This window comes from Loxodonta africana, chromosome 22 (genome assembly GCF_030014295.1).
Source record: "Loxodonta africana isolate mLoxAfr1 chromosome 22, mLoxAfr1.hap2, whole genome shotgun sequence".
Classification (NCBI taxonomy): domain Eukaryota; kingdom Metazoa; phylum Chordata; class Mammalia; order Proboscidea; family Elephantidae; genus Loxodonta; species Loxodonta africana.
Genome location: NC_087363.1, coordinates 65,007,446 through 65,110,504, shown reverse-complemented (window position 1 = coordinate 65,110,504; position 103,059 = coordinate 65,007,446). Strand labels below are relative to the sequence as shown.

The 103,059-nt window shown below is 50.6% G+C and overlaps 1 protein-coding gene across 7 annotated transcripts; it reads right to left on the bottom strand.

Annotated features, from left to right (window-relative positions):
* Window positions 1-686: 686 nt before the first annotated feature.
* AGAP3 (ArfGAP with GTPase domain, ankyrin repeat and PH domain 3) lies at window positions 687-93,623 on the bottom strand. Of its 7 annotated transcripts, XM_010590076.3 has the most exons (18): window positions 93,268-93,617; window positions 29,691-29,749; window positions 29,379-29,466; window positions 29,132-29,217; window positions 28,845-28,986; window positions 28,250-28,384; window positions 27,971-28,098; window positions 25,927-26,085; window positions 22,415-22,507; window positions 17,267-17,371; window positions 11,124-11,286; window positions 7,046-7,213; window positions 5,184-5,321; window positions 2,942-3,096; window positions 2,741-2,831; window positions 2,365-2,587; window positions 1,492-1,747; window positions 687-1,383 (listed from the first exon to the last, which is right to left on the bottom strand). In XM_010590076.3, the coding sequence occupies exons 1-18, from the start codon at window positions 93,590-93,592 to the stop codon at window positions 1,177-1,179; spliced, it is 2,721 nt and encodes a 906-aa protein (XP_010588378.2). In that variant the 5' UTR covers window positions 93,593-93,617; the 3' UTR covers window positions 687-1,176. The 7 variants fall into 7 exon arrangements, with proteins under 7 accessions (XP_010588378.2, XP_064131116.1, XP_064131115.1 ...); XM_064275046.1 differs by lacking the exon at window positions 25,927-26,085 and having other exon boundaries at window positions 93,268-93,623; XM_064275045.1 differs by lacking the exon at window positions 5,184-5,321 and having other exon boundaries at window positions 93,268-93,616.
* Between the last annotated feature and the right edge of the window lie 9,436 nt (window positions 93,624-103,059).

The window sequence follows — 103,059 nt, the reverse complement described above, 5'->3', positions numbered from 1 at the left end:
GGGTGGTCTCAAGAATGGGGGCAATTGGCTCCTCAGAGAGCCAAGATTCTGATTAGCAGGTTCTTACTGTTTCCCCCAGGTTTTCTTTCTAGAATAACCAAGGGATAGAAGGAGAGAGGTGGCTCTGGACTCTGCCTGCAGCGTGGCTCAGCAAGACAGGGGTGGGTCATTAGCCGCCTGCCCTCCCTCAAGAGATAAGCCCTGACACAAGTCCGTTTCCGCTGTGACTGAGAGGTCTGCAGCTAGAAGTGCTGCCCCAATAAACTTCTGGCCTTCTTAAAACTCTCCCCCTGAGTATTGACTTGCTCAGACTCTAGGGAGGAAGGCCGTGTTCAGTCCCTCTGGTCAGCCTAAGGGTGGCGTGAGGTTACTTGATAGAATATTGGTGAAAATAAAGAGCAGCTGGACAGGATTTCTGAAGGTGGAGGGAGCAAGGCGGGGAAGGCGGCGCGCACTGGAAGCAGAGTTCTGTTGTCTCCTCCGGGCTCACGGCTGCCGCTCCTGAAACACTCACCTTCACCTTGGTGAGAGAAGGGGGAGACAGCATGGGACTCAGGCAAAAGGAACGATGGCTCGCTGAGAAGGAAAAATATCCTAGAGCTCAGAGTAAAAACAAGAAGAGCTGACAAAGTAGGAGAGATGAGGGGCATTTTTGGAAGGACACAGAGAGAGACAAGGGGCAAACAGGGCCACACGCAGCCTGGTTTATTGGCTTATCATACACGCACACAAAATATGTACACAACATAAATATTCCAATGTACAATTTTACATGAGACTCAGAGATCACCCCTGTCTCTTTCCCCCAGTGACCCCCAACCTGGGCCCTATCCATTTTCCATCTTCAGATGAAGGCTTGCAGGGGGCTGGCACTAAAAAGGAGGAATCTGGAGGAGGGGAGAGGTCCTGCTCCCCTCTCCTCACAGGCACCTCCAAAGGGTCTCATCCCTTTTCCATGGAACCTACTGGGCGGAGGGCTAAGAGCCTCCACCCCCGCTGTCTGCTTGAATCCCAAACCTCCCCTCTGACCCTTTCTCTCCTTCCCACTTCTCTTTGACTCTCTTGCCTAGTTTCCTTACTTTCTTCTACATGTCCCTAACTCTCTGTGTCTTTGTCTCCCCAGTGCCTGCAGGGAGGCAGGTCCCCAGGCCGCATAGTCCTTCTGGCCCTCGGTCCTCATAGGAGGCTGGGACTGCGGTGCAGCTCAGCAGAGGTGCTGGTGCCACTGGTGGGCTCTCGGCTGGGGGTGGGTGCTAAGCCGCAGCCCTCCCCAGGGCAGCCATGCTGGAGCAGGATGTCTGCACACTCCTGGCTGCCGGCCCGGCGGGCATAGGCCAGGGGAGTCAGGCCACGGGCGTCCTGGCTCCTCACATCCACCCCGTACTGCGGAGAAAGCACATTTTCCCAAGTGGCATAACGGGAGGAGAGAGGGGCAGATGGTCAGAGGGTGAGGGCCAGCAGGTCTGAGGGTCAGAGAGACGCTGCACTTACCCAGATGAGCAGCTGCGTGAAGACCACGTTAGCCATGGCACTGGAAAGGTGCAGCGCAGTGCGCCCATCCCCATCCCCGTATGTCTCGTTCACCTCCTCCTTGGACCCGTGTGCCAACAGTGTCACCAGCAGCCGCAGGTCATCCTCCACCACGGCCCGTAGCAGTTGCTGTCCCAAGGGGACGTCGGAACCCGGCAGGGGAGCCAGGAAGAGCTTCTGCTCATACTTGGCCCGGATCCACCGCTCCTTCTCCTCCCTGCAACCACAGTCCACCAACGGTCAGACAGGGAGGGCCAGCCAAGGGTGGCAACCAGCTCCAAATGGGGGGCAAGGAGAGGTTTGTGCGGGACAGTCACGCACAGCAGAGAGGACAGACAGACCAAGGATACTCTCAGGCCTCACCCGCCAGGGTGGGGGCAGCTGAAAGCAAAGAGCACAAGGCACCTGGGGCCAGCAGGGACAGGGCCAGCAGGGATGGCCCGAGTGGCGGTTTATCTGGCTGTCTGAACTCTCTCCGATTGGCAGTGCTGGAACAAAGGGGTAAGGGCCGGACGGGACACGCCGCCTGCCATATCTACCACCCATTCTCCCCATCTCCGCTCGCCAGCCAGGGTGCCGTGCACCTCCGCAATAGTGCCTGCGCATGCGTACCCTGCTGGGCCCTGACCTGTGATAATGCTCAGAAAGGGCTCAGAAAGGGCCAATTGTTGGGAGGTGCTGAGTGACAGGCCAAGGGGGAGGGGCACCCCCAGGGACCAGCAGCCAGGAAAGCAACTGGCCACTTTAACCCTTACAGCCCCACGATGGTCATCCGCACCACCCAGCCTCTCCTCTAGGGCCCAGCACGTTCCCCCTTCGGTGGGTGAGGCTCACCTGCAAGCTTCAGGTCCCGGCTTTGCATAGCCCTCCAGGGAGCCCTCCCAGACACTGTTGGCCAGCGCGTTGCCCATGGCTGTCATGACCGCCAACAGCTCTGGGGGCCAGTCGTCCAGGTCAAGGGAGCGCACGCGGGACAAGTGTGCCCCCAGGTGTCGGTGGATTCCTGAGCACTCGATACACATCAGGGCGCCCAGGTTCAGGCTGGCCCAGTCTGGATCTAGGGGAGGGGAGACCTTAAAAAGTGAGGGGCACCCCAGAGACTGGAAGGACTGGGAAGTCCTCCACACACCTGCAGCCTCCTGATCCTTTCCAAAGCACCCTGTGTGCCACCCCCACGCTCCTCTGTCCCACGTGCTGCCCCGGTACTCACTGGGCGCATCACAGTCGATACAGAAACTGTTGCCACGAACAGTGCGGACAGCTTGCACAGCCAACGCTGCATTTTGATTTCCCAGCCGAGTCTGCAACACGGTGGAGAGATGGGGGGTAGGGGAGTGTCAGTCACTGTTGCCCCTGCCCCGCCAAGTCCCCAGCCCAGGCTGGTGTGCAGCTGGGCCACACAGCACCCTACCTTGTCCTTGGCGCTGCGGCAGCCCTGCAAACTGGCGAGGATCTGGGCTTGGACGCTCTGTACCCACAGCTCCCGCTCCTCTGCCGTAGAGGCCTCAAAGTGCCATGTCTGTCCCGTGAGGGACACCACCACGAACTCGAACGACTCCTCTGCATCTTCAAGGACAGTTGGGGTGGGGAAAGGGGGACGGCGTCAAACACGAGACAGAAGACCCAGAGAATTAAACTAAATCCCAGAGCTATTAACTCCACCCGCTGCCCTGCTCCTCTGACCATCCCTCACCCACGTCTTCCCTAGCACAAGTGCGAGGCGGAGAGGCTGAACTCCCAGACCACGGTGCCGGGACCTCTCTCCTGTGCCACCTGTGGAGCCTGGGGTAAGAACAGGGGGACTTGAGGTCTGGGCCCTCCTGGCTTCACAGACTTAGAAGGGTGCTCCCGGGAGGAGGGGAGCTGTGTGCTTGGAGAGGGTGCCATGGGGTGCTAGGAGGTGGATGCTGGAGGGTGGGGGAGGCGGGTGTGGGCACCATCCGTACATGTCAGCTGCAGCCGCCTCATTTTGCAGCTCATTAAACCCAATATTCCTGACGGCGTCGGCGTGGGGCTCCTGGGAACTGAGCCCCCTCCCCCACACCCTGGCAGAGACAGGCAGGAAGGGCAATGGGAGCTGGGGGAGGAGAGGCTCCTTGGTGAACTGGAAGATGTGAATAGACTGGACAGGACATCCGCACTGACAGGAACGCGGAGCAGGTGGGTGGGCACCCAGGCAGGTGGCTGAGGCTGCTCCACGCTCTCCTCTGCAGCCCCAGAAGACAGCGGCCCCACTCCCATTCCCAGTGGCCCCTACCCCATGGGTGACCAATCACTAACAGGAGTGTGACTGTCAGGGGTGGAGAGACAGCAGGGGGTGCCTGCAGAAGCCAAAGAAGAAGCCAGAGGCCAGGGCCTAAAGGCTGAGCTCTGCAAAGAGCAGCATCCCAGCTCAGTGATACACAACACCCCTGGAATTCCTCTTCTGCTGGGCTCTGATCTCAGGGTCCCCTAATAAGACTGCCTTCTAGAGAAATAAAACTGGCACCTTTTCTTCCCCCGGGAGCCCCCCATCCCTCACCTTGCTTTCAATCATAATCTTTAAGCTATATAACCTCCTTGGCCATTTGTGGGGATGGCCCCTGGCACGCAGTGGACACCCATACCATGACCAGCTAAGCCCCACTATGTCGAAGGCTGGCAAGAAAAGGTGCTCTTTCCCTGGAAGTGATCTCCACTCACCTGGCCCACACACCTGACCTGACACTTAGCATGGAGGGGGAGAAACCAGGAAATCAGTAAGTTAAACTTATTTGAGAGCAAAGAGACTCCAATCACTGAGAAGAGAGACGTTTTTAAAGGCACTTTTGGGAAAATTAGAGGAACACCACTATCATCAATAGAAGATACGACAAAGGTTCTATGGAAAAACACCTAGGGAATTGGGATTCCTTAGCCTGGAGATGACTAAGCCATGACTCGGCCCATCTATCAACATGTATTAAGCACCCACTATGTCCCCAGTGCTCATCAGACTCAGCGATGACACAAGAGACACAGATCACAGGTCCTGGCCCTCAAGTGTTGCGAGAGCAATTCATACGGTACCCTGCTGCCTTTACCTTCATGAAGAATAACCCAAACCAGAATGAGCTTAAACTGTAACATGAAGGACTTAAGTTAGGAGGAGCCCCGGTGGTGCAGTGGTTAAGAGCTCCGCTGCTAACCAAAAGGCTGGCAGTTCAAATCCACCAGCTGCTCCTTGGAAACCCTATGGGCAGTTGTAACCTGTCCTATAGGGTTCCCTATGAGTCAGAATCGACTCAGCGGCAATGGGTTTTGGTTAAGTTAGGCAAAGAAAGAACTTTCTAAGATGACCAAAAGAAGTTGGGAAACCACTTTCATTAGAATGTATTATTAGACCCTTTCCCTTCCATGCTCTTTTCCAAGCTGTTTCGCTCTGCAGTTTGTTACTAGAAATAAACTGCAGGATGACGCAATCTTGTTTTCTCCTAAGTATTTACGTTCAGAACTCCTATATCTAAAGAAATAAGATTGGGGTCATTAATGAAAAAAATCTTTCTATTATATATTAAAAAAAGAATGATTAATAGACTGCTTAGTCCGTTTGAGGCAGGAAACAGAGGTGGCTGAGAGGTTACTGCCCCCAAACCCCACTGTCCCTCCGGTGCCCCCACTTCAGGCCCCCTAACCTTCAGCAGCACTGGTGGGGCCATCCTGGCGGGGGGTGCCGGTGCTCTTTTTCCGCCGGTGCTTCTTCCGGTTGGAGTGGGGAGATGGGGGAGGCTCCAGCTTGGGGCTGGAACTGAGAACCTCAGCGGGGCCACTGGCTGGTGCAGGAAGAGGTAGGAGACATGTGGGAGAGGGAAGGTGGAAGCCGGACTGAGGCAGAGCGGACAGGATGAGAGCACAGGGAAGAGGAGGTCCTGCCTGGTCCCTAGCTTGCCTTGTGGCTGGGCCAGGCCTGGAGAAGCCAGACTCCCCCTGTCCAAGGTGACGGGCTCTGCCCAGAGGCTGCCCATCCCAAGTGTGCCAGCTTTGGAGGCGGCACATGTAGAGAGGTGCATGGAGGGAGTGGGCCTGGAGGGAGAGAGGCACCGGAAGGAGATGTTGGCTTCTGCAGCCTGGAGGGGTGGAAGGCGGCCCAGGGAACTCAGGGAGCTGAAGCCCCAGCAGCTCCGCACCAAATTTATCCTCAATCACACTCCCCGCTCCTCACAATTAATAGCAGAATTAGAAACAATCAGGGAGCTGCCTAATTACTGTCAATTAGAGCGCGCTAATCAAGCTCCCCGCTCCCACACCCCGCCCGGCGCTCACCACTAAATGTCAAACTTCATTAGAGGCAGACACGCTCGCTCCCTCCCTGCCTTCCTCCTTCCAGACTCCACTGAGAGGGAGCCTTACCACTGCCAGCAACAGGCCCCGCACTGGGAACCCAGGGAGCGGCTGAGGGCGCTGGTCACCCCTCCACTCGGCCTCCTGAAGGACTGGGCTTGGACCTGGTGCCAGCAGATGCCTGCATGGTCCTCTCTCCCCTCCTGACTTGGCCCCCCAAAGCTTACTCCTTTGGGGTCAGTGCTTCTACTGGGACGGGGACCTGGGAAGGGTCTTTGGGAGGCCAATGCGGGGGGGAGAGCAAGTAACGCTCCTCAGCCAGGCCTGGCCCTACTACCCAGCTAGAACCGCAGGGCTGAAGAGCAACTTCTGCTGGGCGCCCTACTCCTTCCACCACGTGCCCAGGGCAGTGGGGACACCTGTGGCTGTCTCCCTCTCTTTACACCTCCGCTCAGGAGAAGTGGATACAGACAGGAAAGCAGGGTGGAGCCCCCTTCCCTCCTGACCCTCAGGAGGGCTGACAGAGTCTGTGGCCAGAGAGTTGGATTTAGATGAGTAGTAGAATTGCATAAAGGAAGCAGACAGAAAAGAGAAAGGCTCACTGAGGGGCAGGGGAACAAATCAGGGAAGGAAGTTGAAATGTGAGCAAGGTACAAAAATGGAAAAGGGGGGTGCCGAGGAGAGGAAAATGAAAAGCCACGGAAAGTGGGAAGAGAGGGGACTGGAGGGCATGAGTGGGGGCAGGCGGGTGGCCGCTGCGGAGGGCAAGCAGCCCAGGTGGGAAACTATCTTTCAGGCTCAGTCCCTGGAATGCGTGCAGGGGTGGGGAGGGCAGGGGGGTGGGGGACCTCCCCCACCGCGGTGCCTCGGAGCACTGCTGCCGCCCCGACGCCCTCCCACCAAGAGGGTGATGAGCCTACAGCACAAGGGGGCTGATCGGGCAGCGCGGGGTGCTGGGCGGGACACCGCCACCGGGAGTGGGGGGGGGCGTGAGAAAAACCAAGTGGGGGTTGGGGCAGCAGGCCGTGAACGCGGGGTGGAGCCCCTCCTCCGTTTCCAAGACACCAGCATCAGCTCCTGCCCAGCCGCCTGAACCCCAACGGCCCTGTGCCCCCACCCCCACCGCCCTTGGCACGGCACCCTGGGGGCACTGGTGAACCCACAGCCTCCCGGTCCACGCCCGCAGCACTCGCCGGGGGCGGGCCGAGCCACTCACCGGGGTGCGGGGTGCCCAGGGGCAGGGAGGTGGCCTCGCTCCACTGGTCTGCGCTGGAAACGGAGCAGGAGCGCTGGGGCAACCCTTCCGGGCGCGCCCCTGCCAGGGTGGAGCTACCGAGGGGGCGGTCGGAGTGCAGGCACGTGCTGCTGGCCGAATGGGGGGCACCTGAGGGCGGGCAAAGGGTCAGACTAGGGCGCACAGTTGGGTGTTGCAGGTAGCAGGTAGGGCACCTGGGGTATTGTCAGTAAATCTGGGCCTGGAAATACGGCTACCCAGGTGGAGCCAGAGAAACCCCAGCAGGACGCTGACCCCCAGGTAAGTGCCAGGTTTACCTGAGAGTGGGAGGGGCTCACTGGGCCCCCCATCTCCTCCTCTCCACAAGCTCTGTGCTCCCATGTAGCCCTGGGAGCCAGGAAAGGGGAAGGGAGGCCAGGAGTGCCCTCCGGTCTCAGGGTGTTAGGACTTTGTAAGACGCTGGAGTCTGGCCCTGACCCAAACTCCTCAGAGCCGCCTTCCTCCTGCCCCCTGCACCCTCTGCCACATTTGCCATTTGCTCTGTCTCAGCTTTGCTGCCATTCTAACAAGAAGTAAGTGTATCAAATTCAAGTAATTATGTCTAATTAGTATTAGTAATTATCCTGTTGGGCTGGAGAAAATTAATCTTTCGTTCCCCATCAGGGAAGAATGGCAGAGGCTCCAGGAGTGCCAAGGATGGGGTAGGACATGGCCGGCACTGGAGGAGGGACAGTTGGCTCCTCCAGAGTGTTCCCTGGCCTCACCCCACCTCTCACTTCTGGGGAGGTCTGGGGAACAGCCACCAGGCTCCGAGGCCTGTAAGGCTGAGGGCCTAAGTTGGCCCTGAGAACCCAAGCTTCCCTCCCCTTCTGCAGCTCACCTAAAAGGAAGGCGTGGGTGGCTAGCAGTTTAAAACCCAGGCTTTGAACCAGTTCCTTCTGGTTTCAACCCCTGCTGAGAATTCACATTTCTGACAAGTTCTCAGGCTGATGCGAATGTTGCCGGTTAGGGACCACTTCTGAGAACCACTAGCAGAGCATTGGTTCTCAAAATTTATTGTAAGAATCGCCCGGGGTTCTTGCTAAAATGCAGATTCTGATTCAGTGTATCTGTGCGGTGGAAATGCAAATTCTCAGCAGAGGTTCAAACCGGAATGAACCGGTTTCAAGCCCTGTTTAAAACGTTAAGGGAGGTGTAGCCAGGTGTTAGAGGTCAGTAGGAAGGAAGAGAAGGGGCCTGGACAGAGTCAGCAGATGCCAAGCTAGGGAGACAGCAGCCAGAGGCCTCGAAGCAGCCCTGCGAGCAAATGGGGTGTGCTTCCGGAAGCCCAAGGACAGGGAAGCTCTGAGCTGAGGCAGCTGAAAGGTAAGGGAAGAGGCCAGACATTCCAACAGCACCGGATGCTTGAAGGCCGAGGGCAAGATTCATGTTTCTCTTGTATTTGCCAGAACACCCCAAAGAGAACCACAGTAAGTGCTTAATATATGTGCAGCACTGAGGGACCACAGGCCAATTTCCAGTCCCCTTATTTCCAGACCCCCTTGTTCCAGTCCTGGAAACCCTGGTGACATAGTGATTAAGAGCTACAGCTGCTAACCAAAAGGTCAGCAGTTCGAATCCACCAGTCACTCCTACCCTATGGGGCAGATCTACTCTGTCCTTTAGGGTCGCTATGAGTCGGAATCGACTTGACAACGGGTTTTTTTGTTGTTGTTGTCATTTACTTCCAACCCCCAGCTTCATAATCCTACCCTTCCCCTGGTCTGAGGTCCCTCCTCCCTTATCTCTCTCGTGTGCCCTCTCCTCCCACCCCTTGTAAGTCTTCAGGCAGCATGCTCAGTTCCTAACTCCTCAGGTACCTGGCTACTCTCACCCCTCACTTCCTTTCACCCCTCCCAGGTTCGCAACCTCATCTCTCCTCTCATCCCTTGTCCCATCCAAAGACGTCTCAGGCCCCAACTTCCTGCCCAAGCCCCCAACCCAAAACCTCAAGGGAGGGAAGGTACTTTCCCTTTTCTTTGTTAATTCTCCCCTCATTACGCCTGCAATCCCACAATCAGTGTGCACTGTAATTGTCGAATTTGATGCTAATGATTAATGAATTAAACATGGAGTCATCAATTAGTCCTCGGAGGATAATTCTGCATAAAGCAGCGGATAATGTAATTACAGTAACAAAGATAATGAGATGTTAACATCGCCCGGTGAGTGAGAGACGTGTGTGAATGCTCGAGGTCGGTGCAGTGTTTGGTGCAGGGAGCGAGCAGGAGCGTCCATGGTGCTGAGAGCAGGGGACCTGAGTGCATGTGATGTCTGCCCCCACCCTCCCGGTGTCACTGAAGCCTGAGGGGAAGGGTCTCAGACAGGGGCAGGCCACAGCACCTTAGTTTTCCCCTCCGTCTTCAAGGTAATCGCCCAGCTCATCTTCTGGCCACCCGCCTTTAGGACAGGCCCCTCCTTTGGCTCGTACTTACTCCTCATTAGTGTGAGAGCCCCCTGGTCTCCGTAGGCAGCTCTGGAGGGACCTGCAAAGCAGGCTGGCCCCCATGCCCCAGCGCTGCCGAGAACGCCTGCACTGGCCACCACACTTTTGAGGCCCCTTCCCAGCACACCCCACGCGGAAGGCCCCCAGGGTGCCTGCTCACCACAGTGAGTGAGCAACTGTGGCCTTCTTCCTTTGCTTCCCTCCTCTTCCTCACTGCACGGGAACTATCTGTCTGCACAACTCAAGGATTTCCCGTCTGAGCTCGAGGTGGCGTAGAGGAAGCCAGACAGACTAGGGTTCAAACCCTAGCTCCCGCTCCGCAGTCACATTATCTAGCTTCGGTGGACCTATTTCCTCACCAGTAAAAGGGAGATGACTGCCCTACCTCACGGAGTTATGTAACTGGGACGTGGTGTTTAGAGTCCACCCACAGCACCTCGCACACCCTCTCAGTGGGGTTACCCCTGCCCACCCCTCTGCTGGGCCCCATGCTGGGCAATGGTCAGAGAGGAGAAAGCCTAACACAGACACACACACGGTGGGGGGCCTGAGGGTCCTAGCCCTCCCCCTCAAGCTAGGACCATACTCAGGAAGCTGTCACTCTGCCTACTTTCCCTGCAACCCAGAGTTCTCAGTGGCACTAGCAGCATTTTGTTCAGGCCTGTCCACCCATCCAGGAAACTTAGTATCCCCGGCCCTGTCCCCTAAGTGTCGGTAGCATCCTTCCATTGTGACAAACAACCCCTCACATGGTCTCCAGAGAAGGCGGCACACCCCAGCTGAAAACACTGCTAAAAGCGACCCCTGGGGCAAGGACGCAGAACCTCACGCCTGTGGGCAGGCCAGTATTGAGGAGCTGCTGCTGGCCCAGGGAAAGTGGGCTCCGGTTGTGAGGACAACATCAGGGATACTGAAGTCCCAGGAGGAGGGGTCCAGGGGCTGAGGGAAGTCTTGGGCGAGAGCTGAGTGTGGGAAGGACAGCTGTGCGGAAGCTGGGCAGTGTGGTCAATGCCACACGGGATAAGGAGGCAGAGCTGGCCCTAGGATGGGAGCCCTGGGGACAGAGAATTTTTTACCAGAGCCTTGTATGGAAAGGCTGCCCTGCCTCAGTTTCCCAGCCTATAGGATACAGGGCAGCATCTCTGGAAGCTCCCTGAGCAAGGACCCCACCTCACTGCAGGCTCTCTTCACCACTGGCAGCCCTGCCCCTTCCCCTCTCCCTCTGTTCCCAGCCAGGAGACTGTGCTGCACCCCGTCCCCACTGGGCACAAGTGCCAGGGGCCTTGCTCCCACAGCGCCTGCCTCAGCTCTTTGCTTCTTGCTCCAGGTGAGAGGGGGGATGGTCTTGGTGTTGGCAACCTCCCAGACAAGAGGCCATCTGGCCCCATTCTACTATTCAAGCCCACTCTGGTCTAGATATTTATACCACTTCAGCACTCTCCACTAGGGCAGTGTCTGGCAAGCCCGTTTGGCAGAGGTGGTCCTGAAGCATGGTGCCAGGTGGCAGCATGTGGGAGCCTAGGTGCCCCAGGTGCTGACCTTCTTAGGCTCCCCTACAGCACTCCCGTGCCTCACCTGAGCCCCCACCCAGGTGAGTGCCACTCCGCTCCAGCCCGTTGGCCCGGGGGCTGGTGCCCGAGGCTGTGGCCGGCGAGGCGCGGGGCAGCCGCTTCCCAGGCACTTTCACCGTGGTCCGCAGCAGGTCGATCTCCTTGCCATGGATGTTCTGCATATAGTCCTGCGGGCCTCATGGGCAAGAGAGAGAGCCACACATTAGGACAGGGCACTGTGCTGCCAGCCTGGGTCTCCCCCTGGGCCACCATGGGGTGGGGGGAGGGAAAGCAGGGCTCTGAAACCCACAAAGTGCCTCCAAGTCTGGGTCACGAGTAGATCCACATTGTAGATTGCAGCACAGCTCTGGGACACTCAGCCAGGGAGAGGCAGGGCCAGGGGGATGTGAGGGTCTGGAACCAGAACCCGAGGCTCAGGCCTGCTTTAGGGAAGACAGCTTGGGGGCAACACAAAGGCAGGCAAGCGGTGGGCCCAGGTGGGATTGAGGGGCCCATGTGGCTAAGGCATATGCTGTGACCAGTCAGCTCTACAGGCTCAGGACAATGGCACACCTAGGCCCCGAAGGCAGGCCAACCAGCACTTCAGCCATCTTCAGATATTCCCCACCCACTACCTCAGATATCACCCAGGGCGTAGAACAGTTTAAAGGGGAGCCTTGGGTTCTGTTTGCTGGACTTAGGACACAGCAACAGGCCCGTGGTCTAACGGGTGCAATGGGCCCCTTGCTGTCAGTAGTCATCACCCATCTGCTCATCCCTGTGCCTACTGCCTTCACATATCACCTCACGTAATCTTCCCAACAGCCCTACGAAGGAAGTGTTTTTATGCCTGTTTTACAGATGAAGAAATTGAGGCTTAGAAAGCTTTATCTGCCCAGGATCACACAACAAAAGTAGCAAAGCCAGATTCACACCCAGGCATTTCAGATTCCAGGGCCGGTCCCAGACCCATATCCTGCCTTCAAGTCCATCCCTCGGGGGCCACTGGAAGCGGAGGCACCCAGAGGGCCCAGATGGCGGGAGTACTTTGTACCCTGAGCTCTTGCCCTCCCCCATTACTTAGTGCAGAGCGGCTGCCCAGCAGGGCCCTGCCCTCAGTCCCTTCTGCTTCCTGTCTGAGACCCAGTGCCTGGTCTGGTCCCAGCTTTGCCTGCTGGTTCTAGTCTCTCCTCCCAGGCTTGTGACTCCCATCTCCAATGTCCCCTCACCACTGAGCTCCTCACAGCTCCTGGCTAACACTTTTCTCGTGTGTCGAGAAGCCCTCTGCAGGGGCCACACCTTTCTGAGAGCTCTGGGTGGGCACTGCCCGACAAGTGACTGCATCGCACCGGTTAGATACAATCACGAGGGTCTCGGAGGACTTCTGCAGCTGGAGACCTTCCACACAGGGGCCACCACCAATGCAGTCCTGTGCCCCTGCAGTCCCGCCCTCACCCCTGCCCACCGTGATGCAGCCTTGTGCCCCTACAGGCCCGCCCTCACCCCTGCCCACTGCCAATGCAGTCCTGTGCCGTTGCAGGCCTGCCCTCGGCCCTGCCCACTTTGGGGCAGCAGGCCTCTCCTATTCCCTCTACACTCAGCCTCAGAAGAGCAGGGAGGAGGCAGCGGGAGAGCAGGGGCTCCCACCGGGGCTCCAGGGCTGCCCTGTGCTCTGCAAGAGCAAAGGGGACCATCAGGTAGACGAGGGCTGAGTGGCCCTGAGAAACCAACAGAAGGTGGGAAGGAGTGTCATTAGGAAGAGGAAAGAGACGGACAGGAAACATAGCTCCCTTTCCCCTCTGTGCCCAGACTGGGGGTCCTCGACAGCTGGTGTCAGGGCGGAGGAAGGGAAGGAGGGTGCCACTGCAGCTGGAGTATCAGGCTCTGATGAGGCCTCTAAGCAGTTACTGCACCCCACAGGCAGACCCCCTTAAGAAGGGGGTCAGAAGACCGAGTGTGCTTAGGGGAGAGCTTCTTTTCCCACAGCTGCAGCCCCACAGCCCTGGGCTGTTCAGTGTCTGACAGCAAAGCTACATAACTGAGAAATCAATCAGAGCCAGTTTCTGCCCACTGGGGCACTCCTCAGACACCTTGTCTCCCCACTCAAGAGGGGTTTGCCCCAGAGTGCGACTGCATTCACGGAGCTCAGTCTCAGCCCTGGGTGCTCCTGTGTGGCTGTGGAAGCAACAGAAAGCTACAGTCCCAGGGGCCTTCCCTGTCCTCCAACACCTCCTCTCCCAGCTCCTTCTCCAGCAACCTGACCCACCCGCCTATCACGGCTGGCTGCCAGACTTGCTCTGAGCTCACTGTCCAGGTCCTGACTCTGTTGTCTTTCCCTCTTTATTCGCACAGCGCAGTCCACGCCCAGGCAGCTCCAGATCGTCCCTCCCGTTCCGGGCCTCTCCACATGCCTGTCCTCAGCCCCTCCACACAATCGCTTCTCAAACCGGCGGCCTCCAGACAACTGTCAACAGCTAGCCAGGCCAAAGGCACAGCTGCCTCTCCATCCTGGGGGAAGGGGCTCAGGTCTGCTCTAGTTCACAAGGAGGTCAGGGCAGCTGCCACAGTTCCCAGGCCCCAGGACAGCCTGGAAGACCTGGGCTGGCATGGAGAGGGGTCCCTAAGCCAAGAACAAAAGCTGCCTGGAGGGACTCCCTTCGGGGCCAATGGGCCAGGACTTAACTTCAGGGAAGAATGGCCCGGCGATGACACCTAGAATCCAACTAGTGCATCTCGGACAGACCGAGGCCAGGCTGGCACCTCGCGCCACAGCAGGGCGGCCACTCCCGCTCCTCTCCCGCGGCAGCTCAGCTCCAGGCTGCGTTCAGAGGTGGACATGGTGGCGAGCAGTCAGAGGAAGAGTAGCAGGGACAGGGACCCAGGGCAGAGCAACAGCGTTTCCCTCCGTCAGCAGAACAGGGAGTGTGGCGCCTGTGGCGGCGGCGGGCTGCTCAGGAGAGCGGTCACCACGGCTGCCTTTATTACCCACCATCAAACAGCAATTTCTTCCCCAGCCTCCTCGCTAATTACCCAGCCAGCGTTCTCATCTCGTTTTATTACTGGAATTAACAACGAGTTCAGAGCGTGGAAAGCTATTAAGATGTGTGATTAAGCCACATTCAATTAGTTTCTACAAACAATTTAATTGATGTTGCAGATAGAATTAACAGAAGGTGATTGTGTGAATGGCTCCAATGGCTGCAAAATGGGGGAGGCTATGGCAGGCTCTCTTGGGCCAAGCAAGAATGGGCTTCGAGCTCGAGGTGGGCCGCCACTCTGCCTCTCCGCGTGCTGTCCAGGCCCCTCCAGCCTGAGTGGCCTCTCTATCAACGGGGGAGCCATCAGGCAAGTCCGGGGCCTGGAAAGCACTGACGAGGCCACATTTCTCTCAGTGCTGACTCAGGTAGGGCCCTTCCTTTCCAAAGTTGGTGAGTGAGAGCTGCAGGAGGAGGCCAGGCTGCCCGCCAAAAGGATGGGCTTCTATGGTCAGTGACTGAAAGCTTGCTCAGGCTGGGAAAGAGGGCAAAGAGGCCAGCCAGCAACACCTGAGTGCAGTGACCACCAAAGAATAAAGAATTGAGGCAGTGGATGAGAGGAAGTATTCTCCCCGCTCCCCAGTGGAACTTATACCCTGTTAGGGCAACAACCTGGAACAATTCTTGGCTTTGCCTTCACTTGTATGTTTGCTATGACCACCCAGTTTTGATCTCAACTATGCCTTCTTAATGAGAAGGTGAACATCCACAGAGAAGTCCCTGGGTAAATGTACTCAGCTGCTAACTGAAAGGTTGGAGGTTTGAGTCCACCCAGAGGTGCCTCAGAAAAAAGGCCGGGCAATCTACTTCTGAAAAATCAGCCACTGAAAACCCTATGGAGTTCAGTTTTACCTCGACACACGTGGGATCACCATGATCTGGCATCAACTTGATCTCAACCGGATTCTGGAAGCATCACAGGACAGACATCGCCCCCTGCACATGCTGGTTCCTCCTGGCTCTGTCTAGGTGGGGGCGGCTGGGGCCTGCAAGTGACCTGTGAGCAGCAGCTGGTGACAGACCACGAAGGCGTGCCCTCACAGGCTCTGTCCACTCAGCCTTACACAACTTGCTGGGCCGGGGGAGTGCAGGTGGGCCTGGCAGGCCTGGGCTTGGGGTGATGGCCACCAGAGCTGCTTGCCTCGCATAACTCGCCTTGCAAGAAGGCAAGGCAGGCTTCAAAAGTGATGCCATCCAGACCTGTCCCAGGTCCTGCGGTACACAAGCCACGTGTGTCAGGAGCCAACCAGCACCTACGTCCCAGCCTTCAGGACTGTACAGCAGTGCTCGAGACCACTTACCCTAATGGTGCCTCTCTACAGGGATCTTCTCTGTCAGCACTCAAAAGAAAAGGTCTCTTAGCAATGAAGAAAAACGGGGCAATGCTTAGGGTCAAAGCCATGGGTTCCAGTCTCAGCTCACCTGGAAACCCCATGGAGCCTCCATTTTCCAATGCATTAACTGTGTGTGCAAACAGTATCCCTCAGGCCCTTACCTCCTTCCCATATGAAAACTCAAGACAAAACCACCAACTCCTCCCTTCCTGTGCCAAGACCCCTCTATCCTCCTCACTCACCCTGGGCAGAGGGAGGAACCACAGCACCAAGCCGAACGGGACAGGGAAGAATGCAGGACAGAAAGTAGGAGCAGGTGGGGACTGGACTGCTGTGTGTCAGCTTTTCTAGGCTCACTTTTGGGGCCAACAAAGACACAGCCTGCTGCCCTGCTTTGTGTGCAGATAGCCCTGAATGGGGACTTCAGAGCACACCCCTGCCCACTCTGGGCCTCAGCACTGCTCTGTGCAACTCAAGACGGTGGGAAGACAACCTGGAGGAGGGCGTTTCAACTGGGAAATACACAGCGCTACTCAGATGTCACCTCCCGCACGTACTGGGCTCTGCCACATGGTCACAAGGCCTTACACCCGCACAATGCTTCCGGACACCCCAAGAACACTCTTTGTCCTCCTGTGGTGAGCAGACCCCAGTGTCTCTCAGCCTCTCTCAGGGAATGCTGGGAGACAAGGTCCATGAGTGTGCAGGGGGGTGAGATGCCTGCTGTACTAACACCAGACTCCCCTGGATGAGTGGCTTCTCCCACCTGGCACAGTTGCTTCCTGGTAGAGTGAGGGGTACTAGGAAGGTATGACCTCTAACTAAGGGGAGGGGCAGTACCAGGAGGACCAGAGAAAGAGAAGACCCAGGAGAATCGGACAGGGGCTGGCCTAAAGGGAAGCAGACTGGCCAGCTGCTCTCCCAGTGCCTGGGCCTCTGCCTCAGGTTCCTCAGTGGGTCTGTCTGGGAGGTGCTCTTTGGACCGGGCTATGGCTGGGAAATTTGGATCCTAGCACCCCTTGCGGTGGGCCTTGCTGGCCTCTCGTGCAGACTGGAGGCACGCTAGGGGCCCTCTAGAACAAGCCCAGGGCCTCTGGGCTGGGGGTGCGGCTGGCCCACGTGCTGTGCTGGAAGGGCTTCACAGGAGAACTCATTAGCCCCACAGTGGGGTGGTGACAGAGATGGATTCTGGTGACAGCTGTGTGCTGGAGCCACGCAGGGACGGGAGGGAGGGAGGAAGGGTGGGGGAGCTGCCACAGGGGCCACTCTGCAGTAAGTAACCGCCCCCAGCTTGGGCACAGGCTGTGTACCCCCAGACACCTCCACCTCAAACAACTGTGCCCCTCCTCCAGCCAAGTGGACTTGTCCAAGGCTCCACTGTGTTCCCAACAGCTCTACTGAGCTGCCTTCGGTTCTCCCCGTCCAGGCCAGGAGCCATGCCCTCCCAGGACTGAGGGCCAAGTCCAAGTGCTGCTTGGCAGCACAGGCAGCCCAGCCTGCAGAAGGGCAGTGGAGGTGGGCTGACTCCCACTCCTAAGGCAATGTGAACGTGGACAAGGAACCCAGCTGCTCAGAGGGCGGGCAGGAGGCGGCCGTTCCCCAACAGCTGTACAGCAGCCACATGTTAGCCAGGGTGCCTAACACTGTTCTTCCCAGGGTGCGGCCACAGCGCACAGCTGTGGGGTGCAGGGAGCTCTGGCCTGGGTCCTCTTCCTCCAATGAAAACTGACTTGAAATCCCTGAGGTCCCCTGCCCACCATTCCTGGGGTCAGCCTCCCCCTCCTGCTCCCCAGACTCACATGCAGGCTGGGGTGGTAGGTGAGCAGCCCATTGTCACAGAGCGTCACATACTTCTTCTTCCACTCCTTGTTCAGGGACTTGCCGCTGCGCTTCAACAGGATGCCCTAAGAACAGAGGTCTGGTCAGAAACAGGAGTGGGGGTCTTCTTTCATGCCCCCTGCTCCTGGGCCTCTGCCTGTCTGGGCGAAGGGGCTTCTAAGGACCTAGGGCTGAGCCGGGGGAGCCAGGTAGACCAAGGGCTCTGTAGAACTTGGCTCTGCCTGACCATCCGCCAGGAAGCAGCCTGGGGGCCACCTCTCTAGGAGGGGACCATGCACCACTGCTCCATGCGGGGGTTCCTCTCTCCTCCAGGTCACAGAGCTGTGTCAGCAAAAGCAGCAGTCTGAGACAGTGCTGGCCCAGCAGGAAGGCTCCAGACCAGGACTCCGAGGCCATCTCCAAGGGGTGGGGGTGACAGCATAGAGATCCCAGTTGATCCTAGTCTTTCACCCCCTGTGCTGCTCTGGAGGAGTTCCAGAATACGGCAGGAACGTCACCTAACCACCCCTAGAGTGCCCTAGACTCGCCCAAGCTGAGCAGAGAGATGACCCAGCCTTCAATCTCAGCAGCCACACTTCTGTGTAAGTAGAAAAGAGACTTTAAGTGTGGCAATTAGATGAGCAGAAGGATGAGTAAAGCTCCAGGACAGCAAAGGTCTACTTGTTTAGCTCATTGATACAGTCTCAGCACCCAGGACAATGCCCAGGACGCATGTGGTGCTCAGCCAGCATCTGCTGGCTGAACTGGGGGAGGCACCCGAGACATCTCTGTCAGAGCTCAGGGAGGCAGGCTCCACCAGGAGGAGGACATGGGAGATGCCCAACAAGAGCTTCTGCTTCCTTCCTACAATGACCCTCCCCCTCCAACAGTAGCCTCTGAGAGACGCCCTCACCCTGCAACAACAAGTAAGGCAAGAGTGTGGTGAATAGGCACTGGGTCCGGGGAGAACAGAAGCACCAGGGACGAAGGTGGACCAGAGAGCAGATCACCGCAGCATCACCACCTGGGGCTGAGGGGAAGGCAGTATTCCCTAGAGATTTCCAGAGAAAAATCCTACAGGGGGGTGAGAGATACCGAGAGAGCCACAAAAGGCTGGCTAAACAAGGAGGGGTCGGGATCAGCAGCAGCTGGGGAAGCAGCTGGGGAAGGGCGCAGAGTCCCATCCCGATTGAGGGGTGTGAAGATGCGATCTGCCCACACTGAGGGGACGGAGCCCAGAGAGAAAAAATGCCCTATAATGGCTTCTTCTTTTTTAGGTTGGAGGGTCCTGCCCTATGTAACCAAGAAGATGGGATCGGGAGACACAGTGTGAGCTGGTGAGCAGTCTCGTCTTCTGTGGTCTAAGCCCCACGGGGGCAGGCCCTGACTCAGTTGCACCTTCCCCTCCAGGGCTCTTCCTTACAGGGGACTCAGCCTGGGATGGGTGAGATCAGCACAACGACAGGTTAGATCTCTGGACTGAGTTTCCTCTCCCCAACAAGGAACGAGGTGAAGGTGAGAAAGGGAATGGAACCCGGGGGTCTGAGCAGCTTTAACTCCAATCTCCTACTTTTCAACAGATGTTTCCCATCCTTGGTACCCCCCTCCTCGATCCTCCTCTTCTGCCACCTCCGAAACATGATGGTGCTATGGGAGGTGTGGTCAATGAGATCAGCGCTGGAGGTCAGTCATCTGAGGATACATTCTGCTACCTGTTCCCTGTCACAGTGAGAAGTCCTACCCTCAAGGGGGGCTCCTGAAGATAGGCAACGCTCAAGGGACACTCCAGAGGGCCAGCGGGCCTGGTGACCCCTGAAGGAGCTCCTAAGTCCTCCCCACCATCTGCCTCTGGGCACAGCACCGTCACAGGCCAGGGGCCACAGCAAGCAACACAGCCACTCCCATCCCCTGCCCTTTAACAAAGTGTCCCAAGACAGGTGACCCCTGAGGGCAAATGCCCGTCAAGCTCTGGAGAAGCTTCCCACCTGCTGGTAGTCTCATCCCCATTTCCCTCTCAGAAGCAGGAAGTAAGAGGTTTAGGAGGCCTCCTGCCCTCCTCTATGGACGCCGTGAGCCGTAAACTGGCCTCCCTCCTGCCCTCCTCTGTGGACGCCGTGAGCCATAACCTGGCCTCCCTCCTGCCCTCCTCTATGGACGCCGTGAGCCGTAAACTGGCCTCCCTCCTGCCCTCCTCTGTGGACGCCGTGAGCCATAACCTGGCCTCCCTCCTGCCCTCCTCTGTGGACGCCATGAGCCATAACCTGGCCTCCGTCCTGCCCTCCTCTGTGGACGCCGTGAGCCATAACCTGGCCTCCCTCCTGCCCTCCTCTGTGGACGCTGTGACCCGCAATCTGGCCTCCCTCCTGCCCTCCTCTGTAGACGCTGTGAGCCGCAATGCGGCCTCCCTCCTGCCCTCCTCTGTGGACGCTGTGAGCCGTAATCTGGCCTCCCTCCTGCCCACGAGAGAGGGCCGGATCCTCTCTCCCTAGCCTCTGGGAGGAAGGGCCAGGCTGGCCACTCCTCAAAAACCCCTTTCACCACCAAGCCCTACCCTCCTGGATCCAGCCTGGTCCTCCAATCAGGAAGCTGTTTCCCTTCCTACCATTAACTAGCTCTGCCACATCATGAGTCCTCACTGCTCTGGGCCTCAGTTTCCTAGAATGATAAAGAGAGTAGACTGAAGGTTCTCCAAGAACTTTCCCTGCTATGTCTGCTCCTCCCTCTTCACTGAGAAGTGAGAGTGGGCGTGTGGACGCTGAGGCCCTGCTCACTCAGAACTCCTCTTCCCGTCCTTCATCTTGGCCTCCTCTTCGATAGGAGGCGGAGGCCAAAAGGCAGTGGTAATGATGCTCATTAGCTAAGGAGGTGTGGGAGCAGGCCCAGAGCTCAGTGAGAGCCAGGGAGTCTTCGGCCGCAACCTACCCTCAGCCCACCTCCACCCACCTGCACCTCCCACCCACCCAGCTGACTCTCCACCTCACACCACCAGCGGGGGAAATGGAAACAGGCTGAAGCTGGGCAGAGAGGAGACCTTCACCATCCCCTCCCAAATCTGCGCAGTGAAGGCAGCAAGAGCTCCGGGGGTCCTGCTCCCCCCGGCCCGGCCAGGCTGCGCACGGTGAAGCAGGAAGCAATCTGGGCCAGGATGGAAGCTGAGCGGAGGCGACAGCCCCCAGAGGACCCGTTCTCGCCGCCCGCCTCTCTCCCGGCTCCGCCAGCCGACTTAATTGCGGAGTCCGGATTGATTGGGAATGCAAATGGCAACTGAAATGCAATCTCCACTCCCAGCAGGAGCTGGGGGGAGGGGAAGGAGCAGAACTGGGAGAAGGGACAGGAGGGTGAAGAGGGGAGGGGCCGAGTGTGGGAGCAGGGGCATGGAAAGTGGGCTGGGATGCAGGAGCATGGACGGACAGCTCCCAGACAGTGCCACCACTTGGGGTTCTAAGAACAGGCGCACCCCCCCCCAACACCTCACTACAGCGACCCTGTGGTGGCACCTGAAGCACAGACCTGATACCTGCCTCCAGCCAGCAACACAGCTCATTGAACCCTCCCTGAGGGCCTCTGAGGTGCAGGTGGGCTGGTAACACGGAAGTGACCCAAAGGACCCTCAGGACAGGACAGAACAGAACACCACACGCGCGCACAAGCTGGCAGTCTCAGTGAATCACTGAACGCAGGGCTTTTTCACCAGGCAGGAAGGACGACACAGCCCCTGCCACCACCATCCCCACCCTCAGATAGTAAGGGGTGCTCTGGGCTTGGCTTCCCTGTAGTGTCATGCGTGCTTGTTAACTTACTGCATGCGTGGTGTGTGTACATGTATCCTCACGTAGCACATGTCCCCCTCTCTGATCACCCAGGCCTGCCCAGCCCTGGAAGCAGACAGCCCTGAGCCCACGTCCACACTCCTCACCCAGGCCAGGCCCCAGAGGAGGCGCTGGGGTGGGGGTGGGGGGCCGAATTTGTGCAACACCAGGCTGAGTGCACCCACACCTCCAACAGGTGTTTGTGGGCTTATCGGCCCATGCAGGCCCATGGGAGAGGGGGAGGGCCACAACTTTCTCAGCCTTCCCACCACCCCGCAGGCTGAGCCAGCTAGAGGCGACCCTGTCACACGTAAATGCACTGAGTATTTCAAGGCAGGACATGTGTCACCACACTGTTCTTCACCCTGACCTCTGGGGCTCTTTGTTCTAGAAACCCCAGCCTCACACGTGAATTCTGGTCATGCTGACCACCCCAGGCCTCAGCCATGCGCCCAGCCTAGAGGGCCCAGCCAGCCTCATACTGGCTCGCTTGGGCGTTCTGGCCACACCAGTCTCTCTCTGTAACACACCCTCCTGTAGACATGGAGAGACGGAGGCCAGAAAAGGGCCACCAGATCCCGGAAACCCTCGCTGTGCCCAGCCTCCGAGTGGGCACAGCACACTAGCTTGGCAGCCAACAGTCCACCTGTGCAGGCACCTGACCCCTGGCTCTTGCCAAAGCTCCCCCTGCAGACTCTGCAGCTCCAGGGTTCCTCAGCCTTCCAGCAGCCTCCCCCTACAGGCTGTCTTTGAGCAAAGACACCCTTGATGGCTCAGTGTCCTTTCCCGGTCCAGGGCCCCATGACAGGTGTGGAGGATCCGCCAGTCAGGGGCTCGGGAAGGATGTGGCACTCTCAGCTAATGCTCTCCTGTGAGGAGTGGAGGTATGCACGGTAAAGCACACTCCGCATCCCCTCGCTGCCCATGCCCCAGGTTACTCCCTGGGGCCGCTGCCCCTTTTCTGGGAGGAGTGGAGGTGGGCCAGAGTGCCCTAGCCTGCGCTGAGAGAGGAGCCCTCTCCCAGTTCCTTCTTGCGGAGCCAGCCAGCATGCTGAGAGTAGTTTAGGGTATGAGGTGGCTCTTTGCTGCCCTCCCGTGGCACAGACTAGGCACAGACAGAGGGACGGTCCCAGCACACTGCTAGGCCAGGAAAGAGGCCCTCTGGGAGGACTTCTCCATGCAAAGGGCTCAGACTGGGCGGGAAGAGGGGGCGTGCTTCCCTCTTACCCCTGCACACACAGAGGCCCAGAAGAGAACCAAACTCAAGGAATCCAGAGGTCCCAGTCTCCAAGCCTTGGGCATAGGGCAGGCAGTGCTGACCTGCTTAATGGGGATGGCTCGGCCGCTCCCAATGCTGTCCACCTTGCAATCAGCTGCCTTTCTCTCCCGGTCCACGTCAGCACCCTTCCGAGACTGGAAGAGAAGAGAGACGGCATGTTACAGGAGGCACAGGCGTGCTGGGCAGTACTGCCAGCCTGAACCCCAGCCCGCCCTCCTTCCTCCCTCCTCCTGGGCAGGGCCTGGCAGTGGGTGGGCAGGGGCGGCGGGACGGGAAGGAACTGAGACCACGAGTATTCCAACGGGTTTATTCTTACACACGGCACCATACAGAGCAGCACAGGTCACTGAGCCGGGCCCGCCCCTTACAGAAGAGCAAGGACACGAGATACCGAGGGCAGGAGGAGCGCGCAGCCCAGGGGGCCAGGGTGTAAGAGAAGGGCGTGAGGAGAGGTGGATGGTGGGGCCACGGGGGGCTAGTGGCACAGGGCACGACAACCGGGGGCAGAGAGTCCAGAAGTGCACGGGCAGGAGGCCCATCTGCGGCACAGACACCACACAGCACAGTGCCCCGAGCACGCTGCGCGGCCCGTGGGCACCGTGGACGGAGAGAGAGAGAGGAGAGATGCCCAAAGGGGCCCTGCGCCCTGCCAAGCTCTCGGGGCAGAGTCCACCCGAATGCGGATCCTAGGAAACAGGGAGGCCAAAGAGGGGGGAAAGGCAAGCGTTGGTGGCGACTGCGGCGTCCGGAGCAGGAGCAGGTGCGCAGTAGTCCATGCAGGAAGGAGCAGAGGAAGGGAGGGGCAGGAAAGCTCCCCCCGGGAGCAGCCGGGCTGCAGCAGGCGCGTGGACGCCCCCGCCCCGTGGGGCCGCTGTCACGCTGGCGTCACGCTGGCCGGCCGATGGGCGCGGGGTGAGCTCCCTTCTTCTCCATGCAGCGGCCTGGCGCGGCGGAGGCGGCGGGGGCCTCCCCAGGCAGCCCCACAGCCACTGGCTCCAGTGCTCCTAGCCTTCCCTGGGGGTGGGGTTAGTTACAAAGGTTCCTGTGGGTCTCTGGAGAGGGGAGCGCGGCGGCCGCGTCTCATCTGAGAGCAGTCCCAGGCCCGGCCCGCCTCCGGCCCGACAGGGGACAATGTCCAGAGGTGCTGTGTGTCACCACCTGGTCTTCTAATTTGGAAGGAGTTGGAAAGGCCTTTTTGTTGATGAAAAGTTGGAAACAGTGGCACATATCTGCAAATATTGAAAGAATAGAGATTTTGGCAAGTTACACTCAAGCCCCGCACAAGTCGGTCAGCACTGGTGAGGGCAGAGACCCAGGCGCCTGGGGAGAGGCAGGGCAGAGTGCGAGGAGGAGGTGGAGGAGCAGGAGCAGGAGTTGCGGGCAGCAGTGGTGAAAGCTACACTGTGGGTGGATGCCCTGGCCAAGCCGCCCACTCGCTCGCTTACTCGGGAGCCCCTGGCCCCCTTGCCCTCCTGTTCTCCTCAGGCTGCTGGGAGCCCAGGGCACAGGGGGGCACAGGGCTGCCGCCGCAGCGGGGCAGAAAGCACAGCCAAGGGAGCAGGAAGACCAGATGGGAACGGACAACGGAGGGTGCACCACCTAGCGGTCCCACAGCAGCACGTGCCCTGGGCCCCTCCTGTGCTCCATGGCCCGAACCCCAACTCTCTGCCCCTCCAAACCAGTGCGAAGAAGGAGGCGGGACTGCTGCCACCAGGTCCCTGGACAGAAGACACAGTCAGGTGGAATGAAGTGCAGCCTGGCTCAGCTGGGCTGGTATACTGAGGGGCCCCACCCTGAGGACCCCCGGGACTCCAGCGGCCACTCCACACCAGAGGAAGGGGGCAGGGACAAGAGAGACAAGACAAGCAAGTGGAGTGTGGGTGCCTGAGAGAGTCACAAGGGCACCAGCCGCGGCAGAGGCAGGCACGGGAGCAGTGGCGGGCAGCGCATGAGGCGTCCCGCGGGCAGGTGTGACTCTGCGGGAGGGTGACAAGGGGAAGAGTGGGCCCTACAGCGATGACAAGGAAGGGTGCGGTCCCAAGATGACCCACAGAGATGGACACGTCTCGAGATCACCTCAGGGACGACAGTGTAACTGAGGCCATCACGGAGACAATGGAAAGAAGAAGTCGCATGTGAAGATGGAAAGAGTGAAAGGCCCCAGAGGATGGGGACAGGCAGCGAGCTCACGTGAGCAAGGGTGGCAGAGCAGGGTCACCACGGTCCAGGCAGGCAGCAGAGGGCAGGGGTGGGGTGCAGGTGGCGCAGCCAGGTCACAGGTAGGCGGAGGATGGGGACAGGGCAGAGAAAGGGAGGAAGCCCCAGGCTGTTACAGCAGGGAGAAAGATGGGGGGCCAAGAATGGTGCTGTGGGAGCAGATGACCGGGGCATGATGTCGGGGGGCAGGCGCCAAGGGCACGTGGTAGTCCCAAGGCAGAGCACCCCAGGGCCCTGCAGCATCAGGAGCAGCAGCAGCAGGTGTGGGGGACAAGCAAGGCTCTGTGCATCTCATGGTATGAACAGAAACAGGAAGGCTGTGGGCTTAGGCAGAGCCAAGGCAGTGTAGCACGCAGTGGTGATGGCAGCGCGGTCAGCAGGTGGGCGCAGCAGGCACGTGAGCAGAGCAGGCAGCAGGATGGGTGTGTGGTCAAGGTACAGCAGGAGGGTGCATAGCCTGGGAGCCCTAGCGGGGCAGTCCCACCAGAGACAGAGGCAAACGGAGTGACACAGAACGACGACTTGCAGAGGAGCTGACGCTCTCCTAAGAATTTACGGCCAGCTCACCCACCTTGGCCTGACCCGAGATTCCCGAAATAGTCCAGCCAAATCCCAGCTAGAAAGCTGGCCTGAGGGTGGGCCCACAGGTCAGAGCAGAATGGAGACACGCCGGGGCTCCGGGGCACCTACATGGGAGGGCTGGTCTCCCTAAGAGGATACCATCGGAGCCCTGGGGCTGCACTCAGGGAGGGCAAGACACTCACAGAACAGAAGTGGGAGGATGAGGTGGTGTGAGGAGCAACAGGGCAGGGTCAGAGACCAAGGTCTCAAGTATGTATTTGAAGCCTTTGCTGCAGACCCGTTTCCTTTCAGCAGCGTGGGGAAACAGAAAAGAGCTGGGCTGAGGCCTGGAGGCCCGGCTCTGGCACTAACTCTGCCAACTAAGCCTTTGTGTAACCCCGGGCCAATCCCCTTCTGGCTTCCAGTCCACTAGCCGCTGAATAAAAGGAGTTGGGGTGTTAGACTAGACGCATTCCAAGACCCCCTCAGGCTGGCAAAGGAATTCTAAGAGCTCAAGGAGAGAGAGAGGCTTTGTGAACGGGGTATGTGTATGGTGGTGTTGGGGGAGAGCTCTGCCACGGGCTCTGAGGAGTGGTCTGAGAGTGACTGGGTGAGGAGCCTGCTGCCCCATATGTGTCTGTGTCCATCACGGAGGCATCGCCCTGACCTGGGCTCCGTGGTGCCGGCCATTCCCTTCCTGAGGCAGAGCCTGGGCTAGGCCCGGCCTGTTGAAGGGAGAGCGCTAGGCAGGCCAGGAGGAGGGCAAGTCACGTACCGTGAAGATGTTGGAGCGCCGCTTGGACTGCTTGCGGATGGGTGTGGGGGTGGAGGAGGCAGCGATGGTCTCGATGCGCAGCTCCCTCTGGCTGATGCTGGGGGTGGAGGGGACTGAGGAGGAGTAGTCGCTGAAGGCGCTGCTGCCGCCATTCGTGGCCTACAGACAGAGAGGGCTACTGAGGGCGGCCATGGGTACAGTGCGGGGGCAGGAGGCTGCGGGGGCTTGGTCTGCTCCCTGTAGAGGCCTCAGAGGGACACCGGTGAGCCAGCCTAAGGCTCGGGGTGGCAGAGGGGCTCCTAGCTCCTAAGAAAATCTCGAGAGGAAAGCAAGGTGCAGCCTGGAGGCTGACGAGGCCCTTGTAGGGCAGCTCTGTGCAACAGAGGTGCAGGGTCAGAGGCAAAGGCTCTCTGTCCACGTCCAAGGTGGAGCAGGAAAGCAGGCAGGCTGCAGGGGCTGGGCTCACAGACGGGGCTGGGCTCAGACATGTGCTGATGCCAACAGAGGCAGGAGATCATCCTGACTCCCCAAAGTCAGTGATGTATGTCAGGGATGCAGGAGGCTGGGAGACAAGGCGACGGGCTGGGGGCCAGGCTCAGGTGCTGGTAGACGAGGGCGGCTGCTTTGAGGCAGTGTGTGTGACGGGGAAAGGACAGAGGAAAAGCTGAGGAAGACAGAAGACTTCCCGCTGAGTGAGTCGCAGAATAGAGAAAGGAAGAGAAGGACAGAAAAGACCACAGGAAGAGGGCAACACGCCCGGCAGCAGTCTAGCCTCTGCCGCAGGACCCCGCACACAGAGCGACAGGCTGCCTGTCTGCTCCCTGACTGCTCATGGGGCTTCCAGCTGAGCGGACAGTGTTCTGACCCGGCTGCCTCGCTCTAATCCTAGCACGCATGCGTGCACGCACATGCACACACACACGGAGTGAATACATGTAACACCACCTTCGCGATATCCCCCAAACTCGGGGCACGGCCCTCAGGCAGAGCTGAGCTGCACACACCCTGAACTCTGCTGGCTGCAGGGTGGAGGTGCTCAAAGACAGTGAAGTAAAACTGCATCATTCCTCCTTAATCTCGTGCAAGTGGGAACATTTAGGGAAATCCCTGCCGCCCTCTCAGATGTCCTGCAGGTCCCTGAGAAAGTAGCCAGGCTGGAGTCAGAATGCCAGGTGCTGCCAGGTAAGCCTTGGGAAGACAACAGCCCTTGGCAGAGCTAAGGCCGAGTGCCTGTCATGACCCCTTCTCCGAGCTTGTGTCCACAGCTTCAAACAGAGACGTGAAAGGGGTGGCAAACGCAGTTATGAAAGGACGCACTGGCCCATACACAGGGCCCGAAATAATCAGGCCCAGGAAGCAGACGGGGTCCAAGTGGTATGATTTGAGGAATGCTGGCAAGACCTGGCTCAAATGTAACCACTGCCGGCAACACCACACACTGCACCAAAAGTCATCCACCACTTTGTAGCAAGGACCACCCTTCTATAAACCAGCCCTCACAGGACGGGGGTGAGTGCCTAGTGCTTCACCAGGATGGGTCTGCCGAGTGCCTCCTGCATCACGTGAAGGCAGCACGGAGCATCAGCGAGCAGAGGGAGGAGAGAGGGCTGAGGGAGGAGTAGACGGCCAGGGCTTGGCACTATCCAGTTTTGTCAAGGGCTAGTCCTGAGCCTGAAAGCACTCTCATTTTGTACCTTCTGAGTTCCATGGAAAGCAGCTTATGAGACAACTCTAATAATGCTAACTATAGCTAAATTCAAGTTCCCTTAGCTAAAGTGGTTGGAGGAGGAGAACAGGAGAGAGCAGGGGGTGGGAAGCTATAGCAATAAGGGACAGTCAGCATGGGGCTGCAGGTGAGGCCAAGGCCAGTCGTGCAGGCTAAATGGGATTTGAGCCAATGCTTTCAAAAGCATGTGCAAGGATGGGAAACAAGCAGATACAAGGCGGGGGAGGCGGCGGGGACGGGTGCAGGGACGAGGACTTCCGCAGCAGACAGCTAGGTATGGTGTGGACAGAGCCAAGGCAGAGAGGAGGGTGGGCCCACCTGGTTGAGATGCACGGAGGGGATGGAAGCGGCGGACACTGCCGAGTGGCTGGGTGAGTTCGGCAGGGACTTGCAGGGCCCAATGGCCAGCTGCTGCTTCTTCCGCAAGGCTAGGACCTTCTGGGCCACTGCAGAGGACAGTACAGCCAGTTACCTCCTCTGGGGAGAATGGAACAGCCCAGACAAGTGCCTTACCCCAAAACTCAGCCCGACATGCCAGGGAGTCCTCTTGGGGGATGGCCCCCGGCCCTGACTGCCGCAAGCCCTGTGCCAAGTTACCGTCCTGGAAGACGCGCTCCACGTTGAGCCCATAGGTTGCGCAAGTCTCGTAGTAGGTGCAGCGCTTCAGGTCTGTGGAGAGTTTGCGGGCCCTGCTGTCATCAATGACTCGGGGGTTCGCAGCGCTGATGGCATCTGTGGCGGGGGGGCATACGGTCAGAGTGGGTGGGTAACGCATCTGGTGCCGTGGAAGACCCAGCACTAAGAACTCGTGCCTTGTGCCGGCTCTCTCACCAGGACCATGAGTGAAAACCAGCCAGCCCCTCAATGTCTCTGAATCCCCGAGTCCCTGTTATTAACCTCAAAAGAAAAAGACTGGATAATCGCTAAGCCCCCTTCCCTCTCTGGGATAATATGGACAGTAGGATTCAGCAGAGGAAAGCTGAGCGTGTGTGGAGCAATGAAGCCTTCAGATACTGGCATCGCAGCAAGGCTGTCTGTCTCCATCAGCACTGGAAAAGGCGTGGTGCAGCACTGAGCCTCTCTCACACCTGCCCACCCTGGTTTTACGGCCATATGCTCCATCTCTGTCCCAGGCGCTTCCCTCTTCTCTGCCATGCCCCCCAGTGCCCCCGCTGAGAGGGCCCAGCCTCACCTTGAGTGCCCACCAGCACCATGGGCACCTCACTGGCGTTGCGGAAGCTGCAGAGCCGCAGGAAGTAGTTGTACACCGTCTGGAAGCTGATCTCATCTTCCAGGCTGAACACAAACACCACGGCGTCGACCCAGGCAGCAAACTACAGGGAGACCAAGCTAAGTTACCACCCTGCCTGGGCACCGAGGAGCTCCCATGAGCAGACCCCATCAGGAGAATCTGGCTCCTGAGCCCTCCCACCCACACTGGGAACCTGGAGGAGGGGCGCCATGACACAGGGGTGTCACCTGGAGCTCAGGGGGACCTCCTTCATCTCGGATGAGCAGCAGGTAACTCTGACCGTCCACCACAATCTCCTTCTTAAACCGCCCCCCTAGGAACAGAGTCCACAGTCAGCGACCAAATGTGCAGAGAGCCAAGGGGACCAGAGAAGACATGGATATGACAGAGGACAGCAAAAAGTCAAGGGCCAGAGAGCCCTCTGCACAGACAAGCTGAAGGGGAGGGAGGGGGCAGAATGACCACCACACTCACCCTCTGGGGACTCCTCCTGAACGTAAGTCCCAGTCAGATAGCGATGCACCAGGGCCGACTTCCCACTGGACAGGTTCCCCACAATGCCCTAAAGGGAAGGGGCAAGAGGGCATGGGGGAGATATGAGGCAAAGGCCAGGAGAGGATGGGAAAGGCAAGCAAGCCCTTGGGAGGAGAGGCAACAGGGCTGAAGGGAGGGAGGGTGGGGGAAAGGCCAAGCAGAGAGAGGCAGGGAGGGAACAGCTCCAAGGACGAGGAGAAGCAGCCTCCGGCCCCTCTCCCAGCTCATGCCCTCCTGCCTCCACTCACTCACCACTTTAAGCTCCGGCACAGAGCGACTCAGGGTCCATTCCTGGCTGTTCACAAACGAGTCTGTGGGAGAGCAGCAGTCCCATTAGGACCACGGCAGCATAGACAGACAGCCCTCTCCCCCCCGTCAAGTTCGCATACACCTCTGATATCCACCATCACCCCTTTCCAGGACAAGGCCCAAGGCACTGTTGTCAGTGGGACCCCAGCCTTCAAGGAGCAGCAGGAAAGTTATTTTTGAGTGGAGGAGTCATGACAGTGTTCAGGGAGAGAACTGAGGGATGTGGGTTCAGACCCCCGTCTCAGACCTGTTCCTCATAACCTCACTGCTCCAACAGGGGAGCTAGATCCCAACTTGAGTCACACCCAGCCAGGTGCCCCCAGGGCCTAGGCTTGAGGCCCAGGTTAGGGGCCATCCCAGCTGGTCCCAGCCCAGACCCAAAACTGGCTGGGCACTTGGCAGGGGGGCCGCCTCCTACAGCGAGTAGGAACAGCTCACCCGAACCAGGGTGGGGCCACCCACCACATTCCTGAGCCTGGGTGAAGAGGGAGGAGCATCTTACTGGCCCTGTTCTTAGAGAGGCAGGTCGAATGGGGTGCTATCTACCCCGCCCCACTCCGCCCTCTCACCCAAGCTCCTCTTAGTGGGAAGGCAGGGCCACCCTTTCTTTCCCAGAGATCTGCCTCCCAGGCTCCCATTCCCTTTCCTGTAGTCCATCCGCAGCACCCCAGAAGATGCCCCTTGGCTCGGGCAGTGTCTCTGGAAAGAGAAGCCTTCCTCCTCCCCAGGGCCCTCCAGCAGTCAGCCCACTGTCTTCATCCCAGCCTCCAACCCTCTCTGCGTGGACCTGTCCTGGCCAGCGGCCCCTCAGCTGGGCAGGGCTTGCTTCCTATCCCCAGGCTCCCTGTCCGCAACTGCATCATCCCAGGCTGTTTCAAAGGTTAGTTATCCCACGTCACCTGAAGAGGCGGCAGGGGAAAGTGCAGTGTGCCTGGGAGCTAGCAAACGCGAGCTGTAGTCCACCCTAGGCCCACGTGACCGCAGTCCATCCTCTACCACATCAGAGTTTAGAGTCCCATCACCTGCATCCCTTCCCGATCTCACATTCCATGATGCTGGGTGTCAGGGCACCCAGCACTGGCCACTCCCCCCCCCCCCACCTTCCCTTCTCTGACCCTGCCACAACTCAGACGGTGACTGGGAGCCACGACAAGGACAGCTCATCCCAGGCAAGGCCCCTACTTGGGCCAAGCCCACTAGAGACTACTCCGCACCGACCCCCACCTCGACCAGGTAGGTAATGACTTCGCCACAATGCCCTCAATGCTCTCCTAGACTCCACAGTCCTCCAGAGCACGGTGCCGTTTTCTCCGGCCTCAAGGCGGCGGGCCGCGCTCCTTACCCGGCGACGGCGGCGAGCAGGGCGCCGCGCTCGGCCCACCCAACAGCAGCGGGGCCGCGGCCGCCTGGCGGCTCCACGGCGGCGCGGCGGGCGCGGAGCGACGGAAGCGGCCGGCCAGCAGCCTCCAGAGTCCGGCGGCGGGGCGCGGGCGGCGCGGTTCGGCGCTCAGCAGGTCGCAGCGGCCGGGCCCGGCGTGCAGCGAGCTGGCGTCGCCGTCGCTGCGGGTGCGCGCGCGCGGCGGCCCGGGCAGGGGCCCCGCCTCGGACTCTGCGCGCCGCACCTCCTGGCCGCGCCGCAGCCGGAAGCTGAAGCTCTTCCTCAGCGCCGAGAGGCCGCGGCGGGGCGAGTCGGTGCGCCGGGCCCCGCGCAGCACCTGCCAGCGCTGGCTGCTCCACAGCGAGGCGCCGCGCAGGAAGCCCGCGCTGCCGGACCGGCCCAGCCCCGCTCCCGGCTCCGCGCCCGGCGCGCCCGCCAGCTCCACGCGGTGCACCTCCAGGAAAGTCATGCTGGCGGGCCGCGGGCGAGCCGGCTCCTCGCGCGGGGCCCGGGCGCGCCGGGGTGGCGCGGGCTCGTCCGGCGCAGGGCCGGGGGCGGCGGGCGGCGGACGACCATCCGACTGGCCACGGCGACCGAGGCGCGGGCGCAGCAGGCCGAGCAGCAGGCTCCGGGCCCCGGCCGGCGCCGGCGCGGAACCAGCGGCGCACTCGCTCCGCGGCCGGGCCGGGGCGCCGTGCAGGTCTAGCGAGTCACAGAGGCTGAGGGCGCGGCGGCAGGCGGCGGGCCGCTCCCCCGGGCAGCTGTCAGCCGGCGGCCAGCCGCGCTCCATGCTCAGGGCCCGGGAGCGGTGGCCAGGCCCATGGCGAGGGGCGCGGGGCTCTGCCCGAGCCGGGCCGCGGCCAGCGCACACGGACTTCTGGCCTCTGGGCCCCAGGTATCGGGCCGACCGAGTCCCTCAACTCCTCCACCTCTCAGCCAGCAAGCCCAGACCTGGAGAGGCCAGGAGCCAGCCCAGGAAGGAGAGAGAGGCGGCAAGCCTGGCGTGGAACACCCCGGAACGGCGGCTGGGGAGCCAGCCAGCCGGGGCAGCCCCCGGAGCTCTCAGAGAACAGGAAATTCCAGCCCAGAGCTCCTCCTAGGACTGGGGCAGGTAGGTGAGGAGCTGTCATTAGGAGCAAGACAAGTAATTAACCGTCTGCAGTGACACAACATACCGGGCGCGCTTTGGAGAATGTGGGCTACTGTACCTTCTCTTTGTCCAAAGGAAGAACACATGAGGACAAGAATTCTTAAGAGCCTACATTAGGAGTTGTTATGGATTGAGCTGTCCCCCCAAAATATGTGTTGTAAATCCTAACCTCTATGCCTATGGTTATAATCCCATTTGGGAATGGGTTGTGTTTGTCACGTTTATGAAGCAGGGCTAGTATAGGGTGTATCTTGAGTCAGTCTCTTTTGAGATATAAAAGAGATCAAACAAGTGAGCAGAGAAGAGTTGGGGAAAGAGAGATGCCAAGACACAAGATCTCCAAGGAACCAGGAAGCAGAAGCTGAAGAAACAACGACCTTCCTCCAGGGCTGACAGAGAGAAAAAGCCTTCCCCTAGAGCCGGCACCCTGAATTTGGACTTCTAGCCTCCTAAACTGTGAGAAAATACATTTGTTTGTTAAAGCCACCCACTTGTATTTCTGTTACAGCAGCACTAGATAACTAAGACAGGAGTGAAGAGGAACTTTGTAAATGACTCCAAGCTCATGCTTTCCAGGATAAGGTCTCCTTACGTAGTGAACAATTGAGAAGATTTGCTTCCCATATCCAGAGCCATTCAAGAGGCAAGTCCCATGCCTCTCTGGGCCTCAGTCTCATCTGTAGAATGGGGAGCCTGAATGCGGTGGTGCCACCTTAGATAATCTTCTGCTCAGCCATCCTGAGGCCTGCAAACTTGCTGAGAAGAAGAGCTGCTTGATGCTACTGCAGGCTTCTGTTAATGACTGAGGCATCTTTTCCTTTGGTGATGATAAAGTCCAGAAGATATTCATCTGTCTGGACAGGTTAAGTGCCCTGCCAATGGGCAAGAGAAAATCAAAAGATAACATCTATGAGGAATGACTCACTTCTGAGTCCCAGAGTCTCTGGCTTCTTACTGCTGAGCCTTACCTACTGAGCCTTACCTACTGTCCAGATGTTCTGGCTGGAATCTGACCCTCACTCTGTAAAGGAGAACACTGCTCTTCCAAGCACAGACGCCCTCCCCATTCAGGACTGTGGGTGGCACCAGCCACTCTGAGTCAATGGCCGGCCTGACAACGGGGCAGGGAGCCCCTGTGTTTGATTTACATTGCACCTGGAACATAAGTCATCTCCTGAGGCCCCGGAGATTCACTAGTTTGCCATAATCTACAAGGTGAGAAATCATGGCTTTCAGCCCCAGGAGTCGATCAGGAGGAATCAGTTTAGGTAGTGACAAGGGATGAGGGGGCTTACATTTCCTTCAAAGAGACAATACTCCCCAAGTTTCTTCCACCTCTAGTCTAACCCAACTCCCAGTGTCCTCTTCAGCTTTAGAATTCCTGCTCCTGGTCAGAAGCTAACTGGTGTCAGAGTGGCACATTCCTGAGGGGGCTGGGGTAGGGGAATGCCTAAGGAAGGCTGGGCCTCTCCATGGAGGTACTCCTGCGGAAATGAGGACTGGAAACGCACAAGTCCCGGTCTGGATCTCCCGGGCCTGGAGAGGCGCCAGGGGGACTTCCTATTTTTCAGGGACTAGTTATTAACAGTGGTGAGGTCACTTTTCACTCTCTGGGGTGGGTATGGCCCATGTAATAGATAGTTCAGCAGAAGGCCTTTCCCAGGGTCCTTGAGCAGGCATGGAGACAAGAGCACAGCCCAGGACTCCTGTCTCCCAGCCTCACTGATCTACAGCTAAGAAGGAAATGCTGTCTCTCTGCCTCAACCTCCCTATATGCACACGGATCTGTTCTCTCTCTCTCTCTCTCTCTCACACACACACACACACACACACGGAATGACTTTTCCTCCAAAGAATCAGGCCGCTTATTCACAAACCTGATTCTTTGCAAGCCTGAACATGCAGTCTTGGGGACTGAGGGAGGGCAGTGGATAAGGTGCCCAACAGGGGCAGGTTGCTTTAAAAGCGCGATGGCCTCCAATGATGAGGCTCCAGCCTCCTGTGGGCTGGGCCCTCCTTCCTCTGCAGGCTGCTCTGGGTGGGAGCACAGCATAAGGGGGTAGAAAGGAAAAGGGCCCCAGCCCCCGCCATGCCGGCACGCGCACACACACACACAGGGTCCTGGGGAAGGCAGGCAGCAGTGCCTGCCTCAGAGGACATACCTGCAGAATCAGTCCAGGCAGAAACCTCAGCCTGGGTCAGTTCTCACACTTGAAACATCTTCCTCTTCCTCATGTGGCTGCCTCCTTCTTCCAACACCCCTTTTCCCAGAAACCTTTTCTGACCCAGAGAAACTAGACAAGGAAGGGCAGCTGTTCAAATACAAATGTCCCAGGACATCGAGTCAGTCAGAGACCCCAAAAGGAGAACAGCCACAGGCACACACCTCTTCCTCTGGCATCAGCCCCAGGTGAGGGGCTAGGTCTCTGTTCTGTCTTATGAGATTCTGCTCCAAGAACCTGCAGCAAACACAGCAGCACACTACACAGCCCTCACCTACTGGCCTGAGGGAAATTAGGGAGCCCTATATAAGGAGCCTGGGAGCCTGGGGCCACATACATGGCTGTACAACTCCGTAAAAGCCACCTCTCTGGCAGCTCCATGTGTCTGAAGGCCATCAGAAGCATCAGGCCAAATCTGTCACTCAGGGGCTGAGAGACTGTGGAAGTTACCAGGGGATTATTGTCGTTGTTAGCTGCCGTCAAGTCAGCTCTGACTCATGGTGACCCCATGTACAACAGAGGGAAATGCTGTCTGGTCCTGCACCAATTCCATGATTGTTGGTATGCTCCAGTCCATTGCTGCAGCTACTGTGTAGTTTGAGTGCCTCCCAACCTACGGGGCTCAACTTCCATCGCTATACCGACAGTACTCTGTTGTGTTCCATAAGGCTTTTGTTGGCTGACTTTCAGAAGCAGATCACCAGGCCCTTCTTCCTAGTTTGTCTCAGTCTGGAAGCTCCACTGAAACTTGTCTACCATTGGTGACCCTGCTAGTATTGAAATACTGGTGACAATGGCTTCCAGCATCATAGTAACAGGTAAGCCACCAGAGTATTACAAGCTGACAGACAGGTGGTAGACAAGGGAGACTGCAGTCCACACTCTGGGCCGGGGTGAACGTGTTCCTCCCGAGGGCCGGAAGTGCAGCAGATGGGCACCAAAGAGCCCTTCTGCTCTGCATGCTGGAAGTCAGAAGGCGAGAGACCCAACAGCTCTAGACAGACCTGATTCTGGGTGAGTTTAAACAGCTGCTTACATCATGCTGGCCTCAAATGCCCTGCCCTGGGAGAGTGGTGTACTGTGTGCCTATGTGTTAGGGGCAGGGGACACACAACTAACCTGCATCAGGGGTGTTAGGATGGAAGGGAGACAGCCGCAAAGGAGGAATCTGTGAGACACTGCACAGAGGAAGTCAGTGCTACGGAAGAGGAAAGGGCAGCCTCTGCCCCAGAGCCCCCTTCGTGCCTTGTACCTGGCCTCCACTCACATATCTGCCAGTTGATCAACTGGTAAGTATTGAGACGTGCCCAGCTAAGGCCACACAACCTACAGGGAATTGGTGAGCATACTCCTTCTCAGAGATGAAGAACAACTAACCTTCTCCCAAAAGCCAAGGGTCATGGGTGGCTTGGGAGGGTTGGCGGGGTGCTGTCACCTGGCCTTCCAACGTCACCCGGGCTCTTCTTGTCCACAAGGTGGCAGCAGAACATCTCCAGCAGCCAAGGTGGCCAAAAGGGCTCCGAGGAGGAAGCTGGCAGATTCCAGCAGCAACCCTTAAGGACCCTCAGGTTGCCCAAGACCTTGGTCACTGAGCTTGAGGGAGACGGTAAAGCCAAACTCAGTTTTGCCCCAAGGGTTGGCTGGTTCTCTACTAAGTTCTGTTCACTTTGTACAGGTCTCCAGGTTGGGGATTAGGGAAGCAAGGAGAGGAGGGGAGGAAGGGTCTTTGGGCTGCCTTCCCACCTCAGGTCCCTGAGTCCCCCACTAGCTGGCTGCAGGGCACAGTCCTCTTTACAAGCCTCAGGCTTGTCCACTGAGAGCACCAGTCTCCAGCAGCAGCAGCAGCAATTAGCCAGTAAATTCTATCCCCTAACCTATGCTACACCCAGCATGCCCCACCTTAATAAATGGCTTATTGTCAGCTACCTAGTTGCTCAGACCAAAAACCTAACAGGCCTTCTCCTCAATTCCAATCCTGATTCCCTCGGTCTCTCCACTCCCCCACCTCTAGTCTACTAGTTAGTACTGTTGGCTCCACCTCCTGAGTACATCCCAAACCCACCCTCTTCCCACCACCTCCTTTGTACAACACCAAGACAACCCATCGCAGTCCCCAGCCTCAACTCCTAACGCTGGCTTCCTAACAGGTTCCAGGCTACCACCTCACCCCACCCCACCCCACCCCACCCTGCCACCATCAATCTATCTTCTTAACAAGGCAAGAGTGACTTTAAAACCACAATCAGCTCATCCCTTACCAGCCAAGGACATGAAGTTTTGGGGTGGAATGTTACGGATTGATTTGTATCCCCCAAAAATGTGAATCAACTTGGCTAGGCCATGATTCCCAATGCTGTGTGGTTGTCCACCATTTTGAAATCTGATGTGATTATGCTATGTGTTATAAATCCTAACCTCTATAACGTTAATGGAAACCCTGGTGGCACAGTGGTTAAGAGTTCGGCTGCTAACCATAAGGTCGGCAGTTCAAATCCACCAGGCGCTCCTTGGAAACCCTATGGGGCAGTTCTACCCTGTCATATAGGGTCACTATGAGTTAGAATTGAATAGACTCAACGGCAATTTTTTTTTTTTAATGATGTTAATGAGGCAGGATTAGTGGCAGTTATGTAAATAAGGCAAGACTCAATTAGGTTGTATCTTGAGTCAATTTCTTTTGAGATATAAAAGAGAAAATTGAGCAGAGAGAAGGGGGACCTCCTATCATCAAGAAGGAAGAGCCAGGAGTGGAATGTGTCCTTTGGACCTGGGGTCCCTGTGCTGAAAAACTCCTAGACCCGGGGGAAGATTGATGACAAGGCCCTTCCCCCAGAGCCGACAGAGAGATAAAGTCTTTCTCCAGGGCTGATATCCTGAATTCAGACTTCTAGCCTCCTAGACTGTAAGAGACTAAATTTCTCTTTGTTAAAAGCCACCCACTGTGGTGTTCCTGTTATAGTAGCACTAGATAACTACCACAGAATTTCCACTTGACACAGAAGTACACCCAAGCTCCTTATCCTATGATGGTCCATACGAGTCTCCTGTGACTCTCCCCACGACCCACTGCAATCTGCCCACAAAGCTGTAAGCAGGCCAAGCTGCTGCCCACCTAAGCCCTCTGCACTCGTCTGACCTGCCTGACACCACTCAGATCTCAGTAGCCTCAGCACCACCTCCACAGGAGGCCTCTCTGCCCGTGTGGGGCCCAGCGCTCTGCCACAAGCTCCGCACTCAGGAGCACTCCCCACCAGAGCCCCCCTGGCAAGCAGAAGGCTTGCAACTGGTGTCTGTGAATGAGCACCTCTGCTGAGAAAGGTCATGGTGCCGGACTTTTGTCCTCCTATGCGGAGGGACACAGGCTTAAAGGAGATGGTTCCTGGCTGGGACAGCCTGCTGAGATCAGTCACCAGCAAAATAAGCTGAGGGACATGTGGTGCACTAGTCAGGCACAGGCTCCAAATTAAGACTTCAGACTTGGCCTCTGCCCTGCCAGCTGTGTGACCGGCAGCCACCGCCCAGGTCTCATGAGGTCCTGTTAGAGGAGCCCCTCCCAGCTGCAGTGGTCATGGGGTTAGCGCTGTGACTGGGAGGGCTGCACGAGCCCATGGTGGGGATGAGTAAGACAACCACACGGACACAGAACCAGCTTTCCTGAAATCAGAACTCTGGCAGGTGCCGTGGGTCTAGGGCCCCAGCTTGGGCTGTCGACGACTATGCTGGCCCCACCGCCCCCTTTCCCAGACCTCAGAGCTAGGGTGGACTGCAGAACCTGAAGGCCCATCTTGGATCATGCTTCTCTCTGAAAATCTGATCAAAGTCATGAGCTCTCTATAGAAAAAAATCTGCACACACATGGGTTTCTTTCAGGAGGCTCCTGGTCTGCTCACTTCCCGTATGGATCCCAGGCTAAGAACTCACACTCTCTTCCACCTCTCATTTCACAGCTAAGGTCATGCATGCCCAGAGCTGGGACAGGACTTGCCCAAGGCCAGTCAGGGCAGAACCCGGATGGGGTGCAGGGCCGTGGACCCCAGGTCGCTGCTCAGTCACCATGTGCCTTGCCCCGCAGCATCATTCTGTGAGCACTTACTAAGTCCAGGCACTACCTAGGGTGCTGGGACACAGCCCAGAGCACACAAAAGCCCCCCACCCCCGCCAGGTGGCACAGATACTCAGAACTCTTGTGCTGGCTCCCAAGGACTCGTGGTTACGCCTGGCACAGAAGGCACTCACCTCCTCTGGACCTTCTGATGGCTGCTGTATGGATCCTGGGAATACTGCCCTGTTTACCAAGTCCCGGGTGTCAGAGCCTCTCAGTGGGTTGGGTGGGGGTGGGGGTAGGGGTGGGGGTGGGGGCAGCCGGGGCAGGGCACTGAGGACAGGAAATAAAGACACACTGTCTGGAGCAGCACAGAACCACCCAAGTCCAGAAATGACTTTTAGGAGCAGACCAAGCTATTTGACAGCCACGGCTTGGCTTTTCTTTTTTCCCTGAATTCTGCCAATGAACTCTCTGCTAGGCGCCACAGCAGGCTCTGGAGACAGATGTGGACCAGACACGGGCCCACCCAGCAGAGTCCCCCGCCAGCCTCCTGACCATGTGCCCCCGGAGGTGACCCAGACGCTACTCTGTCCTCTGCCCAGACTAAGCACAAGCAACGCGCCCCCAGAACCACAGGCCAGGGCCAAGAACTAGGAGGGATGCGGGCTAAGCAACGTCATTCACACCTCACGCTGACCCCGAAGGGCGGTGGTGGTCTGGGGCCGCAACCTCCCAGGCTACAGGGGGGGCCTGGGGTCAGAATGTAACGTAAGATCACACTCCTGATCACACTGCCTTCTGGGCACAGTTCTGACATGTTTTCTGCGTTTCACACGTTTGTAAATTGTGTTATCTTTCTCCAAAACTGAACACACAGTCCAGCTTAAGTCAAATGAGCCAAAAATCTGCTTCTTTCAGCCTAATGGGTTTCTCACATGCGCTCAATTCACGAGATCTTCCTTATCAGTGGTGTCAGCACTTTCATTTATCTCGTCTTGTTTTTTACAAAGATCAAATATCTGGATGTGGGGAAAATGCAGTAGAGCATCCAGACAGGTGCACGTTCTGCAGCACCAAGCTGGAGGGCTGCGGGGCTAGGTGGCAGGCAGGTGCTGCTGCCAAGTTCGGCAGGGCTAATGTGGGCTCAAGCTCAGACGCACAGACACAGGGCCTCAGAAAGAGCCAGGGTGGGGCTGAGGCACCCTGCACACTGTAAACAAGAGATGCATGGAGTCTGAGTTTCATGTACGCAAGTTTCAAAGCACTTGTATTCCCATTACAGACTTTCAAAGTGGGGCAGGTAACTCTCCCGGGGTGGAGGCCTGTGTTCAGACCTAGGGCCCACCTGATTCTCACAGCCAAAATTGTCCCCTGCCCCAAGCATCGACACTCAGGCCGTATCCTCAGAGGCTGTTGACGGGCTCCATGTAGAAGGGAAATGCAGACCTCTGGGGTAAAGCTGGGCCGAGACATACGTCACCAGGCAGGGGTAGAGGGGCACACCTCAGTTTGAGGCCTTCTCAGTCTGTCCTTGCCACCATGGCTGCAGGCATACCCCGCAGCCACCACAGAGCCCTGACCACCACCTCCTTCCTCAACATGCAGAGCAAATCCTATCTTTGCTGGACAAGTGACTGTTTAACACATCCTCCCTTGTCCAACAGGACAGGACTTAGTGGCACACACTGGCTGGTGGGGCGCAGAGCAGCCCTAAACACAGACCACAGCCCCCGGGGACTGCACAGACAGCAAGGCCACCTGTGGTGCCCTACATACCCCACCTGAAGCAGCAGCCATGTGACACACCACAGGTCACTCGATTACAACAGTGACTCACTGAACACAACGGGCACTACTCTGAGCCCTCTGCACATACTGACCCACTGGATCCTCAAAATAACCCTTTGAGAAAGGTACTATTATTCTCCCCATTTTACAGATGAGGAAGCTGAGGCACAGAGGTCAAGTAACTTGCCTAAGGTCCCCTAGCCAGCAGCTGGTTAAAGTTGGGTCTGGGCCCCGGCCATCCAGCCAGAGCCTTTGGCCTCCTGTCCTCTCTGTGGCTTCTCTAACCTGGAAAGATTCTGGTAACAAGCAGCCCCCCATCTCAGCCCACAAAGCTTCCTCTCCTCCCCTCCTGGTGCTCCCATCAGAACAGCCTGGCCTCAGCTCTTCTGCAGTGGGCCTCCTTCCCTGAGGCTCCTCCTCCTGGACCTCCCAGACAGCTCCCAGCCATGCAGGCCTGGATCTGGCAAGGTGTGAATGACTGATAGGGGCTGAAAGAGCTGTCCCTCCCAGGAACAGTGCTGTTTACAAAGGAGGAGGCACTGTGGTGACACGGAGAGGTGGGCCTTCAAAGAGTGTGTGCAGCAGGCAAAGGGGGGCCAAGCCCAACACCCTGTCTGGGAAGACAGGAAAGAGTATGTACAGACTCCATCTTCCTTGAACTTCGATGCTTTCTTCCCTAGAAGAGGATGGGCTTTCTGGCACAGGGACCTTGGCCAGTTCATCACTGATGCCAACCCTACCTGGGATCCTCCCCACCCCCTGGTGGGTCTCCTCACCCACCCTATGGGCCACTCAGGGCTCAACCATTGCCTACACCGAAGAGGACACAGGCTGACCTGCCAAGCCTAGACGCAGCATTGCCCAAACTCTGCACAGAAAGCCGAAGGGCAGACCGTCTTGGGCTCAGGGCTGCCCCAAAGCTGCCTCAGCTTCGCAATTTTCCTTTTAAATACCTCGTAAGTGTTCCCAGGAAGCCCTGGTGGTGTAGGGGTTAAGAGCTACGGCTGGTAATCAAAAGGTTGGCAGTTTGAAACCACCAGGGGCTCTTTGGAAAATCTATGGGGCAGGTGTACCCTGTCCTATAGGGTCACTCTGAGTCGGAATCGACTCAACAGCCAATGGGTGTGTGTGGTGTGTAAGTGTTCCGAACCCCCTGGTTCTCTCACATCACAGAACAGCTGAGCAGTGGAATCTGAACCCTGCACATTTGGGGGCTACATTTTAGATTTTCATTTTAATCCTACTTCTTATCTGTCTCCAGCCTGATTACTTCTTGCCTGGTGAGCCCACCAGCTCTCAGCGTCACGCAACCCTGGCCACAGCTATGAGGGCCTCCAAGCGCCTCAACATCATGGAAGAAGCCCTGTACCAGAAGGAGGAAACCAGGACTCTGTGTTCAGGGCTAACTGGTCTTCCTTTCTCTAGGTTACAGAGCCAGGGGTCTCTGTGCAGCCACTATCCTCTGGGAACTTTTGCTCTGAGGCCAAAGGCAGAGTCAGAGCCAGCCAAGAGGCACCTGACAGGGCCCCGCCTCAGAAAACGAGGCCAGGGCCCCAGGCCTGCCCAGTAGCCACTCTGTGCACCTGCCTCCGGGCAGGCTGAGATGGCTGAAGACACAGTGCAGACAGGTCTCCTCCCAGCTCCTCTCCACCCTCACACACCCAGCTGTCCTGCCTGTGCATGCCTTCCAGCACGCTCTGGCTTCCCTGAAGGCCCTGATCACCACGCCCCCTCCTCCTTGAAGCCACCGATATTACCACCTACCCCCTATCCCACCATCCCTGTCACCACCCTCCAGACACTTGCCGAGCAAGGCTCTGAGCCAGGCAGCATGCAAGGCTTGGTGCGGGGGGCAGAGGAAGATCACCTCCCCCAGCTTGTTAGTGGAGTGTGCACAGAGACGGAGTGAATAAGAGGAGGGTCTGCTGGACCATGAGGAAGAAAGAGGCCAGAAGGAATATGCAAGGCTCATCAGACCTAAGGATGGGAGAGAAAGGATCAATGGACGCCACTATGTGAAAAATCCTGAACAACAAAAAATGTTAAAACCAAGGATAAACGTAACTAAAGAGAAATCAACAGCCTGAAAAAAGATCCGTACCTGTGCCAATGGGTATTATCATTAATATATAAAAAGTTCATACACGCTGCTTAAAAAAATAAAGTCTCTAAATGAGGGATTTAAACAGCTAATAAACATGGAAAGGAGTCCCTGGTAGTGCAGCACACTCAGCTGCTCACTGAAAGGTGGGAAGCTCGAGTCCACCCAGAGGCACCTCAGAAGAAAGGCCTGGGGATCCACTTCCAAAAAACCCACCCCTGAAAACCCTACGGAGCAGAGTTCTACTCTGACACACACACGGTGTCGCTGTGAGTCGGAGTCGACTCCACAGGAACTTTTTTTTTTTTTAACATAAAAAACCATTCACTTGTTTTTGGTACTCAAAGAACTACAAATTAAAACAAAAAAGAATACTATTTCCCACGTACCACAGCTGTAGAGTTTTGGCTGTTTTAAGGCGTCTGCCCCTAACGCAGGGGAGGATGCGGGGAAGTAGGTCCCCAGGTCCCTGCTACTGGGTCACTGGCCAGCTGCTTCTGGCCGGGGAGCAACTGAGCCACACGTGTGAGGGGAAAGAGCCTTCGCCACATGACAATTTTACCACAGTGATTCCCAAGAAAACAACCTGAAGTGGAGGTGAAGATTTGGGCTCAGAGAAATGTCCAACACCACGGAAGTGAGGAAGGAAATTATTATAGATCCAAGGGGTGGAATATTACCCAACCATTTAAAATAATGTTTGCAAAGACTTTTTTTTTACTTCACAAAGGTGGAAACCCTCAGGATATTTTTTCTTAAAAAACAAGATACTGTATGTAACATGTTGAGCCCCTGTAAAAAATGCACGGGGGAAAAAAGGAAGCATCAAATGCTAACAGCAGCTGACTGCCTCTGGTTAGGAGAATCGAAGATTTTTGTCTGCTTCTTTGTTTTTCTGAAAAATATTTATTTCACTATATTTTCTGAGACATTTACAACATACATTACTTTTATGAAAATAAAAATAAAAGAAGCCAAAAAATGTTCCAGGCTAGCAGAAGACTGGTCCAAAGACGGGGAAGCTGAGTGGAGGGCAAGGCTGTCCTCAGTGGGCCTCCTCCTCCCAGCCCGGGCAGGGATCCCCACGGAGTTGCCCACCTTGGCAAACATGTTTTTAACAAGGATTCACAAGAATTCTCAGACTATGGGTGTGACACAAAAGAAGCAGTGGGTGAGACCGACTAGTCAATAAGTACATGCTTTGCCGACCCTTCTACTTTATTTTAGTATAAAAAAGCACATCACCGCACACTCAAAAACCTGCTCACTTGGTCCCGTGCCCTCTTCCTGCTGTGGCATCCCTCCCTTTCCTTCACAATGAAGCTTGCCTTGACAAACTTCTACCATTTCACCAAGGCTGCTCTAGCCTGGTCGCCACAGCCAGCTGACCTGGTGACTGGGAGCTGTTGGGGGCACCCTTGTCAGTGGGGGCAGCACACACGCTCTCCTACTTCCTGTCAGCTTCCTGAGACCTCTGAGTATGCCCCCTCCATCAGTCACTCACCACTCCCCTGCTGATGGGCATGTGGCCGCTTCCTTTTCTTAATTGTGGTACAAATACACGTATCAAAACATTTGCTGTTTCAACATTTTTATGTGTACAATTCAGTGACGTTAACTGCATTCACCATGTTGTGCGACCATCAATTATCTATTTCTAGATTTTTTATCACCCCCAAGAGACACTTAGTACCCCTTTAGCAATGACTCTCCATTTTCTCCTCCTGCCAGCCCCTGGTAACCACTAATAAACTTTGGTATCTATGTTGTTGTTGTTAGGTGCCGTCGAGTCGCTTCCAACTCATAGCGACCCTATGCACAACAGAACGAAACACTGCCCAGTCCTGAGCCATCCTTACAATGGTTATGCTTGAGCTCATTGTTGCAGCCACTGTGTCAATCCACCTCGTTGAGGGTCTTCCTCTTTTCCGCTGACCCTGTACTCTGCCAAGCGTAATGTCCTTCTCCAGGGACTGATCCCTCCTGACAACATGTCCAAAGTGTGTAAGACGCAGTCTCGCCATCCTTGCCTCCAAGGAGCATTCTGGCCGCACTTCTTGCAAGACAGATTGGTTCGTCCTTTTGGCAGTCCATGGTATATTCAATATTCTTCGCCAACACCACAATTCAAAGGCATCAACTCTTCTTCGGTCTTCCTTATTCACTGTCCAGCTTTCACATGCATATGATGTGATTGAAAATACCATGGCTTGGGTCAGGTGCACCCTTAGTTTTCAGGGTGACATCTTTGCTCTTCATCACTTTGAAGAGGTCCTTTGCAGCAGATTTGCCCAATGCAATGCGTCTTTTGATTTCTTGACTGCTGCTTCCATGGCTGTTGATTATGGATCCAAGTAAAATGAAATCCTTGACAACTTCAATCTTTTCTCAGTTTATCATGATGTTGCTCATTGGTCCAGTTGTGAGGATTTTTGTTTTCTTTATGTTGAGGTATAGTCCATACTGAAGGCTGTGGTCTTTGATCTTTGTTAGTGAGCGCTTCAAGTCCTCTTCACTTTCAGCAAGCAAGGTTGTATCATCTGCATAACGCGGGTTGTTAATGAGTCTTCCTCCAATGCTGGTGCCCCGTCCTTCTTCATATAAAAAATACAGTCCAGTATTATTTATAGTCTCGTATTATTTGCTCAGCATTGGTCTCTATACCTTGGCTTATTCTAGATTTTCCATATAAAACGGGATTATACAGTATCCGTCCTAACGTGACTAATTTATTTCACTCAGCATGATATTTCCAAGGTTCATCCATGTCATAGCATGTTTTCATTCCTTTTTATCCCTGGGTAATATTCTTTTACATGCATGTACCACATTTCAGTGATCTATTCGTCTGTTGATGGGCATTTAGGTTGTTACCACCTTTTGGCTACTGTGAGTAGTGCTGCAATGAACACTGGTGTACAAAGTATCTGTTTATATCCCTGTTTTCAAGTCTTCTGATTATATATCTAGGGATGGAATTGCTGGGTCACAGGGTAGTTTTGTTTTATTTTTTGAGGACCCGCCAAGCTGTTTTCCATAGCGGCTGCACCACAGACAATCCCACCAGATAAGCACAAGGGTTCCAATTTCTCCACATCCTCACCAACACCTGTTGTTGCTTCCTTTTTTGTAAATCGCTAAAAGCAAGGTTGTAATAAACACCTGTGTGCATATGTGTTTTCCTCCTGTAGGGTACATTCCCAAAAGGAGGACAGCTGGACTGAAAGGCCTATGAAGGCTTCATGTTAATCGACAGTGCCTGATGGCGCTTCCAAGAAGGTGGCCCTAGCCCACTCTCTCATCTCCCACCAGGAAGGTAGGAGACTGCCCACTCTGCCATGCCCCACCAGCAACAGAAGTCACCAGCTAGCTTTCTGCTCTCCAGACAGGGACCCCAGCACCTTGCTCCTTGATTTGCGTTTCCCTGGGGACTAGCAGTGAGGCTGGGCCTCGCTCGGTGCTCATTCTCAATCTGCATCTCCTCTTCTCTGAGTCGTGTACTTGTCCTGTTCTTTGCTGGGTTTTCTCTCAGGTTTTAGAAATCTTTGTGTTAATTTGTAGAAGCTCTTTGTATAATAAGTACGTTAGCTGTTTATCTGGCATACGTACATTGTAAACAAATTCTCCTACTCTATCTTCTGCCATACAAAGATGTAACTAGATCTATAATTAAATATGTTAATTTTGTAAGTGATTATAATATTTGAACAACAAAAAAATCCATCAGACAAAACTGACACTAAAAAAAAAAAGTGGGGTGGGAGCAGTTTTTCTTGCTAGGAGAATACCAGCTACTCCTTGTAGAAGGAATCGCAGAATTAGAAATCCACTGCTTCGCAGCCCCAACATAACTGATTTAGGCAAGGATCATCAAATGACACTAAAACCACATGAAGACACGTTGTTGGGGGCCATTTTATTTCCGAGATGTCAAAGTACCACCTTACAGATTACTTACCAACCACAAAGGTGAAAGAAAGGAAGCTTTACATCAGCGAGACCTGGTAGCTAGGGCCGTAACTTCACAAACACAGGACCCGACATGATGCCATACGAAGCATTCCCATCAAAAATGCTGACCTGGACCTGACCCAGCCTCTAAACCTAACTTCAATTCATAGGGACCATGAGGGATGGAGGAACACATTCAATTACACCAAGCAGAAGCCATCCCACAAACCTGGAACATGGACAACCCACAAGACAGTGGCCTGCCTCTTCAGAAACTCCATGTTATGGGGGGTAGTGTGGCCTTGGATCCATATTCCATCCTGACTTGGAAAAATAAAAAATGTTATAAAAGGCATTTTGGGGATAACTGGGGAGCTTTGGTTACGGGTGAGCTATTAAAAGATGCTATAAAACCACTGTGTTCTTCTGTGTGATACTGGGGTGACAGCTGTGTAGAAGTATGCACCCATCCTTAGGAAATGCTGCTGAAGTGCTGTGGCGGGGGGGGGGGTGACATTAGATCTACAACTGCTGACGGCAATGATTACTACAAAAAAGGTGTGTGCGTGGGGGCGAGAGAGAGCGTGCACAAATTAGACAAAATGTTAACAATCGATTCTTTCAATGTCGTAATTTTTCAAAATAAAAACTTGACTAGTAAAAAGCTGAGTGAGAGAAGTCTGGGAAGACAGAGGTGTGCGCAGGCCTAGGTTCTGACCCTCCCCCACACATACACCAAGAAAGACAGCTAGATATCTGTGCTTGGCCCCCCAGGGACTCTGAATCAGTGAGCAGAGGACAGCTGTGAGTCGACAAATGAAAGACAGGTCAAATAAGGTAGGAACACAGCTTCTCCCACCACTGTCCCTGCCCTTCCCTCTCCTGATGACACAGACCGCTGGGTCCCGCAGACTATGGAAGCAGTACCTGCAGAACAGCCTGAGTCTGCTCCCCCAGCCAGCACACTGCCTGCCTGCACACAGGGAGAGGCCCCCAGCTCTGGCTCCAAATCAACATGACAAATCTCCAACAATGACCCCCCCCCCAAAAAAAGTAGCTACTAAGGCTGATTATGTTCAACCGAACATCTCATGGTTTCGTAAGACATCCCAGTTAACTGACCTAATAACATGTTTAGTGCCTCTGCTCTACCTCCTAGTTTGCTGCATAGTGCCTGGGGTCTTAAAAGCTTGCAAGTGGCCATCCAAGGTGCAACAATTGGTCTCTATTCACCTGGAGCAACAGAGGAAGAAGGAGAGTCAGGAATAGGAGGATACAGAATGTGTGGCTAATTGCCTCCATGAACAACTGCCTCCTTTGCCCTAAGATCAGAAGAACTGGATGGCGCCCGCCTACTATAACTGAACATTTTGATCAAAGATTCCATAGAAGAATCCTGATCAAAAGGGGGAAAATGCAAAACTGTACCTTAAATTCTCATGCACTCCAGACTTCCTGGAGCCATAAAGGTTAGATGAATCCTTTAAACTATTGTCCTGAGATAATCTTTAAACCTTAAACCAAAAATATCCCCTGAAGTCTTCTTAAAACCAAAAATAGTTTAGCTTAAATAGTAAAAAATGTCTGCCTTAAGCATTATGCTTTTTTAAGAACTATCTGTTGTTATTGTTAGGTGCTGTTAAGTCAGTTCCGACCCATAGTGACCCTATGTACAAGAGAATGAAACACTGCCTGGTCCTGTGCCATCCTCACCATCATTGTTATGCTTGAGTCGATTGTTACAGCCACTGTGTCAATTCATCTTTTTGAGCGTCTTCCTCCTTTTCACTGACCCTCTACTATCTATATGAGATCAAATTGACAACAACAACTTGAAAGTTTAGATGTGAACCTTGGGGCGCACTGAATTTATGTTAGTGGGGGAGGAACAATTTAGAAAGGAGGGTGACAATTTTTATCCAACGCGAAGAACATAATCAATGTCACTAAATGGTACATGTAGAAACTGCTGGTGTATGTTTTGCTGTGTATATTCTCAAGAACAACCTCAAGATAAATAAAATTACATATTTTAAAAAAGAGAGATTTCCCTGGGGGTCCATTCAGGGTGTGCCCGCTCCTCCCCCTCCAGGCACAGATGTGTTCTCCCTAATCTCAATCTTCAGCTCTGAGATAAGCAGGCTCTCAGACAGCAGGGAAGGGAAGCTGGAGCAAGGTCTGATGGCAGCACCCAGCCCCACCAGGGGTTCATCCAGTGTGGGCTCTCTGACGGAAAAAAACATGGTCACAGAAAAATGCAGCCACACAGACCAGGTAAGGGAGGGAAAACCAAAGAAAGCAGACTGTGCTCCCTGACGGGCAGATTGATTAGTGCATGTTCCCCATTCTGTTTGGGAGACACTGAAAGGCAAAGTCTGCCATTTGGACCTTTCAAATCCTAGTAAACACACAGAGAGGCAGCTGTCACAGAGAAGAGGGAACGGTAGGCAAGACCTGTAGGCTCTGCCTGACTGAGAGTTTCTTGCAGAAAGTAGTGTGCTGTCAAAAACACTAAATACTGGGGAGAATTGAGAAAGCTAACACACTGTAAAATTCTGATGTCCCAGCTTCAACAACAACAAACCATAAGATACAAAGAAAACAGAAACAATGGTCCATCCAAATGAACAAGATGAAGGAAGAGAAATAGTATATATAGAAGCCTGAATAATAAACAGAATGGAAGAATATAATACAATATTAAACAAGCTCAAAAAACTAAAGGAAAACACAAACAACTAAAAGACAAATGATAAAATAGCTAGGAATTAACCTAACCAGGGACATAAAAAGACTTACACAAGGAAATTACAAAACACTACTACAAGAAACCAAAAGAGATGTACATAAATAGGACATTCTGTGCTTATGACTGAAGACTTAATACAGTGAAAATGTCCACTACCCAAGGTGATCTACAAATATAACCCAATCCCAATACAAATCCCAACAACATTCTTTACTAAAATAGACAAAATAATGGCCAACTTTATATGGAAAAGTGGCCCCGAATAGCCAAAGCACTATTGAAGAAGAACAAAGCAGGAGGCCTCATACTCCCCAATATCACAAAACATATTACACAGCCACTGTAATCAAAACAGCCTGATTTTGGTTCAGTGATAGACACACAGACCAGGGGAACAGAATTGAGAACCCAGAAATAAATCCATCTGCGTATGACAACGAATTTTCGACAAGAGGTCAAAATCCATTCAATGAGGAAAAAATAGTCTCTTTAATAAATGGTGCTGGCAAAACTGGATATCCACTTGCAGAAAAATGAAACAGAACCCATGTCTCACACCATACACAAAAACCAACTCAAAATGGATCAAAGACGTATATGTTAAACCTAAAACGATAAAGTTACTGCAACAAAACATAGGGAGAAAACTAAATAGAATCTAACTTTCTTAAAAAATAGGCTAACAAGAGATGACCCAAGATGGCGTTTTAGTCAGGCACGCTATGACCCATGAAACGGAACAGATGACAATTCTGGAATGCTGAGCATCAAAGAAAAGGATGAAGAATTAGATCGAACACCAATTGGAGGGAGAAACTGAACAAAAACAGCCAATGAGGAGTTAGAGACTGGAAGTGCCCCACCAGCCAACCCAGCACAGGGTGGCCACCTCGAAACAAAGCAAGCAGCGGCCCTGGCTAAGGAACACAGGAAGGCAACTTCACAGAATTCCCAGCAGGAGATATGGAAACTGTGCAGACAAATCCAGAGTGAAGCAAGGTAAGCAGGACATGAACCAGACCTAAGAAGGAAAAGTACAGTAAGGCGGGAGAGAGCTCCAAGGATTCTGGTGACCACAGAGCAGGGAGGGATCCAGGAACCAGACAGGATACTCACCAGCGGCAGTCTCCAACCATAAGTGTGGGTGGTACACATGGAATAATAGATCCATAGTGTCAGCAGGAGGTCCCCTACTAGACCAGACTCTGGGCAGCCCCCCGCCCCTTCCTCACACTTGGTCGGGCCAGGTCCCAGTTGCTGGCTACAGCCTACAGAGAGTGCACCAGCACCCACACCTGGTGACAAGAGCACGCTCCCCCCCCTGCCCTGCACTCTCGGTGACAAGAGGCATGAGCCCCTCCACTCCTACTTCCCTGCTTGCCCAGGGACCACAGTACGAACTCTCCCTTCACTCCACCTAGCCCTACCTCACCTGTGATGGGCAATGCACATCCGTCTGCACTGTGCGCCACCCCCCAGCCACCCCACCCTGTCAGTGAGCAGCAGTGTGCACTCCTGTACCACCAGGCTGGTGACTGGCGATGGGGCACACCCACCCCACCCATCACCCCCCACCTACCACCCCATCCACCTAGTGAGTGGTAGGGCACACTCCCATGCCACTCCCAAATGCCCACCCCATCCACCACCCTACCCACCCAACAAGCAGCAGTGCACGCTCCCACACCACCAGATGGATGAGTGGCGATGGAGAGTGCCCACCCTGCCCACGACCCTTCTTTCCACCTTCCCTTCAACCCAGTGAATGGCAGCACACCCTCCTGTGCCACTGAACCAGTGACTAGCAGTGGTGCACACATACTTCATCTGCCCCCTGACACCACACTGCCTACCCAGTGATAGATCCAAGCACTACCATGCTGGCAGAACATACCTGGCTTGCTTGCCTGACATATCAAAACAAAGCAAGCAGGACAAAACAAACGCCTTAATGCCTCAGAAAGAGCAGACAATATGAGGCAACAGGGTAAGATGGCTCAAACAAGTGAGCAAAATAAAGGGAAAGAAAACCTTCCTGGGGGAGAAATAATGATAGAACTACCTGAGAAGGAATTCAAAAGGTTTATTTTTAGGATTCTCAAAGAGATTTTAAAAAAAAAACAGAAAAAACCCTAGAAGAATTCAAGAAAACACCACAAGAACAGAATGACAGACTCAACAGACAATTAAAGGACATACAAAAACAACAACTAGAAATTTAGAAGATTAACAATAAAATAGAAATAGTACAATGGAAGGGCACAGAAGTAGAACTGAATCAATGGAAGAAAGAATCAGCAAAATAGAGGACAAACCACTTTGTGGAACAGTCAGAAAAAAGAATGAAGAAAAATGAAGCAAGCCTAAGAGTTATGTGGGATACCATCAAAAGGAATAATTTACATGTAACAGAAATTCTAAAAGACGAAAAGAAAAAAGTACAGAGAAAATTTTTGAAGATTTCTTAGTAGAAAACTTCCCAAATGTCATGAAAGATGAATAGGTCTCCATCCAAGAAGCCCAACAAACTTCATACAGGATAGACCACAGAAGAAATTCACCAAAACATGTCATAATCAAACTTTCTAAAACCAAAGACAAAGAATCCCGAAAGCAGCTCATGAAAAATGAAATATCACTTACAAAGGGGCACCAATAAGACCTAAGTGCTGATTTCTCGTCAGAAACCATGCAGGCAAAAAGGCAATGGGATGACATATATAAAATCCTAAAAAGAAAAGAATTCCCAACCAAGAATCATATATCCAGCAAAACTGTCTTTCAAAAACAGTGGCAAAACTAAGACATTCCCAGATAAGCAGAGATTAAGGGAATTTGTAAAAATCAGACCAACCTTACAAGAAACATTAAAAGGAGCTCTTCAGATAGTGAACAAATGACATCAGACAATAACCTGGAATAAAGACACATGACAGCATCACCCAGATACCAACTTAAAGATTTCACAAAAGTAAAAAGTGACTACAGGCAGTCCCTAGGTTATGAACAAGATCCATTGCTAAGTCTATCTTTAAGCTGAATTTGTAGGTAAGTTGGAAAAAGCACATATGGTTCTTATTTAGCATAAGCTAGTCAAATGTTCGTCTTAGTTTATAGTATACATTTTACCTTCCTAAGCATATAAAACATGTAAGAAGAAACACTTCCAAACCACAATGTTTTCATGAGTATCGCAAAGCAGTGTGTGCATTCGTTATTACAAAACACTGTATTAAACTCAAATTTTTAATATAATAGGCTTTACAGCAGTCTGTAAGTTGGACGTTCATAACCTACCACTACCAATTGCTCTGACTGGGATCACAACAGAGGGTCCCAGACCGAGCAGGAGAAAAACGTGAAACTAAAAATTCACAAAAAAGACCAGACTTACTGGTTGGACAGTCTGGAGGAATCCCGAAGAGTGTGGCCCTAAGGCACCCTTCTGACCTGGAACTGAAGCCATTCCCAGAGACCACCTTCCAGCCAAAAGACAAGCCCATAAAATAAACAATGACACCAGAGGGGAATGTACTCCTTAGAACAATCGATTATATGTATGAAATCAAGATGGCAATATTTTCCCAAAAGCAAAGACGAAAAGGCAGGAAGGGGTAGAAAATCAGGATGAAAGGAAATGGGGAAGGAACCAAGTGCAGAAATGGGGAGAGTGCTGACACATTGTGGGGAATGAAGCCAAGGCAATGAAACACTTTATGTACAAACTATCAAATGGGAATCTAATTTACTCTGTAAACTTTCAACTACAACAAAATTAAAAAAAAAAAAAAAAAGACTATCGAAAGAGTAAAAGACAACCTACAAACTGAGGAAAAATCTTTGGAAATGATATATCCAACAAGGGTCTAATCTCTAAAATACATGTACTTCTCACTTATTGACTATCCTGTTATCTGACATTTCACATCAATGACAACAGTAAAAAAAAAAAAAAAAAAACATCAGACTATTCTGCGTATTAACAAGCAGAGGTGAAAGGGGGAGGAGGAGGAAGGACAGGCTTATAAAAGGGAGCCAGGCCCTGTGGGCCACCAGTAGTTTGTATTATCTAGGTTGGGCAGAGAAGCTGGGCTGGGTCCATGAAGAGTACAGGGCAGGCAGCACGCAGGAGGTGGGGGCTGCCAAGCCGCAAGGAGGCAGGAGGAACTGAGGCCACAGATGTTGGGTGTGGGGCTTGGAAGTCTCTTCTTCTAAAGAGGCCTTTCTACCACCTCCACAGCCTCCACTTGGCCCAACTGACTGAGCCTCACCTGCCTGCAGGCCTGGGAGTCACCAGCCACCAAGGCCTGTTTCCGGGGCCAGCAGAGCAGGGAGGTGGAAAGGCCAGGCACGGGGGTCTGCACGGAGGCCTGGAGTGCAGCCAGGTGATGGCAGGCCCCTGCTGCTCCAGAGGCAGCGAGCAACCCCCAACCACCACCACTACCACGCCCAACCCCCATGGGCTCTGCAGTGGTGGGGAAGGTATGGTAGGGAATGGGGGCCTGAGATGCCGCAGGGGCACCCAATGGGCAATAAACGACTGGAGAAGTAGGACACTGGCTCTGAAGACAGGGTGTGGCCCTGACTCTCACATAATGCTGATTTTCGCATAACAACTTGGTCTTTAGAACTTAAGGATATCAGTAAGTGAGAAGTAGGTTACAAAAAACTTCAACAAAAAGACAAACAATACAATCAGAAAATATACAAAGGTCATGAAGAAACACTTCACCAAAGAGGACATTCAAGCAGCCAACAAATACATGAAAAGATGCTCATGATCACTGGCCATTAGAGAGATGGAAATCAAAACTACAATGAGATACCATCCCAACCCAGCTAAAATGGCACTGATAAAAAAAAAAACAGACCACAACAAATGTTGGCAAGGATATGGAAAGACTGGAACCCTTATCTATTGCTGGTAGGATTGTAAAATGGTACAACTGCTATGGAAAACAGTATGGCACTTACCCAAAAAAACAGAATTAGAACTACCTTATGAGGCCGCAATCTCACTCCTAGGTATACACCCCAGAGATCTAACAGAAGTGACATGAACAGACATATGCACACCCATGTTCATTGCAGCATTATGCACAATAGCAAAAAAATAGAGACAGCCTAAGTGCCCTTCAACAGATGAATGGATGAGCAAAGTGTGATTCATAAACAACAGTGACGGTCTCAGGGAACATCTAGCTTAATTGGTATAACACAGTTTTTAAAGAAAATATTCTATATTCTACTTTGGTGAGTAGCATCTGGGGTCTTAAAAGCTTGTGAGCAGCCATCTAAGATACTCCACTGGTCTCACCCCATCTGGAGCAAGGGAGAATGAAGAAAACCAAAGACACAAGGGAAAGATTAGTCCGAACGACTAATGGACCACAACTGCCACAGCCTCCACCAGACTGAGTCCAGCACAACTAGATGGTGCCCGGCTACCACCGCTAACCGCTCTAACAGGGATCACAATAGAGGGTCCCGGACAGAGTTGGAGAAAAATGTAAAACAAAATTCTAACTCACAAAAAAAGACCAGACTTACTTGCCTGGCAGAAACTGGAGAAACCTCAAGAGTATGGCCCCCAGATACCCTTTCAGCTCAGTAATGAAGTCACCCCTGAGGTTCACCCTTCAGCTAAATATTAGACAAGCCCATAAAACAAAATGAGATTAAAAGGGCACACCAGCCCAGGGGCAAGGACCAGAGGGTAGGAGGGGACAGGAAAGCTGGTAATAGGGAACCCAAGGTCAAGAAGGGGAGAGTGTTGACATGTCGTGAGGTTGGTAACCAATGTCACAAAGCAATATGTGTACTAATTGTTTAATGAGAAGCTAGTTTGTTCTGTAAACCTTCATCTAAAGTACAATTAAAAAAAAAAAAGAACAATGATGAGTCTGCAAGACATATAACATGGATGGACCGGGAGGACATAATGCTAAGTGAAATAAGTCAATCACATAAGGACAAATATTGTATGATCTACTTTTATAAGATAACAAGAATATATACATAGAGAGAGACTAATGTACACTGGTGGTTACCAGGGATGGGGGAGGGGAATCACTCTCTAGATCGTAGATATTATTTTTGGTGATAGGAAAAGTAGCACAGAATGTGGGTGTAATGAGCACAGCTTGACCAAAGTAAATGATGCACACAAGAGAAAAGATGTTTGTGCTAAAGAATATGACATATATAATTTGGCAGTAACACCAACAATTACCAAAAAAGTCACATATGTAGGTGAATAGGTATATATGTGTACAGATAGGTACAGATGAGTACATATTTGTGCACAGAATTACTTATATGTACATGTATGTACAGATATGTGTGCCTGCATATGTATTCATATAGGGCACAGTTACAGATACTTCTCAGACATAACCAAATACCTTGTGAGACTGGTTTTCTGGGTTTAAAGACTTAGGATCTTAATCCCATGGGACAACTCAGTCAATTGGCATGTTCTTCATCCTAGTGAGGTGAGCCATGTCTGGGCTCTTAAAAGCTTGCGAGCAGCCATCTAAGATACAACTAATGGTCTCTACTTGTATGCAGCAAAAGAGAAAGACGGAAACCAAACTCAGAGAAGAAACTAGTCTACTGGGCTAATGACATACGCAAGCCACAACCTCATCTACCCTGAGGCCAGAAGAACTAGATGGTATTTGGCTACTGCTATCAATCATTCTGATCAGGGCCACAACAGATAAATCCTGATAGAATGGGAGAAAACTGTGAAACAGAACTCAAATTCTTAAAAAGGTCAGACTTTCCTGGACCAGTTGAGACTAGAGAACTCCCTGAGACTATCGCCCTGAGATACTATTTCAACCTTGAACTCAAATTATCCTAAGGTCACCTTTTTGTGAAATAAAAAGTTGGCACACAAAATACAGGATATTACCTGTGAGTACGGCACTCCAGTAAAAAACCATCTATATGAGACCAAAAGGTCAATAATCACTCTAAAACAAAGCTGAGATGATAAGGAGGGCAAGGAAACTAGAGTACTAGAAACAGAACAACCAGAAGGCAATTAAAAAGAATGTTGACACATTATGAAAAATGTAACTAATGTCACTGAACAGTTTGTACAGAAATTGCCAAATGGGAACCTAATTTGCTGTGTAAGCTTTCACCAAAAACACGATAGTATTTTACAAAAACAATAAGACACAGAGGAAAAGAAAAGAAAAAAAAAAAGGGAACCAGGAAAACGATACGTGAAAAGAAGGAGAATTTAAAAAAAGAGATAGACAGTATAAAAAAAATAAATACTGGAACTGAAAGATAATAACTGAAATGAGAAACACAGTGGAAGGATTAACAAAAGATTTAATGAGGAAGAAGAAAAAAATAAGTAAACTAGAGAATAAGGTAGAAGAAATTAGACGCTGAACGGCAACAAGGAAGGAGGCTTAAGACTGCTGAGCTCAGTTCAATGAAATTACGGAATGACAAGCAACAAAACAACATATGTATCATGAGAATCCCAAAACGAGACAAGAGAAAGAATATTTCAAAAAAAAATTTCCCAAATCTGATGAAGGACATGAACCTACAAATCCATGAAGCTCAACAAACTCCAAATAAGATAAATCCAAACAAATCCATACTAAGACACTTAAAGTAAGGCTGTCTAAAATGAAGGACAAAGAGAATCCTGAAAGCAGCAAGATAGGACTGTTCCAAATAATGAATCCCCAATACCTATTTCTTTTAAGAAACTTTAGAGGCCAGAAGGCAACAGAATGATCTATTTAATATGCTGAAAGAAAAGAATTATTAATCACGAATACTACACCTGTCAAAACGGTCCTTTTAAGAATGAGGGTGAAATTGAGACATTCCCATGTAAACAAAAGCTGGGAGAGTTCATATCTACCAAACCAGGCCTACAAGAAATGCTAGAGGGAGTCTTTCAAATGGAAAAGACACTAGAAAGTAACTCAAAGCCATACATAGAAAGAAAAATCTCCATTAAAGGTAACTGCATGGATAAGTATAACAGCAAGCTTTAAGGTATTTTTAATTGCTACTTCTAATTATTATGCCCTTAGTGCTTTACAACGACAAATGCATCAAAAATAAATATAAATTTATGTTACAGGGCACATGATGTATATAAAGATGTTAATTTGTGAGAACTACAACATAAACGAGGGTGAGGAGGAAAGGTATAGGTATAAAGCTTTTCTATGTCACTGAAGTTAAGTCAGTATCAATTTAATCCAGGTTGTTATAAATCTAAGATATTAAATGTAATATTTGTGGTGACCAATATATACGTATATTGTGTATGTGTTATATATGTGTGTACGTAATACACACAAAAGCAAAGGAGAAGGGAATAAAAATGGCTCCCTACAAAAAATCATCTAAAGACATAACTTGGCAGTATTAGAGGAAATGAGGGACAAAGAAGGTATAAGGCACACGAAAAACAAAACAGGGAGAAGTCCTTCCTTATTAGGAATTACAACAAATGTAAATGCTCCATTCAAAAGATGGAGAGTGGCAGAACAAACAACTATATGCTATCTACAAGAGATGCATCTTAGGCCCAAGGACACAAATAGGTTAAAAGCAAAAAGGTGGAAAAAACAGACCAGGCAAACAACCAAAAGAAAGCTGGGATGGCAATTTTAATGTCAGACAAAACAGACTTTAACTCAAAATCTGTTAGAAGAGATTTGAAAAAAAGGATATTATGTAATGATAAAAGGGTCAATTCATCAGGAAAATATAACAATCATAAATATACATGCACCAAACATCAGAGCCCCTAAATATATAAAGCAAACACTGACAGATTTGAAGGGAGATACAGACAGCTCTACAGCAACAGTTGGAGACTTTAATACACCACTTTCAATAACGGACAGAACATCTAGAGAGAAATGAATAAGGAAACAGAGAACCTGAATGACACTATATAAACCAACTAGACCTGACGGACCACATAACAGCACAATACACATTCTTCTCCAGTGCACATGGATCTACAAACTACAGTAAGATATCATCTCACCCCAACATTACTGCCACTAATAAAAATAAATAAATAACAAATACTGGAGAGATTGCAGGGAGACTGGAACTCTTACGCAGTGCTGGCGGGAAGGTAAAATAGGACAACCACTATGGAAAATGATATGGCACCTCCTTAAAGAGCTGGAAATAGAAATACCATATGATCTAGCAATCCCACTCCTACGAACATATCCTAGAGAGATAAGCACTGTCACAGGAATAGGCATCACATGCGTGTTCACTGTAGCATTATTCACAACACCAAAATGATGGAAACAACCTAAGTACCCATCAACAGACGAACAGATAAACAAATTACGGTACATACACACAATGAAATACTACACAACAATGAACAATGATGAATCCACGAAACATCTTAGAACATTCGATGAATCTGGAGGGCATTATGCTGAGTGAAATAGGTCAATCGCAAAAGGACAAATACGGTCTGACAGCACTATTATAAAAACCCAAGAAAAGGCTTACACGCAGAAAAAAACAAGTAGTGGGGAGGGAAGATCACTAACTAGAGAGTTGACAACTGTTAACTTTGGTGAAGGGAAAGACAACACACAATACAGGGAAAGTCACCACAACTTAACCAAGGCAGTCATAGAAGCTTCCGAGACACACCCAAACACCTTGAAGGATTAAGTTACTAGGGCTAAGGGCTGGGGACCATGATCTCGGGAGACATCCAGGTCAACTGGCATAACATAGTTCACAAAGAAAATGTTCTACATCCTGCTTTGGTGTGTAGCGTCTGGGGTCTTAAAAGCTCACAAGCAACCATCTAAGGTACACTTATTAGTCCCATCCTGTCCAGAGCAAAGGAGAATGAAGAACACCAAAGACACGAGGAAAATATTAGTCCAAAAGACTAATGGACCATATGGACCACAGCCTCCCCTAGCCTGAGCCCAGAAGAATTAGATGGTACCTGGCTACCACCACTGACAGCTCTGAGAGGTCACAATAGAGGGTCCCAGACAGAGCAGGAGAAAAATGTAGAACAAAATTCAAATTCATAAAAAAAAAAAAAAAAGGCCAGACTTACTTGTCTGACAGAGACTGAAAGAACCCCCAAGACTATGGCCCCTAGACACCATGCTAACTCAGAACTGAAGCCACTCCCAAAGTCCACCTTTCAGGCAAAGATTAGGCAGGCCTATAAAACAATACGGAAACCCTGGCGGCATAGTAGTTAAGTGCTACAGCTGGTGATCAAACAGTTGGCAGTTTGAATCCACCAGGTGCTCCTTGGAAACTCTACAGGGCGGTTCTACTCTGTCCTATAGGGTCGCTATGAGTCGGAATCGACTTGACGGCAATGGGTTTGGCTTGGTTTTATAAAACAATAGTAGCACACGTGAGGAATGTGCTTCTCAGTTCAATCACGTGTATGAGACTAATTGCGCAATACCTGCCCAAAGGCAAAGACGAGGAGGTCATAAGGAACTCAGCTGGACTCATGACAACCCCAGGTATTTGACGCTAGAACTGTGCTCCACAGGGTTTTCAATGGCTGATTTTTTAGTAGATCACCAGGCCTTTCTTCCAAGCCCTGGGTGAACTCCAACCTTTCAGTTCACAGTTACGCACATTAACCTTTGCACCATCCAGAGACTCTGTAACTTGTGTAGTATCTATTAAAATAGTCTCAAAATGCACAAAGCAAAAATGGCTCACTACAGGGAAAAATTAACTCACCATAATAGTGAGAGATTTTGATATTCCTCCATTAAGTATTGTACGCCAAACACAAAAAAATTTAGGAAGATTTAAAAACAGTAATAAGCAAGCATGATTTAATTTTCTTACATAGTTTTGGGAGACAATTCTCCATTGCTCTCTAACATTTCTATGCATCTTGTAAGTAGGAGCACTGACAACTTTTGTTTTGGGCTATCCGTTCAAGAATGTTTGTATAGTGAACAGTCTTGGAAGATACAGATAGTGTTTCCCTTTGAAGCAGGGGACAAGTTTGTTCACTGTTCATATAATAACAATGCCTCCCTCTAGGGCAAAGTTTGAACAGGTTTGCTTGCAGTCCACTATAAAAAACTGAGGCTTCCTAAGCTTGGGGTTCCTCACCTGTGATGCAAACTCATGTGTACCCAGCATTACCTGGACTCTCCACATCACCCCTGTGGGACTTGGGGGACAAAAGAACCAGTACAGCCATGAAGTTCGGCCTGCTTATTTTGATGTGAGTAATAAAGTCTTTTTTCTCTGGGGGGGGGGGGGGAAGAAGATCCAAAATCTATAACTTAAACAAATAGAAAAGGAACAGCAAAAGAAGTCCACGGTCCTCAGAAGAAAGGAAATAATAAAGATCAGAGCAGAAATAAATGAAATAGAAAACAGAAACAATCAACAAAACTAGAAGTTGATTCTTGGAGAAGATCAATAAAATTGATAAACCACTGGCTAAATGGACAAAGGAAAAAAATGAGAAGACACAAACAAAATAAGAAATTAAATGGGCAACGTTACAACAGAGCCAACTGAGATAGGATTACTACAGAACATTATGAAAAAGTTTACTCTAACAAATTCAAAAACATAGAAGAAATGGACAAATTTCTAGAAACACATTATCTACCCAAACTAACACAAGAAGAGGTAGAAAACTTTAATAGACCCATAACAAAAGAAGAAATTGAAGATGTCATAAACCACCACCACCACCCCCCCAAAAAAGCCCCAGCCCAGATGGCTTCACTGGAGAGCTCTACCAAACATTCAGAGAAGAGTTGACATCTGTTAATTCTGGTGATGGGAAAGGCAATACACAATATGGGGGAAGTCAGCACCACCTGACCAAGGCAAATGAAAACACTAAGAGGTATGTAAGAATAAAGGACAGCTACGGTAACTATTATACCATATACAATTCTGCAACAGTAACAGCAACCAAAAATTTGTGAGTGGTTACACAGGTAGACATATATGCTATACAGATGGGGCGGGGCGTACGGAAGGCCGTGCGAGTGCATATATGGTATCTGTATATATACATATAACTGTATTCCTATACATATATTCATACATATAAAAGAACACATAGGGGGCATACCTATGAAATCTTCTTAAAGACATATTCAAACATCTCATGGGACTGAGTTACTGGGCTTGAAGGCTACAGGCCATGGTCTCGGGAGACATCTAGGTCAACTGGCATAATACAATTCATAAAGTTAATATTCTACAGCCTAATGTGGCGAGTAGCCATCTAGGGTCTTAAAAGCTTGCAAGCGCCCATCTAAGATACAACTATTGGTCTCTTCCTGTCTGGAACAAAGGAGAGCAAAGGAAACCAAAGACTCAAGGAAGTCCAAAAGACTAACGGCCCACACAAACCAAGGCCTGCTCTAGCCTGAGACCAGAAGAACTAGATGGTGCTGGGCTAGCACTACCTACTGCTCTGACCAGGGACACAACAGGTCCCCATTACAATGAGAGAAAAATGTAGAACAAAGCTCGAATTCATAAAAAAAGACCAGGCTTACTGGAAAGATAGAGACTGGAGAAACACCCGAGACAACTGCCCTAAGACACCTTTTTAACCTGGAACCGAAGCCACTCCCAGAGGTCACCTTCCGGTCAAATAATAGATTGGCCTATAAACAGTAACACTCTGAGGATTGTGCTCTTTAGAAAAAGCAACTCTACAAGGCCATTTGGACATCATCTGCCCAAAAGCAAAGACGAGAGGACAAAGAGGGATGGAGAAACTGGAAGGACAGAAACGGGGAAGCCAGGGTAGAAAGGAGTAAGTGTTGACACATTGTGGGAACAGCAACCAATGTCACAAAAAAATTATGTATGAATTGTTGAATGGTAAACTAAATTTGCTGTGTAAAGTTTCATTTAAAGCACTATAAAATGTTTTTTTAAAAATAAGGGCATTGATTGGGAAAGAAATGGGATCCTGAGACTTGGGTTGGGAACATATGGGCAGATAATCAGGAAGCTGGAGACACTGAGCCCCTAAATTCGTTTGAATCACTCCTGCCTACAGAACCAGCCCTCTTACTCCCACCTGAAGAGATTACTCCATCTTTACTTGGAGCCCTGGTAACGCAGTGGTTAAGAGTTACAGCTGCTAACCAATGGGTTGGCAGTTCGAATCCACCAGCGCTCCTTGAAAGCCCCATTGGGACAGCTCTACTCTGTCCTATAGGGTGGCTATGAGTCTGAATCATCTCAACAACAATGAGTTTTTTTGTTTGTTTTTTGTCTGCTAAACCACCATCCCCAGTAAAACCATTATCCCTTCAACTCAGCTGTGTCTAAAGAGACTGTCTGAGATCTCATCTGGGGCACTGTCTAGGGCATTGCCTGGGGCATCACCCGAGGCAGATGCCTTACAAGACATTGCTGAAATCCTCAACACCCAATTTTGCTTCTAGGCCTATAACTAGACTTAAGACCCAGTGAGCAGCAAAGGTGAAGTACAGTGTAACCCATAAGGAGGCACGCTACACTACAAAAAAATTGCTTGATTTTTCTAATATATACAATCAGAAACCTGGGGTATATGTGTGGGAATGGGTATTAAGGGTGTGGGATAATGTTGCAAGGAACATAAAGTTGGATCAGTCTAAGTGTATTCATAGAGGCCCAAGAAGCATAGATTCTTCATTCGATGTTTCAGCTCAAGGATCCAATAGTTGATTTGGTTGGTTCACTGAAACAGGTATTAAGCGGTGGCCTCCGCTAAATTAAGTTGAAATGTCAGACCTGCCTCGGTAGATTGTGGAAGAAAATATCCAAAGGCTTAGGGAAATTGGCATGTTAAAAAAAAAAAAAATTCATGTTGGACCCACAGACCCATGCACAGAGGGGCCAAAGGACACTGACTTCACCACAATTGTGAGGAACAAATTTGTGAAGGGAGCCCCAGCATTCCTAGAGACTTCTGTGATTGCTACTTTATGTAAGTCAGATTTGGCAGTGGGAACTTCCCTAACTGAATTAAGACACCTAACTACAATGGGGCTGACTGGACCCCTGTAGTAGTAGGGGCTTAGTAGCTCCACTTAATCACCAAAGGCAAGGTGGGCATGGCTACCGTAACGGGCAGCAGCCATAGCACTAATCAGAATAGTCTGACTGCTATGGAATTATAGCACTGGCTACTTAGTCACGGTGTCCCTAGGAGTTAAACAGATGGGAAATGTACTAACTTCATCTGTACAAGTGGAAGAACTCTAGGCCAAGTGAACAGTACCCTAACCCGAATCGCCAGAATAACAAGTCATGGCCCCTCTATCAAGTCCCAGACTTGAGCCAGTTTACATACCTAGAACCCCTATAATGAAGGGGAGGCTGGGTCCCCTTGAGGAAGGACGCCACTACACTGCCTAAAATTTATATTGTAAATCTTTCTCCCAGCCTTCCCCAAAGGGATCTACGGCCTTTTATAAGAGTGACTGTTTGCTGGCGGAAAGGAAATAATCAGGCTTTCCAGGGATTACAGGACACTGGCAGTGAAGTGACACTGATTCCAGGAGACTCAAAATGTCACCGTGGCCACCATTCAAAGTAGGGGCGTATGGAGGTCAGGTTATTAATGGAGTCTCAGCTCATGTCGAACTCAAAGTGGGTCCACTGGGCCCCCAAACCCATCCTATAGTGATTTTCCCAGTGCCAGAATGTAGAATTGGTATAGACATATTCAACAACTATAATTGGTACAGACATATTCAACAACCAGCAGAACCCACACACAGGATCCCGGACACGTGGAATATGGGCTACTATGGTAGGAAAGGCTAAGTGGAGGCCATTAGAACTGGCCCTAACTAGGAAAATAGTAAACCAAAAGCAATACTGAATTCCTGGCAGGATTGCAGAGATCACTGCCACCATCAGGGACTTGAAGGATGCAGGCGTGGTGATTCCCACTACAACCCCATTCAAACTGCCTATTTGGCCCGTGCAAAAAACAGGTGGATCTTGGAGAATGGCAGTGGATTATCATAAACTCACCAGGTGGTGACTCCAACTGCAGTTACTTTTTATTTTATTTTTTAAATAATTTTTATTGTGCTTTAAGTGAAAGTTTACAAATCAAGTCAGTCTCTCACATAAAAACGTATATCCACCTTGCTACATACTCCCAATTAAAAAAAAAAATACTCTCCCCCTAATGAGACAGCCTGCTCTCTCCCTCCACTCTCTCTTTTCATGTCCATTTCACCAGCTTCTATCTCCCTCCACCCTTTCATCGCCCCTCCAGGCAGGAGATGCCAACATAGCCTCAAGTGTCCCCCTGATCCAAGAAGCTCACTCCTCACCAGCATCCCTCTCCAACCCATTGTCCAGTCCAATCCGTGTCTGAAGAGTTGGCTTCGGGAATGGTTCCTCTCCTGGGCCAACAGAAGGTCTGAGGGCCATGACCACCAGGGTCCTTCCAGTCTCAGTCAGACCATTAAGTCTGGTCTTTTTATGAGAATTTGGGGTCTTTTTATCCCACTGCTCTCCTGCTTCTTGAGGGGTTATCTGTTGTGTTCCCTGTCAGGGCAGTCATCAGTTGTAGCCGGGCACCATCTAGCTCTTCTGGTCTCAGAGTGATGTAGTCTCTGGTTCATGTGGCCCTTTCTGTCTCTTGGGCTCGTAATTACCTTGTGTCCTTGGTGTTCTTCATTCTCCTTGGTCCAGGTGGGTTGAGATCAATTGATGCATCTTAGATGGCTGCTTGCTAGCGTTTAAGACCCCAGACGCCACTCTTCAAAGTGGGATGCAGAATGTTTTCTTAATAGATTTTATTATGCCAATTGACTTAGATGTCCCCTGAAATCATGGTCCCCAAACCCCTGCCCCTGCTACACTGGCCTTCGAAGCATTCAGTTTATTCAGAAAACTTCTTTGCATTTGGTTTAGTCCAGTTGTGCTGACCTCCCCTGTATTGTGTGTTGTCTTTCCCTTCACCTAAAGTAGTTCTTATCTACCAACTAATTAGTAAGTACCCCTCTCTCACCCTCCCACCCTTCCCCCTCTTGTTACCACAAAAGAATGTTTTCTTCTCAGTTTAAACTATTTCTCAAGTTCTTATAATAGTGGTCTTATACAATATTTGTCCTTTTGCAACTGTCTAATTTCACTCAGCATAATGCCTTCCAGGTTCCACCATGTTACGAAATGTTTCACAGATTCCTCACTGTTCTCTATCGATGCGTAGTATTCCATTGTGTGAATATACCATAATTTATCCATTCATCCACTGATGGGCACCTTGGTTGCTTCCATTTTTTGCTATTGTAAACAGTGCTGCAATAAACATGGGTGTGCATATATCTGTTCCTGTAAAGGCTCTTATTTCTCTAGGATATATTCCAGGGAGTGGGATTGCTGGATCATATAGTAGTTCTATTTCTACCTTTTTAAGGAAGCGCCAAATACATTTCCAAAGTGGTTGTACCATTTGACATTCCCACCAGCAGTGTATATGTGTTCCAGTCTCTCCACAACCTCTCCAACATTTATTATTTTGTGCTTTTTTGGATTAATGCTAGCCTTGTTGGAGTAAGATGAAATCTCATTGTAGTTTTGATCTGCACTTCTCTAACGGCTAATGATCCTGAACATTTCCTCATGTATCTGTTAGCTACGTAAATGTCTTCTTTTGTGAAGTGTCTATTCATATCTTTTGCCCATTTTTTAATTGGGTTATTTGTCTTTTTGCAGTTGAGTTTTTACAGTATCATGTAGATTTTAGAGATCAGGCACTGATCGGAAATGTCATAGCTAAAAACTTTTTCCCAGTCTGTAGGTAGTCTTTTTACTCTTTTGGTGAAGTCTTGGGATGAGCATAGGTGTTTGATTTTTAGGAGCTCCCAGTTATCTAGTTCTTCTTCTGCATGCTTAAGAATGTTTTGTATACTGTTTATGCCATGTATTAGGGCTCCTAATGTTGTCCCTATTTTTTCTTCCATGATCTTTATTATTTTAGATTTTATATTTAGGTCTTTGATCCATTTTGAGCTCATTTTTGTGCATGGAGTCATGTATGTGCCTTGTTTCATTTTTTTGTAGATGGATATCCAGTTATGCCAGCACCATTTGTTAAAAAGACTGTCTTTTCCCCCATTTAACTGTTTTGGGGCCTTTTCAAATATCAACTGCTCATATGTAGATGGATTTATGTCTGGATTCTCAATTCTGTTCCATGGCTCTATGTATCTGTTGTTGTACCAGTACCAGGCTGTTCTGAATACTGTGGCGGTATAATAGGTTTTAAAATCAGGTAAAGTAAGGCCTCCCACTTTGTTTTTCTTTTTCCATAATGCCTTATTTATCCGGGGCCTCTTTCCCTTCCATATGAAGTTGGTGATTTGTTTCACCATCTCATTAAAGAATGTCTTTGGGATTTGGATAGAAATTGCATTAAATGTATAGATCGCTTTTGGTAGAATAGACATTTTTATAATGTTAAGTCTTCCTATCCATGAGCAAGGTATGTTTTTCCACTTAGGTAAGTCTCTTTTGGTTTCTTGCGGAAGTTTACTGTAGTTTTCTTTGTATAAGTCTTTTACATCTCTGGTAAGATTTATTCCCAAGTATTTTATCTTCTTGGGGGATATTGTAAATGGCATTGATTTGATGATGTCCTCTTTGATGTTCTTTTTGTTGGTGTAGAGGAATCCAGCTGATTTTTGTATGTTTATCTTATATCCCGATACTCTGCGGAACTCTTCTATTATTTTCAGTAGTTTTCTGGAGGATTCCTTAGGGTTTTCTTTGTATAAGATCATGTCATCTGCAAATAGAGATACTTTGACTTCTTCCTTGCCAATCTGGATGCCCTTTATTTCTTTATCTAGCCTAACTGCTCTGGCTAGGACTTCCAGCACAATGTTGAATAACAGTGGTGATAAAGGGCATCCTTGTCTGATTCCTGATGTTGAGGGGAATGCTTTCAGGGTCTCTCCATTTAGGGTGATGTTGGCTGTTGGCTTTGTATAAAATGCCCTTTATTATGTTGAGGAATTTTCTTTCTATTCCTATTTTGCTGAGAGTTTTTATCATGAATGGGTGTTGAACTTTGTCAAATGCCTTTTCTCCATCAGTTGATAAAATCATGTGATTCTTGTCTTTTGTTTTATTTATGTGGTGGACTACATTAATTGTTTTTCTAATGTTGATCCATCCCTGCATACCTGGCATGAATCCCACTTGGTCATGGTGAATTATTTTTTTGATATGTTGTTGAATTCTATTGGCTAGAATTTTGTTGAGGATTTTTGCATCTGCGTTCATGAGGGATATAGGTCTATAATTTTTTCTTGTAGTGTCTTTACCTGGTTTCGGTATCAGGGATATGGTGGCTTCACAGAATGAGTTTGGTAGTATTCCGTCCTTTTCTATGCTCTAAAATACCTTTAGTAGTACTGGTGTTAACTCTTCTCTGAAAGTTTGGTAGAACTCTGCAGTGAAGCCATCCAGACCAGGGCTTTTTTTTTTGTTGGGAGTTTTTTTTATTACCTTTTCAATCTCTTCTTTTGTTATGGGTCTATTTAGTTGTTCTACCTCTGTTTGTGTTAGTTTAGGTAGGTAGTGTGTTTCTAGGAATTCATCCATTTCTTCTAGGTTTTCAAATTTGTTAGAGCACAATTTTTCATAGTAATCTGATATGATTCTTTTAATTTCAGTTAGGTTATTTGCTTCCTCTCCTGTTTTTCTTTCGTCAGTTTCGCCACTGCTTTATCAATTTTGTTGAGTTTTTAAAAAAAACCTGCTTTTGGTCTTATTAATTCTTTCAATTGTTTTCTATTTCATTTAGTTCAGTTCTAATTTTTATTATTTGTTTTCTTCTGGTGCCTGTAGGTTTCTTTTGTTGCTCTCTTTCTATTTGTTCAAGTTGTAGGGATAATTCTTCAATTTTGGCCCTTCCTTCTTTTTGGATGTGTGCATTTATTGATATAAATTGGCCTCTGAGAACAGCTTTTGCTGTGTCCCAAAGTTTCTGATAGGAAGTGTTTTCATTCTCATTGGATTCTCTGAATTTCTTTATTCCATCCTTAATGTTGTCTATAATTCAGCCTTTTTTGAGCAGGGTATTGTTCAGTTTCCAAGTGTTTGATTTCCTTTCCCTGCTTTTCCTGTTATCGATTTCCACTTTTATGGCCTTATTATGGTCAGAAAAGATGCTTTGTAGTATTTCAATGTTTTGGATTCTGCTAAGGCTTGCTTTATGACCTAATATGTGGTCTATTCTAGAGAATGTTCCATGTGCACTAGAAAAGAAAGTATACTTGGTTGCTGCTGGGTGGACTGTTCAGTATATGCCTACGAGGTCAAGTTGGTTGATTGTGGCTTTTAGATGTTCTATGTCTTTATTGAGCTTCTTTCTGGATGTCCTGTCCTTCACTGAAAGTGGTGTGTTGAAGTCTCCTATTATTATTGTGGAGCTGTCTATCTCACTTTTCAATGCTGATAGAGTTTGTTTTATGTATCTTGCAGCCCTGTCACTGGGTGCATAAATATTTAATATGGTTATATCTTCTTGGTGTATTGTCCCTTTAATCATTATATAGTGTCCTTTCTTATCCTTTCTGATGAATTTAACTTGAAAGTCTATTTTGTCAGAAATTAATATTGCCACCCCTGCTCTTTTTTGATTGTTTGCTTGATATATTTTCTTCCATCCTTTGAATTTTAGTTTGTTTGTGTCTCTAAGTCTAAGGTGTGTCTCTTGTAAGCAGCATATAGATGGATCTTGTTTTTTAATCCATTCTGCCACTCTCTGTCTCTTTATTGGTGCATTTAGTTCATTTACATTCAGGGTAATTATGGACAGGTATGAATTTAGTGTTAACATTTTGATGTCTTTTTTTGTGTGTTGTTGACAGTTTCTTTTCCCCACTTAATTTTATGTGCTGAGTAGATTATATATTGTCCTTTCCTCATATTTGTTGTTGTTGATTTTGTTTCTGCTGAGTCTCTATTTTTTTCTTGTATTTTGTTATGATGACTAGGGTAGTTTGTCTCCTTTGTGGTTACCTTATTATTTACCCTTCTTTTTCTAAATTTAAACCAACCTTTTATTTCTTTGTATCGCCGTATCTTCCCCTCCATATGGAAGGTGTATGATTACATTTCGTAGTCCCTCTTTATTATTTGAATGTTGCCTTCTTTTATACAATAACATTGCTGTTGCCCTGTTTTGAGCTTTTTTTTTTATATATATATATATATATATATAATCTTGCTTTGTTTTTTTTGGATCTCCCTGTCTAGGTTGACTTCTGGTTGCTCTGCCCAGTGTTCTAGTCTTGGGTTGATACCTGATATTATTGATTTTCTACCCAAAGAACTCCCTTTAGTATTTCTTGTAGTTTTGGATTGGTTTTTACAAATTTCCTAAACTTGTGTTTATCTGGAAATGTCTTAATTTCACCTTCATATTTAAGAGACAGTTTTGCTGGGTATATAATTCTTGGCAGGCAATTTTTTTCCTTCAATTTTTTAAATATGTCATCCCATTGCCTTCTTGTCTGCATGGTTTCTGCTGAGTAGTCCGAACGTATTCTTATTGGTTCTCCTTTGTAGGTAACTTTTCGTTTATCCTTCACTGCTCTTATAATTCTCTCTTTTTCTTCGGTTTTGGCAAGTTTGATTATAATATGTCTTGGTGACTTTCCTTTAACATCTACCTTATGTGGAGTTCGATGACTATCTTGGACAGGTATCTTCTCATCCTTCACGATATAAGGGAAGTTTTCTGCCAACAAATCTTCAACAATTCTCTCTGTATTTTCTGTTATCCCTCCCTGTTCTGGTACTCCAATCACTCATAGGTTATTTCTCTTGATAGAGTCCCATGTGATTCTTAAGGTTTCTTCATTTTTTTAAAGTTTTTTATCTGATTTTTCTTCAAATATATTAGTACCAAGTGATTTGTCTTCGAGTTCTGAAATTCTAGCTTCTACTTGCTCAAGTCTGCTCCTCTGACTTTCTATTGAGTTGTCTACTACTGTAATTTTATTGTTTATCTTCTAAATTTTTACTTGCTCAAGTCTGCTCCTCTGACTTTCTATTGAGTTGTCTACTACTGTAATTTTATTGTTAATCTTCTAAATTTCTGATTGCTGCCTGTCTATGGATTTTTCCAGCTTACTAAACTTTTCATTATGTTCCTAAATAATAATCTTTCTAATTTCTTCAATTGCTTTATCCGTGTGTTTCTTGGCTTGTTCTGCGTATTGCCTCATTTCCTTCCTGATGTCTTGAAGGGTTCTGTATATTAAACTTTTGTATTCTGCATCTGGTAATTCCAGGAATGCACTTTCATCTAGAAGAGCCCTGGATTCTTTGTTTTGAGAGCCTGTTGAGGTGGTCATGGTCTGTTTCTTTATGTGACTTGATATTGACTGTTGTCTCCAAGCCACCTGTAAGTTATTGTATTAGTTTATGCTTGCTTACTGTGTTGTAGCTTCTTGCTTTGTTTTGTTTTGGTATACCCCTATGGGTTGCTTGAGCTGGCTTGATTGTTTTCACCTTTGGAGCTCTGACATCCTGTCCCCAGGTGGTTAGAGCTGTTTTCAGGTATATCAGTCTAGGAGTGCACTCAGTTTTCTCGTATGAATTCAGCTCAGGTTTCCAGGTAGCTGATCACCAAGTATGTGGTACAGGCTCTGGCCTACAGTCTTAGAGGGGCAGGGGTGATTGGCGTATATACTGGTATCTGATTGCAGCAGAGGGTCACGCTCTGAACAAGGCAGGAGGCTGAGAACCGACCCCCAAGTGTCTCTGAGGAAAGCACATCCCTGTTCCCTAGAGCATGCAGGTGGGTGGGTTCTGCAGATGGACCATGGGTACCCAGTGTTTCTGGTTGTAAGGACTGGGAGGTACCAGTTATCTTTGGACCCCTGTCGTGGGTGGCTGGGTGACCTAAGTGGAGCTACCAGTCCTTAGGTCCCTGATGTGGGTAGGTGGGGACCTTTGTTTAATAGGCAAACCAATGTTAAACATCAAACGCCCACCTCTCCACCACACAACTGAAATGGCTGGAGTCTGCCAACAAAGGCCTATTCTCCCGAAATAGGCCCACACAGGTCCATGGAGAAGAGGAAGGTGCTCAAAGTCCATGGACAGTTTATGCCTGGACAGGAGCTGCTTCTGTCCTGAGCTCCCCCAGTTAGTGGAGCTGGCAAATTATCTTTTCCCCCAAATGCAAATTTTTTCCTTCCCCAAGGCCGGAAGGATGGCTCTAGGTGCTCAACAGGGCCTATCTCAGGCCCAGGAATTCAGCCACTGAAGCTGGTTTGCCGGTGGGGGGAGTGCATTGAAATATACCCAAGTATTTAGCTTTTGCCGAAAGCGCCGTTCTCGTCAGGTTCTGGAGGCGTGAGTAGGCTGTGTGGCTGGCTGCTTCTCCCTGAGGAAACTGCGGCCGAACGCTAGTACCAGCCCGCCGCCTCCGCCGCCACTCCGGGAATGGTGCCTGAGAGCTCCCCGCGATTCAGGTCTGGTAACTCCACTCCACTTCTGAATAGTCTCTTCCTCCCCCCGCCCCTCAGTTCGTTTTCTAAGCTTGCCTTTGAGGCTCAAGGCTCCCAGCTTGTCACAAATATACTCATTTCACTTGTTTTTTCGGGTCTTTGTTGTAAAGAGGGCTCGCCGGAAGTGTCTGTCTATTCTGCCATCTTGGCTCCACCCTACAGTTGCTTTTTCAGATGTGGTTTCACTGCTTGAGCAAATTGATACATCTCCTGGTACCTGGTATGCAGCTATTGATCTAGCTAATGCCTTTTTCTCCATACCTGTTTCCAGGGACCACCTGAAGCAGTTTGCCTTCACTGGCAAGGCCAGCAATACACCTTAAGTGTCGTTCCTCAGGCGTATATCAGCTCTCTAGCCCTATGTCATGATTTAGTCAACAGGGACTTTGATCTCCTTTGCCTTCCACAAGACATCACACTGGTCCATTAGATTAATGACATTATGCTGACTGGACCTAATATGGAAGAAATGTCAATGACTCTGCACTTATTGGTGAAACATTTGTGTGCGTGTAAGAGGGTGGGAAATTAAACCAACAAAAATTCATGCGCCTTCCACCTCAGTGAAATTTCTAGGTGTCCAGTGGTGTGGGGCATGTCGAGATACTCCTTCTAAAGTGATGGATGAGTTGTTGTATCTGGCCCCTCTTACAACTAAAAAGGAGACACAAAGCCTGGTGGGCCTCTTTGCATTTTGTGGCATGTCCCTCACTCATATGGGTGTGTTACCCCCAGCTCTTTATCAAGAGACTCGAAAAGCTGCTACGATAAGAGAAGGCTCTACAACAGGTTCTGGCTGCCATGCAAGCCACTCTGTCACTCAGGTCATATGATATGGCTAATCCAATTGTGCCTGAAATGTCAGTGGCAGATAGAGATGCTGTTTGGAGTCTTTGGCAGGCCTGTATTGGTGAATCATAGCACAGATCTGCAGAATTTTGGAGCGAAGTCCTGCTATCCTCTGCAGGTAACTACTCTCCTTTTGAGAAACAGGTTTTGGCTTATTACTGGGCCTTAGGAGAGACTGAACATTTAACCATGGGCCACCAAGTCACCATGTGGTCTGAGCTGCCCATCATGAACTGGGTGTTGCCTGACCCACAGAGTCATAAAGCCAGACATGCACAGAAGCATTAAATGGAAGAGGTATATATGCGTGATGGGACTCAAGAGGGACCTGAAGGCTTAAGTAAATTACATGAGAAAGTGTTCTATGTGCCCACGTCTCCACTCCTGTCATATTACCTTCCATCTCCCAGTCTGCACCTTTGGCCTCATGGTTCCTTATGATCAGTTGACTGAAGAAGAGAAAGCTGATGCCTGGTTTACAGATGGTTTTGGGTGATATGCAGGCGCCACTCAAGAGTGGACAGGAGCAGCACTGCAGCCTCATTCTGGGTCCTTCCTGAAGGACAGTGGTGAAGGAAAATCCTCCCAGTGGGCAGAACATCAAGCAGTGCATCTGGTTGTTCACTTGGCTTGGAAGGAGAAATGGCCAGATGTACAACTGTATACTGATTCATGGGCTGTGGCCAGTGGTTTGGCTGGATGGTCAGGGACTTAAAAGGAATATGATTGTGACAAGAAGGTAGGGGGAAGAGGTATGTGTATAGGCCTTCCTGAATTGGCCAAAGAAGTGAAAATATTTGTGTCTTATGTGAATGTTCACCAGTTGGTGACCTCAGCAGAGGAAGATTTTAACAATCAAAGGGATATGACATATTCTATGGAAACCAGTCATCCTCTTTCCCCAGCCACTCTCGTCATTGCCCAATGGATTCACAAACAAAATGACCATGGTGGCAGGGATGGAGGTTTTGCATGGGCCCAGCAACATGGACTTCCACTCACCAAGACAGACTTGGCTACAGCCACTGCTGAGCACCCAATCTACCACTAGCAGAGACCAACACTGAGTCCTTGATATGGCACCATTCCTCAGGGCAACTGGCCAGCAATCTGGTAGCAGGTTGACTACGTTAGACCATTTCCATCATGGAAAGGGGGCGTTTTGTTCTTACTGGGATAGATACTTACTCTGGATATGGGTTTGCCTTCCCTGCACCCAATGCTTCTGCCAAAACTACCATCCATGGACTTACAGAATGCCTTATCCATCATTGTTATCCCACACTGTATCACCCCGGATCAAGGGACTCACTTCATAGCAAACAAATTGCAACAACGGGCCCATTCTCACAGAATTCACTGGTCTTACCATGTTCCCTATCATCCTGAAGCAGCTGGCTTCTAAACACAATTATGGTGCCAGCTAGGTGGTAATACTTTGCAGGAGGCTGTATATGCTCTAATCCAGCATCCAATATATGGTGCTGTTTCTCCTACAGCCAGAATTCATGGGTCCAGGGATCAAGGGTGAAAATAGGACTGGCACCACTCACAATTACCCCTAGTGACCCACTCACAAAGTTTTTGCTTCCTGTCCCCATGACCCTATGCTCCGTGGGTCTAGAGGTCTTAGTTCCAAAGGGAGGAGTACTTCTACTTGGAGACACGTCACTGATCCCATTGAACTGGAAGCTAAGAATGCCACCTGGCCACCTTCGGCTTCTCATGCCTCTAGATCAAGATGCAAAGAAGGGAGTTATCGTACTGGCTGGTGTGACTGATTACCAGGGGAAACTGGATTGATACTACATATGGAAGGTAAAGAAGAGTATGTCTGGAAGACAGGAGGTCCCTTAGGGCATCTCTTAGTACCATGCCTTGTGATTAAAGTCAATGGAAAACTACAGCAATCCTTTACGACAAAGAATCATGATCAGCTGAGGTGCTTCTGAGGGCAAAGGGTCGAAGAAGGTAGTTCTAAATACCTACTACAATCACGTGAGCAGTTGCAGAAATGAGTATTATAATTGTTTTTAGCATTTCTTCCTCATTTTATTATTCATATATGTGTGCATACATATACATATAACTGAACCAAACCAAACCCATTGCCACTGAGTCGATTTCTGCTCATAGCGACCCTGTAGGACAGAGCAGAACTGCCCCATAGGGTTTCCAAGGAGCACCTGGTGGATTCAAACTGCCAACCTTTCAGTTAGCGGCTGTAGCTCTTAACTACTACGCCACCGGGGTGTCCATACATGTGTGTGTATATATGTGTATATATATATCAAATACCTTTTTCTTCCCTCCCTTATTCCATTACTTATTATAAAATATAAGAAGATGTAAACAGAGCTAATGCATTTTCAGTTGTATGCGTGTTAGTTGTATCATGTTAGGAACATGTATGGATTTGTAATTGTCTTTATTTAGTAATTTATATGGTCTAAGGAGATGCGTACAGGTGCCAAGTTGACAACGGGTGGACTGTGATGATTAAGGTTGTGTGTCAACTTGGCTGAGCCATGATTCTCAGTGGTTTGGCAGTTACGTAATGATGTAATTTGGCAGTTACGTAATGATCTAACCATTCCCCATTTTGTAATCTGATATAGTCATTCCCATTTTGTGATCTGATGTGAGCAGCCAATCAGTTGAGCAGTTTCCTTGGGGGTGTAACCTACATCAAATATATGCAGATGTTCTGGCAAACCTCACGTACTCTAAATCCTGCATTCAACTCGTCGTCCTCTGACCTCTGGTTCTTGGGATATGAGCCTGCAGCCTTCTGTCTGACCTACAGATCCTGGGATTCACCAGCTTCTGCAACCCCATAAGCTAGCAGTCTTCAGCATGACCTACTGATCTTGGGTTCGTCAGCCCCTGCAACCACGTGTGTCAGGAGAATCCTCCAGCTTGATGCCTGACCCACGGATTGGCACTTGCCAGCCTCCACAACTGTGTGAGCCATTTCCTTCAGATAAATCTCTCTATGTATGTATACATATATATACATGTATATACATATATACATACATATATATATACATATATATATATATACACATGTATGTCACTGGTTTTGCTCCTGTAGAGAACCTAGCCTAAGACACAGGGACTGGTCAAGTGACTATAAACTATGCAAATTAAGTTACTATAGCTGTCTTAGTCACCTGGTGCTGCTATAACAGAAATACCACAAGTGGATGGCTTAACAAAGTGAAGTTTATTCTCTCACAGTCTAGAAGGCTAGAAGTCCAAATTCAGGGTGCCACCTCCAAGGGAAGGCTTTCTCTCTCTGTCGGCTCTGGATGAAGGTCCTTGTCATCAGTCTTCCCTTGTCCTGGGAGCATCTAATTGCAGGAAGCTCAGGTCCAAAGGACACGCTCTGCTCCCAGTGCTGCTTTCTTGATGGTATGAGGTTCCCATGTCTCTCTGCTCACTTCTCTCTTTTATATCTCAAAAGAGATTGGCTTAAGATACTACCTAATGTTGTAGCTCATTAACATAACTGCCACTAATCCATCTTATTACATCGTAGTGATAGGATTTACAACACGTACGGAAATCACATAGAATGGTGGTCAATCACACAATATTGAGACTCATGGCCCAGCTAAGCTGACAGACATTTTTGGGGGACACAATTCAATCCGTGACAATAGCCTACTATGCAAATTAAGGATATGTGGACTACTGAGAGGGAATTGGTCAGTTCATGGCCCTCGTGGGAGGGCTAAGCCTTGAAAACGATGAGGAGTTTGTGTATATATGCAGCCAACCCCACAAAGGTTTTTTTCAGACAGGATGCAGAAAGAAGCAGAAAGGAGAAAAGGCAAGAGAGAAAAAGCAGAGAGAGACAGGAGGCAAGGAGCATCCCAAAAGAGCTATAACACAGGTCAAGGGCTGTAACACTGAAGACAGTGAGAAGCCCAGAAAGGACGGCGCCAGGCCTGGAAGAGGCCCTGCGGCAGAGCTGACAGCAACAGGCTCAGAAAGGTCACAGTGCCAGAGTCCAGAAAGGGTCCTGCAGAAAAGTTGGTGATGACAGCAGGAAGGCCAGAGCCAGAGGGCACTGTCCCGAAAAGTCCAAAAGGAGGCCTGTCCTCAGCGGCTGTCTTAGGCTGGGTTCTCTCAGCAAAGCATACAAGTATATAGATAGATAGATTTTAATTAAGGAAATAGCTTATGCAGCTGTAGAGGCTAGAAAGTCCCAAATCCATTGGTCAGGCTGGAGGCTTCTCCTGATTCAGGTACCTGCAGGGGCTGGCAAACCCAAGATCAGCAACTCAGACAGCAGGGCTCTGGCTCACAGACTTCGAAGACTGACAAATTCCAAGACTGGCTGGGAAGACGGCAGGTAAGCTGCTAGCTCAACTCTCAAGAACTAGAGGTCAGATCAACAGGAACCAGCTGCAGGATCTAGAGCCAGCAAAAGCCCATGGGCCTTGCCAGAAAGTCCACCTATATTGGATGCAATCCACACCCCCAAGGAAGCTCACTTTCAACTAACTGGCTACTCACAGCAGATCCCCTCACAGAGGTGATCACATTATATCAAATCTCATCAGGGAAGTGATCACATCATTATACGACTGACAAACTACATCATAATTTCCAAACCACAGAGGATAACGACCCAGCCAAGCTGACACACAACCTTACACGGGTGAGAGAAGGGCCTGCTTGCTTGCACGGCTGAGAGGAGCTGAGAGAGCTGTCTTGCACTGAAGAAGGATGTGCTCTCTCCTCATTGGGGAAGCCTTCCAGACTTTGTTTGCTTTCTAATCCCGATCTTGAGTTGAAGCCTGTTGATCTGATGCTGATTTGTATTCCCTCACTTCCTTAATAAACCACATAACTGTAAGTACGGTGAGTTCTGTGCGGCCACTGCAATGGACTATCAACCCAGAAAGGAAGTAGTGAATGCCTGGAAGAGACGGCTGGTGTCAGAACTGGTAAAAAGGTTGGAGAATGGAGGTTTGTCTGACCTCCACCCACCTCACAGAGTTCTCACTATTCCCCCTGAAGTTAGACAGGCTCTGATGCCACTAATACTACTATTCCCACCCTTTTACAGGTGCTAAGTCCACTGAATGGGAAAAGAACAGTCTCTTCAACAAGTGGTGCTGGGACCATTTGATTTCCACAACCTGGACCCAGACTTCACACCACAGATGAAAACTAACTCCAAATGAATTAAAAACCTAAATATAAGAACTGAAACCATAAAGCTCTTAGAAGAAAACATAAGGGTAATGCTTCAGAACCTAATTTTTAACACTGGATTCTTAGATATGACATTGAAAGCACAAGCAATAAAAGGCAAAATAGATAACTGGAACTTCACCAAAACTAAAAACTTTTGTTCATCAAAAAACTGTATCAACAAAGCGAAGAGACAACCTAGAGATTGGGAGAAAATTTTTCAAAATCGTATATCTGATAAGGGTTTAATATTCAGGATATATAAAGAACCCCTACAACTCTTTTTTAAAACAACTCAGTCAAAAAATGGGCAAAGGACTTGGAGCTACTTCATCAAAGATGAAATACAAATGGACAACAAGCACATGAAAAGATGCTCAACATCGTTAGTCATTAGGGAAATACAAACCAAAGCCACAATGAGATACCACCTCACACCCACAAGGGTGGCTATGATTTAAAAACAGAAAACAACAGGTGTTAGCAAGGATGTGGAGAAACAGGAAACTTGACCATTGCTGGTGGGATTGTAAAATGATACAGCTGCTGTGGAAAGCACTGTGGCGATCCCTCAACAAGTTAAACAGAATCACCATACGATCCAGCAATTCCACTCATAGGTATATACCCAAAAGAACGGAAAGCAGGGATGCAACCAGATACTTGAACACCCATGTTCACTGCAGCACTATTCACAACAGCCAAAAGGTGGAAACAATCTCAATATCTATGAACAGGTACGTGGATAAACAAACTATGTATATACAATGGAATACTACTCAACAATAAAGGGAAATGAAGTCCTGATACATGCTACCACATGGATAAACCTTGAAAACATGCTGACTGAAATAAATCAGTCACAAAGGACAAATATTGTATGATTCCACTCACATAAAATATCTTGAATTGGCAAGCACAGAGACTTAAGTTTACTGGTGGTTACCAGGGTTGGGCAGGAGGGAGGGACTCACTACTTAGAGGACGCTGAGCTGTTAAGAGTGATGGAAAAAATATGAGAACAAATAATGGTGACAGTTGAGCAACATGATGAACGTAATTATTGCCACTAAACTACATGTGGAGATTTTTGGAATGGCAAATATGTTGTCACGTATGTATTTACCACAATTTAAAAAAAAAAAAAAAGCTGGGAGAACAATTTGTAAGTCTTTTCCTGTATAAATTCTGAGTTTTTTTTTTTTATCTGGCTCAAGAGAAATCTCTCTTATCTCTTATCCCTAGATAATATTCTTCTAATCTTACCTTGTATTTTTAAAAGTTTTATTGTTTTATTGCACAGTAGAGCATAATGACTAAGAGCACAGACTCAGAAGCCAGACCTGCTGGGTTCTAGGTCTGCCTCTGCCATTACTAGCAAGCAACCTTGGGCAAATTCCCTAACATTTGTATGTGCCTCAGTTTTCTCATCTGCAGAACGGGGGTAGTAACCTACCCCGCAATGAAGTTTCAGGAATTCATGAAAACAAAAATTCATGAAAGCACTTAGGGTAGTACCTGGCACAGAGCCAGCACTAATGGAGGGTGATTACTTTTATTATCAGTGTCCTGAGATACCAGACCCGATCAGGCCACCCCAGCTGATCACCCACAGCAATGGCTGTCAATTCTTTTACATCCACAGCACAAACAAGTACTCAAGGATGGGGTGGCATACTTGACTAGTTTATAACACATGACACCAGCAATTTTCATAATAAAATCCCTACTCCAAGTAAAGACTGTCTCGAAGTGCCTATCAATACAGGTGCACTTCCCATACTCCCCTCTTGGTTATCTTTCAGTACAGGGTCTCCACGTGAAACACAGACTCCTGCCCTCACCACGCTCTCCTAACGTTCTCACAAGACTAAGCGCCTTGATTTCGGCACGCATGATTCTTAGTACCAGAGCAATGTGACTCAGAGCAAAGTGGCTGGCACTCCACAGTGCTCCACATAGCCCACCCCGAGTGCGGCTGCTCTGGGGAACACTGTGACACTGGCCTCAAAGGTGTTGTTGTTTTTGTTAGATATCGTCAAGTCGGTTCCGACTCACAGCGACCTTATATACAACAGAACGAAACGCTGCCCAGTGCTGTGCCATCCTCACAATCGTTGTTATGCTTGAGCCCATCACTGCAGCCACTGTGTGATTCCATCTTGTTAAGGGTTTTCCTCTCTTTTAATGACCCTCCATTTTGCCAAGCATGTTGTCCTTCTCCAGGGACTGATCCCTCCTGACAGCATGTCCAAAGTACATGAGATGAAGTCTTGCCATCCTCACTTTTAAGGAGTGTTCTGGCTGTACTTCTCTTCCAAGACAGATTTGCTTGTTCTTCTGGCAGTCCATGGTATAGTCAACATTCTTCACCAATTCCATAATTCAAAGGCATCAATTCTTCTTCAGTCTTCTTTATTCATTGTCCATCTTTCCCATGCATGAGGCAATTGAAAATACCATGGCTTGGGTTAGGTGCACCTTATCCTCAAAGTGACACCTTTGCTTTTTAACACTTTAAAGAGGTCTTTTAAAGCAAACTTGCCCAATGTAATATTTCGTTTGATTTCTTGACCGCTGCTTCCCTGAGCATTGATTGTGGATCCAAGTAAAATGAAATCCTTGACAACTTCAATCCTTGACAATGTCAGGAGCGCCCTTTGACAACACAGGCTGGGGACCTCCCAGGCCACAGCTTTCTTCTCTCAGGTGGGCTGCTTCTGCACTCTGCAGGTCTCACTCCCTACCCCCACCTCTCTGCCCCAGCATGAAGCACATTCAAGGCCAACCGACTGTCTTCCACCTGCTCCCCGACTATCTCCCACCTGCTCCCAGTCAGCCAGTAATTAGCTGCTCACCTCATCTCCCTTTCATACTTCTCAGGAAGCGTTTCTTGCCACACAAGTACCTGAGTGACTTGGTTTTTATTTAAGGCCTGTGTTGGTTGCCTATCTCAATCATGCACTAAAAATCAGGGTACCCATATTCTAGTGTGTGAAGAACCTGAACTTAAACCCTGTGTCTTAGTTACCTAGTGTTGCTATAACAGAAATACCACAAGTGAGTGGCTTTAACAAACAGAAATTTATTTTCTCACCATTTAGGAGGCTAGTAGTCTGAATTCAGGGCGCTGGCTCTAGGGGAAGGCTTTCTCTCTTTGTAGGCTCTGGAGGAAAGTCCTTATCTCTTTGAGCTTCTGCTCCTGGGCAATATTCCTGTGGCTTGGCATCTCTCTTCCCCCATCTCTGCTTCCTAGCTTGCTTGTTGTAATCTCTTTTATATCTCAAAGAGATTGACTCAAAATACATCCTACACTAATCCTGCCTTATTACCATAACAAAGACAACCTATTTCCAGGTGGGATTACAACCACAGGCATAGAGTTTAGGGCTTACCATACATATTTTGCAAGACACAGTTCAATCCATAATACCCTGTCACAGCTCTGACCCCTCAAGGAGGCATGTGAGCCCCTAGAGCAATACTCCTCAACACACCTTACTTCTTCCAGGGTCAGAAAGCACCAGTGTCCTGGACTGAATCCGCACGGTGCTCAAACACTTGTAAAAACTCATACAAGAAGTCCTCTGGTCCTCTAGTAAGTCCGAAGAGACAAGCACGCCTCAGGAAGAAGACTTCTGTCCCCTCCAAAAACAGCCTCTTCCCCTTCAGGCCCACAGCCAGGGTGGTACTGGGCTGGCTCTTCTCTGGGGGCTCTGCAGCTCCTCCCCGAGCACCTGATGGCCCAAACTCCCCTTCCTCCCTACTGCCCTAGCTGGCCAGCAAGGAGGGCAGCTCTTGGTGTCACCTGAGCACCCCTCAGAGCCCGCGAGGCCTCAATTGGCCTGAGAGGGACGCCAGCAGCCCCATCAATTTTCCTCGTCACACCCAGAACGTAGCCCTGAATTGGGCAACGGACCACCCTGGCACTTGGATGAATGGTTGGGGGCTTCTGAAGGCCCTCCCTTCGGCTCCAGGCCACACTGCCATCCCGAGGCACACTGCCACCAGCTCAGGTGACAGCAGGCTTTAGGACTAAATACAGGAAGTAGGAGCGCCATAGCAGGCCTTGGTGTGGAACAGCTCCTTGGACATTTAGCACTTTCGGTGCAGGCCCTGTCCTGGGCTGGGAACTCAGAAGCAGCCCTGGCTGCACTGGGCTCAGCCTATCGGGACAGACCACCACCTCGGGACATAGGCCAGACAAGAAGCCCTGACTGCTGAGAGCCCACAGCAGGGGTTGAACAGGGAAGGCTTTCTGAGGAAGAACTGCAGGATGAGCACCCTGTGCCAGAAGGGGAGGCTGTCAGCAGAGGGTGTGGGGTGGCCCATGTGGGCAGGCACTCACAGGGCAGAGGGCAGTGCACTCCAGCCTGGCATGGCAGTGTGCATCCGCTCCCATGGCAGAAGCCGCTGAGAAGTAGCTGGCAAGGATGCCAGCCTTGTGAGTGGCAGGGCAGGACCTGAAAGCAAGGGCTCCGGAGCTACTCAGCCATGCCGCACTGCCAGCTCAGCTTACAGCTGCTGACTGGCCTCCACGAGGAGACCACTTTCCTCCTATGTGTGGGGACAACAGCATCTCCCTTGAGGGTTGCTCTGAAGTTTAGGGCCGCACAGAGAGTGGCAGCATAGAGCAGGCTCAGTAAATCAGACTTCTCCCTAAGCATCTCAGAGGCAGCTGGGGCCCCGGGGCAGGGCGGGAGAGGGGGTTCTTGTGCCCAAGTCCTAGCTGATACACATAGGAGCTCAGGAAGTGATGACAGAATGCAGGCTATCAGGACAGCATCTCCTCCAAAATGGGAATGAAATGAGGAGAGTGAGATCCTTAGGGGACCTCAACTGCTGTCCTCTCCAAGAGGACTAGAGGAGACTTCAAGACCTAAGGTACCAGGGGAACATGCTAAAGGAGAGGTCCCCTGCAGGCACCCAGGGCCGAGAAGCTAGGTTTTCCCTGCATTAACAAGGGCAAGGGAGGAAGGGGGCCTGACATTTACTGCTCTTGTATGGTGCTGCAGTACAAAAGCACTCCTTCTTGGGTGTGGTCCATCATTGCCCGTCTCCATGCAGCCAGGGCGGTCTCCCTGTCCCACAGCCACAGCTGGGACAGTCCTCCTTTCCCATAGCCACAGTCAGGAAGGTCTCCCCAGGCCACAGCCTGGAAGTGGGCTGAGAGACAAAACGGATGCAAACCTAGGTCTGCTGGCTAAGAGGGGCTCTCTTCCGTGCCACTCGTTTTCCAATACTATCTACCTTTTAACAAACTTCCTGCTACTATACGTTACTTACAAATTAATTAAGGAAACGAACAAATCAAAAAACCCTACAAAAGCAGGCCATGCAGTGCTGCGCTGCCAGGATGGGGTGCGGGGAACAACGTGAGTTGCTGGTGACACGACAGCAGCCCCATCACCTGGGTCATGGCAGAGACGGAGGTGGCCAGCAGTAATACCCACTCGTCTCTCCTCCTGTGAGTGGAGAGAGGTCACTGGGTTCTGGGTTCTGGTCCTGGCTCTGCTGCTAAATAGAGACCCTGACCCTTGGGTCAGTCTCTTTCCCCCTCTCTGGCCCTGGTCTTGCGAGGGGAGAAGCTGACTCACAGAGCTCGCCCTTCTCCAGCTCCTGCACTGCCCCTGGGCTGCAGGGTTGGCCTCTATCAGATGCTGCCTCTTCTCTAAGTGTCTGCACTGCCCAGTTCAGCATTTCACCAACGAAGAGTGCTGACACACAGACCCCAGCCAGTCCACTAACTGCTCTGCTCATACACATCCTGTCCACCAGCATGCTGAGAGACAAACACACTCCCACCTAGGTATCTGCACAGGCCCGGCCTGTGGCTGAGCAGCCCAGCAATCGACCTGCAAGCCTGGTCCCGGAGCCAATTAACAAAAGTTACTGCCCTCCACTCCTGGGCCACTGGGAAGTAGGGGAGCTTTCAAGGTGCTCCCTTGCCTGCAGTTCTTCCCCCACCCTAATTTAGGCCCCATGGGTCTCATTAGGGTTACCTTCCAGACTGGTGAAAGGGAGGAAGACCAGGGAAGGAAGATTCAGAGAGCACAGAGAGGGACCTGCCAGGATGAAATCACTTAACCATACTACGGCCTTGGGCCACTGCCCCACAGAGGCCTGCAGCTCCATGGCACTTGGGTTACTATTCCAGGAAAGAAGGGGGCCTTGACTCGCCTGCACCTCCCCTCCTTGGAAAGAACTAAGGAAATCAGAGGGCGTCAACTTGGAGCATGAGAACTCCTTAAACACCAACAAGTTTTGTGGACAGCCCTAGCAACAGTGGTCATCCTTTCAGGTTTTAAGAAACTACAGTGACAAAGAGCCACTGTGAATTCAGGAACACCTGTGAATGGCTCTGTAGTAGATGCTCAAGAAACAAACATGCATTGAGTGGCTGAATGAAAAGGCAGTACAGGTGTGAAGGCATATTCTTTAAAAAGTTTCAGTATGCTGCTTCAGAAAAGATGAAAGGTTGGTATAAATACAAAGGATGCGCTCCTGTGTTCAGTTTTTATAACAGACAGGTATTCTGCTGCATCCTATGAGCTGCAGGTTAGGCTTGCTCCTCCACGCACGGCTGCTGTTCCGGGGGCTGCTGAGCAGGTGCAGTGTGGCCAGTCCTAGCTGAGGTGCTGTACAGTAAAACCCACAGTGGACTGTGGGGACTCAGGACGAAAAAAGACTGCAAAATGACTCATTAATAACTTTTTATATTTATTTTCTGCTGAAATTAATCTTCTGGATACATTAGGTTAAATAAAATACATTATTAAGATTATTTTCACCTGTTTCTTTTTACTTTTTTTTAATACAGCTACTAACCACCGCCCCCCCCCCCCAAAAAAACCCAAACCCATTGCTGTTGAGTTGATTCTGACTCACAGCAACCCTAAAGGACAGAGTAGAACGGCCTCATAGGGTTTTCAAGAAGCGGCTGGTGGATTTGAACTGCTGCCCTTTTGGTTAGCAGCCACAGCTCTTAACCACTGCACCACCAGGGCTCCAATACAGCTACTAGAAAATTTAAATTTACACATGTGACTCACGTATTTCTATTGAGCAATGCTGAATTCAAGAAGAAACTCTGATCAAAACGCAGAACAATAAAATGAAGGTAATGCCAGGTACACATGTAACAGACCCCTTTTAACAACCAGCGGTCCCAGGGTCTGCTGCCCATCAGCTGAACCACTGACAAATAACAGCCTGCCACCCCCACCCCAGGCCTGCCCAGGATGCACCAACATACCCCAAACTCTGTGACTCTGGGTCCTGAACTACCTACCACATGCCAGCACTGGGCAAGGCACATTCACCTAGAGGATGGTACTTGGTCCTCAAAACAACCCTGTCAAGGTGTGATTAACAGTCTAGTTTATGAATCATGAAACAATTGTTACCACATATTGAAACTTACTATGGGCAGTAAAAGCTTTACATACATTAACTTATTCTCATGCCTACACTGAAATGGTACTTGTTATCCTCATTTTACCAAAGAGGAAGCCAAGACACAGAGAGGTTAAGTAACTCACCCCAGGTCACACAGCGAATAAGTGGTAGATTTGGGATACACACCTGGACAGCTTGGCTCCAGAGGCAGGTTCCTAACCACCAGTCTAGAGGGGCTCCAGCAGAGGACAGACCAGGCCCAGGCCTCATTCGACCATACCACACAATCTCTACAGAATAGTCCAGAGGCAATAACCAAGCAGAGAGTGCTTCAGAGCAAGCCGCCAACTTCCTCTCCTATGGTAGAAAAGTGACCTCTGCCGCTCCCAGGAAGAGAGCAGACAGAGGCAAGAGGATGGTGCTCCACCAGGGGCAGGTGTCTCAGGCCCCCACTACACTCAGGCTGGGGGCTGGGGCTGGGCTGCAGCCCCGTTCTGTGAACTGGGGCTCCAGGGCTACACACCATCAAAAAAAAAAAAAAAAAGAGAAACTGCTGTAGGCGGGCACACCGAGGAAAGGAGCGATGCCGACAGAAGGGCAAGACAGGAAGAATAAACGCTACAAACGGGCACAAAAATGCGGAAGGCATACCAGTAGGGACCCTGTAGTGTCGGGCCCGGGACAGCCAGCCTGACTCCCCTCCGAGGCCCAGAGAACAACTCCCTCGGCTCAGCCAAAGCACCGCTGACTAAGACAATGACTTATTTCCAGCAAACTGAGAAACATACATTTTAGAGAAAACAATATTGACAGTGATTAAATTTTCTCAAACTAAATAAGAGTAACAAACCAAGAGGAAAAATGAATAAAGGATATGAACAAAATTTTTAAACATATAAATGATAAAAAAAATTTTTAAATATGAACTCTCACTAGTAATCAAACACAAAGTTAAACACCAATGAAAGTCACTTAATCATTAATCTTTTTTTTTTTTTTTTTTTTACCTATTGGACCGGTGACAAGGACCAGGTTAGTGGGACAAGGCATGGCCCTCTCTGCCCCTTTCTGGAAGGCCGGCTGGCAGTGGGTAGCAAAATCTTAGAAATGTACGTGCCTGACAGTCCTACAATTTTCTTCCGGGAATTTGTCCAAAGGAAATAATCAGACAAGTGTACAAAGATGTACGCACAAGGATGTGCATGGTAAACAGTATACCCTTAAAGAGAATACTACGCCGCCTTTTAAGGTAATGACTAATGCTGAATGTGTCTTACCACACGCCAGGCATTGCTCTGTGCACGTTACACTCTTGAGTGCATTTCATCCTCGGCACAACCCTGCAAGTCAGGCTTTGTTTGTACCCGTCAATTTCAAATGAAGAAGATGAGGCACAGAAAATCTCGCCTTTCCCCATGTTATCCCCATAATCTTCCAAGTATTAGCTCCTTCAGGGCTCCGAGGAAGCCATCTCAACATGCTGCATGAAGGAAGGCAGCCCAGAATTTCTGATATAAGAGCCCTGGTGGCAGAGGTTAGGAGCTTGGCTGCTAACCAAAAGGTTGGCAGTTTGAATCCACCAGCTGCTCCTTGGAAATATGGCAGTTCCACTCTGTCCTCTAGGATCAAAATGAGTCAGAATCGACTCAATGGCAATGGGTTGGCTTTTCTTTTTTGGTTAGTAGGGCTTACAGACTCCAATTCCATCCCTTCCTTGATAGGATCCACGGCCAGAGAGCTGAGACCCAGAAGGTTTCAAATATTCCTGTGTGGGGTCACAGCTCGCTACATGAATACAACCAGGTTCGACTCTAAAAAGCCAGGCTGCAAGCAGCGGGGTGGCTTGCCTGAGTTCTCACAGCCAGTTACTGGCAAAGCAGGAGCAAGAACCCAGCTGTCCTGACCCCCAGCCCAGGGAGCCACCAAATAAGGAAACAAATGCAGTTGCCTTCTTGAGGTCTGTCCTCTGGCTCCCCTTCAAATATCAAATTAAAAGGCAAAAGAGAAACGGCTACAGGGCTTTCCACGAACATCACACCTCTGCTGTGAAATACCACAAATATCAAACCAATCCAAAGAGTAGTTTACAGTATACGTGCAGGCGTAAAAAAAAAAGGCTGGAAAGACGAACACCAGACTGCTACCAGGAGACAGGGAGGCAAGAGTGGACATTTCTCTTTGCACTTCCTTCTCTATTTGCATTTGTTACAAGCACGCCTTACTTTTGTCACTTAAACATACGGTTAAATTTAGAAACTTTTAAAAAATATTTTGAAGTGTTTCTTGAGGAAGCATCTACCTATTATACGTGATATACATGCTATTCATGGTAGGGAGGGGCACCCCAGAAAGCCACCGTTCAGTTGGAGAGTCAAGACATCCAGAAGAAAATTACAGACTCCTAATTTGCTCTTCAGCCACATTCTACAAGTTTCAAAAAGTTAAACTTGAGGTCAGTGTGAATCTCAGAAAGCATCTTCCCTTAGAAACAACTTAAAGAAGCTGCCTGAGTTTCCAGCCTGGCCCACAAAAGCTTATTTGGGGAAAACTCTAGACCTGGGTTGGGAAACCAGGTGAAATCCCTGGTGCTGTCACTTAACTGTGTGGCCTCAGGGAAACTACTTCACCTCTCTGAGAATAAAATTGGAATAATACTTGCATATCTTAAAAAAAAAAAAAAAAAAAGAGCCCTTGGGAAAATCAGCTGTGAGCTGTAACAGCTGAAAAGCCTTATTACAGCCTGTAGCAGGCAGTCCCTGCTGAAAGAATGTTCCCCGGCAGAATTCTGTCCCAGCCTAGGCACAGCATCCTGAAAACAGGTCACCTCCCTTTCTTACCTCTATCATCCAAGATCTCAGCTCCAGGCTCCAAAATCACCAGCCCCTTGCACCTTGGCCTGTATGGTGGAAGCCAGCTAGGGGTCAGGAGGCAAGCAATCTGATTAAACTAATGCCATGTAGCCTGAGTATTAGAAAGAGAAGGAGGGCAAGCCAAAAGCTCACGGGTGGGTGTTCAGGCAATGTTGACAGGGCCACAGGAGGTCTTAGAAGGTGTCTGTCTCCTCCAAACTCAGCTCCCCTAAGCCTTTCCTGCTTTTCAAAAAGGGCACCTTCTCCCCCTCCACTTCTGAGGCTGGAGATCACTGACAGCTGGCAGATGGCTCCAAAGTACAAACGAACAGTGTGGACACCAAGAGCCCACCAACCTGCCTTCTCTTCCTCACCTTAAGTCACCCTTTGGTGGTTCCCAAGGCTGTTCCCCAGGCCTCCTGCCTGGTCTCCTCCAACCCACGCTGCACACTGCCACCCAGCACCGTGCTCAAGCGCACCCTGCTGCCTCACTCCTGCTTAGACCCTCCCTGACACCCATCTCCTGCACAATGAAGCACTATCTCAAGCTGTTTTGTGGAATGTGGAAAGCTGCACAGAGGACAGCACAAAAAAGACCCATAACCCAAGGCCCTGCCTGTCACACTGCCTGTCACCTATGGATGAACTCAGTGCTCCAGCCACAGAGACCAACTGCTGTTCCTTGACCACCACCTCGGACGTTCCCGCCTCAGCTGCCTCTGCAGGCTGCTCCCTCTGCACGGACAGCCTCCCTGGCCCCAACGATGGCTCACACATTTGATTACAGAAAGAAACAATACAGAAAAATAAATGGTGCGAGCCAGGCAGGTACTACTTAAGGACAAAGACAGTTTTATTCATATGGTATCTTCTATACACAGAGAGCTGGCGCTCAGTAAATTAGCTTGAATGGGGGGTGCACGGGGGAGGCTTTTCATCTTGCTGACACATCTGAGGTCATGCAGTCTGAGGTCACACTGGGTGCGTCTTCCCATCCGTCTCCCCCGACCTCAAGGAAAGGGGTCTTTACAAGTCTTACCAAATTGCTAACTTTTCTCCTGCTTTCCTTAAAATCTAGGCTTATTCCTCCTACTCCCCAATCCACCCTCTGGCGCCTCCTACAGGCTGATCCATTCCTCCCACATCCCATGCCTGGGGGGGACAGTGCCTAGCCCAGACCTTGGGGTCCAAAGTCAGAGCACAGCTCCTTTTCTTTCCTCCATCCCCTTTTGTTCTTCCTTCCTGCCTTAAACTGTGCTAGATGCAACTGGGCCACACAGTAGGAGCTAAATAGATGTATCTGGAACAGATGCAGCTTTCCCTGGCTACTAGCACCCACACGGATAGGCTTTTTCAGAATTCCTAGAGCCCTGTGTGCAATGTCCTAAATAAGCAAGCCCTACCAGGCACTCAGTCCCTAAACCAGCTAATTACCAGAATCACCTGGGAAAGTTACAAATGCAGATCCCTGGGCCTCCATCCCAGCCTACTGACAGGGAGCCTCAGGACTGCGTATTTTTGCAAGTCCCTTGGGGAGTGTGAGAGTGTGATAAATAGCCCAGTTGGGGAATCCTCACCCAAGGAGCAGTAAGAAGTGCAAATGAGCTCAGAGAGCTTCCCTGTCTAAAATGGATATGATTATTTTTGTCCTTTCTCCATCACAGGGCTGTCATCAGGATAAAGTCACAGGACAAGCACGAAACGCCAGACGAACTCCAGAACCCCACACAGGCCTGAAGGAGGCCCACAGAGAAGGCAGGCTGGCTGAGGGTCTCAACAGTGGGGTAGGGACCCTCAGAGCTCACACCCCAATTGACCTGGCCTCAGCCCCAGCCTAGATTTGAACCAAGCAGGTAAAAATGAACATTTCTTTATATTAGTCCCTGTAGAAGGTTGCCAATACCAAGCAGAGCCCCCAGTAAGCATGCAAAACTGTTAGTTACCTGAATAAGTGGGAGAGCGAGCGAAAGAGCAGTCCAGCTGAGACAGACTGGACTGCGCAAAAGGAACTCCACTGTGAAAATAGGTGAAACCAAAGGAGAAACATGACAATACCACCCTGCTGACAGTGACAGCCTGGGTCCCTGCTCTCACAATGGTGACCAGACGGCACACGCGCGTAGTCTCGCCCACCTCCACCTTAGCCCCTGGCTGGCACTCTTGGGGAAACTCTAGGCCCCACCTCCCAGGCCCTCCCTGCAGGCAGGTGAAGCCCACCACCCCCAAGCGCAGGCTACATGCTATACTCTGGAGGATGGTTTCTCCCAACAGCTTCTCCAGGCTCCTGGCTTGTCAGACCCAACATCCCCTGTTCCGCATGCCCAAGCTGTCCTCCTATGTGGACTGAGCCCTGGCTCCTCCATGTCCCTCTTTCTAGGACCGAGTCAGGAGACGCAGCAAGTCAGGGAAGCTCCTCTATCTGGTGGTGAGAGAATGCCACACCCTTGCCAGGGGCCCCACACTGTCCCTGGCTGTAGCTGCATGGATCACTCCCTTCCCTGAGCCTCAGTTTCCCCACCACTGAAGGGTGGCTCCTTAAAGCCCCTTCTAGCTCAGAGGCAGTACACGTAGTGGCTCTTCTATCCCTCCGTCCTCAGCTCTTGGGTGTGCTTCTTTCATTCCCTGAAGACCAAGTGGACAAGTTTTCTCTTTCCTTGGCCTTCTATGGGAAATGAACTTTTCAAAATGGCCTGCCTCCCATCAAACCCTGCCTTGAAGCCAAGAAAAGTCTAGTGCTTCTCTGCATCCTTCTCAGGGCCAGAGCTCTGGACAGAGGGGTCAGAGGTGACTGAGAGGGGAACAGAGACAGAGGGGACAGTCGGGCTAAGTGCCCATCTTCTTCACTCCCAAATAGATTCTCTAACTACACCACCCAGGTCTTCATCAGGGCTGAGATAAAGAAATGGTTGAACAAAATATTAACCAGAGTGAAAAAAGGGCTTTATTATACACTCTGAAAATGTCAGTCCTTCCCACTACCAAGCTCATACTCTAGTAAACACAGGGACTAGCATCCAAGGTGACATACACGTTTATGTAACAACCTCCACCCAGGGCTGCTCTGTCTGGCAGGAGGGGCTCCATCCAGGCTCAGCGTCAGCATGGGAAACGCCCTGCTTGCACAGCCCCTCTCTCTTATGGGAGAAAGGAGGGGATGCTGCTTTGCAGGACAGAAGCAATATGGTTCGGCAGATGGAGAGAGGCTCTATTGCAGGAAGGATCCAGGACAGAGATTAAAGAAAGAGTTTTTTAAAGCCTGCCTACAGCAGAAGAGCTGGAGTGAGGTGGGCAACAAGGATGGATTCCAGGAGAGAGGCTGGGGAAAAAGGGGAGAAGGAGAAAAGAAGTGGGAGGCCTTGCCAAGAAACAGCAAGGAACCAGCATGATGAGAGGGAGACTGAGAATGGATGTGTGAGAAGCAGCTAGGTCTGGGGACAAGGAGACACTGGGTCCCAGGATTTCACGGTGGTAATACCAAGCTTTCAGCCGAGCAGACGGAAAAATGGGGTATTTCCAAGCTGCAAGGGGGAAGTTGGCCATGGCGAGGGGCTCCGAAATGGGAGATTCTGCCTGTCATATTGCACTTAAGATGGCACCAAAGATCCTGAATGTGTCCCAGGAACCATGGCCCTCATGTCACAGCAAATGTCCAACCAGAGAGCTCCTAAGCTGGGGATGGGTCCCACTAAGCTGGAGTTAGACCCAGAACTAGGCTGGTTTCCTGCCCCTCCCTGTTTGAAGAAGGGCTCTGGAGCAGATGGTTCCTCCCTCACCCCTTCTGTGGCTGCCCCACTAAGTGCTTTCACACCCCAAAAGGGACTGGGGGCTTATCTTGGAGTTGGTCTGGAACTTTTCTTGTTTTCTCCAAGGGACAGTAAAGCTGCAGGGAATGGCATTTCTCCCACCCCCTTCACCTAGGAGGAAAAAAATTGGTGCCTTCCTCCTCTTTGGGGCCCCTGGCTCACACAAATGCCATCTCCAAGTCCCCAGCCACAAGGGGGATTCAGGCCATTGACTCAGATCCATGTTAATGAGTTTTCTCTGCCACCTAATTAGTTCACAACGAACTCAGCCTTAAGAGGGAAAGAGACAAGAGGGTTGGGAAAAGGACAGAAAGATGTCAGTCTGAAACCATTACAACAAAAGGACAAGGTCCCAGCTCTAAGTGGGTTCCTCACTCCCAGAAGGCTGAATGCTCCTCTCTCAGCTTTGGGGATCTCTCAAAGCAGAAAGGTGGTGTTCAGGTGAAGGAGCCCCGGAGCCACACATAAGAGGTGAAGAAAGGAGTGGGGCCTTACCTGCCCACAACCCCATGTCATCAGCAAAAGGCCTTGCCTTCTCCCTGGTATTTTCACTAAGGCCCAAACCCACCACCTGCTGGTGGGCGTCCCTTTTCAAACTCAGAGCCAGAGAAGGAAGCAGATGGCCCAGGCCAAGGCCCATCTGCCCGCCTCCCTCTCGAAGGTCGCCAAACCAGGGGACATGTGAAAGCAGCGTTCATCCGATTCTCCTGCCCCTCAATAGCGCAAGCCCAGGGCCCAAGAGCCTGGAGAAAGGTGCGCTAGGCAGCGCACTGCGTTCCGGCGCCCGGGCGCCCTGTCCCTGGAGGTCAGTCAGAGTCGCGCAGCCCCTGGCACAATCTCAAGCGCTTCAACCGAGTGCAGCGGCGGTGGCAGGGCGCGGGCGGGACCCAGGCGAAGGCGCCGACCGACGGGTGGGCCGCCCACGCGGCTGCGGCGCCCAAGCCCGCGCCAGACCCGGCCCGCAGCCCGCTCAGCGCGGCGGCGTGGGGGCGTGTGCGCCGGGAGAGGGCGCGGCGCGGCGACGCCACCCTCTCGGCCCGCAGGAGCTGGGCCCGGGAAAGCAGCCGTCCACTAACGGACTCCAATCCCCCGCCTAGTGCCGGGCAAAGGCCGAGCAGCTGCTTAGACGCCTCTCCGGCAGCGCCCCTCCCAGCCCTTCGAGGCCCTCCGCCGCGCCCACCTTCCCCAGCCAGGCCTGCCCAGATCTTGCCCCAGCCCCGGGTAGCCTCTGCGGCTTCAAGCGCACCCGTCCCTGAGCGGAAAACGTGTTCCCTGAAAGGGGACCAGCCTCCAGCCCCAATATGTCCCTAGACGAGACATGGCGAAGCCTGCGCAACGGCTCTGCTGCGCAGCCCGCCAGTGAGCCGCGTGGCCCGGACCGCGGGCGCGCAGGGACCCCGACGGGGAGAGCGTGGCCAGGCCTGACCCACGGCGCCCGGCTCCCGCAGCCCCCGGGCCGCTCACCCTCGATGGAGATGACGTGCTCTCGGATCTGGTTCTGCAGTGCCAAGTCCTCGATGCGCTCGATCAGATCGTAGATGGCGTAGATATTGGGATGCACGGACTCGAAGCGCTGGATCTCGGCCCGGATGGCCGCCGAGTTGGAGAGCGCGAACTGCTGCGGGGGACCGCCGGCCAGCTGCTGCGAGGGGCCGCCGCCACCCCCGGCCCCAGGCACAGCGCCGCCGAACTGTCCGCCGCCCCCCGCGCCGCCGCCGCCGCCGCCCCCCGGAGCCGCCAGGCTCTGCTGCTGCTGGGGGCTCTGTCCCCCGCCTGCCTGGAAGTTCATGGCTCCGGAGCCGCGGGGCCCGAGTCGGGCCCAGCTGGGGCCCGGGGCGGCGCTGCGGCGGCGGCGGCGGGCACGCGGAGCTGGCGGGGCCGCGACTACGGAGCTGGCGGCGCGGGGCTAGTGCATGGGGCCGGGGACCCCGGCAGGGCCGAGCCAGGAGCCGCCGCCGCTCACGCTGGGGCCGCCGCTGCCGGGAGCTGCCCGGCGCCGCGATCCCGCCGCCTGCAACCAGCCTCCAGCAGCAAAACAACGGGCCCGGGAGCGCGCGGCCCGGCCCTCCCCCCGCGTCATGCGCACGCACCGCCGCCCCCGCCGGCTCCGGCACACGCAGCCCAAGCCCCCTCCCCGCCGCCCCCGCCCGCCCGCCCGCCTGAGCGCCCGGCCCAGCCACCGCCCCCGCCCCGCGCCCGGCTCCCGCGGCCCCCACCCGCCAGCGCCGCCGCGGCCCGGCCCCGCCCACCGCCTCGGCCTTCCGCCTCCTCGCAGCCCCCACCCACACCGCCTTCCGGCCGCCGGCCCGGGCGGGACCGCTGCTCCGGCGTCCGCCCAGGCCCAGGCTGTCGCCTTCGCCTCCTCGCGCTGCTCTCGGCGGTGTCCGAACTCTGGACAGAGCCAGAACAGTTCCCTGCGCCTGAGGGTGTGGAGTGACGCGGCTGATTGGCCGGGTAGGGCTGGCTGCCTGCCTGGGCCCAGCTGCTTCTCACTGACATCGTCTTCCCTTCCCTTCCCTTCCCTTCGGTGCAGCAAGGCTCCCCTGTCCCTGGGCCCCGCCCGAGGTCAGCCCCAGCGACCACCCCTCCCCCGTCGCTCTCGGGCCAGCGGCCCGGGCTCTCCACTGCAGTACAGGGTACAGTGCTGCAGTACAGAGGCAGACAATCTGGTTTCCCAGCTCTGTCCTTAGTTCTTTCTCCCTGAGAGCTTCATTGGCTGAGGCCTTGAAAATGACACTTTGAACAACTTCCGGCCCCCCACACCCTGTCTTCTTATGACCAGCCTCTCCTAAAAGATCTCACTTCCACCCCCTGAAAGAAGCAGGACTCTATTAGTACACAGAGGAAGAAGAGGGAGGAGTAAAATGTTATGCCTTCTTCCACCCACCCCATCCAAGAAACTCCCCACCACCCGTGTGGCTTTCTTCATTCTCTCTGTTCTCACCCCTTGTCCAACCTGACCTTCCTGATATCCACTCCTTTTGGGGCCTGGGAACTCCCTTCAATACCCCAGTTCCTCTACATTCCCATTGCCAGAGCTGCCTGCAGCTCTGCTAACCAGTTCCCGCCTGCCCTCCAAAAAGCCTCTCCTAAAACCCACAAAAGGTGGCATGTGTAGGACAGTAACCCCAACCAATCAGCCTGTCAGGGCTGTGTCCAGATAGCCACTGTCACAGTTGATTGGCACATGCCATTCTTTTCGCACACACTCCCATTTTCCATGCCAAGCCGGGCCTTTCGCCGCAGTAGCTGCCCCCACAATTTAGCTCCAGTACAAATCTAGTCACCATTCCTAAGTTTCTTGTAGCTTCCAAAGAATCAGGTGCAATCTAATCAACACTGGGGTCTCCCCGACTTCTGGAGATGTGGTTTTCTACCTGTGTGACCTTAAGGATGTCTTGTAACCTCTCTGGGCCTCATCTGCAAAATATAGTGGTTGGACAGAACACCTAACTCTGATGTTCTGTAATTCTAAAAGCAACATGTAACATGTCATTTAGATGCTGTGTTGGTTAAAGTGGTGTGTCAGCTTGGCTGGGCCATAATTCTCAGGGGTTTGGCAGTTATGTGATGATGTAATCACTTCTCTGGTGAGATCTGCTAGGAGCAGCCAATCCATTGAAAGGGAGTTTCCTTGGGGGTATGGCCTGCATCCAATGTATATGGACTTTCTGGTAAAGCTTTCTGGCTTTTGCCATGCTCTGGACCCTGCATTTGTCTCATCATCATCTGAACTCTGGCTCTTGGGACTTGAGCCAGGAGCCTGCCACCTTACTTGCCAATCTTGGATTCGTCAGCCTCCTCAGACTGTAAGCCAGCCGTCTGCCTCTGACCCACCGATCTTGGGTTCATCAGTCCCTGCAGCTATGTGAGTCAGGAGAAGCCTCCAACCTGACCCAGGCATGAACTTGGAACTCTCCAGCCTTTACAACCGAGTCAGCCATTTACTTGATATAAATCTCTCTCTGTGTCTTTATCTATTTATCTATGTATGCTGCACTGGTTTTGCTGCTCTAGAGAACCCAGCATAAGACATTTCGTACCAAGGGTGGTTCTAGAGAAACAAAATTGTAAGAATGAGTTTTCTAAATTGGTTCTCAGGTCTGGCTAGTCTTAAAGATGTTGATGACTCTGGTTCCAGTAGTAAAGAGGGCAGTGCTAATCCATGGTGTGAGGTGGCAATAGAAATACACAAAATATCACCACCAATAGATTGAGTATTGGTGAGAGGTGAGGTTCTGGGCAATGACATATTTGATACTTTTACACAATTTTGTCAGAATGAGAAGTATAAGGAAGCTAGTTGGTCGGTCCTACTTTCACTAGACAAAGTAGTGAAGGGAAGAAATGAGTTCCGGACTTAAGAGTCAAAGCTCAAGTGCTGCATAATCAACCTCAAAGTTGCCACCTGTGTCCTGAAAGAAAGCCTTATTTCCTGTAATGACAGAGCTGATATTGCCGAAAACCAAACCCACAGTGGCTGAATTGCAATGCCAGTTGAATTCCCAATATCAGATGGAGTCTGCAAGTTAAAGTGAGGGCATTGACTGGGAAGAAATGGGACACTGAAACTTAGGATGGGGACACATGGACAGATAATCAGCAAGCTGAGGTTACTGAGCCCCTAAAATCTGTTGAGTTGCTCCTGCCAATAAAACCATAAGCCCCTCCACCCCCATTTGATGAGATTAACCTGGCTGTGTCTGTAGAGCCTTTGTCTGAGATATCATCTGGGGCAGCATCTGATTCATCACCTGGGCCATAGCTTGAGGCAGATGTCTTACAAGACAATGCTGAATGTTTGGGGGAGCGGAGAAATCCCCACCGCCCATTTTTGCTTCTAAATGTATAACTAAAAGTCCCAAAGGACCCAAAGGATGAAGTACAAAATGTAACCAAGGAGGAGGTATGCTACACTCCAAAAGAACTGCTTTACTTTTATAATATGTACAAACAGAAACCTGGGGAATGTGTGGGAATGGCTATTAAGAGTGCGTGATAATGGTGCAAGGAACATAAAGTTGGATCGGTGTGTTTATTAATATGCGTCTACTAAGCACAGATTCTTCATTAACTGTTTCAGCTCAAGAGGTTAGAGTAGGATCTAATAGTTTCTTTGATTGGGTTACTGAAACATGGATTACACAGTTGCCTACACTAAATCATATTGAAGTACCAGGCCAGCCTTGGTATATGGTAGAAGAAGGTATCCAAAGCTTAGGGAAATTGGCATGTTAGGGTGGATTTATCACATTGGACCCACAGACCCACACATGGAGCGCCAGAGGACACACCTTTCACCACAATGGTGAGGAACAAATTTGTGAAGGTACCCCAGCATCTCTGAAGACTGCTATGAATGCTATTTTATGTAAGTCAGATTTGACAGTAGAAGCTGCCCTAACTGAACTAAGACACCTAACTACAATGGGGCTGATTGCCTTCGTGGTGGTAGGGAGCAAGTGGTTGCACTCAACTGACAAAGACAAGGTGGGCGTGGTTACCATAATGGACAGCAGCCAAAGAAGTAATCAGAATAGCCTGACTCGTATGGACTTATGACGTTGGTAACTTAGTCATGGTGTCCCTAGGAATTAAACAGATATGAAATCTGCTAAATATTTACTTGATCTGTACAAGTGGAAGACTTCTAGGTCAAGTGAACAGCAGTCCAACTTGAATCACCAGACTAGAGAGTCATGGCCCCTCAGTCAATTCCCAGACTTGAGCGGCTTTACACACCCACAACCACTTGAATGAAGGGGAGGCCAGGTACCCTTGAGGAAGGACCCCACTATCCTGCAAAAAATTTATGCTGTTAATCTTTCTCCCAGCCCTCTCCAAAAGGATCTATAGCCTTTTATGAGAGTGACTGTTCATTGAGAGAAAGGAAGTAATCAGATTTTGGGGGGATTACTGAACACTGACTCTGAATTAATACTAATTCCAGGAGGCCAAAAATGTCACTGTGGCCCACCTATCAGAGTGGGGGCATATGGAGGTCAGGTTATTAATAGAGTCTTAGCTAATGTCCTTCTCACACAGTGGGTCCAGTGGATCCCCAAGCTCATCCTGTAGTGATTTTCCCAATTCCAGAATGCATAATTGGAATGGATATACACAGGAATTGGCAGAACTCACACACTGGATCCCTGATATGTAGCATAAGGGCTACTATGGTAGGAAAGGCTAAGTGAAAACCATTAGAACTGCCCCTAACTAGGAAATAGTAAACCAAACCAAACCTGCTGCCGCCGAGTCAATTCCAACTCATAGCGACCCTATAGGGCAGAGTAGAACTGTCCCATAGAGTTCCCAAGGAGTGCCTGGCGGATTTGAACTGCTGACCTTTTAGTTAGCAGCCATAGCACTTAACCACTATGCCACCAGGGTTTCCAGTAAACCAAAAGCAGTACTGAATTCCTGGAGGGATTGCAGAGATCACTGCCACCATCAAGGACTTGAAGGATTCAGGGGTGGTGATTCCAACCCATCCCCATTCAGCTCATTTTTTGGCTAGTGCAAAAAATAGATGGATCTTGGATAATATGGATCATCCAAGCGGATTATCGAAAACTTAACCAGGTGGTGTCTCTAATTACAGCTGCTTTTCCAGTTGTGGTTTCATTGCTTGACCAAATTAATATATCTCCTGGTCCCTGGTTATGCAGCTGTTGATCTGGCTGATGTCTTTTGCTCCATACCTGTTTCCAAGGACGGCCGGAAGCAGTTTGCCCTCTGTGGGCAAGGCCAGCAATACCCCTTCAGTGTCCTACCTCAGAGATATAACAACTCTCAAGCACCATATAATAATTTAGTCTACAGTGCCCTGGATCACCTTTCTCTTCCACAAGACACAGTGGTCCATCACATTGATAATATTATGCTGATCAGACCCTAGTAAGGAAGAAGTGTCAATGACTCTGGACTTATTGATAAAACATTTCGTGCTAACCCATTCCTGTCGAGTCAATTCATACTCATAGCGACTGTAAAGGACAGAGTTTAACAGCCCCATAGGGTTTCCATGGAGCACCTGGTGGATTCGAACTGCTGACCTTCTGGTTAGCAGCCATAGCTCTTAACCACTACACCACCAGGGTGAGAAATTAATCCCACAAAAATTCAGGCACCTTCTACCTCAGTGAAACTTCTAGGGACATGTAGGGATATTCTTTCAAAAGTAAAGGATATGTTGTTGCATCTGGCCCTCCCACAACTAAAAAGGAAGCACAATGCCTGCTGGGCCTCTTTGGAGGTAACATATCTGTCATTTGGTGTGTTACTTTGGCCTTTTTATCAAGTGACTTGGAAAGCTGATAGTTTTGAGCATGGCCCAGAATAAGGGAAGGCTTTTCTGCAACAGGTTCAGCCGTGCAAGCTCCTCTTCCACTTGGGCCAGATAATCCAGCTGGTCCAACGGTACTTGAAGTATCAGTGGCATATAGAGATGCTGTTTGGAGTCTTTGGCAGGCCCATATTGGTGAATCACAGCCCACACCCTGAGGATTTTGTAACAAAGCCCTGCTATCCTCTGCAGGTAACTACTCTCTTTTTTGAGGAACAGTTTTTGGTTTGTTACTGGGCCTTAGTAGAGGCTGAATATTTAACCATGGGCCACCAAGTCACCATGCGACTGAGCTACCCGTTGATGGGGTGTTGTCTGACCCACAGAGCCATAACATTGGATGTGCATAGCAGCACTCCATCATTAAATGGAAGTGGTACATATGAGATCAGTCCTAAGTAAGTGGCATGAGGAAGTAGCCCAAATGCTCATGGTCTGTACTCCTGTCGTATTACCATCCCTCTCCAAGTCTGCACTTATGGCCTCATGGGGAATTCCTCATGATCAGTTGACTGAGGAAGAGAAAACTGATGCCTGGTTTACAGACGATTCTGTGTGATATGCAGGCACCACTCGACAGTAGACAGGGGCAGCACTACAACCCCTTTACAGCACCTCCCTGAAGGATGGTGGTGAAAGAAAATTCTCCCAACGGGCAGAACTTTGAGCAGTGCACCTGTTTGTTCACTTTGCTTAGAAGGCAAAATGGCCAGATATGCAATTGTGTGCTGATTTATGGGCTGTGGCCAATGGTTGGGCTGTATGGTCAGGAACTTGGAAGGAACATGATTGGAAAAATGGAGACAAGAAGGTATGGGGAAGAGTTATGTGGATAGACCTCCCTGAATGGGCCAAAGAAGTAAAGATATTTGTGTTTCATGTGAATGCTTACCAAGGGGCGACTTCAGCAGTGGAGGATTTTAGCAATCAAGTAGACAGGATGATGTGTTCTGTGGAAACCAGTTATCCTATTTCCCCAGCAACTCCCGTCATTGCCCAATGGGCTCATGAACAAAGTGGCCATGGTGGCAGGGATGGAAATTATGCATGGGCTCAACAACATGGACTTCCACTCACCTAGGCCGACTTGGCTACAGCCACTGCTGAGTGCCCAATCTGCCAGCAGCAGAGACCAACACAGAGTCCCCAATATGGCACTATTCCTCGAGGTGATCAGCCAGCAACCTGGTGGCAGGTTGATTACATTGGACTGCTTCCATAATGGAAAGGTTAAGACTTTGTTCTTACTGGAATAGGCACTTACTCTGGATACAGATTTGCCTTCCCTGCACCCAGTGCTTCTGCCAAAACTACCATCTGTGGAATTACAGAATACTTTATCCACAGTTATATTATCCCACACAGCATCGCCCCAGATCAAGAGACTTGCTTCACAGTAAATGAAGTGCAGAAATGGGCTCAGGCTCATGGAATTCACTGGTCTTACCATGTTCCCCATCATACTGAAGCAGCTGGCTTGATAGAACGATGGAATAGCCCTCTAAAGACGCAATTACAATGCCAGCTTTGTGGCAGTACGTTGCAAGTTTGGGGCAAGGTTCTGCAGAAGGCTGTATATATTCTAAGTTAGCTCCAATATAGAGTGTTGTTTCTCCCGTAGCCAGCGCTCATGGCTCCAGGAATCGAGGGGTGGAGATAGAAATGACACCACTCACTATTACCCCTAGTGACCCACTCACAAAATTTTTGGTTCCTGTCCCTGAGACCCTATGCTCTGTGGGTCTAGAGGTCTTAGTTCCAAATAGAGGAATGCTCCCACCTGGAGACACATCACTAATTCTATTGAACTGGAAGCTAATAATGCCACTTTACTACTTCGGGCTCCTCATGCCTCTCTATCAACAGGCAAAGAAGGGAGTTACCGCATGGGCTGGTGTGATTGATCCTGACTACCAAAGGGAAATCTGATTGATATTACATAATGGATATAAAGAAGAGTATGTCTGAAATACAGGAGATCCCTTATGGCATCTCTTAATAATACCATGCCCTGTGATTAAAGTCGATGAAAAACTACAGCAACCCAATTCCAACGTAACTACTAATAACCCAGACCCTTCGGGAATGAAGGTTTGGGTCACCCCACCAAAGAGCCACAACCAGCTGAAGTGCTTGCTGAGGGTAAAGGGAATATGGAACGGGTGGTGGAAGAAGGTAGTTCTAAATACTGGTTACGACTACATGACCAATTGCAGAAATGAAGACTGTAATTGTTATGATTATTTCTTCCTTGTATGTGTGCACCAAATATTTTTGTTTTCTTCACTTATAAAATATAAGATGTGTCCACATATATTGGATACCGGCCACACCTCCAAGGAAAAGCCCTTTCAATTGGTTGTCTCCTCACAGCAGATCTCATCATGGAAGTGATTACATTATACCAGATCTCATCGTCAGATGATTACATCATTACATAGCTGCCAAACTACACTATAACTGTCAAATCACTGAGAATTGTGGCCCAGCCAAATTGACACACAACCTTAACTGACAAACGTAAACAGGGCTAGTGCATTTTCAGTTGTGTGTATGTTAGTTGTATCATGTTAGGTTCATATATGACTTTATAACTGTATTTAGAGATTATGTGTGGTTAAAGGAGGTGCGTACTGGTGCCAAGTTGCTAAGGGGTGGACAGTGATGGTTAAGGTTGTGTGTCAACTTGATTGGGTCCGATTCTCAGTGATATGGCAGTTATGATGTAGTTTGGCAGTTACGTAATGATGTAATCGCCTCTATAGTGAGATCTGCTAGGAGCAGCCAATCTACTAAAAGGGAGTTTCCTTGGGGTATGGCCTAAATCCAACATATATGGACTTTCTGGCAAAGCTCACTTGCTTTTGCTCTCCTCTGAATCCTGCATTCTGCTCGCATCATCTGAACTCTGGCTCTTGGCACTTGAGCCAGCAGCCTGCCATCTGACCTGCGGATCTTGAGTTCATCAGCCCCCGCAACTACGAGTCAGGAGAAGCTTCCACCCTGATCCATGAACCTGGAACTTTAAAGTCTCTACAACTTCATGAGCCATTTTCTCTATATAAATCCCTCTCTATACCTATCTACCTACCCATCTCTCTCTCTCTCTACATATATATATATGCATCATATGCATGCGAAAGCTGGACAATGAATAAGGAAGACCAAAGAATTGACGCCTTTGAATTGTGGTGTTGGTAAAGACTATCGAATATACCATGGACTGCCAAAAGAACAAACAAATCTGTCTTGGAAGAAGTACAAGAAGAATGCTCCTTAGAAGCAAGGATGATGAGACTATGTCTTATATACTTTGGATATGTTGTCAGGAAGGATCAGTCCCTGGAGAAGGACTTCATGCTTGTAAAGTACAGGGTCAGTGAAAAAGAGGAAGACCCTCAATGAGATGGATTGACACAGTGGCTGCAACAATGGGCTCAAGCATAACAATGATTGTGAGCATGGCACAGGACAGTGTTTCATTTTGTGGTATATAGGGTTGCTATGAGTTGGGACCTACTTGATGGCACCTAACAACAACATATATACACACATACACACTTCCCTGGTATTGCTTCTCTAGATAACCCTGCCTAAGATAGATGAGTAATGCAAATTGCAAGATAACTTCCCAAGAGAGATGCTGAGGATGAAGAGCTCCTCAAATGTGCTGTACCCGTGGCCAGCACACACCTGTTTTAGCACTGATGGGCTGTCTACATGTCTGTTTCATCTGTTAGTATACAAGTCACTTGAGGGCAGGTATTGGGATCCAATTCACCACTGTATTACAGCATCTTGCATACCCTTGCCATCAAGTTGATTCCAACTCATAGCAACACTATAGGACAGAGTAGAGCTGCCCTCATAGAGTTTCCAAGGAATGGCTGGTGGATTCAAACTGCTGA

Coding starts and splice junctions, on each gene's coding strand:
- AGAP3 (XM_010590076.3), bottom strand. CDS start 93,592: ATGAACTTCCAGGCAGGCGGGGGACAGAGCCCCCAGCAGCAGCAGAGC. Junction 26,086..27,970: donor CCTCCGTGCATCTCAACCAG/GTGGGCCCACCC, acceptor CTCTGTCTGTAG/GCCACGAATGGCGGCAGCAG. Junction 7,214..11,123: donor TCACCTGGGTGGGGGCTCAG/GTGAGGCACGGG, acceptor GCCCGCCCTCAG/GTGCCCCCCATTCGGCCAGC.